Source organism: Diadema setosum, chromosome 21, assembly GCF_964275005.1.
Source record: "Diadema setosum chromosome 21, eeDiaSeto1, whole genome shotgun sequence".
NCBI lineage: Eukaryota > Metazoa > Echinodermata > Echinoidea > Diadematoida > Diadematidae > Diadema > Diadema setosum.
This window is the reverse complement of record NC_092705.1, coordinates 8,125,520-8,265,808: the sequence shown is the minus strand read 5'-3', so window position 1 is coordinate 8,265,808 and position 140,289 is coordinate 8,125,520. Positions and strand designations below refer to the sequence as shown.

Here is a 140,289-nt window from a genome sequence, read left to right as displayed (position 1 = left end):
ATATATATATATATATATATATATATATATCATTCTATGTCTTTTAGCTTCACGGAAGCTGATTAGGCCAAGAAAGGTCAACAAATCAGGAGAAACAGTAATTTCAGGAGACAATCCATTTTCTCTGTTTACTTATTTATAACAGAAATAAATGCTTAGAAATTAATGATTATAACAATACATCTTAATGTCGTAACATCTATCACTGCGGAGCCCTGAAGCCATCTAAAATTGTCAAAGAAATTTTTACAATAGTTTCAGGGAAGCAACTTTACTTGTTTTATGTTTGGACCCTAGTCATAAAATGTTTTGATTAATCATGTCTTCCCTATAGCTCCACGGAAACAATATACGCGTGTAGAACTTCAAAAGATAAACTTTTACAGAGGTAACCTTTGTGTGTGTGTGTGGGGGGGGGGGGAGATGTTTTTTAATTTTGATGTAAAGAAAATGTTGGTCTGAGATAGTCGACTACAAGGCCTGCTTTTTGGCTGTCCCCTCCATTTTCAGCAACTTTCTTTCGATATTTGGCATGACATTTACAACATTGTACATTCGTAGCTCAATTCACAATGTGTTTGTTTCAATATTGTTGTGCTGTTATCTGTATTCAAATGTTCTGGTTATATCAGTTGTAAATGAAAGGGAAATGAATAAAATGAAATAAAATGCAGTGAATAGTACGACGAATGACAGTGTTTCCGATTTTAGTTTGTATTTGTGACATGAAGGATTATACCAGTTGATCACTTCGTTTGCAAAAGGAAAACTTGTCTAAGAGAGAGAGAAAAAAAAAAAATCGCTCGTAGGAACAGCTGGACATGTCATTAGCTACATGGAAAAAAGTGACCAAAGTTCATGAATACACATCGTATATACAAATTGCGCAGGTGCCAGCGAACGGCGACGAGAGATGGCTTCCTGGCAAAGTGCGCACGCGGAACGACCACACATCGTGCGGTGCGCGCATAAAGCCGAGGGAAGACTTCGTGAACAAGATACCAGTGATTCACTTATATATTTATGCCTCCGTCTTTCCCCGGGAGTCATCAAAGCCGCCGCTTTACCTTTCGTGCAAGATCGTGGAGCAGATGCGGAGATATGCTATCACCTAGCTATCGACGGCGACGCGGTTTCTACATTCATCCGTCTAAACGATACCCACTATTAGGACAGTGCCTTTTATGAGCTTCTTGATGTAGCAGAATTTCATGTAAGTTTGTTACGAAAAGTAACATGTCGGTTTTGAGCAATCAAGTATGTTTGTTTGTTTTTCTTGATCTCTTGGATTGATAAGTATCATCGTGATTTCATGTGAAACAAACAATAATGGACACGACGTATCGAAATTCAACGTTGGGTGCATGTATGAAGATATTTAGGTTTCTTCCCCGCTTCCAATATAACATTGATACTCTGATTGTTCAGTTCAGTTCAGTTCAGTTTTTATTTCTGCATTTCAAAATCAATACAAATCCACAAATCAACAAAATACTTACATAGTAATTTACACAGCTAATATTCGTAACGTTTGGATCTTACATACATTTTTTTTTTCAAGAACGAATATCATATATGAAAGGAAGCAATAGGAGATGATAAAAATGAAAAAAAAATGAAAGTGTGTATTTGCATGATACATAATATTATATTGATTTACTCTCTAATTGTATAGGCCTATATAACTTGATTTGTGTAATTCATGTTACATAGTATTATGGTCTATGTATTTTCATAATGTATACATGTATGTAGAACTGCAGGGCGGCTTTTGTACCACTGAATAGGACAACACTGCTTGCAGGATAAAAAAAAAAAAGAAAACGCATAAAGGAATAGAATGAATCAATTAATTATTATAGGTGATGACTGGCCAGGAAGAGAACACGCAAAATGTTCGAATCGAGGTATTCAATTACCTTTTTTTTTTTTTTTTTTTTTACACATTTTGTGAAGATTGCCATCAGTAAAAAAAAAAAAAAAAAAAAAAATACATCCAAGCTATTGAGACTTGCTTCCTCTACTCCTGCCTTTGTTACTAAACGTTTGCAACGTCTCTCGCCATTCCACTCTTTTAATCATAATCACTTCTTTAGAGTACAAATTCGGCTCTCAAAAGGGTTCGTTTTTCTATATCTGTAAAAAGACGTTTACGTCTATGCGGCGTTTCAGCAGGTATTCTAAAAGAACATTTCCCAGAGCAGATAAGTCACTTCCAATTTGGTATATTGCTTACATTGTGGTTTGAGGAATGATTATGTCGGCATCAACATGACAGAATGTAATATTAAAACGTGACGTTTGCTATAATGAGCTAACAACACGGACGCGACTGGGTCAGCTTTATTTTCTTTACAATATAAGAGAGAAAGCATCATCTTTTCTAGACCAAAAAGTAAACAGCATTTTAGATGAAAATAATTATGTTGTATGAAACGTCTTCCAACAGTGAAGTAAAATTCGAGTACAAAATTGGGAATATCTGGAAAGCATATTATCGTATTTGAATACTGCATGTTGTGATGTAACATTTGGGTTGCATTGTGACATGGCTGTTGGAACAGACTCGACAACAATGAAAAATATCGACTGTTCTGACATTTTGAGTATATCTCAGTAGCCTGGATAAGCTCCTTTGTCAAACGTGTTTTTGTATGTAATTCCAGAGTCTAAAATGTATACAGTCTGTCCTCCCCCCCCCCAAAAAAAAAGAAGTTACAATCGGATTTTCGCATTGATAACATCCAATATGATTAAACCGTCTAAATGCCACTCTTAAAATACTATACATCTTAGCTCTATTTTGAAGAAAAACCCCATTCAATTTGGTTAAGCCGTCACAGAGAAATGTGGATTATTGTAAAACATGTCATGAGTCTGAGTTTTCCAAGTTTAGCACTTTAATGCTCTTGGAACTGCCTAATAACGCAATAGACAGAACTTGGAGGGAAGAGATTCCAGACATGCTCTACAAAACTCCTCATTTCTCTCCGACCACAGAAGCAAATCGAATGAGGTTTTCTGCGAGAGGTGAGTAATAAGTTATAGTTTCATACCCTGAAATTGTATCTGGATTGATGCACTATTCTAAAGTTATCGTTGTGGAGGGTACTGCTGTATTTTTTTTTTTTTTGGACATACGGTATTGATATGGAAAATCATCAAAGGGTCTTTGTTGCCACTTCAAATGGTTTTCATGGATGATAACATACTGGGTTTTGATGTCATCATACTTCTGCTACCTCTTAACCACTTTCTCTCCTATGATTCATCAGCTCCTACTTAACAGGGACCACTTAACTAGTAAGGGGGGGGGGGGGGATATCTTTGTTGCCGTAGACTGCACTTTCAATGTTTTTATGTATCTTTTATGTATGATAATACTGCGTTTTGATGTGATGTTAATATACTTCTGCTACCACGGAAAGTACTTCTTCTCCTGTTATTCATATACAGCTCCTACTTAAAAAGCGAACAAAGGAACAGAAAAGGGGTTGGGGCGTATGAAACTAGGATCCTTATCTGCTTACCGCCACTTCAAATTGTTTTTAATGTACGCTGGGTTTTGATGTCATAATACAATTCTGTGATACACTTAACCCCAATCTACTTCTCCAAGTTACACTATATTCATATACGCCTCTGATTAATCAGGTGACCGCGGAACTGGAGGGGCTGGGGGCTGAGCAGCCGTCTCCCTGATTTTGTTACCCCTATCACCATCATCATTTATACAATCACCTCTGAAAAAGTCTCTACCTTCAACTAACATTTTGTAGGATATTCTGTTCACACTTTCTGACATAACGCAGTATGTACTCTCTAAAAAACAATCGAGTGAAAATGTTCACTCTTGAAGGAGTGAATGACAGAAAAGTGTAAATTTAGAGTGAAATTGGAGTGAATTTTGAGTGAAAATGTTCATTTTCACTCGTTTTAGAGTGACCTCAGGGATCACTTAAAGATTTTGGAGTGATCCCTGAGGTCACTCCAACATGAGTGAAAATGAGCAATTTCACTCAAAATTCACTCCGATTTCATACTTAATTCACTCTTTTTTGTTATTCACTCCTTCAAGAGTGAACATTTTCACTCGATTATTCTTTTAGAGAGTAACACAGATATAATTTGTTTTGTTGTTGTTGCTGTTGTTGTTGTTGTTGTTTTCCCGGGGGGCCGAATGTTAGATATTGCCACAGTCACTCCCCTCGTGTCAGAAGCCATTCTATACAATAAATGAGGCGCGGATTTATGACTGAATTCAGCTCTTCACACTGCCAGTATGTTTACCTCGTCATTCAACCATCCAAGAGGGTACAACTATAATACAGTAAATTGTGTTTTACACGCGCGTGTGCGGTCACACAACCAAAGAGATTTTAGGTATAGAATCTCTTTGCATAGAACTATGCTTGCCTGCCAGATGTAAATATTAAGGAGTTAAAGCCCAGTTTGCAGCTCTGTGTCGGAACTGGGTACATGAAATTGTGATTATATACAGGGGACTAACCACGAAGTTAGCATTATGATCCCATTGATCGATGCCTGTAACTATACAACTGAAATGATCGGTACCATTCGCTTTTAAGTATTGTTATCAATAAAATAGTGTTAAATTCTGGTATAACGTGGTAGTGAGTTTTAGCCTGTCTTAATATAAACCCACGATGTTACAGCCCGATTTAGCTTGAATTACACGTACAGAAAGTTTTCGATAATGTATAGATGTACAACAAAGTACTTCTGCATTACATTTCCAAATGAATAACTTGAATCCTTATCTGATACTTTTAATTTGCTTTCTTACATTATTTCGTATTTAATAGGTCTATTAAAAAAAAAGTGCTTAAAAATCGCACACATGCTGCAATATTGTGACAACTGATCAAGATAAGACAATTACAGCGAATATATTCTGGAATATCCTATTGGATAAGCATTGTATGCAGGATTTTCAAAATGAATCTCATGAAGAGTTGCTCCACTGACTTGATATGACTTCAGTTGAATGTGAAATAGGCTAATCCGACACAAAGCCTTGATATAGGACTGCATCGTAGGACCCCACCCCCAAAAAGAAGGAAATGATAATGATCCAATGAAAGGAATGTGAACACTGTAATTTCTAGATTATGTTTCACTATAAGATCATTGAAACTTGATGATAAAAGGTTGACTCTATGATAATTAATCTCTTCTCCAAGGGCAAGATGTGTCTACAATGAAAATTTACACCATTTAACATTTTACATGACTACAATAGGAAGAGCAAAATAAAACACACAGAGCAGTGTTTGTTTCATTTAGATTGGAAGCGAAATAAAACTTAATTTTATGGAATTTTAAGTTCCACACGTTTTGCCCAGATTGGTTATGTCTGACACCGTAACACGAAATAAATGAGAATGACGTCTTTGCTCGAAAAAAAAAATCCCTCCCTCGCTTGCACGCAAACCTTCGCAATGTTCCCTTTTTACTCAAAGTTAGGAGGAAATTGTATTCTTCACATCAACTTGCTTTATTACAGAGTAATCACGATTTAGCATTTGTGTGTCTTTAAAGGTGAAGGCTTATACATTTTATCGACTTATTTAATTATTTGATGCCATGTAATTTCCCACTACAAACCAATAAAATAATTCTGTTGGGGTGATGTCAAAATAACGACTGCAATTTACATACGAATAAAATGTGAAACTTTAAAATTCTTTAATTTGCCTTTCCTTTGTACAATCTAATGAACATTAATATGGGTTGCTTTTTTTCACTTTAATCTTCGTTTTCAAGGCAGATTGAACAAGAAGTTAAAGGTTACCTCGACCTTTATTATAAAAAAGTAAAGATCGCTACTTAGCAATCTACATGATGTGCATGGAACCAGGTTTGATTTCGTTAACATTTGGATAAGCTATAGAAACCCTGGTTAATTGATTAACCTTCGCTTTGTGCTTGGAATATGTTTTAGAATGAATTCAGTCGCCCCCCCCCCCCCCTCCAAAAAAAAAAGAACCCAATGTCACGGAACAGCAGTACCGTTTTAATGCATGATCTCCAGGTATCGATAAGTGCATTTTGTTTTTGTTTCGTTTGTATTCGTCTGTTTATTTTGTGTCTGGGAGTCGTACGACAGTGACCATGAGTATGTGAATGACAGCTATGTTTCCAACAGTCCTGCATGTACACAGTGATTTTACGTATGTCATCTATAAATCAGCGATGGCATTGATACAGTATTTAAATCTAGAATATACTTCAAGCAAGTTACCTGTAACACGCTATGTGTTTAATGACATTGAATCCCTAATTACGATATGAGTGGATTACATACTAGACTATGATATCGTGTATTTTACACCTTTGTTGACCATTGGATTTGGAAGTTCATGGCCCTTTGAGAAAGAGATGAGAATGTCTCGAAATTGTGCAATAGTGGATACACGATATTAAAAAAAGAAATGTTCAAATTCGACTCTGATCGTATAAACATCGGGTCATAAATCGTAAGGGCATCTTATAGGCCATCGTATGGCCGTATGTGGAGTTTCTCATGCTCCAGCTGCAACTTCGTGAGCGGTGGCAAAATCTTCGTGTAGCCATTGTGTTTCCTTCGTGTGTCCTTCGGGTAAACTTCTTAAAGATTCACATCTTCGTGTATGGCCTTCGTGTAGCCTTCGTGTGTGGTTAGCCTACCATATCGTGTGACCTTTGTAGGCATCGTACACGCTTCGCATGTAAACACAGACACTAATATTCACATGCTTTCATATAAGTATCACACTCTGTATGTTTTTCTTTCTTCTCTACTCATTTGACTCTCTTTGCTCTTATTTTTTTTTCTTCTGTATTTCCAGCATCTACGGAATGCATTTTCTAGAGGCCGCCATCGCAATCAAGCACCACTGCTTATGATGGCATTCTGCTGTATTTTTCGAGTGTAATTTCCGAGAGCATTTTGTTAGGCATCTAATCACAGTTGCTTACTGATTATGATTCCGTTAAATAATGGATTGTATATTGTGTACCATGATGTGGGCCCTGAGCTATTCAATTATGTACCCTTTATTATGTGAAATTATGTAAGTATGTAATGCATAATTTGTTTCTGTCTGAAAAATGAAGCAAGAAAACAATAAACCAGACCAAACCACATAAAAAAGTGTTATTGTTTGTAGACGATTTTATCCAAGTGCCACTTTACTCTGTCACGAAGCCATGTCAATTAGAAAGGAAAGTCATTACAGATAGCAATCAATTTAATGACTGATGAGCCTATTATAATGAAGGTAAAGGCATTAATCAAGGTCTCACGCTCTTCCAAATGCCTAACAATGCTGCCTTTTTCGTATACACTTGAAACACCACGAATGCTGACTCAAAATGTTGTCCTCAACCCAAGACCGATCAAGCATTGCCATGGCAGAGTAATTATGGTTATGACAATATAATGACAATCATATATTTCTTTGAGGAAGAGTGCCCTATTTCTAACAATCATGTGACCATGGTTCTATTTTCATTAAAAACAACCATGCATGAACCATTCTGCAGGAGACAAAAAAAAAAATCGTATAAAGAACATCATCCCGGTGATCCGAATCACATAATTGCATAAAAGCAAGGATCGTCATTTTAGTTAATTGGAGATCACATCTCAAGTAATCTCAAGTCAAGTGAAGTTGTTGTCAACAACGGAAGTGAAAACCTTCGACTTTTTTGACGCCTTTGAGCTGCTTTACTGTCCATGCACTCCCGCTATAACTAACACGGATATGACGAAATTTTGTCACAACGAATTGAAAATTCAGGCCCTCAGAATTATCGTCTATGATACCTTTCCGAATACTTTATTTGTTCTGCTATAACAAAATTTCGGTACAACCACTGAAATAACGAAAGAAAATTGCTTGTCCAGAAAGTTGTCCATATGACTTCGTCATAACGGAAGTCACCTGTACAATACTGCATCCTCTCTTTTTGCCCGTATACAGAAACTGTAACGCACATTACATAATTTACTACTACTAATAATAATTTAATAATATAAAAAAAGAAGGTGTGACCCACTTTTTATTAGGATTGCTTTGTTTTACTTTGTTTTTTTGGATATCTCAGCTACCTCAAAACCGATTTTCATCAAATAAAATTTGAATTCCTCTGAATGTTTGTCAGCATTTCATGAAGTGGTTCCTAATTATCTCTCAAAAGTTAAAAGCTGAATACTTATTCTCACCTAAACCAATACTCTACCACCCCTTTAACTTATTAACTTACTTTATCATCTGTCAAATCCTTTATCATGCCTGCCGTTTTTTTTTGTTTTTTTTTTTGCATTTGGTTTTGTCAATCCATTGAAATGAGCGTTTTATATGCCTCAGTCTGCTTACTATGACAGTTCATCGCGGTGAAGCTTTAACTCCCTGCATGACTTATCATGTCAGACATTTTAGTAATATCAATAGTCAAACATCTGCTGTATGAACCGGAGCAAACCTTGAGGTGGAAGTGTTCAAACATGCCGTATGTTTTTGTATTTAAGTGCCTGTGTATGACTGTGTATGTGTATGTGTGTGCGTGAGTGTGGGAAGATGATGTGTATGTTTAACATCCTGTAAACACTTGCGACCACGTCATTTCTCGGCTATAGATCGGGAGTAAATGACGTGAAATTGAAGTTTTATTGTTGGGCGCCTTTTCCTTTTCAAATATTTGTCGTGCGCGAACATGATGGGAACAATGCTCAAAACTTCTCATATACCTGAGATGGGGAACCTAGTGGCGATAATGTGTGTGTGCAGGACTCTTGTTTTCTTGCTATTGATTGTATCTACAGTATTTCTATACCATTATCCTGTCTATTTCTCTCCCCTTTTTCTGCTCACTTTTTTATCTTTTCAGCTCTCCTTAGTGACACTTTTTGTTTCGCTGTTGTACAGTTGGTTTCTGCTGAATTCATCATGGAAAAGAAATGTTGAAAGCACTTTTCTTTAAAGCAATTATCCACCGATTAACATGTGATGTTATACAAGACATGAAAGATTTTGAAGGAGTTGAACAAACATGGGCATTATCGGATGAGATAGTGCAACAGCCTGGGATATATTGAAGTTCACGCAAGAAAGAGAATCGATCAGGGAAGGAAAGCCTGAGAGTAAAATTTGAGAGTTGAGATAACTGAGCAAACAGAAAAAAAGCCAGGAGCTGTCTGACATGAAATTCAAAGACACAAGGAAATATAGAAAAAATAATAGGAAACTAAACGTTGGAGAAAGCAATCAGAGGCTTTAGGATCTCTCTCTCTCTCTCTCTCTCTCTCTCCTCATCTTTTCCTTCTAACTCTCTCTTCTCTGTCATCTTAAGGTGAAACCGAATGGGAAAGATTTTCACTCATTTTATGCCCTTTGCAGGAAAGCGTGACGTTCTACTTCCCAAAATGGCATATTATGAAGAAAAAAAAGAAGAGAAAGAAACAAAAAGACAGAATCACGAAACAAGACAGAACGACAGAGGAAAGTAGCTATAGGAGAATCCGCTAACCCGACTGTAGATTCCCTGTTCTTCTTCTTCTTCATTTTCGTCATTCTCTTTCTATGTATTCCATTTCCTCCATGCACGTCTGCTGAGCGTTGTCAGTGAAGTTAATTGAAACGACAGGTGAGAAGTAAAATGCACTGAAATTAACTGGTGCATAGAATCAGCGTTGTATAACTAAAGAAGACATCTTCTACGGTTCACCGTATTAGAGCTAATCTACCCACTCACTCATCCTATATGGCACGGTCTGTGTAATCCTCTTTCATTTCTTTCTGTGTTCGCCCTGAGTACCGGCAATTTCTGCATTTAATACCATAGTTCCATATAGTAATCATATTTCATATTATGTATACCTGATTTCCCGTGCTGAATCACTGCTGTAAAGTTCTTGCATGAGCAGTACAAACCTATCGCCATCAACTCTAAGTGTGCCACGTCTACTTCCTGTCCATAGGTATATGTATGTGAAAGTTGTGCACACGAAACATTCTTTAGAACAGAAAGGGTTAATATAGATTATCGCCGTGCACGATGACCTACATTTGCTGTTTTGAATAGGTGCTTGCAATGATACAGAAAGATAAAAAATAAATCTGGATTCATCGTTTAATGCATTTCCCCTGGTCTACGAGTATTTTTCCCAGTAAGTCTGTCTAGATGATTCCTCTTAAAGTGAATATTCCACCTATTCTTCTTATTTGACCCATTGGCTTGCAAAGTAGAGAGAGTGCTTAATAGCAGGTTTGGACACAGTGACGTTAGAAGAGGTCACTTCACTTTTAAGTGCATAGCGCCTCTGTCTTCTCTGTAGAAGGACTTACACCTTGTAAATGCATTTTAAGTACAAGTTTGACGCAATTCTGTCAGAAAACAGGAGAAACGTTGTTACCTCATATTGTGTTTTGCATCAAATTAATTCTTTGTGTGTGTGTGTGTGTGTGTGTGTGTGTGTGTGTGTGTGTGTGTGTGTGTGTGTGTGTGTGTGTGTGTGTGTGTGTGTGTGTGTGTGTGTTGGGGTGGTTCTATTTATCCGCGTATACTCTACCGTTTATAGCGGCTGCATTCTTTCGCTTTGTTTCGGTTATCATCGTTCGAAAATTCACATCTATCTATCTATATATAATCAATATACATGTACATTCTTTTTTTATTATCTCGATGAGTTTCCATCCACTTCCTTCCTTACTGGTTGATCTTTCTCTGTTTCTCCTTTCACCAACCTCCGAAACCTTTTACCTGATTCTCACCTTACCACTGTCCCTGTGTCCTGTCGCGGTATAGCCTCCCATCTCCGCCAGTGAAACCTCCCTGCTCATTGGTGCTTTTAAGAAGACTATCACTATATTTGCAAACTCCTAATGTCGTTTCCCCTGTTCCTTTTCCTCGTTCTAGGGTTTTCTTTCACCTTCCGTCAGTCACTTCAAGGACTGCGTATCATACACGTGATATTACTGCAAACCTTTCTTACCGTTTATGTCTCCATGCAAACATTCAAGAAATGTATAATGGTAACTTTTGGCATTACACACACACACACACACACGCACACACACACACACACACACACACGCACACACACACACTCAAACACACATACTCACACACACGTAAGAGATAACATACGAAGACAAACAAACAAACTAACAATAAAACAAAGGAAAACTTATATACCCATATAGGATTATCCGAAAACCATCCTGGCGGTGTCACCCTGATCCAAACGATATACCAGACTGGTGTGATGTGCTCTTTTACTCTCCCACCCCCACCCCCTTCATACCCATTGCCGAACAGTCTGTGCTAATAATGCTGTATATTTATCAGAAATTGCTCTTCTGTTAGATTTCGGCTCATGATCAAAAGAGAATGATATACTTTATCTATATGCTATCTCTCTCCTTGCCCCCTACCCCCGCCCCCGTCTCTCTCTCTCTTTACTTTTCTGTCACCGCCTATAAGAAGCTATCGTCACCACCAGCATGACCGGTGTTTAAGGGCGGCAATAGGAAGATGTCTACCTATTATCGTCGACATCATCCTCCATATGAACCAATGTCACTTGTAAAGGCACTTACGGGGGAGATAAATGGCACTTTGGAGTTATTCAAGTATGTTTAAACCCTTTTCAAAGACCTGCGCAGGTTTCTGCTGGAGATAGACCGAAGTTTTATCGATGGCCGAAGGTTAGGACATTAGAGTTGCCATGGTGATGTTTTACGACACGTATTATCATTATTATTATGGAAATAATTATGTGATACCAAACATCATGTGATAAAAAAAATATATATAAATAGAGTAAGAAGAGTAAGAATTTATCTCATATCAGCATCTGGGAATCTATACACAACTAGAGCACCACACACACAAAATGAGGTTTCTGGGACGTTTTTATTTAATTTAATGAACAGTGCTCCTATAAACGCGCGAGGTTAGACAATAATGTTTTTCAAAAAAAGAAATACATTTTCTCGGAGGCAGACACCATGATCAAAAGGTAAAAGAATATCAATGCCATGCCGAAATGTCGATTTACTCACAATTTGGTGTGTGCAAGGCCTCTCCAAGTACACTTGTGATCTATATTCTTTGAATATTCAAATAAGTTTAGTGAGGCATTATTGGAGACTAATAGAGATGTGGTTAGAGAATGGTTAGAGAATAGAAAGAGAGAGAGAGAGAGAGAGAGAGAGAGAATAAAAAATGACAAGTGAGAAGGAGATAAAAGCGGAAAGACAGAAAGAGAACATGCATGGATATAGCAAAGCCAACAGAGCGTATGAATGAACATGATAGTTATTCAGATGAGTTTGTCGGTGGCGTAGCGATCTGAGATGTTAACGTCAAGAGAATCAATGTGGTTGCTCCGAGAGCTCCGATCTATCGCGCGGGGTGGGGGGGGGGGGAGGGGGGCTCGGCTCTCTACTCAGGGAAGAAACAGAGCTTCATCCATTGATAGGCGGTAGAGAGCTGTTGGGTGCTGAATGTTTCCACTTAATTCTCTCCACGGTAATCAGGAGTCGATATCGTCCGCTAGGATTATACTTAACATCAGGTAGCCTCACTGGCGCTCATTTCTCATGACATGCATGATGTTGACCTTTTCACGGTAGGAGTGCCATTATTACAACAACATGAGTCAGGGATGCGATGAACCATGGGTCGGGGAGAAAGTGGTCTCTTCCACCTCTCTGGATAAACATTTTTCCACTTTGACAGGCGTGTCAAGCTTCTCCGTCAGGATGGTCTCCTCAACCGTCGTAGCACAATGCTCATCCACCGCACTAGCCAATAAGCCAGGTCGGGTTTCCAATTTGAACATGAGCAAAAAAGGGAGGGAAAATATGGTAATTTGTGCTGAGAGACAGGTTGGTTTTTAAATTCACTGAGATAAGCAACTGTGATGCAAAGATTATTCATATAATTCTTATCAATGGTGCCTGCCAGTATAGCCTATATACATCCACCTAACAGCCAGCCCGGTATTTCACAATGTTAACAGAACAAACAGCACAATGAAATGGATGATTTCTAAAGTGCTGATTGACGAACCATTCTGGTCACTTGATCAATGCAGGTTCATTCTTTGTTTGAATACGAATTCCATGAGTTGGGCAAGCTGATGCATTATGTCTCTTTGAATCGAGTGAAGTGCCTAACCAACTGAGAAAAATGAAAGGTCATTTGTACCCATGTGCACAAGAGCTATCTCCTTACTGGCTTATTGAAATGATTCGAATGTTTTTCCCGCCGGAAAAAAAAAAATGCTCATTTCGGTTCATCTACTCTTGCTGTTGAGGATCATGGATTGTGTTCGGTGTTGAGTAAAAACTTGAGCTAAGTCGCCGTGTTCTACCTCGATGATTATCTGGACTTCAAATTTGATGGCAGCTCTCAGCTCTGCTTCGGCGTGCTTCAGGTTGTCGTCAACCGCATCAACAGCCTCACCACCTGTAAGCCTTGCAATCCCAAGCTGGTGTCATTATGTTCTCCCCATCTTCCTAGGGCTCCACTTCTGATACGGTTGACTGGTTCGGCGACGCTAGTCCGTCTTCTTCTTATTGCGTTTGTTGTTTATTTTTGTTTTCATTTTTCTTTTGTTTCTTTTTTTTTTAACTGGAAGTCTCGGTAGGTGGCTTTCGAGCATCCATTCTCCTTGACATTTCTTACTGGAGTAAGCCTCCCTGCATGGATATTTGCCTATTTCGCTACTTCGAAGAATTGAAAGGCATGCAGAAAAGAATGTTTTTTGTAGTATAAACTGTTAAGTGAGACCGTAGAAGTACGTGCTGGAGTTTCACATTACACTTTGCATTACTTATAGTGATATCAAATGGACCTCCTTTAGTCACTGGAATAGGTGTATTTGTTTATAGCTTATACGGGCAAATTAGTATGATTGTATTCATGCCTGTGAATTTTCAAATTTAATTTCGTAACAATGTATGCACTAATCATTCTCAGAGTTCGTTCAATGTGTTTGTGTTGTGAGGTGCGAAACGACAACTGAATGCGGACATCAGCTGCTCTAAAGTACGTAGGCTCCGGAAGATTAAAAAGAAAAATGAATGCTCACATACAGCAGGGTTGGCCTATTCAGTTTTGCAAAACTGCTTTCTAAAAGCACCCTGCAGTAATAAAAACGTAATTCTGCATGAAAATACAAAATACAGCTATAGGTAGCGTTGTTCACTAGTGGATTAATCATGAATAAGTCACGTAAATACACAGATATACATGTAATACATCAGGACTGAAATAAATCATTCGGATCACTAAAGGTTTTACATCGTTGTTTTTTTTTTCTTATCCATAAAGGGATGCATTTGTGTGAACGTTTACAGGGATCTTGGGATCGAGGGATATGGTAATCTTTAATCAGCGCTCATGCGCTCTCTTCTTTCTGTTCTCAAAACACTACAAGTTCATTTTGAGCAAAAGTTAAAGAAGTCACCACAACCCTGGTGTTGCTTTTCCTATACCACAACAAAAAAGAAGAAAAAGTTTCGGTACATGTAGTCTTCTCTGTCAATGGGACTTAAACATTGCATGAGAATTGAGCATTGACACGATAATTACTTCAAATTGATAAAATTTGTCATATTATGTCAGCACATATTTGAAGTAGGACAGAATACTTGAACTAATGTGGTTTCATTCTGTGGATTAAGCGTGTATATATGACTTCAAGTAACCTACAGTGTAACCTGTAATGTGTATCCGATTGATGATTGTCATGTGACAATATGCCAAGGAGAGAGAGAGAGAGAGAGAGAGAGAGAGAGAGAGAGAGAGAAATAAAGCGAGAAAAAGACAGATAGAGAGATAGATATAGAGAAAGATAGTGAGATTGAGACATTGATATAGAGAAATTGAAAATTGAAAGAAAAAAAAAAAGAGAAATGGGAGATAAATAAAGTGAGAAAAAGACAGACAGACAAACAGACAGATGAATTGGTAGAGATGGGGACAGAGAGAGATTGTGTGTGAGAGAGAAGAAAGGCAAATACATAATTCGATAACACAAATTGCAGAGTTTGCGATCAGAACATGATGTCTGGAAGCTTAAATGTCGCCGCGTTTTTACGAATCACCTCGGAGGTGTGAAAAAAGGTGAATACTACAGAGTTGTCATGATGAACTGGTGAAATGGCGGTGTTGCAAAGAAATTGGAGGTAGACAGAGAACAAACAAAAAAAAATTGTAAAAGTTAAATGCTTGGACCTAGATATCTGGATTAAATTCCCGTAACGAATCAGTGTTAGTATTGATATTGTTGTTGGTCCTTCTGGTCAAATTGTATCTGTCATGATGGAAGGGAAAAGCGTAAGGCACGTCATGCTTTTTTTTTTTTTCCGCTGGAAGATATTTCTCATTCTATGAGATCAAATTTTCAATAATGTTACGCATAACGTATAGTTGTCAGAAAATCAAGACAAGGTGATTTTACGACACGCTGCAAGTTTTCGTTGGTACTGTGATCAGGAAAGAAAAGAAAAACCACCACAGAAACTGTGTAGCTTAGATATGGGACGCGATACAACATTGAAAGCCTACTCACAACCGTCTTATCTAAAATCCCCGGCCTCCTGCCCCCTGCCCCCTAAACAAAAGTGCTTTAGGAAAAAATGATGTTTCAATAGGGCCGTCCTTTTTTTTTTTCGCTTTTCGAGTTTAATGGACGATAAAAACTGACTTGGGAAATGTAGACACCGTTGTGGACTCATCCGAAGTAGTGAAGAAATGACTATTTATGTCTAAACTTTCTTTGAACCGGCTAAAACGAATGCAGTGAAATGTTGCTAGTTTAATTCAGTAAGAACCCATCTTGGAATTAGTTACATCTTATTTCACACAGTAGGGATAAGCAAAGTCCCAGTCCTGTTTCATGTTCATTACTCTGTTGTTGTATGTATAACTGTTTGTTCGTCTGTCTCTTAGTGGGCTGCCCAACTTTTTTGTGACGAACTTTTTGTGCCGATTTGTTGTTGTTTTCAATTCAATTTTTGCATCGGGCTTTTAATACAAGAGGGGCCCACACTCTACAAGCTCTGTCTTTTTAGTGGGTCCCTCCGTTTTTTCACTTAGTGCATATATTGAAAACTATTTCACTTTTGTTATCTTAGCAACTATTGCAATGTATCGCTACTGTTAGTTTTTTTCCTATTATTGTTGTCTTCTCTGTTCATGTATGCATTGTTTTTGTCACTTAAGAAAGTGAGATTTATGTTTGTGTATTGTGGAAAAAACGAATAAATATGAACTTGAACTTGAACTTGAAATTAGTGATATGCAATTTTGCAGATTATGTTTAAAAACTGCGTCAGTTGCACATACTTACTGCTCTACAAGAAGATCAGGGTCTAAGATATAATTATTCCCAAGCGTTGATTACTCAACGAAAGTTCGGGGCTTTTTTTTTTTTTTTAGTAAAGAGTGAAACTGACAATTTGTGTGACAACTGACAATGAGTGTAATACCCCTTTCATATATCATTTATATCCTTTTGATAAACACACACACATACACACACACACACTCACGCACACACACACAACACACACAAACACACACACTCGCATATGGTTAATCTGTCGAAATTATCGCAGCCTTACAGCCTCCTTAGGGTCAAACCTCTCATTCACGGTTTGGTATCTATCGTTAGATTTTTTTTTCTTTGAAAGTGCATACTGGAGCTGTTTATGTATACACGACATGACAGACAACACAAAAATAGAAAGAATTGAAAAAAAAAACAAAACTCAAAAGTTTAACGCTCAGCAAAAGAAACGAATTGTCTTTCTCCGAGTCTATAGGCAGGAAAATAATTCGTTCTTATGCAAACATTGAGAGTTGAAAAGTGCCGGATGTAGTCTCAAGACAAACAAATCGAACTTCCTCATTTCACGATTGTGTTATTTGCATGAACAAGATAAACATAGGACAATTTCTGCACAAGCAAATTGTAACAGCGTCACACGGGAGGTGAGTGATTGCACATTCAAACGTGAAAAATCAAATTTGCAAATCTGACTTCACGGTGTCACCGACATGGTGTCGCACTGGATATTATGGGGTTAGAATGCGCCAGGTGAAAATCAACCCCTTCGGGTGTGTTTTTTTTTTCCACCATGAAATACAAAGATGATTTTCTATAAGTAAATTTGCATGAATGTATCAACGTCAATATGATATAAAATGAATATCTTTAATGTTTTCTCTTTGTTCCCTTTACTTGTCGGTAATAGCAACGGGAAAGAAACAGACGAATTTTGATGGCTACATCCCCCTTCTTTTCATACCGTGATAATTATTTCATCGCATGGTTGAGTAACGTTTGCATGTTATATTGTATGCTAAGCAGTCACCAATAACGTGACATGTGATGGCGTCAATTCTCACACTTCTCCTTTATCATGATGTACTCTCTCCTTGCGAATCATTACAATCAATAAAAGAAAAATTTGTCTTTCCGTGCGAATCATTACAATCAATAAAAGAAAAATTTGTCTTTCCTTGCGAATCATTACAATTAATAAAAGAAAAATTTGTCTACCTGTCATCGTCTGCTGTGGAAGGAAATATTGGAAGAATGCGAACCGGCAAACTTCTAAATGAAAGTAAAAAAAATCACGTGATTCTACGTGGATTGTCACTCTTGGGGTGAACTGTCATGCAAGCACTGTTGGATGAATCATATGATTACAACGTATGAACTTTGAGTTTCTCTTTAATGATTAAAAAATCACTGGGTCGACAGTCTACCATTTTTAAACTGAATCCAGAAAACGCATTCTTCCGAATCGAATCATATGGACACGAGAACATTATCATTAGTTCAGTCTATGGAAGATTTTTATTTTTTATGTCCTGTTTTTTTTTTTCTTTTTTTTTCTGGCTTCTCCTATACGGCTTTATAGGGATTTTATAGTTTTGGCTGAGACCTAACTTCAGGTTTATAACATTTTGGGGTGAGATGATAAGAAACCTCGTACAAAATATGAAAGAACATAATAAATTCAAGAGGACGTCAACGTTTACTCGATGAACATTGGCTTTGGCTGAGATACCCAAAACAGAGCAATCCTAATAAAAAGTGGGACCCACCTTTTATTATGATCGCTTTTTTTAACTTTGTTTTTGGATGTCTCAACCATTCCAAACCCGATCTTTTTCTTTATCAAATAAGCTTTGAATTCCTTTTAGAATTATATGATCTGTATTATTTCATAAGTGGTTTCTTGGTATCTCACAAAAAGTTAAAAGCTCAATCCTCATCTCTACCAATACTATACCATTCCTTTAATCGCTGCTCGTTATCACGGGCTATTTTCTTGTTTTCTTTTTAAACTTCCTTTTTTTTTTTCGTGGACATGGTTGATGGAAACTGAAATGGGCTTGTCTTGTACTGTTCCAATGCAGTTACGATTACTATCATTGTGCTTTCTGAAAACGAGCATGTTTCCCTTAACGCTGTTATTACATGTCCGATTTCAATGAAAGGTTAATCATCGTGTTGATTTTAACTGTCTATGAAAGCCGAAGTGTAACGCACTTTAAATACTGCTCACTGATTTAGTGAAGTCAAGTTGTTTATGCATATACACTGTATGTATAATTATCGATTGTTATGATACTCTAAAAAAAAACAAAAAAAAAAACGAGCGAAAATATTCACTCTTGAAGGAGTGAATGCAAAAAAGAGTGAAGTTAGAGTGAAATTGGAGTGAATTTTGAGTGAAAATGTTCATTTTCACTCATTTTGGAGTGACCTCAGGGATCACTCGAAGATTTTGGAGTGATCCCTGAGATCACTTTTTTGAGATCATTTTTGTATTCACTCCTTCAAGAGTGAATATTTTCACTCGATTTTTTTAGAGACTTATATAGACATGTATCATGATATATAGTAAATTATATAATATGCAGTGAAATGGGAAAAATGTCAAGAAACCCTCATTGTCTTGCAAGTTGCTCGAAGAGACAACATCGATTTGCGAGATGTGAACAATACCTCCACCACGTCGATTCTGCTATTGTTCCATAAGGGTATAGAAAAGAAAAATCTCTGCACTTTCTGAATATCATTCTCGACATGTTTGCAGTGGGTCTGTTTTAATAGATTTGCTGTAAAATAATATCATTGATGGTGCAGTATGAATAAACAGCTGAAGCTGAAAACATAGGAAATGGTTAACAAGCTGCTTTTCTTTTCACTTCTTTTTGTAGCAGTGACGTTTTAACATTTCTATTCCAAATTGTTCCAATTCAATTCAATTCAATTCAATTCAATTCAAATCTTATTTCCTTTTTCGAAAAGAACACAGACATATCACCTTTTGTGTAAGAGAGAATAAGGTATAAGAGTATAAAATAATTGTTTCGATGGTAATTGAGAAAAAATGCCCATTTACCTTGATTTCATATCCTCGTAAAAAGTTACCGACAACGCGTGGGCTGTATTGTTTTCATTTATCTGTTTATCTATATTTAAATTTACAGTTCTATACCTTTTCAGACACTACAGTTAATGCAGTGTAACATATCAATTGAGTTTAACGACCCACGAATAATATTCGTTATGATCTGATGATGTTGTTAGTGCGGAGGTTTGATTCCCAATCAAGTCTGAACATTGCTTGCAGGTTGTGAAGTGAGGCTTATGATGCGACTGAGTTTTCCCCGACATATCGTTATTTTTTTTTTTTTTTTTGCCGAAGTACTGATCATTTCGAGAATATCTACTCTTTTGAATTTGGTTAAGTATACCTTTATGAGCCAGTGCGCTCAAACTTGCACCGCAATTCAATTCGAAAGCAGACGCAGAAGCGACGGAAGAACAAGAGAAAAGGGAAAGAATGAGGAGACAAAATTTATGTAGGGATAAACAACATTGTTGATTTCGTAAATTTCTTGTGAATGCTCATTCTCAATACAATTGCAATTCTCTTTCTTTTGTCATATTTACTATCTGCATCACAGAGGCTGTGACGACAATGGCATCCAACGACACCACAGAGTCTTTTAGTACAGACTCACTGTACACAGACCTAGTATCAACTGCCAGCGTCACATCCGATCCCACGGAAGGAGGAACAAGCAAGCTTTCTGGTAGCGACCTCTTTTCGATCGTTGTCTACTGGACCACCGGATGCATCGGAGTCTTCGGCAACATCATGGTTCTCATCGTCTTTCGGATTCTCAGATCGAAGCGCAGCCAGGCGAATCTCTTCATCCTAAACCAATCTCTGGCCGACCTGGTCACGTCCATGTTCATCATCGCCTTCGCTACGACACGCATAGTCCGCGACAGCATGTGGCACGGGGGTGCTTCGGGGTTCTTTCTCTGTCGCTTCTGGTGGTCGCGATTCTTTGTCTTCTCCGGCTTCGCTGTGTCAACATTCAACTTAGCAGCGATGTCTATTGAGCGTTATATTGCCGTCGTCCACCCTCTCAAATATCAGACATTTTTCACGAAACGCAACACAAGCATCATCATCGTGATCGTTTGGTTTACAGCTCCCTTGATGCAATGGGTTTTTCCCATCTGGCAATACGAGACCATCGACGGCCAATGCGTGTTTCAGGCCACGTGGAAGAACGCGCATGGTATTGCCGCAGGTGTGATTCTTTTCTTCTGGGAATACTTCATTCCCTGCGTCATAATGTCGTACGCGTATATCACAATACTACGCACGCTGCGTTTCAAGGAGCGAATTGTCCACGCCCAAGTGGGTGCACCGGATCAAGGAGGGGGGCCGAAGTCGGAAGGCGGGTCAAACAACCAAGTGAGTACATCGACGAAGAAGGCCCAAGCCAGACGCAAGAATGTCACCGTCACACTTTTTATCCTCTTCATCGTCTACTTCGTCTGCTGGACTCCCAACCAGTTGACCTTCTTGCAGTTCAATCTCGGTGGGCCACTCAACTTCAACGGCATTTGGTATCATTTCACAGTGGTGGCCGCGTTCTGCAACACATGCATCAACCCGTTCATCTACGCCTTGAAACACAAGCAATTTCAGGAGGGCTTGAAGACATTGTGCCGCCGCAAAAGTGCTGTCCGCGGTGGTGCGGACACCAGCGAGGCGGGAACGGTAATAGACTGACAGGAGGAGATAGTAACGACTCGTCATTACTCTCTCCAATTAAATAACGAAGGCGATAATCCACTCATCAGAGACGAGATGCAATCATCTGCAGTCAAACAAGATGTTAACAGCCGGTATTTCATTCATGATCTGGCATCCAATTACAAGCAAATGTCACCACAGAGTACTAGCGACGGGCGAGACGAAACGCTGGACCGCTCTGGAACTGAGTCACTTGAGGTTAGTGACTTTTCGGTTAAAGAAACAGACGATGATCCAGGAGGGTCAACCTTGGAATGTGAAAGACCACGACCACATCTTGGCGAACCCAATAGCGAATGCATGAGAGTTGAGCACTGTACAATGACGAGGAATGTTCAGAAGAAGATCAAATGGTTGGACCAATTGTCCCAAGACTCTTTCGAAGATTCCAGTGCAGACGTGTAACTAACATTTTTTTGTTTGTTTTGTTTTGCTTACTCAATTGGTAAAGGCCAAATACAAAGGAAAAGAACAGAATATTCGCGTCATGATGTGATAGTCTTACCAAATTCCAAACATATTCTCTAAGTAGTTTTGTTGCGAGACAGATTTTAGGCGGCGAAGACGGAGAAGAAAAGAAGAAGAAGCAAAAACAAATCGTGTTTAGAAGTGCGTTTGCCTAGCAAGATGCAGTGGATCTCTCCTCTTTTAGGACAGTGCTGGAAGGGAAGAAGAAAATACAAACTGAAGAGGAGGTTCCGGCATACTAACTCTTTAGGTGCCACAGGCAGAGTCTTGTTTCAATGTATGGTTTTACCCTATTTCAGAGGTCCTGAATTTAAATCTGGATGACGTAACTCTTGCACCTTTGAGGGTTTTGAGATATTCAAAATGCCGCCGAAAATGACCGCCAAAATCTGAAATGTCTATGTTATCATTTCCTTATAAAGAATGATAAATTGGAAACAAAAAGCGAAGGTTGATATCGAAGGTGTTGAATTCGAATATCGACATGATGCAACTTTTGAATCCCTGACGATTTTGAGATAGCCAAGATGGCCGTCAAAATTTGAAATTGTCATATATTTCCTTATTGTTAGTGAAAAAAAACTTAAAGGGTTTGATGGTTTTAATATATGTAAAGGGTGCTGAATCCGAATCTGGACGTGGCAACTCTTGCATACCTGAGGGTTCTGAGTATCTAAAATGGCCACCAAAAATGAAATCCCATTGGAAGTGGTTCCTTATAATGATGGGGAAAATGAAAATAAATTGATGGTTGAGTTTACCCTATTTTGAGGGCATTTGATCCGAACAGGGTAGATGCGATGCTTGCATCCTTCACAGTTGAGAAATATTCAAGATGTCCTCCAAAATGGCCATCAAAAGTATCTCAAAACCTTCAATGAGGCAAGAGTTGCATCATCCAGATTTTGATTCAGCACCCTCGAAAAGGATCAAACCATTGAAGAAATTACATGCACCGTCAAACAAGGTTGAAGCGCAAAACCTGACTTTGACACCCAGACTATGATTATACCGCTTCCCGTTTTTGTATAGCCCATCCTTCACAAAGTTCTAGCATTGTGTGTGTGTGTGTGTGTGTGTGTGTGTGTGTATCTGACGTAATAATAAAGCGTAGCTGCGTTTACTGTGGAACAACTCCAAACATAGTCAATAGACCTTTAAAATTATCATTTAGCCAATGCATTTATATATACATGTACCATAGGCTTCACTGTCACCTCTTTCTCCTGTGTCTGAGACATATTCGCTTCACAAAATTCGTGCCGGTATAAACAAGTCACAAGAGGAGGCCGCTGCTTTGCACATTAAACCGCTGCAAGAAGAGAAGAATTCAGTTAGCGCATAAAAAAGTGCAATAGAGAGTTCGACAAATTTACTAGACAGTAATGGGTTGTAAATTATTATTGGTGCGAAACATTGGGGGTACTGTGCAGTAATTGCCAGCCCTGTGTCCACCACACCGTGCACTGCATTACCCTGATGAAAAAGTAAGAACTCATTTTGTGTACTAGTAAGTAGAAAAAAAAAAAAAAAAACAAGTGCGAGTCGATTTCGATGATGAGTGTGAGACAATGATGTGATTAATTTTTCGCAACACCTCCCTTCACCGACTTCTTGCACGGCTTCATGAACGATATATACTGGTATGGAAAGCCATCAACGTATAGCCATGTTGCAACTGATTGAAAAATTGCCCTTCATCGACCTAAATAAGCACCGGATTTATCAGTGTTTTAGTTTAGTAGCTATGGTTAAAAAAAAAAAAAAAATCATGGGCATTTCATACTCGGGTTAGATTCGAACCAGCGACCTCCTGATCACCGGACAGGCGTCCCATTATATTCACTGGACCACCGAGTTTCCGCCCGACAAGCAACAATGAGCAATGCTGCTGAATTATTTCATGTAGCGAATACTGCATATCAATTCAAATTAATGAAATTCACACTCGACGCAAGAATTGCATTAAGCTGAGTACAGCCATGTTGTTGACACCACGATAACAACAATGGTGCGTTCGTGTGGACATTGTTGAAAGACCGATATTCTTTATTTCTCTGTATAATACCCAATAGGGCTTGCATTTGATGTAAGTAGAAAAGATGCAATATATGTAAGCATGGCAACTATAAATAGCTATCTATTTTCGAAGAGATATAAATACAATCCATAGTATATGTTTCAGTGAAAAGAAAAAAAAAACAAAACAAAACTATGAAGTATCGTTTTCTACCTTCTCTGACGTATTTTGAATGTATCAAAATAATGTAGCATGTTTGTTGCAATATTACGTGAAAACGCTCTATGAATCCTTCCACTAATGGTATAGATCCATCTATATGAGAGTGTATAACGAAGGATGAAAGAAAGAAAGGAAGAGAGAGAGAGAGAGAGAGAGAGAGTAAGTAAGAGAAAGCGCCATGTTTTCGTCGACCAGCTTGTCAGTAACAATGTGGTGTAGAGGCTGGGTAAAGAATGGAATATACCTACATTGTAAACACAATCTCAGGGACAAAGCGAAGTAATGTGAATAAGCTAGTTCGTAGTTAGCTCATGTACACATTGCCTTGGTTCAAATGACCTTTCTTTTTTCTCAGTTGGTTAGGCACTTCACTCGTTTTCAAAGCGGCATAATGCATAAGCTTGCCCGACGTAACAATTTATGGAATTCATGTTCAAACAAAGAATGAACTTGCGTTTAGATCCGGTGATCAGAATACTCCATCAGTTGACAATTTAGCAGGCATCCATTTCATCGTTTTGTATTGAATGCAGTAACAGCCTATTTCCTTTCTTATTGCGAAATACCATTCTTTCTGTCAGGTGGATATGCTGGCAAGCACCATTTAGGTAAGGATCACATGAATAATCATCGCATCACAGATACTTACGTCTCAGTGAATTTACAAACCAAAATGCCTGTTGGTACAAATGACCTTTTTCTCCCCATGCGCAAAGTGGAATTACGAACTGGTCTATTACCCTTACACCCGTATCATATGATAGTGACTATACAAATATATTCGTATTTATGAAATTTCATCCTAAAATGTAATTGGAAATGTATGGTATGTGTACTGCTATGTCCGACCATATTAAGTAACTTATCGTGTAAGCCTTTCTCTGTATAGTCATGTTGTTTTTGTTTGATTTTATGGCGTTTTGCATTCAAAGTGAATTTATAAGCCAAATATATTCTCTCAAGTCTCAATAGTATGTTCTCGTCACTAGTTGTCTCAGTACACATGGTACAACGACATTTTGATATCAGCGACGAACGATCATGCATCATCATAGATCGGAGATTTCAGTATAAAACTCAAGTGAGGTTTATACATTTTATCTCCCTTCAGGGTTGCCGAAAAAAAAAAAAAATCGGCCTTTCATTGCATTATCTCTCTGCAAAATATGGTGAGCATATGACGCTCTCTTATCACATTTAAACAGCAATTACTTTATTCCTGGCACTTCGCACGGAGCCGTTTCTCTGTAGTCTGTGCAAATAGTTGAAAGGTGGTCTTTGAAAATAACGATAATCGTCGAATTCCCGCTTTGTTTTTTCTATGACTGGCAAGCAATGAAACCGTCTTTAAATATGACATTCAAGAGTGTTGGTATACAGGTGATAATGTCATGCCGAACACATGCCGAAAGACAATTAATGTCTGTTTTGGCTTGTAAATGGTTTGCACCAGTGAAACGTTCAAATAATTCCGTCCCTGTTGAAACCACGCAACTTAGAAGGAGTGTATGTCTTACGAATCATATTTTGAGATTTTAATGTGTGTATATTTGATAAATACCAACTCAACTCTTGATTTGAAATTTCGCTCAGTCTGAGGATTGTTTTGCCATCGTTCCTTGCCTTTATTCACTTTCTTTCCATGAAAAGAAAATATTTTGTATTCATATTATGCCTGTTTAATCATACAACAGATCAGATTATGATTTCGCATGGAATTCAATGAAGTTTCAATGAAGGTTTCTTCGAAAAGATCCATGTATTTTCATTGTACTCAGCAGATGCATATCATGCTTACCCCTTTTCTTCTCACGATGAAAATTAAAAACTGTTGCAAATCTGGTATGAGAAAGAGTCACTTTTCGTTATTCCGGAAATCTTTATAATCCGAAGGTTCGTTATTCCGAAGTTTCATTATAATATTCTCCTTTTCATTTTTGGATTAGCAAAATTTGCTTTATTATCAGATTAATCAACTTTCGGAATAACGAATATTTCATTTTCGGAATAACGAACATCACCCATAAAATAAAAAAAAACCTCCATTCTTTGAAAACGTAACCTTTAATCGCAGTTTATAATGCTGATGACGTGATTTTAGCAAGTTACGTATTTGCAGGATTACGATTACAGTTGTTGAAAGAGAATCCCATTTCCATCAACAGTCTAATTCAACTTTGTTCTTTTCAATATGATACATGGGCCTTTGAAATGACATGTCAAATGCATGTCCTAAGATTGTAATACGTTCTGTACATAATATACAGGGTAAAAAAAAAATGTTTAATTGGAAGGATGAAAACAGAAAAAGAACGAGAAAGAGTGAGCGCATAATATGTTAAAGGGATTGTATAGCATTGGTTGAGACCTAACTTCAGGTTTCTAGCAATGTTGGATGAGGTGATGAAAAATATTTTATGAAATATAAAGAGCATCTATATACTTCCAAGAGGAATTCAACGTTAATTTGATGAAAATTGGTTTTGAAATGGTCGAGATATCCAAAACAGAGCCATCTGAATAAGAGGTGGTGGGACCCACCTTTTATTATGATCGCTTTCTTTTACTCTGTTTTTGGATGTCTCAGCCATTCCAAACCCGGTTTTCATCAAAAAAACAAAAACAAACTTTGAATTCCTCTTAGAATGGAATGTTCTATACTATTTTATGAGTGCTTTCTTGGTATCTCGCAAAAAGTTGAAAGCCGAAACCTCATCTCCACCAATACTATTTATACCATCCCTTTAATGCAAAGGAATCAACTGTGGCTACATGAAAGTTTATCCCCTTTTGAGAAGAGTTTGGCACAGTAAATCACGACTGTAATAAAATAATTTTCGGTAAGAAGGCGATTGAAGACTACTGCTTCCAGGGTTCCTGTTAATGTCTAAACCATAAGACAGTTATGGCTGAGACATAAGAAGGATCTTTGAACAAGCATTTTTTTTTAAAGACGACTGATCATTTTATTGTTCCGTCATGTAAAAATGAACCAAAAGCAACTATATAATGATACTGTAAATTCTTCATTGCAGTTGTAGATGTCCTTGTTTTATTTTTGAACGAATGAAGGTTGATAATGGTATTCTTTTTATTTGATTGAACGTATACTTTGTATAAAGCAGAAGAAAATAGAGTTGAAGAAATGATGATGGCAATTTCTGTGGTAGTTAAACATACAGTCTACAGTGACTATGTAGCTGTTTACAGTACAGTGTAAAGAGTTATGTATGTGTATCCCAGTGTGATTATGATTGTAATACATTTTCTGAGATAAAAAGAAAGGAAAAAACCATTGTATAGCTGGTGTCATCATTTAGCATGAGGCATATACTAGTAATTATGTTGATTGACAGTTGGTAAGATTGACTTGTGCTGACAAAATGCAAACATGAATAAGAAGTCACAAATCACATATGATTTACAAGGTTTTCAAGTGACAAGATGCCATAATTATTCACAGAACACAAGGCAATCACAGCTATTATGCTGACCAACACTTTTTCACCTATACCAGATATAGTTCTTTTAGCATTGTTTTATAGTTCTTTATGCAATCCACATCATTATCGAATGAGTGTAATATGCGTAATGAGTTGTGATATCACATTGTTTTTGCGGCATTCCCTAAATTGATGCATAATGTTGTTTTGGACAGTAAGAGTTCATTTCACTCAAAGATCCAGAAAAAGAAAGCTTACGTTAACTGTGTGTATATGCGTATATATATATATATATATATATATATATATATATATATGTGTGTGTGTGTGTGTGTGTGTGTGTGTGTGGTGTATGTACTGAGATATACAGTGCTAGTCGCGCTACAACAGCAGTAACAATAAGTACAAAGAGTTAAGAGGAATAAACAAAATGTACGTCTTCAGTTCGGATTGTGTGTCACCGTGTGTGGTGCGTGTGTTTTGCCATTGTAGGCCCTATAAATTTGTCACGAGTATGCCCTAGCTTTGTATGATTGCTTACATTCTAGTTCTAAATGGCACAAAATGGGATAGAGATGAAAACTTCAGCTTATCACCTTTTCAACAGGAATCATAAATGCAAAACACATTTCATTTAATTCATGTCGCCTTTTGTCTATATTCACTATTGAAGAGGTGAGAAGAATGTGCAAAATAGATCGATATTTAACCACATTACCGTGGGTCCTGTGTATGCTTAATTCACTGCAGCACGTAAGACTGCTCGTAATCCGTTCCACGTCGAGCGAAAAAAAAAAGCCAAAAAAAAAAAAACAAACCCAAACAAACAATCTTGAATGGGAGCATGATTAATATATGAAGGCGGTTTATTAACCCAATACATACTTTGACGCACTGTCTACCATGGATTGTCATGATGTTTCCATTTGCAAGGGCTCTACATGCATAGGTAGATCCCCATCGAAGCTTATAGAATCTTGAGCAACAGTTGTCTATTAGCATGATTAGTACAGCAATTTCCTTCCGACAGCCATCATAAAGCGCCTTAAAGTGCTGTGCTTAATGCACACCTAGGCCTTGAAGTATAGGTATATAGGATACGCCAAAACAAAATACGTCTCTGAGTAGTGACGACAGTAAAATGTGTCTTCCTCTCCCGCAAACTATACCCTGAATCGTTGCACTGGATAAACTTTGGTTCCTTGGATTCAGAAATATTGATAAATGGACACTCCGTCACAGGTCGCAATCATGACTGAGACGTTTATTGCGAAGTCCTGCTAAATTGTAGTACGTAGGGCCCGAATCATGCCAATAGATGACGCACATGGAATTACTAGAGGATAATGGTGATGGACGAATACTTCGGGACATCTAGAATACTTCAGATCAATATTCTGCTTCTGTTCATACCGCGCTTGGAAATCAGAGATGTCAAGTAATTGGGTGAATGTTATAATGCTCCAAACAACCTGCCAATAGCGTTCTCCTGCTGGAACTACATCTTGACCTTATCTGCATGTGTTGTGTGTGAGCTTAAAAAGAAAGTTAATTTAGTCTTTTGCCTGATCGAAAAAAGAGCGAGTCTCGGAAGATAAAAAGAAAGACAATCTCGGAACAGTATCGAAGTATCGAAAGCAATTTGGATATATCTCTTGCTTTTTTTTTTTCATCATGTACTTCTATTGCCTGAACGGATGATGACGCTTAGAAAATTAGGTCAGGTCATAAGCTTTCCTTAGTTTCCTCGTTGGAACTTTAAAGAAAAAAAAATGAATATTGGGCGGGGAGCGGTGAATTTCACAAACGCCACATCATGCCTAAAAGCTAACGGAATCAAATTAACGCCCAACGAACTACCCATTTCAGCATTAAGGTACGGAGGCTTCTCTGCCAACTAACAACATTTCAGAGTGCTGCCGTGAAATCAAATTAAAATCTCTCAAAACCCAGATAAAGATAGGGAGCAAGATGGGACGCCATCACTTCTTCAAATCGAATCCCAACGAAACGATGAGACGTAAAACATTGCTGCGGAGAATGCAAATGCAATAAAGTGCAAATTCATGAAATGGGATGTACATATATTTTACGTCAGATACAGGCACAATGGATTCATTTCGGGGTCCTATATGACGAAGCTTTTCAATGACAGAGAGAGAATTTCTTTGCCATTGAGGTATCCCTTCTCCCTACATATGTAATTGCATACACGTCATACATACAATAATATGAATAGTCAAAGACTATGGGTCAGTGGAAAGTTATAACAGATATGACGTCCAATGTTTTCTGCCCCTGACCTGCTCTGTCCTCGTTATCGTAGGTCCAGAAATTTAATTTTAGCTCATCTGATGGCTACCGGCATTCGCGATAGTTAAAATCAAATCACAATCCTGTGATCTTTTAACACGGACCCCCAGTTTATTTTAATGACCTCCATTCCCATTACCAAACAATGAAGTGCGATGAACTATCAGATTATCACTGTATCATATGGAAGCAAAAGTTGGCAAAATTACACCCACACGCCCAAAATATCATTACCACTTCTATACCAAGAAGGTACTCGGCGAGCTAGCCTAGCACCTCCTTGACTATTAATAAGGCGAAGAAGAAAGTACATGTACAAAATACAAATGTAGAACAAATTGAAGATTGCCATCTATTTTCACAATATTCATTAATATTTCTGATATAAACGAGAAGCACACATATATTATTATACCCACATTCCCTCCTACATATACACACGCGCGCACACGTAAGCGTCTTTGGTATATACACTGTATAATGTATAATGTATACATATATATATAATATATATATATATATATATATATATATGCTACTTCTTTTACATTTTCACAATAAACCATCTTGAATGAATGAATGAATGATATATATATATATATATATATATATATATATATATATATATATATATATGCACACATACACGCACACACACACGCACGCACACACACCCAACCATGCAAACCAGTATAGGCATATACACACGTCATTGTCATAACGTCACAACAAATGGGAGCCAATCTCCGCCTTTGCATGCGTATGAAATGAGAAAGAAACAAACAACTCGTGTGATATGCAAAAGATGTTTGAATATTCGATTTCTTTATGTACAACGATTTGAAAGACATTTAATAGTCATACTCACTTCCCAGTCTGTATCAATTTTGCTTTTGTAAGACAACAACATGGTTTGGTTTGACGTTTATGCATTTGTATGTTAATAAAGGAATAATACAATAGTCATCCCAAATATGTGCAAGCTTTTTCATCACAATTCATAATTGTGCCCTTTTAAAATGACGAAAGTCCAATTGGCAAAGAGGCGAAAGACAAATAACTAACCATAATTTTACAGACGCCAGAGACAATGACTTCCGGTGGCATTAATATGAAGAGTTTTATTGCAAAATGAGCTCCGCGTCATTGTTAAACATTTTAAAGAAAGTCCATCATTTGATAGAGCAAAATTAAATCTTTTCCAGTAATACCTCACTAATGTGTGACATAACAAGGCATATTTTAGAAGTTATGAGTAAGAATATCCTATAGTCACAAATATCTCAACTTAACAAGAATGGAGTTGGCTTGTTTTGCGTTAAAACTCTTCATATATATGTATGCATATTCTACAGCTAAAAATCACATCAAGCGTCACAAAATGAATTACGAAGATTCTCGTACCTTTTTTGAAAATCTGTGATGAATCAGTAAGATACCATTTGCATAAAAATATTAACAAAAATAGAAATTGATTTTTTTTTTCTGTTCTCTCTGAAGGGTTAAGCATTATCAGGGAGTCTCACCACCCTTTCATTATGAAACGAAAACCTTCTATCTTACTATTTACAACATAATCAACACCCAACTGCTTCATAGTTATCTGAATAATCTTGAACGACCTAGACAATGCATATTACAGAATTCACATTTACATAGATACATTTTTTCTGTGCTATAATTATACCCTCAAGATACAGAAGAACAGTATTGTATTCGTTTTTCTCTCAGCATTCCTCTTTACAAGGATCTTCAAATGTCACTGCCTCTTTTACATTCATGTAAAAGCGGATTATATACATAACCTATCACAGCTCACTATAACGAAACGTAAAATGAAACAAGTGACTTTAAAAAAGACTACAATCATTCAGGATTTCTGGTACGACAGTAAATCTCTCTTCACTATAAAAGCACCGACAAAAGGTATTTTACAACAGAAATCCTTAGAATGCACTGCAGTACACAAGACAACATAGAGGAAGAGACAAAGGCACATGTTTTAAACCTTCTCATAAGTCCATACCGTTGATGAAATATGTCCCATAATGTGAAACATCGAAAGGTGAAATGGACAGCACCTGGTCATTCTTTCTCTCGCAAAATAATACACCCTGCAATTGACTCATGAGCTAATTTGTAACTCTCTGTCTGTAGTGAATCATGAGTATTCATTATGCTGCATAACAGATTTGTACAAATGGGACTTTACTTCACGCAAAAAAAAAAAAAATGTACATTTAGCTTACAAGGGATCAATACGAATGTCACACCATGGCTTCTAATTAATATACACATTATGCACGAGAACGTTCCAGATAATTCTAGTTTTTTCGGGAAGAAATGGTTCGACAATGCGCCAGAAATAGAAACGCCAATCAGTTGAGAACTTCGCTATCCTGGTGCTTTCCAATAAAGGTATGTGCGGTGACTGTACACTATTATACTGCCACTGGTTTCTGACAACATCCGCCATCCAGCAATCCTTCCAAAGAGTTGAGTCTATAGATTACATCCAATGTGACCTCCACGAGTTTACAACAAACAAAGAACAGCAACAAGCACATGCTGACGCTGATTTTTTTTTATATATTCTTTTACTTGATTTTTTTTTTACTTGATTTCTTTTTTAGAAGACTGATGTCATTTCCTCAAAGAATCATGTCTTGACCATGTCCCCACTTCGATCGGAGATGGGAGTGAACTGGTAGGTATACTCCGAACCGTCAGACGTATGGCGGGTCAGTCGGCGCAATCTGCGTCTCCCTTTCCTAGGAAGAAAAAATGCGAACGAAAGCAAAGTAGAGTACATCACAGACTGTCTCAGCAATGTCTTGTTAACATTCTTCGCCCATGAGGGCAGAAGTGATTGATTGATTGATCGATCGATTGACTAATTAATTAATTGATTGATTGTTTGAATTGAACAATTGATGGGACTGACCAGAGGAAAAAAAAAAATAATAGTTGTCAAAAGGTGACACGATAATTCACAATATCATTTTTTTTTTTTTTTTTTTGCAGGGCAATTTTGCATCACACTTTTCCATAGCCTGGTCATATATTTCTAACATAGGTCTTCGTCTACATTATACACACATACACACATCAATTATAAGTGTGAATTATTATTATTATTATTATCAATGCTGACAGGCGACGCACAATACGTACATACAGTAAGATGTATACCTTTCAAATTTATACAACATGTCTGTGAACCATGGCCGTTAATGGATATTGATACTTTCACTTCACAAGGACACAAAGCTCCTTGGTGAAACCCGTAAAAAAAAAAACAAAAAAAAACATATACACTTTATGACATTTTTCTTTCATCTTCAAAGCTATCAAGCGAACAAACGTACATGTACAACAAAGACAAATACAAACGCACATACACATATACATTGTACTGTTTTTTTTTTTTTTTTACAAACACACAACACACGCGCGCGCCACCCCCCCCCCCCCACACACACACATAAAATAAACACCCGAATAAAGACACACAGTAAAAACAAATATTTAGCAATATTTCATTTTTCTAGCATACACGTATACTGTTACGGCATTCATATTAATTTATTTCTCAGTACCTTCACAGAATTGCACATTGATAAATACTGTTATGCTGACGCAGGTACACCAAAGCATGTTTGTAATCTCGTATGCTTAAGTGAAACCTTTTGAAAAGTTGCAATTATCAATACAGCTCAGTGAAGATTGTGGTTGGTCGATACCTCAAAGTCTAAAGAATTGGGAGGCAATACTAAAAATAAAACGTACAAAAGATTTTTTTTTTCAGGGGGTTGCAATATCAGGGTCATCAGAGAGTTCTGACGTCTACATGACATATTTTCTAATTCTATGCGCATTAACGTGTTTTTTTTTTTTTTTTTTTTTTTTTTTTTTTTTTTTCTGGTGCAGAAACGCCACTTGCCAAATAGCGCTCCTGGTAGACAAAAGTATTTTTTCTCCCTCTTTTTGTTCTCATTTTCCTATTCGCAAATCTTTTTCCATTGTCCACCCAGTCTTCGCGCTTTTCAAAGTAACAATAGTCATTACACACAACTCCAATGCATTCCAGAAAAAGCAAACGTATGAAAAGAAACACGCATACACACACACACACCCCCCCCCACACACACACATAAAAAAGGACATTTCATTACACAGACACAAGGACACACGCTCATACACACACCAAGACATCCAAACATTGTGCCGTTTTGCATTTAATACGAAGTAGGCATTTTTGAGACAGTGAGGGTGGTTCAGAGAGAGAGAGAGAAAAAAAAAAACACGAACATAAACGAGAGTCACTGCTTTAAAAAAAAAAAATACATTGCGCTGTTCAGCTGCCGGAGAAGGCTGATAAAAAAAAAAAAATGAGTCTTACACACATTGCCTTGAATTAATGCAGCGATGACATGGGGAAACGACGAGTACGTCTCGACTTCCTACGGCTGGAAGAGAAACCACGTGACAGGGAGGCAGCGTACGACATTAAGAGAGATACATGGATGGGGGGAGAGAGAGAGATAGAATCGAGAAAGAAGAAAAATGACATTGCACTGACAAGACATGATTGATGCGGTACTGGGGATGCTGCCATTCAACATGCAACGGGAGGAAATTCTCCCCATTCATTAGCCATCTACTTATAAACGTCGGCAAAACGCCGGAGACACGATCGTTTCAAAATCCATGCGGTAGAGGCAAAACGAAACTTCGAACGAAAAAGCATGTATTTGCATGCTGCGGCAAAAAACACTGTGAAGAGAGTTGCGTCCTGAGGTGGCTGTGCATGCGTCGCCTCGGATGCTTTCACGCTTGACTCGTCAAACTTTACGAGTTAGCCTCAGCTCAAAGATCACACATGTATGTACAAAAAAAAAAAAAAGAGCCAAAACTTATAGGAGATGCGAAAAGAAAAGAGAATGGAGAGCCGTGTTCACAAACTGGATGCTGGAGAAATGTTGAATGTTGGAAAAAATGCATGTATGCAGTACATCACAAAGCAGCAAACAAAACGGAGTAATGATCATGCAATCTAATGGGTCCTGCCAGTGTGGATGGATGGTGGCCTTCGAAAAACAAAGAAAATTGAACAAGAGCAATACCAAAACCAAACCAAACTAAACCAAACCAAATCAAACAAAACAAAACAAAACAAAAGAAAATAAAACAAAACAACGAACAGAACACATGCTGCTTCTCGCAAGCCCACGAGTGAATGAAAATAAATTAATCTTAGTAAAATCAATTTGATCTAACTTTAGTGAACATTGTTTGGATTGTGCAGTGGCAGGACAGCACTAAGAGTCTTCTATAATGAGTAAATAAAGAACAACAACTGAGGTCTGATACTGCAAGTTGACATTGAAATCAAAGTATGCAACCTTCGCACTGCCCCACAGAGAGTTTGTAAATTTCATGTAAAAAACATGACATTAATCACTAAGCATTGTATGACGGTTAACAATTCCAGCTGACGTGAGACTTGGATGATGAATTATGCTTGTTTCTTTATCTTTATATTCTATAGGAAGAATGTGTACCTATATTTCCCGACTTCTCTTCCCGCTTTACGAGTTATTATCAATTCTCTGTTTTCTAGGAAGAATGTACTCCCAGATATTTCTTTTCCTCTTACTTTATTATTTCCCAGGCTTCATGAATTACGTGTATTTTGTATGTTGTGTGCATTCTAGAAAGAAAGTATTCCTTTTTTCCTTTTTTTTTTGCCTAGCAGCATAAGTTCAAAAACTACGTTTGTTTTGCAAGCTGTGTGCATTCTAGAAAGAAAGTATTACTATATCTTTTCTTTTTTTTCCTTTTTTTTTTATGCCTAGCAGCATAAGTTCAAAAACTACGTTTGTTTTGTAAGCTGTGTGCATTCTAGAAAGAAAGTATTACTATATCTTTTCTTTTTTTCCTTTTTTTTATGCCTAGCAGCATAAGTTCAAAAACTACCTTGGCCTACCATTTTTTTTCTAAATGTTTATATTCTCGCATTGCATTAATTAATTTGTAAAGACTAATCCAAAAAATATCTACATCACATTACGTTATAGCTGTTTGCATGCGCTAAGCCATGAGCAAATATTTTAAAGGGATGGTATAGTTTTGGTTGAGATGGGGGATTCAGATTTATTTTTTTTTTCTGCGAGATAATTAGTAATTGTATTTTTAATTTGAATTGTACGCTCGTTCATATTTCATAAGAGGTTTCTTATCATCTCACAAAAAGGTTGGAAACCTGAAGCCCCATCTCAACCAAAACTATATTATCCCTTTAAGTTGTGATTACATTTCAAGATGTTTGGAGAGACATAAGATATATAAATTGCGAGTCTGGGATGCGAATTCTGCTTCAACTCTCTTGAATTACTGCATGAAGCACTGTCAGCGTATCGAAATGATAACTTTCGTATCGACTTAAACGTAGCGAAATTCGAACATAAATTCAACACTCTCCCCTAACAAGAAATGATTCAAACTAAACAAAAAGTAATTACATGTACATTTTGCAAATTTGCGACAAGCAGCCAATATCAACAACAGTAAGTTAAAGTGAATAGTCTCACTGGTCTTCAGAACGATGACCTTATTTATCAAATGTTTGATATTGTTACGATTACGTTTACAACTGCACTTTAAAAATACGAACAGTTTTACGTTTCAGATACATTCTGTGAAATTTACGGGTTCGACTTCGTCAATAGAGCAGACACGAGACGCGACTGCTACTTACAGGGGCCGCGGAACGTTTTACAGGATGAGGGAGGGAGTTAAGGGTCAATATCCTCTTTTCCATTTTTTTATTTTTTTTTTCTAGACCCCATCCCCACGTTCCGCCGCTCCTGTCTTGAAGGATGACTATCAGCAGTCACATAATTCGGGATCTAAATCCAACATGTGACGACACGTCTCGAAAATTTGCACTGTGACAAGATGATTACAAGAGCATCCTATGCATATACAGGTTACCATTTTCATCAGAGGCAGGCTGATTTTTCGTACGGTTATGAAAAGAACATTAAAACGCAGCCATCATGACGTCATCGCGTAATAAATACATTTCTGAAAGATAGTGGCTGAGAGTGACACTGAGGCACAGTTACAATGAGAAGCAGCCACGCCAGTAAATACGCAATGGAGTTGCTGATTCGGGCAAATCTCACAAGAATAAACTTGATGGTTTAGGAATACGGATGAAATTAGTCCAGTATAATCGGTCATTTTGAGTATACATAGATATGACTGACGTAGGTGTGAAAAGTGACAAAAGAGTGGCTAACTGTTGTTTAGTATGAATGACGAACTTAATCTTTCAGCAAGGAGCATACAGTGTCTTTTGGGACCTTCAGATCAGTAAGACTCCTAAAACTGTCAGATACATACTCTACCCCTTTCTCGGGAACATATATAGGATCATCCCGTCGTGACCCCTCAAAAATATGGAAGATTCTTTATACTTCTATGTAATGGGGACAGTAACAACGTTCTCATTAATTTAGTCGCTTTTCGCGCGCCACTTCCGAAGTCTGACAACGTTAAACTGAAAAGGCTGGAAGTGAGTCTTACCTGATCTGGATGATGAAGACGACAATGACCCAGATGAGCGAGGCGACGTCGAAGAGAATCCACATGATCATGTAATGGGTGGGCGTCTGCCGAGACAAAATCATATAATATCATTGTAGATCTTATGGTCATGTAATGGGTGGGCGTCTGCCGAGACAAAATCACATAATAGATCTAATGGTCATGTTATAGGTGGGCGTCTGCACAGGCAAAATCAAACGATATAATTGTAGATCTTATGGTCATTAGAATGGGTGGGTGTCTGCACAGATATAAGAGGTATAGTATCACTGCAGATCTTATATTTCCTCATCATAATGGGTGGGTGTCTGCAGAGAGACAGGATGTGCAATATCATTGTAGATCTTATGGTAATGTAATCAGATGGTGTCTGCGGAAAAAAAAAAAACCACACAGTATCGCTGCAGATCTTATGGTCATTATCATAACGAGCGAGTGTCTGCAGAGAGACAGAAGGTACGATCTCATGGCCATATGAGAGTGTCTGCAGAGAGACAGAAGGTACGATCTCATGGTCATATGAGAGAGTGTCTGCAGAGAGACATAAGGTACGATCTCATGGCCATATGAGAGAGTGTCTGCAGAGAGACAGAAGGTACGATCTCATGGCCATATGAGAGAGTGTCTGCAGAGAGACAGAAGGTACGATCTCATGGTCATATGAGAGAGTGTCTGCAGAGAGACAGAAGGTACGATCTCATGGCCATATGAGAGAGTGTCTGCAGAGAGACAGAAGGTACGATCTCATGGCCATATGAGAGAGTGTCTGCAGAGAGACAGAAGGTACGATCTCATGGTCATATGAGAGAGTGTCTGCAGAGAGACAGAAGGTACGATCTCATGGCCATATGAGAGAGTGTCTGCAGAGAGACAGAAGGTACGATCTCATGGCCATAATTATGAGAGAGTGTCTGCAGAGAGACAGAAGGTACGATCTCATGGCCATATGAGAGAGTGCCTGCAGAGAGACAGAAGGTACGATCTCATGGCAATATGAGAGAGTGTCTGCAGAGAGACATAAGGTACGATCTCATGGCCATATGTGACCGTGCACCTCAAAACGAACATAAAGTCGCACACACTGACTTTGCATGAGGACTGAAACCTAGCCAAACTTGACCTTTTTCATATTTTCTGAAAGAGCGGGTCTTCTTTTATATTATGCTAAAATTTGGTATCATAAAACAGGCAGGAAAGTGTGTTTTTTAGCAGTTTATCTCGAACATTTTTGGTAGAATAGTGTGATTAGGTGTGCCTTTAGAATCCCTTTTTCTTTTCTGAAAAACCTTGCCCACACTCTTTACTTTCAACTCTAATAACTTTTGAAAGAATAGTGCTACTGCTTTGAAAGTTGGCATTAATTATGGACAGAATGTGTTAATGAGGCATATTCAATTTCAGTTTAATCTGATAATCCCTTCATTGTTGTTACTCTGGTGGTTTACTTCCTGTTTTTTTTTTTTTTTTTTGAGTCCCATTCATTGCACAGCCAGCAAGGTTTGGTAAAGATTAAGCGCTTGAATAGACACTGTACTTCAGAGCCTCTTTTCTCAGTTCACACTTTTCCTGAGTTTGTGCTTTCTTTCCAATATTTAGATAGGTTAGGAGAGTCCATTTGATTTAAGTTATACATCATTTTAAAGCTTAAAGTCTGCTCTTTCAGAATATGGTCTTAACGACTTTTTGCTTGTTTTGAGGTGCAGGGTCACATATGAGAGAGTGTCTGCAGAGAGACAGAAGGTACAATCTCATGGCCATATGAGAGAGTGTCTGCAGAGAGACAGAAGGTACGATCTCATGGCCATATGAGAGAGTGTCTGCAGAGAGACAGAAGGTACCACCTCATGGCCATATGAGAGAATGTCTGCAGAGAGACAGAAGGTACGATCTCATGGCCATATGAGAGAGTGTCTGCAGAGAGACAGAAGGTACGATCTCATGGTCATATGAGAGAGTGTCTGCAGAGAGACAGAAGATACGATATCATGGCCATATGAGAGAGTGTCTGCAGAGAGACATAAGGTACGATCTCATGGCCATATGAGAGAGTGTCTGCAGAGAGACAGAAGGTACGATCTCATGGCCATAATGGGGAGAGTGTCTGCAGAGAGACAGAAGGTACGATCTCATGGCCATATGAGAGAGTGTCTGCAGAGAGACAGAAGGTACGATCTCATGGCCATATGAGAGAGTGTCTGCAGAGAGACATAAGGTACGATCTCATGGCCATATGTGACCGTGCACCTCAAAACGAACATAAAGTCGCACACACTGATTTTGCATGAGGACTGAAAATAAGTGAAATGGGTCAACCTAGCCAAACTTGACTTTTTCATATTTTCTGAAAGAGCGGGTCTTCTTTTATATTATGCTAAAATTTGGTATCATAAAACAGGCAGGAAAGTGTGTGTTTTTTTAGCACTTTATCTCGAACATTTTTGGTAGAATAGTGTGATTAGGTGTGCCTTTAGAATCCCTTTTTCTTTTCTGAAAAACCTTGTCCACACCTCTTTACTTTCAACTCTAATAACTTTTGAAAGAATAGCGCTACTGCTTTGAAAGTTGGCATTAATTATGGACAGAATGTGTTAATGAGGCATATTTAATTTCAGTTTAATCTGATAATCCCTTCATTGTTGTTACTCTGGTGGTTTACTTCCTGTTTTTTTTTTTTTGGTCCCATTCATTGCACAGCCAGCACGGTTTGGTAAAGATTAAGCGCTTGAATAGACACTGTACTTCATTTTATGGTCATAATCACATATCATAAAGGTCGAATTCCGGTATATCTGTAAAGAAAAAAAGCGACACGGCATGCAGAATTATGACCATGTCATGGGTTGTATCTTTTAAATCTCATGATCATAATCATAATGGGTGGGTGTGCGTCAAAGAGCGAACAGGCTTAATCATCACTGCAAATCTGTGATAATACAAGTTGTACGTGTTCTTCCCGTGGCTATAGATATGAGTAATCATATACATAGCCTATATGATAATACTTGCGGTCCTGCGCGTCGTATGAAGAATGAATTAAATCAGAAGGTAGAAATAAGAGCGACAAAGTGTTGGTGTAACATTCTGTATCATATCGTTGGAACAGTAATTCTGTACGACTCTGTATCATGTCGTCGCTATAATCACAGATTATGAATCTCACCAAAGCGTTTGACTTTCATCATTATTTGCATTGTTTGGGTAGAAAGTGAGCTGATACTTTGGCGCTTCGACTATTTTATTGGGCGCGGTGTTTATTATTCCGAACAATATAAACTTTCAACATACAGAATCGATATGTAGAGGGCACTTTTTTCATAAAACTGAAGTGAAGACTACGAATGTTTCAATACTAAACTCTTCTGTGCTACAGGCTGACATGCCACACACACCAGCTCCTCAAAATGTATTTATTAACATGTCCTGTCACGTTCGAGTGAAAATAATGCAAACTTTGAGTTGAGCGGGTTTTTTTTTATTGGTTTATTTTGTTTTCGTATACTATATCCTAGTCCAGATCGTTTCGAAATAGATGCAAGCTGCATTTATTTAGCATTGGGAAAAGGCGGTCCTTGAGTAACTCTGACGTGTGAAAAATAATTGGCCTTGCACGTCAGGGGTGTGAGATCGGAAATTAGTTCCCCGCCGCCTTCGTTAGGAGTAATTGTGCTACCTCCCAACCGGCTGAAATGGAAATATTGGAAGTATAACTGACTGACCATGTCTTTTGGAGATGACCATGGGATTCGTCAAGCTTATACAGGGATGATCGAGTTTACGACTCGTCAGAAGCGTCGTGTTGTCCCGAATAATCACGTCGCCGACTGTTTTCACTTTTCACTGTTATCTATTGTCATACGAACATACGTCTTTTTACATCTGCGTAAATCTATCACAAATGATGGATTTGTTATTGGGCTACTATGGCCTTGAAATAGAGAGAGAGAGGAAAAAAAGAAAGAAAATTGGGGAAATGCATGTTTCATTGCAGTGGACAATGTTAAACTTCGCCTTAAAAAAATAAACATGATTCCCCCCCCCCTCCCCGAAACAAAAATACGCGAGAGCTCTTGTGCTTTGTTATCATCTCTCTTTTCCTTTCACAATACTAAAAACACACTGAGTTGAAAGAAAAGTTCAAGAAATAGATAAGAATATATGTTCAGCATATTTCTTTTTTAAACAAAAATCGTCGCAGTCTCTTCCCTGATATATTGATAAACCTTTTGTGATTAAGCTGTTGTTTTCCATCAACTGGACAAGAAGATATCATAGAGTACGCAACTTGAAATACTGCACACAGATCACACACCGTTTATCAAAATAACATCTCAGGTGTGTTGATGACATTGATCCCCTATGTATGGTAACAGAACGTTTGAACGGGAGTCATAAATGTCACGTGATACCAATTCAACCAATCACAACTCATGATACTATGATAACATTTTTACTAACATAAACCATAACAAAACACTACAATCACTGAGTTTGAAATTTAGGTGACTTGAAAAAGAAATGCATGCAGCGGCACTGAATAAAAGAAACATCGTCTAGGTTGCCCGATCGCGCCACCGAAAGATACGCTTTTTGAAAGTTTAGTGACCCGCCAGTGTGGAGCCCTGCATATTATAGACATATACATAATCTAATGATATACAAACACACACGCATATGTGCATATATATGTGCGTATATATACTTCTATAATATTTTATCTGGTATGTGTTTGCTTGTTGTTTGCCATTTTCTTCTCTGCTGTCATGTTTGTACATCCTGTTGAAGCGCCATGAGCACCGCAAGGACGTGGACCTGTGCACTTTAGCCACTGTTATTATTTTAGTCTACTATTATTATCATTATTATTGCTATCACTATCATCATCATCATTATTATTACTATTATATATATATATATATATATATATATATATATATATATATATATATATATATTATAATCATATATTTCTCCTCATAGTCCTCTGAGTTCGGACAGTGTAAATCAAAGAGTCACTTTTACTTTTTTTTTTGCAATTTGCATTTTTTTTTAATGAACTGCCATATGGCCGTACGTACACATATAGCTACTCTGACTACATAGTAATAGAAAAACGTGTGAAGTTGACTTAACGGACTTTCATTTACAAAACTTTCAACCTGCCTTTTTTTTTTTTTAGATACATTGTATGTGATTCCAAGTATGTGTGCGTGTGCGTGCGTGCATGCCTGTACATGCATGGATGCGTATGGTGTTAATTGAGTTTACCGTATTCTCTGTTCCATTAAGATTTCGTGCTGGCTAACCAATTTCTAGAGAGGTTCCTGTGTCAAGGTCTCGGGGGCAACCTAGCGCAAACGAAAATTTGATCAGTGCTTATCATAACATTGGTACTAATGAATCAAATTAGGCCCGGGGGAATAGTGGAAACCTGGAAACCTTCAGGTTAACAATTGTATACACGCAGTCGATCTAATCCGAAACTTCTTATTATACTGGAAGTAAAGGTGAAATGCAATTGGCGGGATTGATTATCCAAAAGTCAAAATTGCCGGAGGAGCGAGGGATACTTGTCTGGCATATATTCTTACAGGCAGCTGAGCTAGGGAGAAGGGAATATAATATTCTCTGGAGATGTTCCCTCTCCGTGAAACGGTCGAACCACTGATGGACTGTGAAGAACGTATGCGTGAAAAGGGAAATTAATGTTCTGAAAAAAAAAAATCCAAATAGAGTTAAAAATTAGGACAGATTACTACCAATAGAGGGTGAGATGGATAGATAGAGAGATAGACAGAGTTATATATATTATAGATAGAGACAGATGGGTGGACTGGAGGAGGATAAAGAATGAAAAGTTCTTGAAAATTAGATTGATAAAAAAGCAGCGACCGTATTACACACAAAAACATGAAACACAAAAACAGGAAAATAGAACCTCATCAAAAGTGGGAGAAGATCGTATGCGTGAAAAGGAAAATGAATGTCCTAAAAAAACAAATAGAGTTAGAAATTATGAAAGATTAATAGCAATAGATGGTGAGATAGATAGAGAGAGAGAGAGATAGGAGAGAAATTATATTATAGATAAAAAGAGAGGGGTGGATAGGAGTAGGAGGATAAAAAAAAATGAAGAGTTCTTGCTAATTAGATTAATAAAAAAAACTGCAACAGTATAACACACAAAAACATGAAACGCAAACACGTATAGGGAAACAAATAAACAAAAACAACAATAACAACAACAACTACGACTACAAGGAAGAAGAAAACAAATGGAAATAGAATTAATTGGCTTCCATGGCCTTGTAGAGGAGTATTTGACAAAAGGAAAATCAACCTCATCAAAAGTGACAGACCAATACTGATGCTCTTCCGGAACGAGCTGTCCGTCAAAACTGCATCTCCCACGATGTCCGAAACGCCAAATTGCACTTTAATTGGTTGGCACAAGGCAAGTATTATACAATCATCATACTGAAGGCGCAACGATTGGTTCCATAAATGGCTCAATATTGCAGTTTTGACGAATCCAAGTCCGCTTGCTTTCTGTTCGTTTGATGATGATTGACGCGCAAATAAAATGTCTACAATCCTATCACATTTTGCCAAATGAGTCAAAATGTGCACAAGTTTCACACAACTGCCTATACTCATGAACGATAAATTAATCTTAACAATTTACAATAGCAGGCAAAGATGACCTATGGATACATGTCAGCAAAAACCAAATGTTTTATACCCCAAAGCAACTCGAATTTCATTCATACTATTGAGACTGTTTGTAGCTGTCTGTTAAATCGTATAGTTTATAATATGTGTGTATCATGTAGAATGATTTTTGTGCTTGAAGGTTGATATTTATAATTGAAGAGCTTATTTGCAAAAGGGGCTAGATCCATTTTTGATGAAAATTTAGTTATTAGCATCACCGCACAGAATTCCATTTGAGTTAGTTACACTGAAAATTTCATCTCCAGACAACCGTCTGAATAGAAATTATCGCAAAATTAGATTTTGATTTTCCATACACTTGTGTACAAATTCTCACAAACAAACCAATTTTTCTCCAAAGTAGTAAAAGTGGATCTAGTCCCTTTTACAAATAGACACTTCAATTGTGAATACAAATTTCTATGTGAAAATAAAAAGGAATTAATGTAGTCCGCAGCGCCTTAACAGAACGAGACTATACGTTGTCAATAACCCTTTTAATTATTTACATGATATTTTTACTACCAAAAAGACAATTCTACGAATTCCTTAAAGAAAAGAGATATATGATATTGTAAGTTGTTGTTTTTTTTAACATAGTATATGACGATTAGAAAATCACAGGAGGTCGCTTCTAAATCTTCATAAGCGGATTCTGAAAAAGGCAATCAGCGAAGGAGGAGGTCAGGAACATTGACGTCCTCGTCAGCAGGTGGTATCGCACCGAGTGGCAATCACTGATGATTGTCGTTAAACATAGCTATAGAAAGCGTCTGCATCTTCATCTCATCAGCTACTCTCCGTAATGAGCAGCAGCTAGTCATTAGACTCATCATGTTACATAAAGCTTCATATTTTTCTTGTTATTATTGTTGAGGGTTTCCGCTCTGTTGTCACTTCAAGGTTTCCATGCACTTTAAGTCGTAAAACGCGTTCATGTATTCTCGATCAACTCCTCATGCTGCAATAATGCGGATAATAGCAGCATCAAAATAATGCGCACTTTTTTACTCCTCTCCCGTTCATGAAATCAAAATTTTACGACTTAGTGCTCCTATTATCCGCATCCACGATTACCTGAAAGGGGTATAAATGAGGCGATTTCACCAAATGATGATAGCCAAAGATATTAGCGTCAATTGCAGATTCTTCTCCGAAACGAAACTTTTCAGAACCAGCAGAGACATAGCTTGCAATACATGCCTTTTTGTGTGTGTGCTTTTTCTTGAAAGGACTGATTCCTTGACATTCCCAATGACGTTTCCAGAAATAAGTTTTGTCCGTAAAGTTAGACAAAATAATTGATTCATCTCTCAACCTTATTTCAGTCATCTGAAATTGCTGTTGTTGCTCCTTCTGGAAGCACCCCACAAGGTTGTATGCAGATAAAAAGACGGATGTACTTTGCGTTAACGGCAGATCATTTCCAACAACTTGAGAAATCAGTTGGAGCTTATGATATTGCATTTTTAATGGGCGTTATTTACAAGAAAAAAAAAACACCACAAATCAATCCAAGGTTAAACATTCGAGTAAATGGTCCTACATAAAACGCGAAGTGCTTTTCTTGAAAAATTATTATAACAGTTGGGCTTCTACATCGCATATTACAAATCATTGTGCCATATACGCGCTATACAATAACCATTTCACACACACACACACGCACTAACAGAAAAATATATATTAACAAATTACATTAAAAATTCAACAATGCAAACATCATATCAAACATAGAAACAGACATTGTAAACCGTCTTTCTAAAAGGCTCACATGCTGAGTATACTATACCGAAAGAAAAGAAGAGAAACAAATGAGTAAACGGAAACAGCAAAGGACGTCCAGTGGTCTCTCTGCTGATTGGTCCACTCACCAGTTGCCATATCAACAGGTTCTGCCCACTGATTGTTTGGACTGATGACGTCGTCACTGAGCCTGCGCCAGCGCACCAATAATATTGGAACAGCCATGGTTCGTTCACGGTCCATACATTCGTACTGACGTTTTGCTCCGTATTTTCCCTGAGGAAAACAAGAAAAAGGGAAGGAGTTTCAAAAAAACAATCTTGTTTAAAGTTACTTGGTGGTGAACTTCGTACAGTGTACATAACATTTTAAACGTTATTATCGATTGGAGCAATAATTTACTCCATGTTTAACTGTTTAACTATTTTAATTGGCTGGAAAGAGTCATCATTATGAGTAGGCATGCAGTTGTTGATGTTTCATCAAAATTGGACATAAAATAAACAAGTTAATGAACATTGAAGAAAGACTCAACCTTAGAGGTGGCCAGGCGGTGAAATTCGTTATTATCGGTAACAATATGCCAGATTCCAGTTAATCAGTAAATAGAATGTTAAAATCTTTTTTTTTTTACAAGTTCATCCTTGCAAAAAACAAAACAAAAGAAAACAAAATAAATCAAAACAAAATAAAATAAAACAAACAAACAACAACAAGAACAAACTCATCATCGGACAATGAGCAAGCGGGGCGACCAAACATGGTGTAGAAAATGGTGCCTCATTCGCAGAGAAGTTGAAACAAAGATAGTTAAGCCCATGTCGGCGCAATTACTCAAACTTAAGTTATCCACGTTTACTTTAATGGTTAACAAGGACAGTGACTAACATGGGTCATTGCTGTTTTATTGCTACGAAACTGAATCTCAAAGTGTACAAATCAGTGATAAGGAAAAAGAGGTGACAAAAAGTTTGAAAATGCGCTTTTATACTTTAGAATGCAGCAAGGCTTACACTTTCTGATGAAGGGAATCTAAAGTCCGCCGCACACTATACGACTATCGGCCGCACGATTTCGGATCTGAAATAAAGAAGTATGTTTATTCTGAGGCTAATGTGATTTATTCTGGATCCAAAATCTGTCAGTCGTGCGACCGAAAGTCTTAAAGTGTGCGGCGGTCTTTAAACTCATTCAATTTTCAAAGAAAGCACCTCAGTTGGAGAAACTCTACCAATGCGACCAGTGGAAGCCAACGGGGGAGAACATTCAAACGACACGGTAAAGGGTATTACATCACGGAAGACTTTTTTTTTTCCCGATTTTCCACTCTAAAAAAATCCGGGTCAGAACTGACCCGGACCCGGGTTCGTTGGGGTCACACCCCGTTCCGGGTCAAAAATGACTTGGAATTTGGTCATGAAGACTCGGAATGTGGTCACCCTGACCCAATTCATGACTCTGAATTGGGTCATATCTGACCCCGCCCCGGCATTCCTTGTCATTTCTGACCCGGAACGGGGTGTGACCCCAACGGACCCTTTCCGGGTCAGTTCTGACGCGGATGTCAGAGTGTCTATAACTCCAAATAATTGTTACTAGCAAAAACATCCTCTTTAAGACTTCTTTGAGCCGGGGTGACTGCCCGAAGCTTTCGCCATTATTACTTCGCTGAACCGTTGGGATCAAGAAAAGGGGAGCTAAGTGGTGCGCACAGTCAAGAAAGGAGACGAATGAATAGAAGCATCAAGTGGTAGTATCGTTCTTGCTTGAGTGTGCTTCGACAGCTTTATAACACGGTACGATGAATTACCATGCACGAAGTGTAAGTTCATTTAGAGTGTTTCGAGCCGTGTTTTTATTTTTATTTTTATGGAGACCAAGGGGTGATACCAGGGTATACAAACATTATGTCTCATACTATATATAGTTTTAGATATTTTCCACTTCTCGCGGTTTTCGTGACTGGACTGTACAGTGAGAATATTTATGACATGACATGTAAAATCATATATACAAGGCAATTTCCTGCTCACTTTGGAAATGTCATATCAATATATTTTTATCTTTTTATTATTATTTTTTGTTAATTCTTTTAACGGCACAATCCTGTCGGTCATTTGCTGCTGCTGTTGCTATATATTGGCCAACGAAGATAAAAGTTAACTCTTCGTCATTATTGCTTCAGCCTGACAGCATATTAAAAACAAACATACATATTATACAGTGTGTTCCCCCCCCCCAAAAAAAAAAAAAAAAAAAAAAAAATACCCTCCGCAATGATATCTTTAAAAATAGTGAATCAATCTAAATACAAATTCAGGGTATGAAACTATAACTCATTGCCCACATCTTACAGAAAACCCCATTTGATTTGCTTCAGTGGTCAAAGAGAAATGAGGAATTTTGTAGAGGATGTCGGGAATCTCTTCCCTCAAAGTTCTGTCTATTATTCACACACAAGAGCATTGAATTGCTAAAAATGGAAGAATCAGACTCATGACATGCTTTACAACAATCTACATTTCTCTGGGACCGCTTAACCAAATTGAATGGGGTTTTCTGCAAAATAGAGCTAAGATGTTACATTTTAAGATCCTGAAGTAGCACTTAGAGAGGTTGATCTTATTGGGTGTTATCAATTCGAAAATCTGATTGTATTTTTTGGGGGGACATACTGCAGTATGTCTCAAAAAAAAATACAATCAGATTTTCGCATTGATAACATCCAATATGATTAAATTTGTTAATGCTGCTTCAGAGTCAATTTTAAAATATAACATTTTAGCTCTATTTTGCAGAAATCCCCGTTCGATTTGGTTAAGCGGTCACAGAGAAATGCGGATTGTTGTAAAGCGTGTCATGAGTCTGATTCTTCCAATTTTAGCAATTCAATGCTCTTGTGTGTGAATATTAGAACTTGGAGGGAAGAGATACCGGACATCCTCTACAAAATTTCGTATTTCTCTTTGACCACTGAAGCAAATCGAACGGGGTTTTCTGTAAGATGTGGGCAATGAGTTATAGTTTCATACCCTGAATTTGTATTTAGATTGATGCAATTTCTTTAAAGATATCTTTGCGGAGGGCCCCGTTGTAATTTTTTTTTTTTTTGGGGGGGGGGGGGCATACGGTATGGTATCATATCATGTATATTGCTTATTGTGCGTTGAACATGAACAACGCTCAAAATGCAGAAGTATAAATGACAAACGGTTAAATGAGAAAAGACGACGAATTGTGAAGAACAACTGCTTATTATGAGCCTAAAATGACCTGGAGTTGTGGAGCCGGTAAGAAAGACGCAGAGACAAAAAGAAGGAACTTTGACCTCATCACGCAGTTGGATACCTCAAGACAAATATTGTGATACATATCAGGCCTACCTGGCAACACTATTTTCACGCTGTTTGGTTAGAGAGAGGCACTGACCCGGACGTAACACACGTAATGTTATAAATATGGAACATGCGCATGAAATTCATCAATGGTTAATTCTCGCAGCGGTTATGTTTCAGATTAACGAATCTATATGAGAAAAAATCTTTCGATAGCAACCCCTCCCCTTCAATAACCATCATTGACATGAAGGGTTTCAACGGCAATGCCATTTGACTCGCTTCCAAACGAAAAGATTCAATTGGCGTCCTCTTAAAGAAGGATTTCACGGAAATACAAAGAAAGAACTCCAAGAAGCTTTGATGTATCCGGTGTCACAAGGTTTTCCATCCATTGTCAGCGGGTCTTTTATGCATTCAAGGCGCAGAGAGCACATCGAAGGAGCGGAGGATATTTTGTATCATTGGAAAATTTCGCTGCATTTGCCTCTAAATTTCTTAATGATTTTCTCCTTAAAGCAGCAAAGTTGACGTCATTGCTAGCTTCCTTGTTTATGATAAGTCTGTAACATGACGATATATTACGACTCGACATTGTCGTCTGCATGCGGAAATGTTCCGTTTTGGTAATACATAATACGCTCTCTGCCTTTCTCTTCCATAACGTTATTAAGTCCGCGCTACGCTCCGAAATGACCTTGAAAGGCACAAGATATTGGTAGGGAAAAAAAGTCTTCTTGATTGCTGCTTCCTCATGCACTCTTGGTAAGAACGTTTGTGCTGAATGTCTGGTGGAATTGTGTGTCCAAAGAATTAAAAAAAAAAATCTCCAAGATTCGTTGTAATTGAAAGCTATTTCCATATACCAAATTCTCTCCACAGGGGTGAGCCATCAGTGATAACTGAATGCCCTCATAATGTCGAAGACATTACAGTCAATGAAACTGCAAAATATATTGATTTGGCTGAAAACAGGCATTTCATTATTCTTCAAACATTCTACAAAAGCTCTGACCATCGTTGTGTATAACAACTTTTGAAATTATGAGACTTGACCATTTTTAAGAGATAAATTTCTTTGTGAATAATTAAAGTCGCCCTTCTTTGTTAAAATACATAACTGCTATACACGCTTGACATCTCATCAAAATCTTCAAAGGTAATTTTCCAAAAACTTCTTGTCTGGCGCCCGGTTTTCAGTCTACCTGGTTATCTTGTGGAAGCAAAGTGGAACAAAAAATTATGATGCAATTGGAAAGATTGTGAGTATGAGGATTTGAAAACAGAAACAAAAGAAATCATGGAAAGCGATGCAAACATCTTGCAGACCATGCTTTTTGATGACGGGCCAGATAATATATTATTTCAAGTTATACATTAATGTCTGCGGTTCTTCATACAATCATGTAGATGCTTCTATAGTACATAAAAGTTGCCGACGTACGCTAATGTGGGTATTCTCTAAACACTGTCCGACACACTGTACAAAACAGGGTTGTAAATCAAAGACCTCTCCGTGAGGTTCGAATTTGCTGTTTGCCGCTCGGTGGTCAAAGTTCACAAAATAATTTCATACGCGCTCTGAACATAGCAACAGAGAATGATAATATGCAATACGGTTATTACTATAGTTTTCACACTTCGTATACGCCATGAAAGGGACATTCGAAACTCTGGGGTTTGGCAGCAAAAATGCTTTCATCACTCTATACACGCGTACATATTGTCTACACGACGACTTATTTTATATCGTAATTTCGTGAGAGATTACGTCATATATGAGATCCCGCTAGTGCGCGCGCCACTCAATTCGTTAGTCGCCGCCATCTTGCTTACACGCGAATCTCTGTGCATCGGAAAATTCGCCGGAATTGCACTTGAAAATTCAAGTTTCGTTCGAGTTGGTTTGACATAATAGCTAAAGTTACCTCAACGGGAGGTTTTGCCAGGTTTTTTTTTATGGTTTTAACGATCATTCTTCAGCTGAACAACAACGGTATTTATGTCTTCAACCAACGTTCCAAACGTGGGCGGCGCAGCCGCACCACCGCTGCTGACAGCAGCTGCGTCCCCGGCAGCCACCGGCGGGGGTCGCGGAGACCAACACGCACAAGAGTGCAAGCAGAAAACTGCGACAGCCAAAGGTAAAACGCCTACTAGAGCCGGCAAGGTAGGTACTAGTAATAGTACTACTGCAACTACAAGCAGTGCTAACCCTAGTGGTAGTACCGGTGCAAACAAAACAGTGAAACCACCTGCCAAACTGGCTTCTAAAGTTTCAACTTTGGAGGATAGACTCGGCAAGCTTGAAGGCCAATTAGCTGTGGTTGTTCAATTTGTGGAGGCACAGTCGGCAAAGCAGACACCAGCCCGTGAAGGCGGTGGCAATGGAAAGAGTATCAGGACTCGTTCTGAATACTCCCCTTCAGACTCGGCAGATACTGACTGCCATTATGATGATGAATATGCGGCACCATTTTTGGGCCGAGATATGGATGAAAACTCAGTGATTATCCAACCAGGTCAAGGGGATCGTTGTCAGGATGACAAATTTGATATTGAAGAAGGCGAAGTTCCCCCTCCTGTAGTGGAAAAAGTTCCAAACATTGCAGCCAAATTTGCTGTGGCTGAGGAAGTTGGTCCCCCCATTGACCCAGAAATTGCTAAGTCTACAGCCTACCTTCTGACCCACCAGCTTGAGCCCAAAGTGGTAGATGAAACGATCACTAAATACCCCATTCCCAGCAACTGTGAGCTGGTGGATGTGCCGAAAGTCAACCAAAGAATCTGGAATGGGCTACCTGCCTTTTCAAAGACACGAGACCTCAAATTTCAGAGACTCCAAAAGAATCTCACGAGAGGCATCAATGCCTACATACATACAGTGTCGGCACAGAATATTACTGAACAGCAGCAAGATGCACTAGCACTTCTGTGCAGTGCGAACTTTGAGCTAAATTCCTTACGTAAGGAATTCATGAAACCAGACATTGGTTATCAATTCCAACATCTCTGCAAGCCCTCTACACCGGTCTCCAAATTCCTTTTCGGTGACGACCTGGGAAAGCAAATGAAAGACATTAGAGATGAACAAAAAGCAACTGAGGGTGTCCTCAGGAGTGAGCATAGCAGACAGTACAAAAAGCAGCGTTTCAGCCCATATGACTATGGCAGGAGTGCATATGGCAAGGGCAGGAGCAAGATTACATCAGGAAGCTCGAATTTGCCCCAACAGTACCGCGACGCGGGCTGGACTACATCTCGTGCAAGCACAAGTGATGTGACTAGGCCTACAGGTGCAAAAGGACCGTGAACTGGAGCTACCAGCCATGCTTTTTTAGGCCAGCGCCCCAAGGGGAGGGGGAAGCCGCCAGCTCCCCACACCTTCACACATCCCAGCCAGCACCAACCGCACTGCGGCAGCAAGCAAGGCTCAGGGATGAAGAGAGCACGATAACCTCCAGTTCAACTGACGAGGTAAATATAACATCCTTTTCTAGTGATCATGCAAAGCTATGTCATCATGATAATGTAGAACCTGTGGTAGGAGGTCGACTGAAGCAATTCTTCCCAAAGTGGCGCAAAATTACTTCAGACCCACATGTGCTAAATGCTGTAAGTGGTTACAGGCTTGAATTCAGTAAAGAGATGGGTGCACCATCTAGAACTAAACCCCCTTACATTTTTCGATGTGATAAAGCCGAAGAGGCTGATATTGATCTTGAAATTTCTAAACTCCGTGACAAGGGAGTAATTGAACAGTGCCAGAAGGAAACTGGAGAATACGTGTCTAATATTTTTACACGGCCTAAAAAAGATGGGGGTACACGCGTTATCCTAGACCTGTCTGATCTCAACAAATATCTCCAGTACCAGCATTTTAAGATGGAAAATATCCATACTGCTATTGAACTCATTTCAGAAAATAGTTTCTTAGCTTCAGTCGACCTTCGGGACGCGTACTATACAGTACCTGTGCACCCAGCACACAGGAAGTTCTTAAAGTTCTCCTGGAAAAATCAACTTTGGCAATTCAAAGTACTGCCTAATGGCCTGAGCACGGCGCCAAGGTTGTTCACTAAACTACTGAAACCTGCATTCACATTACTGAGAGAGCAAGGGCATGTAGTAATTGGATACCTTGACGATATCCTCATTATTGGAGAAAGTGAGAATCAAACTTTGCAAACGGTTTTGGAAACCACTAGCATCCTTGCACAACTTGGGTTCTTGGTGCACCCAGATAAATCAGTACTATGCCCCACTCAAGAAATACAATTTCTTGGTTTCATTCTCAACACTCAGACCATGACAATTCGACTGCCTGATAACAAATCAGAGGAAATACAGTCCTTGTGCACTGAACTTATGCAAATAGCAAACCCCAGTGTCAGGCAGGTTGCTAGAATTATCGGGAAAATGGTAGCATCATTTCCCGCAGTCCAGTATGGACAGCTCTATTACAGGGCCTTAGAAAGGGACAAAATCAAAGCACTCAAAATGAATAAGGGGCATTTTGACAGAAAAATGAGCCTATCTTTGGAAGCAAAAGAAGAGCTGCAATGGTGGATAGACAATGTGCAGTCTGCTTTCTCACCCTTACGACACCCTAAACCTATGCTCGAATTGTGCACGGATGCCAGTGGCAAAGGCTGGGGGGCATCTGATCATACCACCCATACAGGGGGTAGATGGAATGAAGACGAACTGCAAAAAGCCAGGGAGAATAAGATTAATTATCTGGAGACCCTGGCTGCTGGCATGGGACTCAAGTCCTTCTGTTCTAATTCACAAAACATTCATGTCTTGTTACGGCTAGATAACAGTACTGCTGTTGCGTACATTAATAACATGGGAGGCATTAAATCCCTTGACTGTGATCGGGCAGCCCGAGAGATTTGGCAGTGGTGCGAAACTCATAAAATTTGGGTCACAGCAGCACACTTGCCAGGAAAGCTGAATGTGGAGGCAGACCGCATGTCTAGAATATTCAATGACCGCACAGACTGGATGCTTGACCGCACAGTTTTCCAAGAAATAACCTCACGTTTTGGGACACCAGAAATAGACCTATTTGCCTCCAGACTTAACAAGCAGGTAGAGAACTATGTCACATGGCTGCCCGACCCACATGCCAAGGCTGTTGATGCCTTTACTCTCGATTGGGGAAAGTGGTACTTTTATGCATTTCCTCCTTTCTGCTTAGTTGCTAAGTGCATTCAAAAAATCAAATCTGATAATGCAGCTGGGATACTAGTAGTCCCAAAATGGCCAAGCCAGCCATGGTTTCCTCTCCTAAACAGGATGATGAATGAGGAACCACTTGTTATTCATAGGAGTGAATCCTTACTAACATTGCCAGTTTCTAACACTCCTCACCCACTTCACACTCAGATTGATCTTCTTGCTTGCAGGTTCTGTGCAACCCCTTCAGAGATGCGGGATTGAACGCACGGATAATTGCTGTAATGGCCTCTTCTTGGAGAAAAGGGACTAAAAACAGTATGCAGTGTACATAAACAAATGGAAAGCATTTTGTGACAAGAAATGCAGCAACTAATTGTATTCAGATGTTCAAGCTGTCCTGGAATTCCTGAGTGACATTTTCTTCGAAAAAGGGGCAGGTTACAGTGTCATAAACTTAGCACGGAGTGCTCTATCTTCATTTGTGATACTTCGAGATACTATGTTTCCAGTTGGAAACCATCCCTTTATCCAGAGGTTTATGAAGGGAGTTTTTCAGCTACGCCCACCCAAGCCTAGATACATGGAAACGTGGGACGTTAACCTTGTTTTCAATTTTCTTCGTTCTTGGTCCCCAGCGCACGTATTGGACCTGAAAAAAATTGACGCTTAAATTGTGTGTGATTATTGCATTAATCTCAGCACAAAGGATTCAATCATTACACTACCTAAGCTTGGATGATATGGTGTTAAGAGAGAATGCAGCCACCTTTCACCTTCATGATCTCCTAAAACAGAGCAAGCCTGGAAATTACTCACACAGTGTCAAGCTCCAGGCATACCCACCAGACAGGAGACTTTGTGTGGTCAGGTACTTGCAGGAATACATCAGAAGGACCCACAGGATCAGAGCTAGTGAGCGGTACCTTTTTGTTAGCTACAAGAAACCGTTTCACAGGGTATCCTCTCAAACAATCGCTCGCTGGATTAAGGAGGTTTTGGAGGCTGCGGGTATTGATACAGGGATCTACAAGGCGCATTCTACTCGGGCAGCGTCTACCTCCGCAGCCAATAAAGGAAATTTCCCAGTATCTAAGATACTTGCGCAAGCCGGTTGGGCCAACGAAATAACCTTTCGCAAGTACTACAACAAGCCCTGTCCTGCTGAGAAAAATTTTGTAGAAACAATTATCAAAAAATAGACTGTGAAGCCCTAAGATTTGAGCAGACATGTCTTGAACTGCCTGAACTTGTGAACTCTTGGAGACACAATATCTATGCAGCATTCAGCCTGAATGAGAATGGCAATGGAACCTCTATCTAAGGTATGCTCCCTACCCCTTTTCGGGGGGGTTGCCTCGAGAATGTAACCACTGGCTTCGAAATCTCATATATGACGTAATCTCTCACGAAATTACGATATAAAATGGAAGATTAAACGAGAACTTACCGTTTGAAGTTTAATATTAATTTTATGAGTAATTGGAGGGTGAGATTACGTCCCACCTCACCCTCCCTCAATTTCAAACGGTAACTTAATCTCTCGTTATCTTCCTACATCAGTGGTCACATTCTTGCTTCTAATATTGAGTGGCGCGCGCACTAGCGGGATCTCATATATGACGTAATCTCACCCTCCAATTACTCATAAAATTAATATTAAACTTCAAACGGTAAGTTCTCGTTTAATCTTCCATTATCACATGGTGCTAAAAAAAACAACAACAGCATAATATACAAGTATATTCCTTAGACACTTTGGAAAAAAATGTACCTCACGCGGTGGTGTTACGTGTTATACACCTCTACAACGGTATTGTATTCAAGAATATTCATTATACAGGTTATTTGCTGTACAGTTCAGTTTTACGTAAACAAGGACAAAGCCTTCTGTATGTATGGTTTTTGAAAGCTGGAGAAAAATGGGTGGGACGGATGCATGTTTGCAACTACGCATCTATGTAAGGTCAAATCTAATTGAACTCCCAATTAGCAACTTCTTCATTCAAAAGCATGTACTGGGCTTTGCGCCACTCGTCCTTGAGGACCGTACGTATTCGCAGCATACGAATAGGAGGCGGAGGCTAGTAAGTCGCTCATTCTTTAGTAGCTAGTCGCCCTCTTAAAGTCTTTCCTGTCTCACGATCCAAACAGATCCAAATATTTGTATCTTTCGAGGAAAACATCGACTTAAATATTATCCCCTCTTTCCCTCTCTCTCCCCTACCTCCCTCTCTTTTCTTTCTTTCTCGCTTTCACACCTGCTCTTGGAAGAGCAGTAAGGTACTCAAAGGGGTATTGTAACTGCTTTCATCATTATTTTTTTTTCTTCACGTCATTCTTTTCACAATATGCCTCCATGGTGAGACGTCACTACGTTAATGATCGTTTACATACTAGCATGAAAAATGAGCGCAGTAGTTAGGCGTTTTACAAACATTCTCAGTCTATATTATTATAGTCAAACTTTAGTGTGGGTGTGTGTCTCTCTAGTCGGATTTGTATCTTTCCAATAATGTAGAAGTAATTATGCCCTTTTATGTTAAATATATAATCATTTCATGAATACCTGCACTATGTCATGGAAAATTCTATGCCTTATGTGTAGTGAACTTAGTATAGTAAGAGGCATTTGAATGTCTAATATATCAGCCATTTTCACATAAATTTAACGGTGTATTGTATAGTTTGAATATTGTGTTATAAACAATTTCATTTTTATGATTTTCTTTATTGGGGGGGGGGAGGGGGCTTGGGGCCACCAAATTTCATTGTTGGAACCACCAAAAACAAACGGGCCACTAAAAGAAAAAAGTTAGTGTCAGACATTGATATACATGAATTACAATGTTCATTATACATAATAATATGAGAGGAATGAGTCATTATGTCAATAAAATTAGATATACTACACCATGTGGTACTAATGTTTTGCTGTACTTACCTGACAGACTCAAAGCTGATGTCGTTGTAAACGTTGGATATCGTCCGATTATCAAACAGCTTAATGAAGAAGACATAATGAGGTCCATTAGGTGCTGGCCAGAAATCCTATTCATAGGGAAATCAAAATGGTATCTACAGTAAAGAAGAGGGTTATTGCTGCAGACCCCTGAACATTGTTGCATTTTATATTCATTTCACCAAAGGAAAGGCAGTTCGACATGCATTGTAGCATGTCGACAGTGCTCTAATCAGGGGAACTAGTAATTCAAGTAAGCATTTCATGACGTCATGCACCTTGAGAAGCATATGAAGAAACATTAACATGGGCTATAAATTCATCGTTCTTCAACCATCTGTGCACCAATGGCAACGTTGGCATAATATTAGTGATGATTATCATCATCATCATCTTCTTCTTCTTCTTCTTCTTCACCATCACCATCATCATCACCATCACCATCATCACCATCGTCATCATCGTCATCATCATCATAAATCATAAGATATGATTGCCCTGGGTGTGGTGCCAGCATGGAAGCACATAAACAAACACTCTCTATCTCATCGTCATCATCGTCGTCATCATCATCATCATCATCATCATAAATCATAAGACATGATTGCCCTAGGTATGGTGCCAGCATGGAAGCACATAAACAAACACTCTTTATCTCATCGTCATTGTCGTCATCATCGTCATCATCATCATAAATCATAAGACATGATTGCCCTGGGTGTGGTGCCAGCATGGAAGCACATAAACAAACACTCTCTATCTCCAACCATAGGTGGCGCGATTCAATCGTCACTCGGGGCGACAATAGATTGAGTGCAGTTTGAGCTTCTGAACCTATAAGCATAATACTGTATCACCATCCCCGCGATCTACGGGCCTGGAATTTGACCTGATTCTGGTCCTGTGCGGAAATATTGGAGGATTTCCTTTAACCTTCGGAAAACATATTTATAGTCACAAACGACAAAATGTATGTGAGCGGTCCGCCTTTTAGCAGAATGCTGGATTAGGCTCTCTGGGGCGTCCATTTTTTTTTCTTTCACAATGAAAAAAAAGGAAATTAAACACTGTTTTGTGACAATATACTGCAATTACTCTTGGCTATTCCAAACTCCCCGATCCCCACCCCCGTCCCATCCGTCCACATAGACCTACACACACCATCACACAAATCTGCAATCGTTGATTCTTTTTTTTTTTTTCATCTTTGGGGAGCTGCATTGTTTTGTTTTGTTTTCCTATTGAATTTTTGTACCCCAGATATTTTCTCCTTCTGGACGTTTATACCTACTGTTCTCTACTCCACAAATAAATCTACGTAGGCGGGCACACACACACACACACACACACACACACACACACACACACACAAGTTTGGAGGTATTAATGTGTGATTGCAACGTATCATTCTTAGCCTTTGGGTTACACGATTCTGTAAGTTTTCCAGATAAACCATTTTAATAAATGATAATGGTAATAAAACAATAAAAAAAAAATGCAACTCGTTTTCCCGTGAAACTCACAAATTCGCTGGCGTCCAGCCCGATGTCGGTCATGATGATGTCAACAGTCCTGTTGACCCACATGTCCGCATAGGGGTGGTCGCTAGGGGGCGGCCTGACGTCGAAGAGGAGCGCCTTCTCACGGCTGAGCACGATGTCGAACATCTCCACCATGGTCAGAATCCTCTGGCGGCTAAACTCCTCCTTCTCCTCGGAGGAGAGGAACCAGGCATTCAGGAAAGGGTTTCTCTGGGGGATGCGTATAAAAACAGACCACAAAATTATGCTGTGTCCACTGCATTCCCGTTATAACGGACACGGATATAACGAAATTCTCGTTACAGCGAAATCGAAATTGAGTTCCCAAATTTATCATATCGTCATGTTGCAGTCCATATATGAAGAGGAAAGCAGACCTTGCGGCTTAAACGGGACTACCCTACTTATAAAAAGAAGGCATCAAATGAAAATAAATAAATAAATAAATAAATAAATAAATAAATAGATAAATAAATAAATAAATAAATAAACAAACAAATAAAAAAAATAATCTGTATATCTTTATACACTATACTGTTGGGTTACAACGAAATTTCGATATAAGGAAAGAAAACCATCGGTCGGGAGGTCTTCGTTATATAAACGGGAGTGCACTGTATTTACATATGTTTCAAATCTTTACATCTCGTTTATTGTTTTCAACGATGTTTAAGGCCTTTTGTCATTCACATACTCAGACAAGATATCATCAAAGAATATTTCCCATCTCTAGTCACTTATCATACTGACAAAATCAAAATTTCATGACGTCATTATGGACAACAATATACAGGAAACGTGAGAATTCCACAATATTTCTTCTTTTTTTTTCATGAAAAATATACACACTCCATTGACTTGTTGCTGACAATGTAGTAATAGTAATGATAATGATAATAATCATGAAGTGTAGTAGTCTCCTTATTCAGCGATATCGGCAACGAAACTTTAAAAATTCATAACTTTTGATACGATTATCCGATTTTCCTCAAACTTCCACGAATGTGTTCAGCTAATATCGCTGCTTGCACTCAATCCACAATTATACTTGGGCTTTGGTTTTCTTTACTTCACAATGGTGATTTGCTTATGACAGAAAAAAAAAATGTGTTCATCACGCCACTAATCTTACTTTCTAAGCGATTACGAGAAAATCGGTGGAAGTCAACAGGCGAAACCTTTCCTGTGTCCTACAGTGCACACAAAATTAAGTGAATGAGCCAGCAGTACTGACAAAAATACTGGTACCATGCAATTATACGAGGATCCTTACTTTGGCGAACCAGGAGCCTGCGTCTAGTTCGAGTAGCTGTTCTATCGTGAAGGTGTCGGCGTGCTCGCCCGCACGCTCGGGGAAAACCTCCTTCACGTTGGTGGTCCGGAGGAGGTTGTCGTCGTGAAATACGTACGGGACGCCGTCAAAGCTGAAAGCAGAGCATGCGCAGTGCACAACATGTCACGTTTTCTCCATAATATTATAGGATTTAGCCCTCCCACTTTACCCAGGATAATGCATTTGTGACATAAAGTATCTCCGTTAGCCCCACCCCCTCCCCCTTTTCATTCACTCTATACGCAATCAGCATTTCACCACTTTCAATTCAGGATACGTAAGAAAACCTAGTTAGAAATAGCTCTTTGCGTAACTTCATTTTCCTGAATAATTGATAATTTTGCTGGGTTCGCCTATTCAGTTGTATATAAAAAAATTTTTTTTTTACAATGATTCTATATCACGCAAAATAATTAAAAAGAAAATTGTATGTATACAACATTATCACTACGATGGTTACAAAACAATGCCTCACACAGTGCTACATTTTGTCCACGTGAGGTGTAGATATGTCCCTGCACCAAGGGCATTAATTGAGAGAAGATCTAAGTACACTTTAACTCTTAACTTAAAGACCATTTGCAGATGAAACAAAAACCCAGCATTAGTGCTTTAAAATAGTTCTAAAATGTGAGTTAGGGATAGAAACAACCACTGTAAAAATTTGAATAGGTAAAATTAATGTTAAGTGACTTGTTAAAGATACAAAATGTGAATAATAGTTATGATAAAAATGTTTCCAGACTAAACCGTCTAAAGTTACGGTTTATTGAGAAAAATACAGACATCCCCTTATATTTTGGCTTTATCGCGATGATAGGATGATTTGTGGTACAACAGACCTACACATATGCATATGTCATATCTTGAAAACTTTTTAAGTCACTGTTCCCAAAGGTAAAAGGACCTTTGAATTGATGAAGAATTCATATGCAGCACATGTACCTAATCCGAACGTCCGATTCGATTCCGTGAGCGTCGAACTCGTCCAGTGCAAAGAGGAAAGAAATGTTGGTATTTTCCGGTGAAATCTGTGGGAAAAAAGAAATGGCAACAAATTCTTTTTGTGAGGAGGAGGATAACAAACCATGCCTTATATGTCGTTTATCAGGCGCACTTTTGTCAAGATGGCATTTATTGCAGGAAGAGTAAATTTTTGTACTCGACAAAATGTTTTCGCTTCAATCAACTTAAAATATTTTTATTTCGTTTATTTCACAATTACATAAAATTGGTGATGCATGAATCTATTATATTTCGTACATAAGAAACCATACGTCTCTGATATTTTTGACACGGTTCTTAGGGCAGCATTTGAAGAGCTTAGCTTCCAAAAGTGCCCAATCCATCATTTTTCAATGGAACTCTTCATTTTATTGAAAATGGTCAGGTAGGGACAAAATGTTTCCAGCTACCGATATCCTTGCATCTGATTGGCTGAAAGCAAATATGTCAGTGAAAATCGTTGACAAAACGCTTGATACAATGCCCCCGCGTCACATAATGCAACAACGTTGAACAATCTACAACCTCAATTTGCACGCACTTTCTAACCAGAAATTCATGACACCCCTTTAAGTTATAGGCCTGCTGAGTTCTAAGTTATACTCATGTAGAAGAAAAAAAAAAGTTACAGAGGATTGTCTTGAGGCATTAGGCTGTGAAATTTGTATGGAAACAGCGCCATACCTGTTCAGCTCCCTTGTGTGCAAAGAGGAGTGGCTTTGGCGGGTTGTCCGCGGGATGGTGGTGGGTCATGATGCACGGTGATTTGATGAAGATGGGCGTGACGTAGAGACCAATCAAAACCAGGAAGTACCAGATGGACGCCTCGCGGATAGGAATACCTGAGCGAGAGGAGTGAGAAAGAAGTAATACTTTTCTTATCTTTCGTTACGAGAAGCGAGCAAAGAAATAATAATGTGATCACACAGCTCAAAGACCACACGAAAGTAGACCAAAAGGAATTTCCACTTCTCTATGGAATTTAAAAGAGTAAGGTCTAGATAAGCTTTAAACGTATCAGGGCAATTACCCCCTGAGGACAATTATCCCCCGGCTGAACTTTGTTAGTGATAAGATAAGAGTAAAGTTTAGGGTTAGAGTTTAGGTTAGAGTTAGGATTGGGTTCAGGATTAGGATTAGGGTTAGGGTCAGGGGAAGGGTTTGGGATACTGGCCCAGGGAGTAATTGCTCTAGACCAGCTTTAACATGGTTTATATAACTTGTTAAATTTTGACTATCCGAACCCATTCAAAATATGATTGTACTGTAATAAGGTTAAAGCAACAACTTTTTTTTCCCCTGCGACAATCGTTCCGGTCTTATTTTCTCCAAGGACGTAGAGTTAGGGTTTGGGTTGTGATGGGGTTAAAGTTTAGTTAGTTTGATGTTAGGAATAGGATTAGGGTTAGGGTTATGAGTGTGGGTACAATTTATAATTTGCTCATTACATGCATATTGATACGTCAGAATAATGACCAGTGCTATCCTCCTGACATGGTAGGGTAGGGTGTTACCTTTCTTCTTCATCGGACCCAGGCTGCCGGCGACGAACCAGCTCAGAATCGTCATAACAGTAACGGCGGCTAACTGCAGGAACGGGCCTATGTACTGTTTGTCAATGGGCAAAGCATGCGACAAAACTTCATGTAAGCAAATCGGATCAGGATAAGATGATGAACTACATACGAAATAATATCCTTAAAGAGATATTTGCAGTTTAGAAGCAATTATAGCACATTCATGAGAGGCCACTGAATCACATACAGATAATGTCTTGATGTCGTTACTACTACATCACTACAAGTTCTAACGGGGGCTTTAGATTTGCGACGCAGACGTTTACGACAACTGCGTTGGCCGTTCTCCTCTCTCTTTTTCATGGGTAGTGCTGCAGAGTAGCTTTAAGTTGCGCGAGAACACATCACCTGATCTCAAAAGGGAGACAATGGGAAGAAGCATTTACAAAGTAAAATGGCGCCCCCATACGATCACTGCCATCAAGTCGAGCTCTCTGCGTCGTTACTTTGGCCCAGAACCGGCCGTGAAAACTCAGACGATGTGAGATCGTTTTTGATAAGTAATTTTGCGAAAGCGCAGAACAAGTGTTCTCCCCCCCCCCCCCCCCGCACGTCCGCTTCGCAAAAACCTAAAACTCCTTAATATGCCTTTACATGAAACAATTTGATACGAACAAGTGACGAAGACTTCCATTTCTTCTTCAAAAGGAAGAGGATTACTGAAAACCTGTAAGCCAGCGAACGAAAGACTTGAAAGGCCTTAACATCGTCACCCCATCTAACTAGCATAATTATTATCTGACTGTTGCCGATATCACTGTCCTGGAAACAGGCGAACATGTCATAACTTACGTATTTGATAACCGAAAGTATTGAAACTGTCAGTGTAATAGCTGCTCACATCAATGTACGATATAAAAATCATCCCTACCATGGGGTAATGTTGTTGTTTTGTTTTGTTTTGTTTTGTTGTTGTTTTTTTACGTTGTAATGTACAAGTTGAATATCAATAGATTTCCAAGTTTTGGTGTCCACTTGATCATACCTCGAGTAATTCGGGAACAAAGTGCCAGAGATGTCGCAATCGAATGCTGACAAAGACCAGGAGAGTGATCGTCATGATGAGCGACATACTGAGAGCAATCTGTGAGGATTTAAAAACAAACAAACAACCAAACAGAGCAGTGTCAACATGATGACGTCACAATGCGATAAACAGTATCGGACAATCATTGTATTATGATTATCCACATGGAAATTGATTCAGCATGCGTGATTTATATACACTGCGCAAAACCTAGAAACTATTTATTGTGGAGATTCTTTTCTGAGCCGGTGCACGGTAAGTCGTCTTCTACTGAAAACTCTCACTAAAGTAAGACTCTCACTATACGCTCGGATGGACGGGGTAAGGTTATTACGGGTGTAATTTTCTACATTATTGACTTTATAAAATGAAACAATTATTGTGAAGTCTTTCCTCGCTGATCTTCTTGAACTACGCATGAACACTCCTTTTCAGACACTCCGAGAATAAACACGCCTTCGCGTCGCCGTTCGCTATTAACTGCAATACAAAAATCCAAACAGATGATAACTATGACTGTCTATCACAGACAGAGTGTCACATTTTGTGTGAAAAAAAAAGAAATCAAACAGACAAACAAAACAGGATTCCATATCCTTAATATCATTTCTTTTTATCCATACCTTGTGCACCAGATGAAGCTGTAATCTCTCCTTCATCGCCATGTGGAGGAAACCAAAGATCTGCCATTTTACAAGAATCGGACAACAGTAAAGCAAAAAGGCTATAAATTCATATCGAGTGGACATTAATGACATACAATACAGCCTGTCTCAAATTGTTATTGCTCTGTCATTTATTTGCTAAAAATGATACAAGAACTTCCCTTCTGTTTAAATCGACTTCAATCCATCGATATCAAAAAAAAAATCACACTGAAATGGAATTCTTGTCATTGGAAAAGCTTGTAGAAGGAACAGGTAGTTATGTACTCCATTCTTTATACTGTTCAGGGGCTGCAGAACGAGTCATGGGTGTTGTGATCCCCCCCCCATTTTTTTTCAGATTTTTTTTTTTTTTAACACATGAGTGTGTGTGTGGGGTGGGGGTGGTTGTAGCCCCCAATCCTATGGCTCTGCGGTCCCTGTGGTTCGTGTGTGCCTGATTCTAACTGTACCTAAGGCTGAAAACAAGCTTGTTTGAAGTGAAGCTTATAGGGATGGCATAGTATTGGTGGAGATGAGGATTGGACTTTTAACTTTTTGCGAGATACTAAGAAACCACTTATGACATAATGATAAAGGATACCATTCTAAGAGGAATTCAGAGTATATTAGATGAAAATCGCTTTTGGAATGGCTGAAACATTAAAAAACATAGTAAAACAAAGCGATCCTAATAAAGGTGGGTCCCACCTTTTATAAGGATTGCTCTGTTTTGGATATCTCAGTCATATCGAAACCAATTTTCATCAATTAAATGTTGAATCCCTCTTGGAATTACACGTTCTTTCATATTTCATAAGAGGTTTCTCATTATTCTCACCAAAGAAATGTTAGAAACATAAAGTTAGGTTTCGACTAAAACTATACGATCCCTTGGCTTTGACAGTATAAGACTGGAAGGTGTCATACGTACCATCAGCAGCATTACGTAACCGAAGAGGACGTAGGAGACGATTTGGAAGGTGATATAGAATGGGAACCAAAAACCTGATGATGACCATATTCCCCTGTAGAAAAAGGAAGACAAGGTGAGAAAGAAATAAAAAAGAAACACAGTCAAAGTTATTTGAAAATTTGAAATCCCCCCAAAAGTCCTGCACGTTTACAAGAGCTTTCAAGGCTCTACTACTTTATATGTCCCAAGCTAATTTACCTAAATATAGAAGCACTTCTGAGCATAAAACTACCATACACACTTAAACACTTTAGATATGCCACTACCGTTCCCAAGCCTGAGCTTTCGATTTTTTTCATGTTTTTTTCCAGTAGCCGTTTCCGCGATACATGTATAAACATTTCCTCATCTTCATTCTGTTTGAATTCTTCCTGTTTTCAGTTAAGTATGTCCTATCCGTTGCCAAAAAAAAAAGAAAAAAAAGGAAAAATGACTTTCTTCTCTGCTAGAAGAAGGGGGAGAAAGATGAGAACGAAAATGGTTCAAACCATAGTCGCTGGTACCTGGGGGGGAGACGGCGTGTAGGGGAATGATTGATAAACACGTTCACGTTAATTGTGCACTGTACATTTTTTATGAATACTAAAATTATGGACATTTTCCCATGAATGTAAACAGACTTATTATCATTGCAAAGCTGTTTGGCATTGCACTTATCATATATATCTAGGCACTTTCTCGTAAATCCCACCAGTGGCAGTAATGTACATATATTGTACATTAGTCAATTAACCTCCTCCAGATTTGCGTAAAGTTGCTTGTTGTTGTTTTTATTTGCAGGTAATTCTTTTTATTTAATAAAACAAAACAAAAACTAGATACGTGATATCACATAATTATAGTCATCTTTCTTTCTCACATGCAAGTGCGAAGCATACCTTACTGTCTCTTTCGTCAGACACAATCAGCAGAACAACGACAGCACAAGCCTAAAGTTGAGCAAAAGGCCATAAAAATGGGATTGCCCCTAAAACGCTTCCAATTGACTTTGACCGAGCAGAGGTCAAGTGCTGGTGAGTATTAGGTTTCTGCAAATTGAGCACGTCAAAAGTCAGTCAGTTTAGTACTGACAAAAAACCAAAACGAGTATGAAATAAAATCTCATTTCACTTTGTCAAGACACCTTATTCGCAAAACACTCCATTGCAGTATCAAATGTAGCTCGAATTGATTGGTTGTGTGAGTGGGGATAGGTAGATAGGGAGAATATGAGAGATTAATCATATCTATCGCATGTATGGGGGAAAATGAAGGGGCTGATATCTTTGTCATCTTCATCAGAATACCACACTTTTCTTCGCTATCAGAGGCTACACTTGTTCCGGGTTTGAGGAGTTTCATTGAAATGAACTACATGTATATTAAATTTGACTAAGCGTTTGACTAAGCGTGTAAGATAATTAAAACTATATAACGAATCCATCATTAGTGAATCCTATCACATCTTTATCTTAACCCGTTGAAGACTCTGTAGTCTCGAGTATACTCGAGCAGGGGTGGGTTTTTTTGTTTGTTTATTTGTTTGTTTGTTTGTTTTGTTTTGTTTTTTGTTTTCATAACATAAAGCATAATCAGCTCGTCCTTAACGGGTTAAAGTCAGTCATTGCAGATTTCCCACCCCATGAAAAGTACACATTAACCGGACAAAACAAAAACAACAGCCGTACTCACATGCATGCAACCACTCACACATTTATCTTGCATAACAAACTAATATAACCTAAGATCGAAGAAAAATGGTATTACGTCTGGATAAGTGATGACATCTTAATATCATCTTCCGGAGAAAGTGTAAACCTACTTTAAGAGCAATATATTGTCGTCATTATCACGCCGCTTCAATCAAAACAACTTCCGCTGATGAATCGCGTTGACGGGACCGGAACTACAAACTTTGTGTTTAATAGCACATGGTATGTCTCGACAGAATCAACTTTGTGTTGTAGGCTCGTGCACTCTTTGGGAGGATGTTGTCAAGGTTACGCGGGGTGAGTCATCCTAGATGTTCGCCGCAGGAATAACCCAGCACGTTATCGGTAACACACAGAGCCGCCTGTACACTAGATCCTCAGTGCGCGTTGTGGTTAAAGGGATGATATAGTATTGGTTGAGGTGAGAATTCAGCTTTTATCTTTTCGCGAGATATTATAGAACCCACTTTAAGAAATGTCAAGAAGTCTATAATTCTAAGAGGAGTTCAAAGTGGGTCCCACCTTTTGTCAGGATTGCTTTGTTTTGGATATCTCAGCCATTTCAAAATCAATTTTCATCAAACAAACTTTGACTTCCTCCAGAATGCTATGCTCTTTCATATTTCAAAAGAGGTTTCTCATTACCTAAAAAAAAAAAAAAAATCATCATCATAAAAAAAATGTTAGAAACCTCAAATCCCATCTCAACCGAAACTGTGCCATCCCTTTAAAGTTACTCCATCTCTATCTCTACTCGATTTTGACGTCGAAACCAAGCTGAGCCGGATATCAATCTTAAATTTTAAAAAAAAAAAAATCTTCTTCATACGGTGCATTGCTAATAATTCTACACATTAAAACAATTATGTAATTGAATACTTTTTTGGGGGGTTTGCTAAATCGTTTAGTAAAAACGGGCATTTTGCACGTCGCGTGGCATCATTATCGTTACATCTATACATCTTTATCAATTTTGATTGTCATCTCGCCCTTCTGTACCCGTATCTCTTTCCGTCAAACTCGTGACTTTTGAAAAAAAATGTTTGCAGAATTTCAGCTTATAAAGGCAAGAAAATTACTCTTTGCTATAACGACGTCATCTCACTCAGTTTCATGGCATACAACTACAAATGGGTTGGTCAAACATCAGAAGGAAAATGAAGAAAGAAGTTTGAATTCATTCATGATTAATATCACTAACAAAAATAAAAGATTTAGCATGTAAAACTTATTCATACAATGTACTTTGTAAATTGAGGCAATGGCCTATCAAATCGAATACTAGTACTTTTAGTTGGATGTTTAAACAATTGAAATCTAATATGAATACGTTCCTTACTTAGTTTCCCAAACAAGGGAAATGTGGAGGGGTATAACGCATATTATTATGTAGTTTAGTGACCCAGATTCCCCTGTTTTGTTTATGAACTTATGAACTGAGCGGATTTCATGACAATACACAGCATGACCAGAACGATCGACAAGGGATGCTCCTAATATCCGGAGTCATTTTTTTAATCTTTTCCACTTTTTCTCATCAACGCCAACGCACAGTAAGTTCTTCTCTTTATTGTTCAGTGCAGGGAAAGTTGGTTGATATGGCCCATACTATGACTCCGTCTTCTGCTGTTGAACCCGTAATAATTTCCTTCATACAGAATGCGAGTACTTATATAGTCTGAATTTCAAGTCGTCGGAAATCTGCCCAGAATGATATACTAGTGACTGAAGAACGAACTTGTCTTAATTATTGTGTCTCGTAAGATCATCGTGGTAAAGATTTGTGTTTGTCCTTCCACGGTGGGGAAGTTGTCAGGTGAAAATGGAACGGGGAGGGGAAAGGGGAGGGGACGGGGAGAATGGGAAGGGGGAATGCTGCGAGAAGAGAATCAAGATTATCTTCATTTCAACATCTCTTCACTATTACAACAATCATTTTTCTTTTAATGCTGAAAACACGCTATGTTAAAAATGTGAATAGATCAGTAAGGTCAAGAAGGGCGCGCTTACCCCCATTCCCACCTTTCACCTCCCCGGCCTCCCCGCCTCATTTCCAACATAGTTTTCTAATTTATTTTGCCCATGCACACATCATGTTTTTCGTATGACTACTTCATAAATGATGTTATTTCAATTACACATCAGTGCCAAATAGTACAACGTGACTGTCATCTATTTGTCTACATTGCTCAGTTATCAGTTATGTAAGCGTGATACTTAATTTTGTTTACTGGAAAATATAATTTGTCAAATTGAATTGAATAGAATTGAACTGAAGAGGAATCGGAATGCGACTCTGACATGGAAGTATGATGCTATTTGTCGTGATTTTCGCAGACAACCCCATAACAGTCATGTTTGCTTTTGTTGTTGCATTTGCATGTTTATAAGTTCTTTACATAGTAACGCTGTCACTTGCTGCAGCTTAGGAAGATGTGCTGGGACAACTGTTTGAGCTTTGAGCTTGGCATGGTACCTCGACCCTGGCTCACACCCTCCCCGTCAGTGGCAGAACGTGTGAGCCTGTATACACGCAGGTAGTTTCTATAGCAGTTAAAGGAACCACGCACGCAGACAGGGCATTAAAGGGAGGGGGAGGGGGACTTTAAAGGAATGATACAGTATTGATGGAGATGCGGATTGGGCGCTTTACTTTTTGTGAGATACTAAGAAACCATTATTGTACATACCACGCCATTCTAAGAAATTCAAAGTTTATTTGGTTAAAATCGGTTTGGGAATGGCTGGGATATCCAACAACAGAGTAAAACAAAGTGATCATGGTAAAAGGTGGGTCCCACCTTTTACTACGATCGCTCTGTTTTGGATACCTCAGCCATTTCAAAACCAATTTTCATCAAATAAATATTTAATTCCTCTTGGAATTACGTGCTCTTTCATATTTCAAAACATGTTTCTCATAATCTCACCCAAAAATGTTGGAAACCTGAAGTTAGGTCTCAACCAAACTACACGATCCCTTTAAGAGCGAAGGAGGGGGTGGGGTGGAGGAGAGGGGAGTCGAGAGGGTACGTCGGATGAGTAAGGGTAACTAAGGACTGGTCGGGGGTGTTGTTACTCACCAGTTGACACTGTTGGAGTCGTTATCAGCCGATACCCATAGGATCATGTCAGCCAGGGTCGCAAGGAATGTGACCGCCATGATGCAGAACCAGACTCGCTCACTCTGGAAATTTAAACAACAACAACAACAACAAAAATACGAAATAAAGTTGAGGGTACAATGCTATTCTTCTATATCATCGTATGATAATAAAAGACAATGTACATAATCAAAATTAACAGACAGACAAACAAAACACACAACCACACACGTACAAACATGGGAAGTCTGCAAGCACCCGAGGAAAGAATGCCCTACACCCGTTTCATAAAAGTGGTCCTCAATAATATTTTCAAAAATTGCGAAAACATCAATTACCTTTCTTCGAAGGTGAAATTTGCTCCATATTCATAAATCATTAATTTTACAGTTCGACCTCGATAAGCACATTGGCCGGATATGGGAGACCCTATGTTAATGTATATAGCTGCCGTCCAAGCTGCCGTCCCAGTGTACTGGCAGCTAGGCAGGTAGCGTACCCCGCAACGGTGGTGTAATCTATGCTAGCCTGCGCAAAATTGTAGTCCCTTCTTCACAAAAATAAAGTATATCTTTATGTGAAAATCACACATGTTTTACCTCATTAGATATTGAGAAACCTATCATACACATCTTATGAAATTAGTGAAATAGATCCATGAAAAGATGTTAAAGTCACTGTTTTTTCTCAATTTTTGGATGAAAAAAAAAGTCCTTCACTGCGTGAACGCGTCCGGATAATAGAGATTTCCGGATAAAAGGAGGCCGGATAATCGAGGTCGAACTGTTTGTTGGTGTGCTCCTTTTTGTTGCATTGCATTGCATTACATTGCAATGGACGGGACCATTGTCAGAATTCACGTTATGATTTTGCTTCTTTCTACTTTTGGAGAGAGCTTTTGCAAAGTAGAATTTCATTTCATTTTCAATTGCAGAGTCACTCTATTTCTAAGTGATCGTGTGAATACATTCTTCGGACCGCGTAGCAAAAATAGGAAATATATATGTACCCCGTGCATGTATATCATGCAATATATTCAATGCATTCAAGTTAGACAGCAGCTGCGTATAATCATGCATCAATAATGATTTAGTTGATTAGATATTTACGTTATAATTTACAGAGAAAAGCAAAACAGACAAATTGTTCGTTGTAAGACGAGATCAATCAAAATTTGCAGTGTAACACTTCTTGCAAATAAGGTCTAAAAGCTTAGCTAACTTTCGAGAAATGCCATCATCCTACTGACAAAAGAATAAAACAGTTTTATACCTGCACTTCCGATATCAGTCTCGCAAGCCATATTAAACAACAGCATTAACAAATTATCGATACCTTATTCTCATCGATCCTAATCAACTCATATAACAAAGAATCTGTGTTAATTGTATAAATGAAATCCATTTGAAGTAAAGAATACATGTTTGTTTGGTTTTTTTTTTCATCTCGAGACCGATTACAATCTCATCGGCAGGTTGATTCTCGGTCATACCGCTTTAGTAGTCATCTTATTTGGGTAGGATCGGCGTCTCCTGCACCCATAGCAACAGGTGATGCAGCTGGAACAGCAACTCGAGCAGGAACTGCCCATCTTGAGTGGTACGTCTCGTTACTTCGCAGTGAAATGGGGTATCATCGGTTAAACTGCATTTGAATGACAGAAAAAAAAAAGAAGAAATAAGATTTACACACACGCACGTATATATATATATATATATATATATATATATATATATATATATATATATATATATATATATATATATATATATATATATATTGAAACAAGGAAGGAAAAACTGACCAAAAACAATTGTAATAATAAATAGCGAAAACGTTGAGCAAAGAAAATGGGTTTTCCGATGAAAACCCATTTTCTTTGCTCAAAGTTTTCGCTATATATATATATATATATATATATATATATATATATATATATATCACAACGGATATAGGAACGGAGAGAGCATATTAAAGCAGAGTGACGGATTGAATGAACTCATTAATGTCGCGCATAATTACGTACAATGTCTGTCATGTCGTATAAACTTCATTATTTCTTTCCTGTCATCTGTGTGCGGATGTAAATTACATCAATCAACAATATTCATCTGTTATTTACTTCTATTCACAATCAAAACAACATGCATCCAACCTTTCACAATCAAAACGAAGAAGAAGAAAAGAGATCGCTTGTGCAAACTGAAGGATGTTTTTACATCGTTTTCTAACGACTTCTAACCACTCAATGCATCATTTAACTTGTTATTTCCTCATTACCACAAGAATTTCTCTCTTACGACCTGGACCCTGCTTTTAATTACGACCCAATTACCCCTTCTCATCGAAAGTCATTACGACCATCCATTTCTAGTTTTCGTCAAGGCTTCATTTCGCTTTATATAGCTTAAATGAGCGTAAAATAAGTGGTTTATTTATTATGGTATTCGGTCCTCAATGATGAAGAAATGCCCTCAAAGAAGAAAAACATAAAAATGAAAGGTGCAGCCTCACGCAGAGGATAGCAAACATCAAACACACGTTACGACCGTGTCTGGCCGGCAAAGATAAAGTGTAATGTCCATGATGGCATAACGCGTTTCCTTTACATAGCGCCCTCTAGCACGTGATAAACCTCGTTAAAACAAAACAAAACAAAATAAAACACAACAACTTTGAAAAACCGTCCACACATGTATGTCGCGATGTCTGCATTCACTTCGTAGAACATGAATAATTTCTGTGACCACAGAGTTTGACAGTGTCGTTATATTTAGCCTCGAAATGGTTGTTAAACATCACACACGTTTACGAACATGCATTTCACGACGCGACTGAAAGGACAAAGTACGGAATCGGAACGAGGTAGAATGGTTATTTTCAAAATTGATAGCCAAATTTCATTCTCTCTCTCGTCACAGTCGTGATGGCCCGATTTCCTCGATCGACAGCGTGCATATAATTCGTCAAGCAGTGGAACACTGTTTTTGCCAATTTTGCTCCTCAACGACGTCCTTTAAGTGGGAAGTGATTAAAAATTCTACAGACTCCGTCTAGACGCACGCTACTGATTGTGATTCACAACTTGTGAATAAATAAAATCTAGATTTAGATCTTATCTAGATAAACTAATATATAATAAATGAATGAATGAATACATAATAAATGGATATATATTGGTCAATTATACTGATTGCTATTGGTTTGATTGCAGAAGAGCATGCATTAAAATGGCTCAACCCATACACTAATGATTGAAACAAGAAGATATTCAATCCTGTGCCAGATCGATTTTTACTCTATTGGACATTTCTTTTGGAGCGGATTTCCTTCACTTTGATGTGTACAAAGAATCAGTAAATGCGGTGCTGTATATCGCAGGTCTCTTCAAGTATAGCTCACAGGATTTCATGCATCCCTCCACTTTCTCTTCCCTTCATAGCCCCTGACTCACGGGCGGAAACGTTACCCTCGATGGCCCGTGGGGCAATCACGAATGTCACGATGCAAAAACATATCTAAAAATATACATAAACATGGAACTTATAGGTGCCAAGATGTTTATCTCATGTTTTCTTAGCTCGCTCAACAGTTATCATCTGCTAATTACGTGTCGTTATTTTCTTTTCTTTTTAAGTTTTAGTGTGCCTATGTAAAATCTGCTGCTTGGATCAATCGTAGGTGCAACTGCTTTGAATAATAAGAGCATAATATGAAAATTGCAAAGACAGTCGAGAACCTACTAAAATAGTAACACTCATTGGGAGAAAAAAAACAACAACAACAACTCCTGCAGGATAGATTAATGAATCTCACGGAAATAACGAGAGAATTTGCGACATGAAAATCTGTGGAAAAGATTTGACACCGACGTGGGTATACGCACGAAAATATGTATCATGCACGAAAATATGTATCACGCACGAAAATATGTATCAAGAAACCCTCTTGATGTTCCGAAAAAAAATCAAAAACAAATTATAAATATAAACGTATGCACACACCCAAAATATACATTGTCACAAGCTCAGTGACTGCCTCATAGTAGAACAGCAAGATTATCACCGAATTGTTGTAAAATTGGGAACGAAGACCTAGGAGAATTCTATGAACAGATCGGCCGGATCGACACTGCATCGACTCTACCAGGATACCAACGACAAGTTAGTTTACTCAATGAATGGCTACGGTAGGTCAAAGCAGATAGTCGTAAAAGATAGCTGAACCGTCACTATATTGTAACGATTGACCTCTAGAAACCTCGACCGCTATTTGAATTGCAGCCATCATGGTATGAACTTGAGAGTGACGCATTGTTCTCGTGAGCAAATTACCACAACCACCGGGTTCCAGTTGTCCAAATATCCTGCCGCTTATCTCTTTCACGCATTGTTATCAGGGCATTCCTTATCTATCCACATTGCTTCACTCTCAATTTCTAGGTAAGGGGTCTACTTGAACTATTATCTTTCTATCCATTTAATACGTATCTATGTATCTATATACCAATCTATCTGTTTCTCTCTGTCTATCCATCAATCTATCTATCTGTGGGGGCGCTGTGGCATAGTGGATAAGACTCTCGACTCCCGACCGGAGGACCCGAGTTCGAATCCCGCCCAGTGCTTACGTCCTTGGACAAGATGTTTTACCCACTATGTACCTCTCGACCCAGGTGTATAAATGGGTACCTGGCAACGCTGGGGTAATAATAATGGCAGGGCCCTCTGGTAGACACTGAAGAGGCTACCCTGGATAAATAAGACCTTATTATTTATCTATCTATCTATCTATCTATCTATCTATCTATCTATCTATCTATCTATCTATCTATCTATCTATCTATCTATATCTTACCAGTTTATATATATATATATATATATATATATATATATATATATATATATATATATATATATATATTTGCCAGTTTCTATGTATCAGGTACATGTGCAGGTACGTATTGATGTATCTATCTATCTATCTATCGATCTATCTCTCTTTCTATCTATACCCCTTCTCATTTTTCTCTGTCTCCCCTTCGTTTAATCAACTGATCTTGGCTCTGCCTTCGTTTTTGTTTTGTTTTTTTACCATTACACTGTCTTCACTCTCTGGTCGTACATACATTAAAGGGGATGACATGATTTTGGTTAAGATGGGCTTCAGGTTTCCAACTTTTTGTGAGATAATGAGAAACCTCCGATGAAATATGAAAGAGCATATACAATTGGGACCCATCTTCTATTAGGACCACTTTGTTTTACTTTGGGGGGGGGGGGTGTTGATATCTCAGCCATTTAAAAGCCGATTTTAATTAAACAAACTTTTAATTCCTCTTAGAATTGTATGCTCTTTAATACTTCATAAGTAGTTTCTAATTATAATCTGGCAAAAAAAAAAAAAAAAAAACTGAATCCCTATCTAAACCAAAACCACACCACCCCTCTACGTTTTTCCTTCAGCTGCGTATAGGTATATATAATTTGTTTTGCCTTTGGCTGTAAATAAAAGCAGCATAATACCCAAGTATGTATGTGTGTAATGAAACTGAAATCATTATTACATTTCTTAGTTATGGTTATCTGCGCAGTTATCGATGTCTCAATTGTCGAATACACGCCCTGTACAAAGTGAGCGCCAGGAAGTCAACGTCTGGTTTATTGGTTGTACATGATATAGGATTATAATACTTTTGGCGCATTGCGCTTATCGTACTAAGCACGACAACTAAGTTGAGGACCCGTATGTATGAATGGAACTGAAGAGAGTGAGAGCAAGAAATTGAGGGAGAGATGGGGGGGGGGGGGGGGCAGGGAGAGAGAAAGGGGGGGGGGGGACGGAGATTGGAAATTGGACGGAGTTCTCAGAATAAACTTATCGGGGCTCTACATCCATCATCCTCTAGTATCAAAGAAACTGGAACATGGTCGTCACGATACTCTCCGAGAAATTAAAGGTGATTCGTCAACTATTGATGGCAACAGAAAGAAAAATATCTGCTCTTTCAGTCTTCATAATCCATAAACTGCCACAAATATATAAATGAAGTAAATTTCCAAAAACATGTTTAAGTCAAGTTAAAATCAGACGGACAGATCATGACGTTCAACACAAATCGGATATATAAAAAAGATGAGAAGATCATTAACACTTCAAGTTTTATGTGCCAGTGCACAAATTTCACAGGTTCATACGTCACAGGAAAACTGTCAATGGTCAGATGGTAAAACTGTAGAACTGTGAGACGTTCATATCTTGGAGTTGAAAATACCAGGTGGAATAATGTAAAGCAGTGTTGGTTCAAGGTTCAAATTGAGAGTGGCAAATATGTTTACATATTCCTTGACTGATACTGCGCTCAGTCCCCCCCCCCCTCGACTCTTTATGACATTTTCAAGTCAACCATTTTTACCTCTTTCGATTTTGTCTGGTACCAACAACGCTAGAACACTTTACTATTACCATTTTTTAACACTGCTATCATCATCATCATCATTACATTAATCAGCATTATGATGATCATCATGATAGCACTATAAAGTTTTTGTCATTTGATACATAAATCATTCTTTGTTTCAAGACATCCATCAGTTTGTGCGACAAAAAAGGAAATGGTAGTTTCTGTTTTCTTTAGAGTGCTCCGTACCATAGTTTTTTATGCCTCCGCCACGAAGTGGTGCCGGAGGCATTATGTTTTCGGGTTGTCCGTCCGTCCGTACGTACGTCCGTACGTACGTCCGTACGTCCGTACGTCTGTACGTCCGTACGTCCGTACGTCCGTCCGCTTTCGTTTACGCGATAACTTGAGTAATATTTACTGGAATTTTACCAAACTTGGTCCAAGTATGAAGTATGATGGGGCAACGATTTGATAAGATTTTGGGTGAAATCGGCTAAAGGTCAAAGGTCAAAGGTCAAGGTCAAATCATGAAATTGTATCCGTTTACGCGATAACTCAAGACTGTATGGAGCAAATTTCACCAAACTTTGTTGGAGGATGATGTATGATGGGACAATTACTTGATAAGTTTTTCAGTGAAATCGGACAGAGGTCAAAGGTCAAAGATCAAGGTCAAATCCTAAAATTTATCTGTTTATGTGATAACTCAAAACTGGATGAAGCAGCTTTCACCAAACTTGGTCCAAGGATGATGTATGATGGGACAATTAGTTGAGTAGATTCTAGTGACATTGACAAGAGGTCAAAGGTCAAAAGGTCAAGGTCAAATGCTAAAAATGTTGCTATTTCCCCCATATCTATGCAATGCCCGCAGTTATTTTCTTGAAACTTAGTGTAGACATGTACTACTGCATAAGGATTCTCCAGAGAGAGTTTCATGTCATAAGGTCAAAGGTCAAAAGGTCAAAGGTTAGGTGAAAATGTTGCAATATCACTTTTCTCGCAAATGGTTCAATGTATCTTCATGGAACATGGTACATATGCATGTACTGACTGGCAGGGATTATCTAGGGAATTTAGGGGTCATGGGTCAATAGTCAGGGGTTCAAAGGTCAAGGTCAACTCCTCAAAATGTTACTACTGTATTTCCCTCATACATGTATACTAGTATATGCAATGATTGCATTATTAGTTTTAAAAGTGTTTAATATATGTACATGTATTACTTGATGGAGATTCTCTTGGAAATTTCCTGCCAGAAGGTCAAAGGTCAAAGGTTAAGGATCAAAGGTCAGGTTTAAATGAAAAAAAAAATATTTTGTACTGTATTTACACTCTTTCTTCATACCTTGAAAATTATACTCAATGCATAAACTTATAATAAGGTCGGTCAGAAGTCAAGTAAAAATTTTCAATTCCCCAAATATGTGTACCTGCACTCTTTAATAGACAATTATAGCAAACCCAGTTCGTGGAAAGTGAACATTCAAGATATTTCTGACAAACCTGTTATTTCGATATTTTGCCAGTTATGTGAAACTGTCATCACACATTGTCAAGACATTGTACTATACACCTATTGGGAGAATCATGCATTATGGCGGAGGCATCAGTCGCCGTAGCGACATTTCTAGTTTTTTTTTTGTGGTTGTTGTTGGGATACGATAAGTCGCTAACGATCTGATGAGAAATATGAGTGACAAGAGAGACCTTGTGAGAACGTCCTCAATCCAGGCGCTGTAAGGCACTCTGCATGATTGGTAATTTGGAGGTGGTTTCATCTGTGTAGATCTGGAATGCACGAATATGTGTATCATTATGCGTTATAAACAATGACCGGAACTTCCTCAATTATTGTAGAGTGCAGCACATAATAATAATGTGCATAGCATGTGAAGGGAATTGAAACTTGGTTATAAGAAAGTTCCATATAAGTGAATAAATAGGTAATGTCATTTTCATCACTGCGATCTGATATTTCCCACGCACTAGTCATGACAGGGAGGAGAACAAAGTGATGTATATTGGAGATTTCAACTGCTCCTACATGAACGTGCTCTTTAAAGCAGGATGCGGTGTTACTTTCGGGGACTCACAAACATCTCAAGGTTGCCATGGCAACAAAGTCCCTTGATGCGGAGTCTAGCCCCCTGGCATGGGAACCCGAGTCCTTCCTATAGCCGCTAGAGTGCGGGTGCGGAACTCGAACAAGTTGAAAGACTTGTCTGCAGTCGACAATGAAGCTGACGCGATTTACTTTATCATTTTCTGAAGTTTGTCCTCTTTTCCCTCATTCTGTTGTTGTTTTTTATTTCAGCACAAGCAGGGCGTGTAAAATCATTTGATATGATGCCCTAAAGCTATATGAGTACTATACTCGTAGAATGACTTCAGAAGTGCAATCACATTCTAAACATGACAAAAACAAGTTACGATCAGATTAGCAGAACAATCGTAGTATAAAATCCCTTGACAAAACCATAACTCTGCGTTATCTAGCAAACTGAATTAAGGGAATGGCTGCACATACAATGTACCCGTCCTGTAAATAGAATATTCACTGATATGCAAAAATCAAGCTTGTGACACTATTCATCCATTTTGAATTTACAAAATGATAGATGTATACGAAAAGTTATGCAAGACTCTGTCTTGTTTTGCCGTGTAGATTTTCTCATATCTGCTCAGATTTGGAATTAGTTTGGATAATTTTCTCCCTCGGAACATATATCATCACAGTATTCTACAAATTACGTATTATCATTATGCAGAGCAGGAAAATATAATCTGTTCAAGATGTTGATGATAACGATTATGCATTATCCCGTAAATGGTTGGGCGAGGTGTTTATGTGAAATCTTCGCAGCCTTCCTGCTAGAATGGAAAATAATACGTCCAAACATCTCACATAATCTAGTGAGGTGATCATATTTTATCATCGTCATATCTCAGTCGAGTCTGTTCCTGTTGTTGTGTGTTCTTTTATTTTTATTTTTTTTTTATTTTGTGGGTCAAGTGGCAAATCAAGCGGTACATTAATGAGAGTCACTGACACGGGATATTCGCAAACAAAGACCCGTGACCACACCACGCACAAGTGTTTTAACGAATCGGCTTTTCTTACCACGCCCATGTGTGGTGTTTCTGTAATTCATATCATTTTTTTTTTGTTGGGCCATGCAGTATCAAGTCACGACATCATATATCATTGCCTTGTCAAGTGCAACAAGCTCCATACAAGTGCTCAGTTTCAGATTACGACAGCCTTCCTTAGACACTTTATGATTTGATTATACACTATCAGTACTACTATCCTAAGGGCCACACCATGTCTAGGTTGACTCTGATAAAATTATCAAAATCAAACGAACAGAACGATCAATGAAAGTTCCTCACAGAATTAGAAACGCCGTGAAATTTCTGCAATAATTTGAATTAGGTGAGCGTGTTAATGAAGACTATCAAACTATGCAAAGTAGACGAGACAATGACGTCATCACCTCGAACATATAATTCTTATTGGCTTTTCTAACTGAAATTGCCCCCCCCCCCAAAAAAAAAAAAAAATCCTGTTTTAGGTCAAAACGTCAGCACCTGCAACAACCTATTTACAACCTAACTTACTATTAGTAAGCCAGAACAGTTCACCAATTCAGCAATTTCATAATGCGATGGGTAGTAGGCCTATTTAATTTCGTTTAAATTCATTTAAAAATATCAAATTTATTGAAAAACTACCACATGTATCATGCTTTTTAGATTTAACTCACTAACTTTTTAGATTTTATTCGCCACTCACTAACATCATCATAAAAACTTAAAGAGACTTTTTCAGAACTGGCCAATCCTATAAAGACATATAATCCTTTGATAATTTTGGTGCAAGTGATTCAATTGCTTGTAGAAGTCGGCCTGTGATATATGCCTGGTTTAATTATTTTCATGACACAAATAGCAACGGAGTAAACAGACATTAAGCTGTAATGTACTTTACAAGTCAAGACCGGTAATAACTTATACTTTAGGTATACTATATTAGAACTGTGACTGTATACGTCGTTCCTTTCTACTGTGCTGTTTTATAGCATGATAATTAGAGATACCCAGGGATGTGGAAAGAGCCTCTTTCCACCTCCCTGGGATACCTAAGGATAGATGCCTAAATATAATTGTGAAGGATTAATCTAAAACAAAATCAAACAGATCGGAGTGCTCGAAACATGGCTCTAAATTGACTGACAGATGACGCGAAGCATTTCCCCGACAAGCTATGGCAGTGTTTTCCGCTCCTTTCGCAATCCCTAAAGGAGAAGGGGAAAATCCATCAAGAGAATGACTCAATGGGCAATCAATCACTGTCTTTTGCTTTGTCGAAAGGATACAAAACTTGAAATGATATATCACAATTAAGTCAAGGAGAAGAACATTAGGAGGATGAAATGAGAAGAAAGGAAGTGTGCCGATAGATAGAGGCAATTTTATTGCTATCGAAGATCGATCAAATCCACGAGCCAGTGATCTCCATATCGTGTCTTTTAAAGGAATTCAGAGTGCGTTAATTTTGTTGTCTCAGATGTGGTTATACACGTATATTCAGTCAGAAAGTACGACTGCAGGTGCATATTTAGAAAATTCTTCCTATAGGTCACGTCACCTTTAAAATAATTTGAAAGGACACACATTTGTGTTTTTTTTTTGTGGTTTAAAAAATATAAATTTAGTGAAGTTAACAATCACGTGACCATGTAATATAAGACTTGTGACTAAACACGAAACAGCAACCGATATTACTGCAGTAATTATGTTCACCGCGGGCGAGGTAATATAATTATTAATTATTCGAAACCGCTGAAAGTATAAAAAACACAACCCTCAAAAAAAAAATAGCTGCATTTCGTACGGTGTCCACCCTGTCCCCCAAAACATACAATCAATCAATCAATCAATCAAACAAACAAACAGACAAATAGATGACAAAGGCAACATGGCTATGATATCGGTGTAACTTGAAACAGGATGTTCTATACATTTGAGTAAACTATCATGTGAAAATTATGCATCTATAGACAGATTATGCACGTACAGCAATATAAGAACTCTGTCTACACTGCCGATCGCACTTGCTACACAAGCAGTACGATAGCAGGGTCTGCGAGTTGCTACACCGTCAGTTTGACGGTTCGATGTGGACATCGAGAGAAAAATGTTATCATAAATGTGCAACTCAAGATGTTGCGAACGAACTTACCTTGATAAAATAAGGATGAAACAAGTACCACGAAAGCTTGTCTCTTTATACTCAGGGTGTTATTTTCCAAAGTATTATTCCTCAAAACGACAGAAAAAAAGGTGCGCAAGACAAGGTGGCTGGATTTCGTGCAAAATTCTTCAAATGACAAAACGCAGTCGAGACAAAATGATGGAAAGCGAGACTTCTGTGCAGGTTGCACCCAGAAAAGGGAATGTGTATGGGCGAATGGCCAAAAAAGGGGGGTGAGAGAGAAAATAGCCTCAAACGAAGTCTATTAGATGGAACACTGAAGGAAATTGAAATAGGAAATCATTAGCCTCTGCGCAAGGCGCGCATTCTCTTGAAAAGTGTGGGTGTGCGCGGTTGGTGCGGTAAGAGACTTCACCCACGCTCTGTTTACCCGCGAGGAGAGAACAAAATCTTGAGAGACTTGTATGACATTTAACCGATGACATCATCCAGCTATGACTGGTTCAATTTGTCCGTAAGTTTGCGGGAATCGCCCCATGGTAATTTCCTGCGGCACTGCTTCCAACAACGTATACAACTCAAAAATAGCCGAGCAAGATCTTGACATCTTATATCTCTTCAAAACGCACAAACGCATGTAGCGGCTTAAAACACTTTTCAAATGTCGTTTGTAACGTTGGTGCCTTAGTCACGTGCTACCATGGCGAATTGAGAAAGGAGGCCAGGGAAACAAAACGAGGGTATGAGACATGGGAAAACCAAAGTAAGAGAAACTTCAAACCGCTCGGCGAACTTTCCGCGTGTCATCTCCCAAATGGTGTGACGTTTCTGTTGCCTATATTTAGGTGTAACACACCGGAACAGGTGCAGACCTGTATACAGTATCTTACTTTCAGAGGCTTCATGCGTCTGTTAGCAAAAAAGCTTTGAAAATTGCCCACAAAACAGATCTGGAGCTGCAATTCCTAAATTTGTTAAAGACCAAATTAAGATATGATATCTGAAAAGAAAATGATACATTATTATCACAAGTCATCCACATATTTTTGAAAAACTGACGGAACACCTTATAACTATTATTCAAAGACCTACAGAGAGAAGGGGGGGGGAATCAAAACGCCAACGCAAATTAATGGCATACAGAAGCTTTGTCAAACTCAGTGTTAAAATGAGAAGGTTATATGGGTTATTTTTCACGAAACATTGACGTAATCGCGACCGCACGTAGTTCAAATGAAATGGGAAAATGTTGTTTCCCGATAGCCTGGCATGCGCACAAGTCTTCACTTACGTACGTACAAAAGCGAAATGAACAAATCGTGACTCTGTTTGTTTGTTTGTTTGTTTTCATTTTTATCTGGCAAGAAGGCTAGATAGCACATAATATTCAACTGCACTACCTTTACTGCCTTCCATGGGGTCCGACTGTATATAGATCGTGCTCGGGTCGGGGGGGGGGGGGGGGTTACTTACAAATGAGGGAAGAGATTTCAGTTAAATACTCAATCATATAAACAGCGTGTACGTATAAGCGTGTATGTAGTACTGGCAAATTAATGAACTTGTGTGGTTGAGTTTAAAATCCGTTCCAATGTCATATATTGACAACTTCAAATTTCATGCAATTCAGTTTATATCCGACTTTGCTGAAATGTTTATCATTCTCCTTGTTTGAACTCGCTGTTACTTACAGCAGACTTAAGTTCCTGACAGTTTGTGATCATAGTGATGGCGTTAAAGCTATAAGGTGTGAGATTTTACAAATGTCCCTTCCGAATCTATAGAAGCTGAGGTTACTGTCTAGAGCTAGACACCAACATCGAGACACATGTTGCAGGCTGTTGAAAAAGTGTATGACTCATGATGAAAATCCATTCGGGCCTTTATATAGCTCACTTGCTAACAAGAACGCATCATTTCAAGTTTTTGAACGATGCACAGGAAGATTAAGAATGTACATGCAGCAGTAATACCATACAATTATAGTAACAGCTTTATATCACGGAGCAGGATGATATTATGATAATTATTAAAATAATATGTATATAGAGAACTGCCTATATAAACTGCCTGTTAGGTTTATCTCATAAAATAGATTTTATGACGAAGACTAGCAGTTAGCAGTCGAAACGTCGCAACCTCTTAACGTTTGCACATCGTGAGACAACTGATTACTTTCTTCATTCATTCTTCACCACGATGAACCTCTTCCAATCCAAAATAGATTTGGTTGCGCACATTATCCTATTACCATAGGGGCACACGAATACCCAGTAAATCTGTTTGAAAGACACTTATTCTAATTACCCTACCCACCTCAACCGAAATCTTAAACAAAACCATGCAACCATTCCTTCATTTATCTCAAACGCATCAATATATCATTCCTTTGTTTCTTCATCTATTGGTAGTCATTTAAAAAACACAGTTCTATCACACTGACATAAACTCACTAATTTACTTATACACATTGTCTCTGAAATCAGCAGGCGTACCTACTCACATTGTCAGACTAGTTTTCTCAGTATGCAGATGACTGATCCAAGTATACCATTATTACATCAGGAAATCATAAAACGAACAGGACTTGGCACTCGAATCCGGACATACCTATATCACATGGCACAAAAAGGAATTAAAAAAAAAAACACAGCGTAAATCTTTTCGCAGAAGACACATGTCCTCGGCCGTGATCTGGCAAAATTACAGTAAGTATCTCGACTGCGGTCGACTGCGTTTTTAAACTTGTACCAACTTTACTGTAGACTACTGTATTCTTGTACCTGCACTGCAAAAAGTGAAACACCGAGCTGGTGTTAAATTTCTGGTGCTCATTCATGGTGTTAGAATAACACCTCCGGGTGTCATTTCAAAACTTAAAATTGTTTTTTGAATAGTTTCTTAGTTACTGCACTTCTTGTTAATTTTGAACTTCAACAAGACGATAAAGAATTTTCCGATAAAGTACTTGATTTTTGAAAAAATCTGTAAATACATTTACACCACAGTAACACCAGTTGGTGTGGTCCCCTATTGAAGCTGGACGGGTGTTATACCATTGAAATTAACACCACCAATATCAAATCAACACCATGCGGTGTCATTATTGAATTAACTCTAGCGCAGTGTCAAAAATATCACCAGCCACAGTGTCAAATTAACACCACGAAGTGCTAGGCTAACACTTTTTAACACCGTCACAATACATTTTCTACACCTGTGGGTGTGGTCCTCTATTGAAGTTTGATCGGTGATAGATTTAACACCCATGGTGTTAAATCTAACACCGATGTTTTTACAGTGTGTATACATGTAGGCTACATCTTTCACATCCATGTCAGTTTGCATTAAAATTGGTCATCAAACACACTATTACTCTGTACTAGGGCGTTGTTGAAGTTAGTGGTTTGAATGTACTTTCAGCGCAATGTGACTATTTACACAAATAATAGCATCTCACCCTCGTAAAGTGGTTACCATGGTAACGATTTCCGGAACAAGCGAGAATGAGAAACTTGGAAGGGGAATTCCAGTGGATGTTCGACATCAGATATTATAGTATCGAGTGAGGTTAGTCCAAACAGTGAAAGTTTCATCACGATGGGAAGGACATTGTTGCAACAAAATTATGAAAACTTCAAACGTTTCCACGAACACTTAAATATCGACCAAAGTCACCAAAGTTTAAAGATAGGTGAGGTTGTCGATTTTCAAGTCTCATTCACATAAATATATATTTGTTTGACAGTGTTTGAGTAAAGTGCCAGGTATATCGTTCGCATAAAATGATTTCAGACTTGAAATGTTTTGGCAGATACTAGTATATATGTACCTCTTTTTAAAGGAGATTTTGTTGCGGTTGCAAACTTAACCTTGAAAAGAATGGGGCATTACCTCTTCATAAATCGTCATGTGGCTTTTCCTGGCTGTCAGGTGAAGTAACAGGAAAAAAACAACATCAACAAACACTGAAATGTCATAACTCTCCCTTTATTGTTCGATATTTTTTTTTCAAACCTTGTTTTAACTGACTTGAACTTTGGATAGAGTCTCTCTTTAAGGGTTGGTTAATTATACTTATCACTCATAGTGAGCGTTACGCAGACCCTACTCAGATAGTATGCCTATTAGTATTGTCATATCCATGTAAACTAATATCTTTAATAAAACCATTATTTTCACGGCAACACTGATGTTATTTCTGTATCTTCGCTCAAACCACAAGAGTAGACAGCCAAACGACGGGAGAATCAATATTTGATGCCTTTGAAAATCATCAAAAAGAGAGAGAATATCACGTCACCTTTTATGTACACAGTCATGACTAATCATGATTATGACCAGGTACACCGCTTTGAGATCAAAACTTTCACTATCGAATTACACCTAATAACACAGTATCAAATCCAGCTATATAAACGCATATCCGCAATAACATCTCCACAGTGGTCACAGTCCGCCGACGGACGTCCTTATTCTTTCCTTCGTTCATAATACTTTCTTCTCCTTCTGCTTTTCCTCCTCCTCCTTCTTCTTCTTTTACAAGTCGAATTGAAATAAGAAGAACAATCAACCAGTTGCAAAGAAGAACAACTTATGTGGCATTTTGCGCGGGAAACTTTGCATACGGTTCACACAGTTTTCCTTATTATCTCTACCATCGTGGGCGTAGACCTTATTATCGTATTCTGACAGGAAGTTGTCTGAATTGAAGTGAGCAGTGCATGAGGGATATCACTAAAACTGTTGGATTTCACACCAGCCGATAATTCATTTTGTAAACAAGGAAGCTCAATTTTGAGGGTGATCCTGGCATCATGAACACAAGCAAGTACACTTCGCGTAACACAACGCGTAATACAATCATATAATCATAACATAAGTATATGGTAGATGAGTATAATATCAACAATAAATAATTAGTTATGAGTTATTATTTCTAACAGAATGTTTAAAGACACTCTAGTTTTCCAAACAACAGCTAAATTTCATGTAATGTACTTGGCTTTCTCTGCTGAAGTTTTCCCTTCTTGCACAAATCTAAAATTGTTTAATGTTAAATGAAAGAAAGGTATAGGTTGTAGAGGGAGACAAATTGAAGGAACTCACACCTAAGATAATGTTGTTACCTATCATTGTCAAGTGTTATTATTTTCGATATCATTGTAACGACTACAAGTGTGATATCATCATTATCATTATCACAACCATTGTCATTTCTTTTGGGTTAGATGTTCCGGTGCTGTGGACATCATTCTTTAATACAAGAAAGGGACGCTACTGTGCGATCTGTCGAAGCGCATTGTCTGTGAGGGGTGTCAGGTCAAAAAAATATTTGATTTAGTCTTGAAAGAAGCCTACCACGTCAACTGAATGCTGTCTTCTGTCTAAAAATTAAACTTTTTCTGAACTGGTGTGAGCTGAGCGCAAACACGTTATCATCGCTGCGTAGCAAAGGGTAGAGGAAGCCCTGATTAACGCTCGAAAGCTGACAGAATGGGAGGGAAAACAGTAAGACTGGACAGGAAAATGTCTCCCGCTGCTATTTCTGCGTGGGAAAAAAGATTCTCAATTTAGAACTCCAATATGCACCTGACAAAAGAATGAGACATGACGCAGAAATATATAAGTCTTCTGATTTTTCAATCTTGGCTGCCAGGACGTTCGACACGGCACACAAAGGCTAGTTGTGGTGATGATGACAATTTTGAGAACGCATGCCATGGTAATAAAATGGATTTTAGAGATATGAGATTTTAAAGGTCCAGTTTACATTTGGGAGCAGTGATTTAAAAAAATGTTCAAGATATCACATCCGATGCATATGTGTAGGTCTGTTGTATCACAAAACATCCTACCATATACATTTTTCGCCATAAGGCCTAGGATATATGGATATATCAGTATTTTTCGCAGTAAACCATAACTGTAGACGGTTTAGTCTGGAAGTATTCTTATTACATTTATTGTTCACATTTGGTGTATTTAACAATGCTTAACATTGATTTAACGGATTCAAATTTTTACATTGGTTGTTTCTATCCCTAACTCACGTTTTAGAAGTATTTAAAACAATAATGCTGGTTTTTGTTTCATCTGCAAATGGTAAATTATGCCTTTAATAAAAACGCTGGAGTCTTTTTTTTTCTTTGGCCACATTGATGATCAGGGTATTATGGATCGATGCGAATCAACATGCATTAATTTGCACCGCGTTATGCAAAAGACACGTAGAGTGATAAACAAAAAAGCAAAAATTATCATCCATACTGGGTTTGATAGACAGTCATTCCTTACATGTACCTCTTTGACTTGAAGTCGTGACGTCACTGATAACGATTGTTTAAACAGCGTCTGTATCAATTAGTCTACTCCCGGAGGAGGATATATTTCCCTGGGAACAGTTAGCGCTTTATCATAATACAGCGAGAAAGCACTTCATACTCATCAGCTTATGTATGGTGTAGAAACGAATAGACTGAATGGAAATGGTTCCATGCAATAGACAAACGAATTAAGTTACAAAATGTCGATTTTTAAGTTTTTTTTTTTTGTTTTTTTTTTTCCGAACAGAAATCAGAGTTTCGTATGCATATTCCTTGAGGCAATGCCGCTATGGCCCTGCAAGTCGCACACGAGTTTGCACCACAAGTCTTTACCATTTTTTTTTTTTTAACAAATCCTTCTATAGCATACATCTCATTCGGAGGCTGATCACGTTTTCGTCTTAATTTCAATTTAAGGGGGGGGGGGGGATACATTTGTTTCGGGTAGATAGAAAACACATGAAATTTTTGAGTGGTAAAAACATAGTCTTTCTTTATGATGACCTTCAAGCAGACTTTGAACCGATAACCCCCCTAATGCAATTGTTTGAGACCCGGAGTGAAATAAATTGGTCTATTTTGTATAGATATGAAACGCGAAAGACACTGAATTTCTCTTGTATTTTACAGATTTATCTTTTATTTCTTGTCTGATATCTAAATGAAAACTAATTTACAGGTGCATGGGTGACCTTAAGCGCATATAGTCAACGATCACAAAACCATCATGTTGATTGGCTGTAGACTCAGTAAACGTGTAATACGTGCCAATGATCACAAAGACTGAAACATAATATCCATGAGGTGTGGACTGAAACTGAAAACAAAACACACACACACAAAAAAAACAAGCTAAGTTGCAGCTTCGTGTAAGTCTGTGTTGAACGCACCGATTGATTTTTTTTTTTCTTCATCAAACATTGTTGATTGTATCTTGTGTTTATACATTCAAGATGAATGTTTTTGTTATGTGAAATTATAGAAATAAAATAAAAGATTACTGAAAAAAATGTGCACTTAATCACAGCCTTTAAAGTATGGTGAATGAGAAAAAAAAAAGGACAATGTTCATAAACAAGGTGATTTATATATTTCTGGAAAGCCTAAGTCTCTAGGAATATGAATAATTGATTTTCAGAAGGTGAAAACGTCTCTAGAACGATGGAGAGATGGTGTTTTGAGACCCTTTTTACACCACCTGAACCCGATCTGAGGGCGAAATTTTGGTGACCAAAATTATGACGTCACGAAATGAACAAATCAGCCCTGCGCTGATGCGCTGTACTACGCGGCGCCGTGTTTCAAAGCGTGAATTCCGCATGATGACCCACTGAGTGCAGTGAGGTGTCTAATGGCTTGTTCACACAGTCAGGCACAAGAGTTATAATTTCACTCATTAAATCCATCTTCCATAGAATTACCATTAAGTATACAGATGACAACCTTTTTAGACTTCTACTTGTGCTTTCGCGCCTCAGTCTCGACTCTTAAACGGCTCGTAGTAGGCCTAGGCACTCTAACTTAGAACCAGAACTCTGACCTACTGTACGTAGTACGTACTCGTAATCACGAAGGCCTTTAAGTTAGATGATCTTAGATAGATCTTAGATTGTAGGTAGTATTTGCCGGTAATGTGATGGCATGCTAAATCGTCTTTTTGGTTTTGTTTTGTTTTGTTTTCGTTTGTAGAACTCTAGTTAGAACACCGTCGTCCTGTTCCTGCTGCTGGCAAATCTCCTCACACAGAAATCCTGAACACAACTTGATCACTGGTCCATTCTAGGGGCAGCTAGCTACTAGTAGAAGTAACCGTTAGACATTTTCTAGAAGCATTAGGCCTAGACCCCTTGAGAACCTCTAACGTTACTACGTTGTAGTACAGTACTAGTCTAGTAGTAGGATGCTGACGCGTCGCGACATGTGTCATGCCGCTAGCTACTATAGGCCCATCAAGAAAGTCAAACTTAGCATCTGTCGGACAATAGCGCAGCCCTTATGCCGAACACGGTCTGGTTTGTTGCTATGGTGCGCCAAAGTACTATGAAAACAATATGAAAATCAGGAATTCAGTACAAAATCAATGCAAAATGTTACTCTTATGTCAAAATCAAGGGCATCAACATCATTATATGAAACCTCTAGGCTTTTTAAACAAAATTATTAGCGGGGAAGTGATATTGTAACAGAACCAGACACGGTTACTTTTGGCGCACCATAACAAAATACAACAACGCAGTGGGCTCCGTTGCCTCTCCCTCGCTTCGTCTTCCACCCCGACTTTGCCACTGTCATTATTAGTGTCATTGTCACTGTCAACACTCAATTCACTCTCGATGTCAAACTCAAAGTCTTTACGTACAATATAAGGTGAAATTTGGACGTTTTACTGTCTCAGCCGAAAAAGCAGATGCGACTAAAGACAGGCCAGATATTGCATCCGCTCACCAAGAAATACGTGCTTTATGAATGGCGGCCTCGATGTCCCGCTGCACCACTCGTAAAGGGTTTTGTTCATTTCATGACGTCATATTTTAGAGCTCGAAAAAGACGGCTATTCCGGAGCGAATATCGGTGAAGCAAATCAGTCAGTTTTAACTCGCGATTTCTCAGTGGCGCGAATATCTTTTAATAAGTCACATTAAAAATATATTTTAGGAGAACTTTCACTCTGCTTTGTCACCTTCTTTTATATGATTTTCTTGATTTTAATGTCACGTTCACCATACTTTAAAGGTTAGGCAAACATGATTTGTATGTCTGTTTACTCTATAGATGGAAACAGCACTCTGCACTGACTTATCTCTGGGGAAAAAAAAAAAAAACCAAAGTTGTGTCAGAGAGAGCCTTATACTATACACAGATACAGAGATATGGAAATATAATTTGATACCAGCAAGAAGTGTTAGCAAATACTGCCGAATGATTGTTTGGCCATACACAAGCTTATTAAAGGCAAAATAAATAAATGCGGGTAAGCGGTTATACATATATATATTTTTTTTTTTCGTCGAGTTGATAATATACGGAAGGATAGTTTCCTCATGTGGCTAGCATGTGCTTCCTTAATGTGTCTTTGCTTTCTAGATTTGCTACCGTCGGAGTACTTCCGTTCGTGCAGCATGGTTGCACGTATAGCCAAAACCGTCATTCTGCTTTGTTTATCAAAAAGAAAGAAAGGGTGTGAGTATATACATAATTTATTACCCTGTGGGCCTACAGGATGCGGTAATATTTCATAGTAAATCACAAATTAGCTGAAACAATAACAAAATACATTATCTATATAATTCTCTGTACTATTTAAAGTAGGTACATATTACCCCCCCCCAAAAAAAAAAAAAAAAAAAAAAATCGAAAGGACTACTCAGTCATTGTACAAATTCCAAAATTGTTTTTCGTGCTAAAATCAACAATACCGGCCTTGCTGGTGTTACACCAGTGGTGTATATACGCCATTATACTGTGTAAGAAAAGATCTTCCAGCATTCTTTTAAACAATATCAGATTGAGTATTGAAAAATACAAACAAAAAACCCGAGTGAAAATAAAATAAATGAATCATACTACGAGTGAAAATGAGAATAGCAGGTGTCGTGGAGTGACTACACAGTAGACGATATGAGTAATGACGACGGCTTACAATTTGTTGTTATCTTTTTTTAATGGTGTGGCGGGTCACTATGCAGGAAAATATGAAAAGAACGTTACTTTGCAGCTATTTTCATGTGCAAGGGGATGTAGCTATGACGTAGAGAGCCTAAATCAGGATGAGAGACTGTTAAGAAAAGCATTTTCAAGTGTTTGCAGTTGTCTGGCTCTCACAGGGGTCACGTGACTAGCATCGCCGCAGACACCACGGACTGTCCTTCACCAAAGTGTCCCACTTCTTTGTTCTAACGTGGTTTCCAGGGTCGACACATCCTCTTCGATATACTGAACATTTCCGAACTGTCTGGGACCCATTTCACACCGAGTTCTTCTTCTTCTTCTTCTTCTTCTTCTTCTTCTTCTTCTTCTTCTTCTTCTTCTTCTGTTGTTGTTGCTGTGACCATAGCAACGAGTTATATAATGCTCATTGGTTGGTGTTTTCTTTGCAATGTGAAAAAAAATACAAACTCCTAATTGGCATGGTCCCCTAATCATCCTATTGTATTATCATAAAGGTGCAGCGCGATGAGTGCAGCTTCCCGCACCTTGCTCCTGTTTTGTGCTTCTATATTCCTGTTTGGCGGTGTTTCTTCATGTTATGACTGGTGCATGTGGTTCGTCTAAACTCGAGGACATTCCTGGATACCTTTGGTGACATCTAACTTCTAAAGCATTGATGTTGTTTTGATATTGTGATGTATAACGGGATGTCCTTGACTGTTACTTTGTGTATGTTGAATTAACTATTGTCCTTTGTTATTCTGTTGCAGGGCCCCCAACAGTGTATAATTATACCACTGATGGGGCTATCATGGGTAAAGAACACTTGATAAAAAAATAAATAATAAAAAATCATACAGAGTATATATTTATGCCTGTATCACTTGAGAACCATCACCAATATTGTATCAGAGTCTCCATACAAACACCATTCCATGATTTCGAAGAATAGAACTCAATATTTGATTTACATTAATGTAGATTTACTGATCGACATCAACCTAAACTTTAATAGCAGAATGCAGACTGTAGGTATTGTGCATCACATATTAAACAGCCTCTCTACGGAGTAGATACAATGCCTCATTTCGTGACTGGAGTATACCAGTGTGGCAGCTAAATTAAGATTCAAATCATAATAATGCCTTCCTTCCCAGAAAAGCACACCAAAAATAAAATGTTATTTGGTATAACCTAATTACCCGCGGTCCTGTCATGTGATCAATCTGACTGACTAACAATGGCAATGACAGCAAAGAGAAAGACAACGATGATGATAGAAACAATAAAAAGAACACTACATAGAGATATTGATGATATATATGGAAAATAATGCCTCCAGCACCCTTCGGGCGGAGGCATAAAAAATGATAAAGCATTATAATGAGAAGATGAAAGTGGAGGGTACCAGTATAGAAAATAAAGAAAATTTTAAATGTACACACAATCATAACGATCATCATGATGATACTACCAGTATGGCCCTACTATAAGTGATAGCTATGACGATAACGATAACAATGGAAATCCGTGGATGATTAAATGATTGATGAGAAGATGAAAGAAGAGGGTATGGAGGATTAAAAGAAAAAGTTTTAATAGTCTACACAATCGTAACGATGATTACAGTTGTGAAACACGATAAGATTGAGAACGAAAGAGTAATATCAATAAAACTCGGCAATGCTAGATGATTTCTTAACGTTACCAAACTAATATTTGGCAGCAATACTGCATAGAAAATATCAAATATTGCAATAATAAGAATTTGGTAGACAGAGCATTATCATCTACAGAGTGGCTGTAGTATCTCACAAACGAACACGTTAAGATGTGAACAGGGCATGGCTATGTACAGGGGGAAAATAGACGAGAAAATTGAAGACGAGTCATCCAGTGACGTCATCAATCGGAAACGAGCCTTTGAAAGGTCGAGTGAAATTGTGTAGGATGGACACTTCGTCGGAAAAGTCATCGGAGACATCCTCGGACAGTCGTAGTCGTGTTTCAGGCGTGACGACCAATTTATTCCCTCTATAACACTCAAAGCTCTTCTTGAAATTAAAGGCCGCCGCACACGATACGACTTTTGGTCGTACGACTGGCAGACTTTGGATCCGAGTTAAATCACGATAGCCTCAGAATAAACACGCTTGTTTATTTCAGATCCGAAGTCTCTTAGTCGTGCGACTAAAAGTCGTAAAGTGTGCGGCGGGCTTAAATGACACCACTTCAATTAACTTCCTAATTTTGCACGGTGATGTTGACAATGGCAATTCTTCCATGAAAACATGCGCAGACTTGAAAGTCTATACATCTTGGTGATTTTTCGTGATTTTTTTTTTCTTTTCGGTCGGTTTGAACGTTACAAGGGACTGATTTCCGCTTTGATTCAAGTTCTGGGCAAAATATAGGTCCTGTATGATTTATTTCATCGCTAATCATACTGCCAACGAAAAGAGGAGCATCAACAGTCGAGCAGTTGTGTCAGTACCTGGAGCAGAAACGTCGATGGTAGCTATGGTATGATTACCCTGATAACCAGATTGCTGCTCTAACTCCCACCCCATGCATCACTACTATACTAGGAAATTGCTATACTACTCATACTACGAGGTAGGGGGCTACTATTAACTATTGTTACTATTACTATATACTACTACTACTACTACTACTACTACTACTACTACTACTACTACTACTACTACTACTACTACTGCTACGTCCTACTATACTGCTACTACTACTACGACTTTCTACTACTCCTATACGATTACTACTACTTCTTCTTCACTACAGCATCTGTACTACTACTACTACTACTACTACTGCAATTGTTATGTGTACTACCACTGGTACCACTCTTGTACAAGACTATACCTGTGAATACTAGGCTTACAATACACCACTCAACTATCAGTGCTCCTACATTCATATCACGGCACACAGGTACCACTTGACAAAGCATAACAGGTTGATCTCTTTGAGTTCTTCCTGTCGTGTGGCCAACATATTCTTTTCATTATTTTTGTTTCCCCTCTTGACATTACGAAGCCATGGATGCATATATCTCAATACGCAGCTAGCTCTGCATAATGGTATGCATGAAGCATGCAAAGCAAACCATATGTACATGTAAGGAAAGGGATGAGCTCCGTTGGTTTTCTGCAGTCTACCGTGGAACCGGTTCTTGAAGGAAACACTGAGGAAACTTTATGTGCTATATCCAGTCAAAAGTTCGCCCGTCGATCCATAGAGTTGTTCCTGTGCAATGAGTTTATTGAAGCTCAGCCAGAGTGTATATCAAGTGCTGCACGGACAGTGTGCCCTCGGACAAAGCGTTTCTATTGCATATTCTTAAAGGGAAGGTAAACCCAAAGAGCAATGTGGATTGAGTGAAAACAGCAACATTAGCAGAGCATATCAATGAAAGTTTGAGGAAAATCGGACAGTCGATGCAAAAGTTATGAATTTTTTAAGTTTTGGTGTTGGAACCGCTGGATGAGGAGACTACTAGAGGATGACGTATGAGTGGACAACAATACAAAGAAAATATAAAGGAAATTCGACAAAAATTCACTTTTCTAGAATTATGAAAGAGCAATGGACCAACCGCTTTCAGAAAGCAGGGGGAATAATTGCTACCCTTAACATATGTCAATATCAAGTTGATGGAATTTGTGATTTTCATGAAAAATTGATTTTTATAGTATTTTCTTTATATTTTCTTGGTATTCTTGTCCACTCATACGTCATAACCTCTAGTAGTCTCCTCATCCAGCGGTTCCAACACCAAAACTTTAAAAATTCATAACTTTTGCATCGATTGTCAGATTTTCTTCAAACTTTCACTGATGTGTTCTACTAATGTTGCTACTTTCACTCAATCCACATTGCTCTTGGGGTTTATCTTCCCTTTAAAGGCCACGTAAATTCATTAAATTTTGCTGCAGCTAGGAAGCGGCCTAGACATTAATAAGGCGGACGGTGAGAATAATGTAACCCTATGTTTAAAGAATTAGAGTAATATACCTATCAGGTTTGCGCAATATAAAGTCCATCGACTTTACGTGGGATTTAAGTGTGTGCAAATGGCTAAATTCATTCTTTGTTTATATCTTCAAAGTTCTTGCTACTTGTTCTTTGGGACAGTATCGCCATTCTCGCAAGTAGTCAAAACGTCGCCATGAAATACTGGAAAGTGATGAACATTATTGTTTAATGATCGCAATCATAATTCCAGCGCCATCTTCTCGCTTTAACGTCACACTCCATTAAAATCCACAGCGACACAGTCATTCAACAACATACTCGTCAAGACAATACACTTTACCCCATGATCACTGACACAAAATCTATCGAGTTTGTATACACTGCATAGTGCATCGCTATATACCATCACCTTCCTTGTTTGCTTTGCCACATGCATAGCGGCTTTCTTTCCGCATTTTGCTCAAAGTTCAATTCAAAACCATGGATGATGTTGAGAGCTACGCAACATTCTAGGAATAGTCAATTTCATATCATAATGATCATTGACAGTTTTGTAACAGCGTAGAGTCTAATCGCAGACCTGCCATGCGTGCGTGGGTGAGGAGCAATTAAAAAAATAATAATTATAGGAATAGGCTAAACCATCGTAAGTAGGCAGAGCGTGACTCTGATGGCCGTCCCAATAGCATGATTCGGGAAGGATTATTTGCGTAAATAATGCAAATCTCTGAATAATAATAATAAAAAAAGGTATGAATCAAAGAATACTATCTCTGAATAATAATTAAAAAAAAGGTATAGAATCAAAGAAGAAATGTGCAAAAATATGTCTCATTTTTGTGGTTGTTCAGGTCCACTGATATGTCAAGGAGAGCACGTTACGGTTACTCTCGTAGGCTGGTTAAAGAGGTACAATTTTTGTTGAAGGTTCCTCTTCATAAACTTGAGCCGTTGTTGCTTACTGTAGCCAAGACTTACAACAGACTATTAATCACAAGATCCCTTGTTTCGAGTTCATTGTTAAAGCTCTTATAATAGCGCTAGTGGCCCTACAGGTGTCAAGCAACGAACTTTATTCTTATTGCCTTAAAGTCTTTTGGAGGGGGCGGGAGAGGGGGACTTAACTAACCGTCGGTCCCTTAGCCGTAGTTATCCACGTAAATTGCTGGATGAGAAGGCTAAGTTTGTGACGTCACGTATGTATACCGATATAAAGGAAATGTAAAGCGAATGCCACATTTAATTACATTACCTTTTCAGTATCAAAAGTCCACATTCCCTCGACTTGGTAATGACATAATTTTAAGGGTCATTACTTGCTTTCTAAAAGAGATAAGTCACGTGCTCTTGCATTATTCTAGAAAAGTGAAAGTATGTTGAATCGAATATTTTACAATATACGATTATACAACATACATATCGCTGTCTATATATGTGACGTCATAAAGTATTTTAGTCTTCTTATTCAGCGATCACCTCAGCGATGGCTGTATCAAAACTTTATTTTATTATCATTATGTTTTGAACAGATGTTCCGATTCTCCCCCTAAAAAAAAAAAAAAAAAAAAAAAAAATTAATAATGAGTTATATTCATAATAATGCATTCCTTCAATTCACATACATATTTGGGTCTCATTCTCCTTTAATCGTGACTAATGGGATTGGCTGATGGGCCATGCGATGTGCTCACATTACTGTATCACGCACACTTCTACTGTGTGCAAGCATCTATTCGTTTCTTGATTTGGCTTGGAGTTTAAAACACTGGAGCGCTTAAGGGTTACGACATGACAAAACTTCACCGAATTGTGGGCTTTATCACGCTTAATACCAACTCAAAATATGAACAGATATCTAAACGCAAATTTTAAATATAATTGTCCCTTTTCATTCTGGAACCTTCGGCATAAGCGAGTGATGTAATAAAGTACATTATTGTCTGTCTTTATCTAGTGTTTCATCGCATTTGGAGTACTCTTTAAAGGTACATACAAATAATGATTATATCTTACTCACAGCATAGTTTAAAAACTGCAAATCAACAGCATCGTATTACTTATTTCATTAATTTATTCACATTTGATTAAATATTATATATTTGTTTATTTGTGTATTTTTCTGATTATATTCATTTATAGCTTTATTCGCTTATTGTACATCTACTTACCTACTTTGCAATTTATTTATATATCCATTCATGCATTTGCTAAAATGAATACCACTGGGCAGACATGCGAAACACTGACAGCAAGAATTTGGCAATGTGAATGACCTCAGTGATTTTATTAAACCAGGAAGCATGATATAGTACCTACAGTGGTGGAATGAATATGTTTTTTTTTTTCTTTTCATCTTGTTCAGTATCTATATATTTGTTTATTACATATTTATTTACTTATTTACTTATTCATTTATTATTTTTATTACTTATTCATTCATTAATCTATATTTCATTAATTTATTAGTTTGTTTATTTATGTTATTTCTATTTCTACAGTGAATAACAGCGAACACTTTGAGATCTTTCGACCAGAATATTCAGGCAGTATTATGCTATTATAGTTTCGAACGTTTAAAGTGTAAATATCTAAAGCATATTCAAGTGGATTTTGATATATACAGAGTAGAATGAGACGAATAGAATGCGTGGCAGTAGTTCAAATCGGACATTAATATAGGAAAATTCCACAAGACTTCACCTTAAATGACTTTGGTCGCACCCACACATGTATAATATCATACACGTATTTGCAGATTGGATGAAATTAGTCAAACAACATCAATCCGCGATTCAATTTGAATGCTTTTGTGGTTACAACCAATACCATTATTCCATCGGGAAAAAAAAAATGTAATTTTATTGTTTCTATCCCATTCTTAGAAAACTTCTTATATCTCGTTCGTATATGATTGTCACTCTACAAAGAGCCAAGTTGGAACAATTGGGTGTCTTTTGTTTCGTTTCGTATCGTTTTGCTTTATTTTGTATTATTATTCAAAAGTTATATCGATGGTAGGATTTCACTGAGATTAGTGAATAATCAATAGAAATAGTTTCATTGAAAAGTGGACAGAGAAACTGTTTGTGCACAGCACAGGCTATCCTGCACCGCAGTCACAAAGTCCCTATTTCACATTAAAGGTTGTACATCTCTTTTTGCAAACGGAACAAAATCTTGCATCGTTACATATGTGTCTCCCAACGTCGAGTATAAAATCTTTAATACAGTAATACACCTCAGAGTTTAATTAAAAAAAAACAACATGAAAAACTACTCCCTATCCCCTTTCATGCCTTTTGTTCAGAGAAAAAAAAATAAATGGATTTTTTTTTTTCGGGGTCCGAATAAATTCACTGCAATGGACATTTAGAGTATTGTTTCCCCCTCCATTATATAGGCGTTTCACGTTTTATCATTCTGTGTAATAGAAATGGTCTGAATTACCTACCACTACAATAAACCAGCCTTTAAAGGGAATCTGATTTTCTGGGTTGCAAAAGAGACATACGAGCTTTAAAGGTCTAGCCATAATAAAAACATAATTTTCTTGACAGATACCCACTAGTTTTTCTACCAAACTTCCTTGTTCTCTGGCGTACTCGTATACCACGTTAGCAGCACGTACCAGAGAAAGAGACAGACAGACAGACAGACAGACAGACAGACAAACAAACAGAAAAAGAGGGGGAGGGAGAGAGAGAGAGTGAAACAGGAGGAGGGACAGCATTTTCGAGGGCTTGGGTCAATGTACTGTATACTAAAACCTCGCTTTTTTCTTTTTTTCTTTTGTATAATGGTAAACAATGGACCGAGACGAATTGCCACCAACTGTCGTCTTTTCCTCTTCTTTCCTTTTTTCCCCATAACGTTTCCAGTCAAATGAGCATTGCAGGCATATCAAGGTTGAAATAACTGTCAGAATGGTCTGATCGACGGTTGAATCCGATTGTGATTACGACCGAGATTCGGATTATAAACTTATAATACATTATTTTTTTTCTCTCTCTTTCTCTCTCTTTCTCGTTATTCATTTTCACCCAAAGAGCGTACTGCACGCGGTAGCACACACCGAGACTGTTTACAACGACTGTCGATGCTGTGTGTGCAGTCCGTGGTTATGTATGTAAAGGAGAACAAACAAGGCCATTAAAGTCTTCAGTCATGATCCCACGATTCAAGGGCGATTATATTGTGATGCACCGCAAAGTAAGCAGTTCAGACGAAGTCTGGAACTGCGTGGGCTGTTGGTATAACGCGAAATCTTCGACATTATGATCGGCCTGAAAGTAAATCCTATACTTGGAAGATAATTGCCTTGTCTGAAAGACTCATCGCCACTTATCGCCAATTGAAATAGACTCATCACCAAACACACAGCAGTACAAATTCATGGCAACATTGTTTATCAGGGCAAAATAGGATCTAACTACTATGAAAAAGAAATACCAGTGAATCGTCCATAACACTCTTAACTGTGCTGAAAATGTTCTTACTGAAACATATCACAATTTTATGTGCCAATTTCGATGAAACTGCTGCGGCGTCATTTTACTTTGTTTATCAAAGTCAATTTGTACCATAGGTTTATTGCATAGAGCGGTGCCATTGTTTGGTGATAATTTTTAGTGTCACATCTCTGAACCTAGAAGACAAGGGTTGACATTGTACGACCATTATACGTCGACCTTCATTAAGATGTCATTCAATGTGTATTTTCTGTTTCATCGTTCATCCATTGAACAATTTTGTATGTGCTCTTCCCCCATCACAATAATACAAATAAAATAAGGGAGTAGGCTTTAACGGATGGGATTCTAAGAACAATGAAGAGCTAAGCAAATAAAGATCACTGTTTGAATGGGTGTACTATAGCCGCCTATGGAGTGCACCGCACCTCCCAATATTACCGGTACTCACAATACAGGTCTGCGTAATATTCCAAGATACCATAGCTCGGCATGGATATAGGGCGATAAAAGCAATCTAACATACATGTGACAAGGAAAAATACTAGAAGATTTTGCTTCTGTCTTGAAGAGAGAGAGAGAGCGTTTGAGCTTCACGCTTGTCTTCTATGGTTACTAGGAAATGTTGCACTATAGTTGCAGTGTAATGTGACCCTGCTGCTGGAAAGAAAAAGAACGCAGTGTCCCACAGTGTGAAACACAGTGTGAACACATTGTGAACACAGTGTGAAAACTCTCCACACTGTGAAATTCAAGTTATTTTAACACTGTGAACACATTGTGAATCATAAATTCACAGAGTAAAATAGAACATTTCTATGTGAACTCTCTGTAAAAAAACATACAAACAAACAAACAAACAAAACAAAAGAAAAACACACACCACAGCACAGTGTGAAATCATCTCTACACTGTTAAATTCGAGCGGTTTCACATAGGGGACGATGTAATATGAACACACTGTGAGGCACTGTGTTATTTCCAGCAGGAAAACAAAGACGTCAGTTTGAAGAATTTAAAAGAATCTCTGATATTGTGTAAATTCGAAGCAATCAAAAACCTCAAACAAACTTAGTAGTTCAATGCTGCCAAGAAATGATTATAATACTGAGTGACCAGATAAAACAGACTCGATAATTATTTTCCACTGGCATACGTGATATAAACCGTTCAGTATACGGTTTATTAAAATGGCGATGTTTGTTCATAAGGTTTATAACGTTTGTATGTCTGTGGTTGCTTTTTGTGTCCATTTCAACATCATCTCACAGCTCAGCAAAGTTCGACAATTTCTGAAATTGAGCCAGAACACAATAAGCAGTGCCTTCCATTGTCTGTCAATGTATCTGCATGAGAGCTCCGTGGTCTCAACCTGGGTCTCAACGCGCGGAACGGCTCCGTGGAAAAATGTCATCAACTATCTTCTGCATAAAGCCATTTGTCGCAATTCAGAATAGACCCTTCTTACAAGCAATTCAACCTTTGTTGTATTGTGGTGTTGTTTGGCCTGCTTCTAGGCTGGTACCAATTCTAGATTTTCTTGCGTTCCTATAAATGCTCCGAACTTCAAACGTTCTTTTTTTTTTCTTTTTTTCTTTTTAACATTGTTAGTCCGTGTAGAAACAATGCGGCTCTGACAATCCACTTTGTCAGGCTATATTACAGTAGCAAACTATATCCTGAGCAATAGATTAATGATAACCAAGAGTCATCAAGAAGGACTTTAACTTAAAAGCAAACTGAAAACAAAACCCAAGCTTTATTTGACAGCTGCCAAGTGAGCAATTCATCTTACTGCCAAATGCTACCTGCCCTCGTATTTTGCACACTGTATGGAGTGGGTTTTGTTTGTATAAAGGCAAGGCGGTTGTGGCATTTTATGAATTATACGGAACACATCCTGAGCATTACATTTACATTGTCTGCGCCTACACCTGTGGTAAACCAGGGAGGTGAGACAAAAAGCAATTTCCTCTCACCTCCCTGGGTAAACAGACACACACGAGACACGGCAAAATGAGTGGTATCTGTTCTTTCCCAGCTATATCATGACATTTCAACTCCGTCTTTCAAAAAGATTATGTACAATGACCATGTATATCTGCTCAACTTTGGTCTAGCCTGAGAAGCGTATACATGTTGTGTTCCCTCTGAGCCTGGGGTTGGATATGCTTTTATCAATGTGGGGACAGAACGTAAGATGGGGGGAGCTAATCAATGTAGATCTGGTGAACTTTGTATCAAAAAAGAATGTTGGTATGTTGACCGATTGACTCGTATCTGCGCAGGGGAATTCTGTTATACTTATAATCATCCACTGGTGTATTGCTTGAATGGGAAGAATAGGAGCTTACTCGACTGAAAAGAGTCACAGGGAATCACGCTTGAATACCAGCCATGAACGTATTTTGACAATACACTATACATTGCAGTACCGCCTGATCGTAAAAAAGACTGCAATCATCCCTGGATCGTGTTTTTGTCCTCCTTCTGCTTTCAATAGTTCTTTCTTATATTCTTCTTTTATCTTTTTTTTTTCATAACTTGTTTATGTTCTGCGCTTATTGACATCTGAAATCGTAAGCTCACAAACATTATTGTGAATACTATGTTCCTCTTATGGTGGGAGCGAGTGAGTGATGGCAGTCAAGCACGGCCAAAAATAATGTGTGTCAGTCTAATCTACCTGTTGCGCTAGAAGAGAGTTTGATCCGACCAAGGAGGTATGAGTTCTCTAATACCTCATTGATCCGACTATATTAGACTCCAAGTCTCCAACCATAACGCTCTACAGGCAGTCAGTCCCCTTCCCCCCCCCCCCTTTCCCCTCATTCATACCCCTAGCCCCTGGGGTTGCACCCCCAGCAAGGCCCAATAACCCAGCAGTCGACCTCTCTCCATTCCATGGTTGTTGTACATCGTAATTTAACCATGTAGTGCTTATGATATAGTACTACGAATATGTGCCAACAATGTTTATGAGGACATACCCACGCACCGAGCCGTTGACAAAAACACCATAGTCCCATGTATTTCTAGGTCCATAATTATCTATCACATCCCTTATCCCAAATCCACATCCACGAACTATGCACATCGTATTAATAAAACCACACGAGCTTCCGTTGCGTTGCGTAGGCAAAGGTATAATGTTATTATAATGTTGTATGCTAGATCCACATCTTAGTGAAGAGTATATTACTAGTAGAAATTTAGACATTTCAAATCAAGAAGCGCAAATAACTATCATGCACGTAGAAAAACACTTCACCACAGATGTTGGTGACCACGCTCAGTATCATGATAGTAATAATCATAGTTCCTTTACTTGCAGCCTGATGAGCAATATGTTTTATTTTGGTTTGGTTATTCAGTGTAATCACTATATCATACCACCTCTAAAAAAGAAAAAGAAAAGTAAGGCTCATATGCTCCAAGAGGTTGCAACGTGGTTCCCTTGTCTAAACCTCAAATAATCACAATATTTACTATCTCACCAATATCCACAATACGAGATCAACATAAGATGTCATCACGCCCTTGAATAGTCAGACTCAGAGCACTTCCAGAAGTATTATCTCATCCTCCTGGATATTCTGAGCGAGTAGTGAGTCGGGCTGTGACTTGTCTTTCACACGTGAACTATAGCTGTTCTGACTACAGGAGCCACAGCCAGTGACAACACGTATGGAGAACACAGAACAATGATCGGTTAATAGTTTACTCACCGCTTGGGTCTAGAGGCTTGTAATTTTGTAGCCGATCAGTCAACAGATCACCATGCTTTTCAGTACGATGTTCCACGCCTTACAACGCTTCTGACGCTGTGTTGTGAGTACACTTTGCACACTGCTCAGTCAAGTACGTCTCGGCTCGTGTGCTAGTGCATGTAAAGAAATCTTGTTGATTCGGAGCAAGAAGTCGCTAGTGGGGGGTTTTGTCTATTATGGGTATCGGTAAACGCTTCGCTTGTCTGCTCCAGTTCGCCAACGTGAGTAAAGCTGCTGTGATAAGTGTCGGGCTCAGTGATATAGCAATAAGTACTAGAGGGCGTATTTCCTGAAATGCTGTGCCGATAAGAAGGAGTCGTCGAACTGCATGCGCGGAGCAACAGGTGCGGCCGTATACGACCGCACCTGTTAGTGATCAGGTTTCCATTTTACAACAATATTTTTAACTTCGGTACATGGGCCACATTGTTTTCTCATATTCATATTACGGTAAGAGTAATACAGTTTCGTCTCACAAACTTCAACAGTATAGATTCTGACTGCCTAAGTTGTAACCATTAATTTTTTGTTTGTTGTTTTTCTTTTCTTTTCAGTTCACCAGCTAAAATTTTTATTTCTCTTTCTATATCGGACGATTTTTCTATTTTCTGCATATTTTACATAAGATTCAGTGTGAACATTTTGTCTTACCTCCCTGGTCTTACACACACAAACATTTACAATTTTGAGTGGGGTCAGAATATCTGCTGTGATCAATGTGTCGTATTCAATGTGTTAGTTCTTTTCTTTGTATGTATATATATATTTTTTAATCCTATTGAAAACATTCTGAAGAAATTCATTGGTTTTCCCAAATCATATTTTAGCAAGGCAGTCAGACGGATCTTTTTTGCCACCGCAGGCGAACGTTAATTTCTACTCACAGACACAATGAAAACTTCCAGTGTAGTGAAACAAACCTAGACTGAATTAAGTCTCGAACATTGTAAGACATACGGTAGTCACGTACTTGAACGACCACTTTAAAATAGCAGAGCATGATCTATCACAAGCAGATCACAACAAGAAGATAACCATGGCAACCAACTGGACACATTGTACAGGGGACTGGTTCTGGCAGTACTGTTGAGCAACCATACTAATAGCCTGTACTTGGTCATACTTTTTTAAAACAAGGAGGAGTTCAAGTGCACATATTGACCAATTTGTATGTGAAGAGTTTATTTGCAAAAACCGATAAGTCCATATTTGCCAAATGGAGATATTTGCGATTAAAGGTCAAGAAAAATAAAGATAATAATAAGAAAATTTTTGCTTCTTTTGACCATAACTTCAAAAATATACCTTTATATATAGTGACCGATATATCATTTAAAAGGTATTATTTTGTACTTTATGACAGAGACCGTAACTCAAAATCTTCAAAAATGGACTTATCGGTTTTTGCAAACAAGCTCTTCATGTAGTCCTTGTAGGGATAGTGGCTTGATAAAAAAAAAGACTAAAAAGAGGAGGACTGAAGAGGGAAGCGACATAGGGGGAATGTAAGGAAGGCAAATAGTGACAAGTGGGGGGCAGCGTTGAGCTAGAAGTTAGGATCTTCTTTTGTCAAGCCCGGCCATCCCTTATACAAGGATTACATACACATTGTGCTACCGCAAACCTTTCTCCCTCATTTACTTCACAATGCAAACCTTCAAGCAACATAATCATGACTGATTATTTGTGTTGTGGATGGGGGACTAATGCAGACATAATCAATAGAAACTTGAACTTTTATTCACACATCACATCACACAATAGATCTTTCTAAGTAGCATCTAGAACAAAAGCCCAGTGAGGTTCTAATCTATATAAAAGTATAAAAAAAAAACGTCAACGAGTATTGGATTTAGAAATGCATTGTGTTGTTAGACATGTACATCTATATGAGCATGGTATAAACTACCAGTAAAGTTACAAGAAATTAGAGCCAGTGGTCTATCTAGACAATGGACAAGCGGTTACGAGATGAAAAATGGTGCACACGGTTACAAGACCTAGTCAGCCACTATAAAGCTGAAAAAAAAAAATAATGCTTCTATCGTTCTCTTTGCTCCCACAACGTCTTCACGTTTCCCATTGCGATATCAAGGACTTGATTAGCTAACGCGACGAATCTGTTTGTCTGTGGTTTCTTCAAATTCGCACGTTAAAATGGCAGGTGTGCCGTGTCCGCCGTCTGGTTTCCTTTAATCTCTCTGGTCTTCAGATGGCGCCCTTCCTTTTGCACTTTTACTGTATTGTGGACTAATATACAGGGAAGTGTGGGAGGGTGTCTTTTTAATTCTTAATGTTGTAACCTCTTTAGGTGTATGAAGAATTTGGTCGTAAATTGGATTAAGCGCCACCTTTCACCCATCACCAAAAGGAGCGAAATAAAAACTTACCATTGATATCTCACATGTAACAAAACAGGGAATATCTCTGAAGTTTTCCTTATGTTCTGCATTATCGTAGTAATTATCACATCACGATGTTGTATAGTCTTTCTATCTAGTGGTGCTGGCACATGGCTCTAACCCAAACTTTGAAAATTCAAACCTTTTGAATGAATCTTCTAACTTTACTCAAACTTTATTGACGGTTTTTTTTTTATGTTTCTGCATGCATGACAACATTACCTTTATTTTGGGGGAAAATCCATTAAAACAACAAAATAGATGGAATGTTCACAGTCGAGATGAGAAAAAAAGATCAGAAGTCGAATTATTGCACCTATAAAAGTGCTCCTGCTGAATTTTTCCTTGTATCGTACTTATTTTCTTCCCAGCTATGTTTCCCTCTTCTCTTTATGTTTGTTGTATTCTGGAAAGCCCCCCCCCCCTCATTATTATGCAAGTTTGATACGTAATTCTACGTGTTTGTCTACGTGCAGTTGTGTACAGTTATATTAGTAGTGGTGTTGATATATATCACAAGAGGATGAAAAAGTAGAAACGTAATTGGCGGTATCAAATTGATAAAAATAAATGGAAGAATATAGGGAAAGAGTAATAAGGAAAAGCCACAAAGGACAGATTGACCAAAAGAGATAAAAACATCAGCTGAACATGAACGTTTGTTTCACCATCATGGATAGATGTAATTGTGATCCATCTTTGTATGATATTATAACTATGTATACCAATGTATGTATGTATGTATGTATGTATGTATGTATGTATGTATGTATGTATGTATGTATGTACGTATGTATGCACTGTATGTAGATACGTAGGTTTGTGTGTGTGTGAGTGTATAATTATGTATTATGATGCGTGTTTCAAGTGGTCGTACAACACCGACAACATATCATCAATATAGTTTCCCCCCCCCCCCCGACGGAAACGTTCTTCTTCTTGTCCGTATTACATCAAAGTAGAGTTTCATCAAATTCATCAAAATAATACAAGTACACACTCGATTTTTTTTTGTATGAGGACCAATGTCTAAGAAATATTTATTCCATATATATATTTACACATAACTTTACAAATTATTCAATCAGAATATTATTTCTAGGAATGCCACTTCATACATAGAATCACCCGTCAAGTATTACCGTACACCGAAACTATGCCTTTAATACTTTGCTTCAACTAGATATAAAGTGTTACAATTGTAGGTTTTGTAGGTCTTACAGAAGAAAACAGTATGCTACTTATTCAGATAGATATCATAGACTGTATGATAAACAATACTGACTACAATATTATAGTTGATGAAAAGGGAACTGTTTGAAAAATTGTGACAGCTCTTTTGAACGAAACCTACATTGTACCAGCGGTCTGTAAGAGAAGTATTTGTCAAGTTCAGACCCACTTTGACAGTCCGCGTCCAATAAAAAAAAAAGAGTCTAAAAAATGAAAAGTTTCACTCAAATATCTCGATCTTGTAGTGTGGACAAGTATAGGCATAAATGACACTCTAACGATATGCAAATCACTGTAAAATTCAGTGTACAACATATACATACATAGGATCATATGATTATTGCATACATGATGTCATAATCAAGTTTTTATGCTTTTTAGGATATTACATTATTGTCGGTTCATTTTCTGATCCTAGCAGGAAACAGAAATTCTTAGAAACCAAATCGACTTTTTGTTTTGTTTTCACTGTTCATTGTACTTATAGATTTTAGTCAAATGTATGGAAATCTACCGGGAGAGGTAGAAAGGAAAATAATACCTATATGAGACCATTAACATTTTCAATACAGCTCGATATTCAATACATGTTTCATAATAATTGTTCTCGTCATTCAATTTAGCCGGAATGAGGCATGGACATACTGATTACAATCTACCCGATACCATAACCTTGATGACTATGAAGTATTAACAATTTATAGCAATTACGACCCAGTGTATTCAGTAGAGTCAGAATATTATGTGTGAAAAGGATACACTTTGATTACAAACATACACAAAGGCCCGAATTCACGAAGGTGGTTCAAATGAAACCATGGTTTAAACCATGGACAAAAACCATGGAGCGCCAAGTGTCGCACGGAATATTTCGTTACGAAATTGGTCATTTCGTCGACAAAATGACCGTTTCGTTAACTAAATTATCATTTCATCGACAAAATGACTGATTTCGTAACGAAATATTCCATGCGACACTTAGCGCTCAATGGTTTTTAACCATGGTTTCCTTTGTACCACCTTCGTGAATTCGGGCCAAAGTGTGTATACACTGTATAACATTATGTCTGAGAAGTACACAAAACTATGCGATACAGTGAGGAAAATCCTTGCTCCTATGGACGATAAATGGCGGCTACTTAGTAATTTTAATCAATACGTCTACACAATAGCCAGTTTTGCATCCTTTATTGCTGTGCCAAAGTTCATAATCACTAGCTTGGATGAATCTAGTTTCCAAGCATGCTATATAAACGTAATCATACACAATGACTTTGACGCAACGTTGGACTGATGGTACGCAATCAATTGAGAATGCCTAACGGGAACACTCTGGCTAAATCGATAAGAGATAGAGCCGTCGTTGATCAATCGTTCTTTCCCCCAAACTGTCAGATAATGCCCCTGAATTAGTATAAAGGGGGAAACAATGCAGAATTTCAAGCTAAGGAAAATCAGAAAGATAGACAACAAAATTTCCTTATCATTTACCATAATAAACGTCAACAAAATTTACTATTAAACAACTTTGAAATACCATGCGCCTTCAAAGTGGTAACACTTGATACTTTGAATGATAATAAAGAGCCACTATTCCCCCCTTATTTTCCATCCCTTACTCACAACAAAAGAGTAAAATTAAGCCCTTTAATTAGGAGAACATGGTGTGTCATGCATTGACTTTGTGGGAAATTTTCATATCTTGAAGACTAATTCAAAGTTGATAGTAAACTTGACTAAAATGCATTGCAATTATGCAGACACTGGCATAGCTCATCCGGAAGAGGGCGCCGTTTATCGTGTCTAAGACTGTGGGGTCAACTGAAGTTATGATTGCAAACTAACCTTGTTTCATTTTCAACACGGGGCATCTCTCTTTCCCTGTCTGGTCTACTCATGATTAAATAGAGGAAATAAGATACACAAAATCACACCCACAAACCTGACAATGAGCATATTTGGAGGACAAATTGTTAATGTAAACAGGCTAGCACATGACATAGTACTTTTTTTCCTCATACAGTTTCTCTTGTTTCTCCTTTAGTCACATTTGTTACGGGGGGGGGGGGGGGGGAGTTGGCTGCATCAACATAAATGAAGTCAACTTCGATAAAATTTTCACATCTCATCTAATGCAACTGTTACTTTCTGGTGCGACTGCACAGCCGGAGGACAGGGGAAAAAAAAATCAGCACTATTAATGGCCCACAATGCATCACTGACTCATCTTGTCTCTCCACCTCAACTATCGATCGAATGCTGCTACCCTCTTCCCCATCTCGCTTCTCCCATTACGAGCGACGCTCGGAAAGCGACTATCGAATTACTCTTTGTGCGATCGCAATCGCTCTGGGCGAGTTTCCATGAATTATCGTCTGCGCCAGGGTGTGAAACGCGCAAAAATGAGCCAAAATTTTTGCGTAAGTCGGGGCTTAATGGCGGGATAGGAACTCGAGAGCTCCTCGGGGCAAACTCGCCGTGGTGTTCTTGCGAGAGCTTGCCGAGTGTGCCGGGGTGCGAAAGATTCGCGGAAAAGACTTCTTGATAGCGTTAGATCAGAAAGTTACCACCATTCGCCACGCGTGGTATTTTGACAGCGTCTTTGTAATCAGATGACTAAATTCCATAATCAAATCCTTCTAATTCTCTTCAAAAAAGGACGACTCCGTGTGCTTTCCAAGAGCTAAAGATAATACTATGCACGGTATTGATTTTGCAAGAATAAAATCCTGCGTTGAATATTTGGACTTCTTGGCAATTGACTAGATGTCGCTAAAGCTATCAGAGAAGCTGAAAGGAGTCAGGATTTAATGTAAAGTTGTACGTCTCGTCGAGGAAACGGTGCTTTGGTTGTCGTTTTTTAATTTTTTTTCTTGAACTGAATCAACACTGAGTTAAACTGTAGCTACACTGTAGACGGCAACAGAAACGCGACACTACTGCAATAGGTATGGGAATCAAAATAACGAAAAAAAAAATCCCTCTCATACCTTTAAATCAAACAGAAAAAAATATCTGTCATGTCTTTAAATAAAAAATAAACAACTTAAAGTTGAAACTGTTTGATTTAGAAATGGAAGTGCATAGAGTAGATGCTAAGTTAAGTTCAGTCTTTCATTTGTCTGTTTCCTTTTCTATTATCGCGCTCATCTCTTATGATCATCAAAATGAAAATCTAAAAAGAAAAATGTATTGCATGGTATCCATCACACCCTTTTGAATGGAAATAAATATGAAAAACGTCTTCCATTTATTAATTGCACTATAGCTGATTTGCCATTGAGTCGCATTTTATTTTCATCTTTGCAAAATGTTCCATTAACTCACATTGTTTCATTTCAATTACAAGTGTCATCAAAAAAGGTATTTCCGTGCCGAATAGTTATCATTTCACCATATGGTTAATCATTACTATAGCGGACACAGATATAAACTGATGTGATTTATATGACGCTTCGAAACCGACAATGTATTGGAATGGATATAACCATGAAATGATACAACATGTAGATAAATCGAACAGTTGTAAATTTACTTGTCTCATATATCTAATTTATATAATTATAATCAAATATGTTTTTGATAACTAACGTATATACAATGTTTCAGAATGGTAAATCGGACTTATGCTTTGTTTCAATGCCTCAGACTGCTTCCAGTTGGCCAGAGAAAATAATATCACATTCCTCGTCACTGGGCCTGATACTTGGCATTCACAGTTAATGCCCATTCAGATGAAAGGACAAAACAAAGTTCACTGCACTTATTGATATCTGTTCTTATAATGATTTTCTCTCTTTGTGTCCATCGTGCAATCCAGTGTGTCCCAAAAATCAAGGTGGCTTGCCAGGTTGTCTTCCATCGTTGGTTGTAGTTTGACCGACATTCAACGCCACTCTGAAAACAGGTCCGCAGCCACAGTTTTAATTCACTGAGTTTCCCACTCATTTTTTTTAACAACAATTTTTAAATAATTATAACATGAATGTTATTGAATCATGAATGTTATTGAAGGTCGTTGTATGTGACTAGCACGCTCCCTCACAGGTCCACCACTTCACAGTATCATTGGCCTCCTATGTGGCATATTGACCGACTACTGTTGCTGTAACAGGAGGGCTAGCTTTACAAAACCATTTAGTCCATGGGCCAGGCCAGATATTGGTACCATCTGAGGTGGCAATACCTTTTTGGTGTCATTTTGTTTGTCGGGCATAGATATGCTTATCAAGCTATGATAGCATTTCCAAATGAGTAGCTTAGTCATAGTAAATGAATTTTAAACCAATTTGGTTTCGTTGTTATATCCCTGTACTTCTGAATCGAGACCAATCGCCAAACAAAGAAGAGCTGTCTTCTGTATGTTCACAGGTGTTCTGTTGTAAACGCGGTGCGCTTAGTCTTTATTCAAGGCAGCGAAGGGAATATCCAAGGGTTATGATGTCCACAGCGCTTAGTCTAATATTCAAGACGGCGAAGGGAATATCCAAAGCTTATGATACAGTGTATATCCCTTTATCTAAAAACAACAACAACAACAACAACAAAGCAATTTCTCGTGAATTTTAGCGTCTTTTTCAATCATTTATCATTATCCGGTGAAAACGCTGGGTTGAAAACGCTAATACCACGCCAATGTCGCTTTATTTCCATCCAACAATGAAAGATTATGCAAAAACAATGTACCGGTACACTACAATACATTATAATTAATAATGTTGTAAATGAACAGAGTGATTTTTGTTTAAACCTGATGTATATGTTGAGAGGGTGGTATAAAAACAGTATAGATAATCCTTTTTATTAGGAACTTTAGATATGATAACGGTACATTGTTCTAGATAAAGACTAAGCGCACCGCGTGACAGCTGTGGACATCATAACCCTTTGGATATTCCCTTCGCTGCCTTGAATGAAGACTAAGCGCACCGCGTTTACAACAGAACACCTGTGGACATACAGAAGGCAGTGCTCGTATTAATTGTATAGCGGTTAGTTTCGATTCAGAAGTATAGGGATATAAAAACGAGACCAAATTGGTTAAAAATTCATTTATTATGACTAAGCTACTCATTTGGAAATGCTATCATAGCTTGAGAAGCGTATCTATGTCCGACAAACAAAATGACACCAAAAAGGTTTTGCCACCTCGGGTGGTACCAACAACCCATTTTTCGGCTCTTGGCCCATGGACTAATTAGTCCACTTGTACGGGCCCCAAGTTGGTACAGCAGACCCATAGCATTCCCGCGTTTTCTCTAGTTTCATACGACATCACCAACTTTTTCCGGCAGACAGATAACGTATTCACTTTCTGTTCAGGAAATGAGAATGGTATTCCATTGCCATACTGTATTTTAAAGAGGTATTTGAACTTGTGTTGACTATAAAGGTCGTTTTTCGAGTACATTCTCTTTACTGTATTGAGTCGAGAAGGGTGTAATCTTGTGATACTACGGCTAGACTTTCCAACTGTCTCCATCATGTGCAATTTATCGGCAAGCTCCTTTGGCTATCCAGATCACCTGTCATCCACACCACGCCTAGCAACCGATGCGGTTTTCACGGGGAGTCCATTCTCTACGGGGGATGGGTGGGTGTCTGCATGCACCCCAGTCACGTACAATCGGGCTAAACCCTCTCGAGGATTTTCTCGATTTGCACTTTGCCCAAAGTTCTCCTAAAGAAGAGCTCCTCCAGGTTCTCCGTCCCCACCCGCTTGAGGGCGGGCATCGTGAGGAGCAGCTTGCCGAACCGAGCCGGACTCTCGGGATGCACGATATTCTCGTACTGCGCGAGAACCACCTGGGCCTGGTCTCGAAAGAACTCCACCTTGCTCTTCTCTCGCAGAGAACCCTTGGTGTCTGTGACGACAACGAGAACGGAAACATAAAGAGAAAACCAAACATTACTATATTTCACACTCATTTTGATCTTCGACACATTTATCTTTTTCTGTAACAGTGACCAATTTCGTGAATTTCATCCTATTTGAATATGTACACCTTTAGTTCATGATGCGTTTGATACCCTTTTTCTCTGATGTTTACAAATTATTTATAGTGATTTTAGCCATAATGCAGCTTGTAACACTCACACCTATTGTATGAACTGAACATATTGCTTTGGTTTACCGTGGAAAGCAGACACCGTGTCTTTTTTTTAATGATTACAGGTCAATATAAATAGATGACTATCGACCTTGAGATGGGTGTTTTGGATGAATGCTACCATGGTAGTTATGAATGTAATAATAGCATGTAATAAATGCTCATAGTAAGATCCGTTACTCTGTGGTTGGTAGATGCTTACTGTATAATCTTGAAGAATATGTTAAAAATAAAACGCAGCAATTTGAATAGAGGCAGAATGTATATCAACTTGTTGCTTTGCACTATCGACAAAGTTTGCAGCCTATAAAACAGGTTACCGACCCGAATGATTGAGTTAATTAATGGCAAAGCAGTAATTTGGGCCATTCCCGTCGGCCTGTCTCCCGTCATGTGGAAAATGTGGCATGTATTCATTGCAACGCGCATTCGTGATTTTGGCTTTGAAGGCGCGGTAGTTCCCTCTTTTCAGTACACACAACGGATAATGACGTGTTCCTGAGGAGTGTAAGTCACTGCCTCGCCGCTGTTTAACTAAAATATCTCGGCGGAGAAACGTAATACTTGGTGCGGTGTATCACTAACCGAGCCAATTGAAAAAATGAGGTGTGAACAAACGCTTTTCAGAGAGTCAGCGAGCCCGGGCTGAGTCCCGCCGCCTGCACCCTCTCGTAGATGGGAGGCACCCTCCAGGGAGCTTCACCGCTGCCGACACGCACATGCGCGGGGCCGGTGCAGACGATCTAACACTTCGCGCGGGCAAGACTTCCTTCCTGAATCAATATGGACGGCCCGTCGCTGCTTGTCTTGTTAAACGGAGTTCCGCCGTTTACACAAGCTTCGGATGTAATGTTTGACGGGGAAAAACCGAGGAAATAGCATGGGGAAATCTATTCCCAAAACAGCAAGTGACATGACTGAGCGAGAAGCATTCTTTTCAGAGAACACAAACCATGTTTTCACTGCTACCAGCAGTAAACCAGCACAAATACACACGCGCCGCTTTAATTGGATTTCACTTTCTTGTCGCGGAGCATTCGTGTCTTGGATACGGTACTAAGCGTCACTTTTACTGCCTGCAGTTATGCCTCTTACACATTTCACGAAGGAAACATTAGACTAGTCAGAGCGCCACGAACGACAGTCATGAAAAGTAGTGGAATGAAACAAAATAAAACAAAACAAAAACATCCATTCTAATGTAACTTATAATGTTCAAGTCGCAAGTAGTCAATAGCAAACCTTAAGTATATTGTAGGAATAATTATGTTCTCTATTACTCATATCACTCTTTTTGATATAACTATATTCCGCTCTAAATGAAAGCTCTGCCTTCTACTGGATAGCAGTATACCCATGTAGGCCAACATACTCATATGCACTACAGGTGCAGTAGAATATTGCTGGTGAAACATCTTATCTTCTGTCTATGAATCAATGCACCGGCAGCAGCTGTACTTTAGGTGATAGTATTATGATCTCAACTATAAACTGAAGAACCATTTCTGATAATTTTGCCAGCATCGCTATCGTCACCACGTAAAATTTGAGAGAGAGAGAGAGAGAGAGAGAGAGAGAGAGAGGGGGGGGGGGGGGGGTGGGGGAGGGAAGTGTTCCGTACCGGGTTTGAAGAGTACAATGGCTTCGAGGAAGGCGAACTCGTGCGTGCTGAGGTTAAGAGTCCGTAGTCGAACGGTGATTTCCTGGATGTCGTCCACCACCTCGCTCTTACGACGAGGAGTACCCTGGAACAATGTATTGATAATTCTAATGTTAATGTCGATACTATGCCAACTGACTTATTGCTCTACGTGGTCGAGTATATATGATTTCAAAAATAACATGACAATCTATTCATTCATTGCTGAACAATACTGATTTAAAGACCTCACTGACATTAATCATTTGAATATCGTTCCGAAAGATGTACAGTCAAACCTGCCTTAGCGGCCATCTGTCTATAGCGGCCACCTGTCTATAGCGGCCACTGAAAAATCCCCCCCCCCCCGACAGAAAAGCCCTGTTAAAGACCCTGTGTATAGCGACCACCTGTCTAACGCGGCCAGCGCTTAGAAACATTGTATTAAGCGCATTACAAATGTAATGTATTATTATTATTATTATAGCGGCCACAAATTTTGTTTCCCGCGGTAGATTTTAACCTGTCTATAGCGGCCACAGAGCTGGTAATTCAGCGTGTTTTTCTGATTTGTGGCCGTACCAGTCATTCATGGGCAACGTTAAGTGATCGCCACCGCTGCATTCATCACTTATTCAGTCATAATAATGCGCTATTGTTAAGCTTTCTTCACGACTGTACAACATGCTACTGTGCAACAATTTCATAAACACGGGCATTGTTCAATGCATGAAACACACGTGTGCATACGTACGCATGTACATGTACACTAAGTACTTTTATATGTATACAACGATAATACATGTACGTGTACATGTATAGGCAATTCACACATTATCTTGTATAGTTGGATAAACTGTCTATAGCGGCCACCTGTCTATAACGGCCACTTTCTTCGTTTCCCTTGGGTGGCCGCTATAGACAGGTTTGACTGTACCTGGAATGAATCTTAATAGTGTTCGTTATCTGCTTTGGAAAAAAAAACACACACCAAAAAACAAACAAAAATAAAACAAGAAGGACCCCAGATCCATCACAGAAGCAGATCAGCACAAACAATCATTAACGCTACGTTGTAAATTTAGGATGAAATTGTTAATTTGCTGACTTCAAGTCCCAGTCTTTCCGATCAGTCTTCTTCTATTGTCTACACACACATGTCATTTAAGGAATACACTGTACTTTGAATCATGTTGTTGACAAAGTAATGCAGGTTATTTATGTCGAAAAAATCAACAAAATGCTCTTTTCAATTCCACTCATAGAAATAACGTCAAGATAGAAAAAAATATGAATCTGATATCATAAAATGTTATGATTTCAAAACTAGGCAAATATTTTGACGTGAGACATATTTTTTACGTATAACTCATTATCATCAAACAAAAGACACCTTACAGGGTCACATAGACGGTCCAGACCCCGAAAGTACAAAACGATCCTAGTTCAGCATTTATAATGTACCTTTGTGTCTGCCTCTGTTTTGGCGTCGTCCATTCGTAGGTGGGAGTGGCTAAGGAGCGCGCAGAAGTCTGCCGGTGGCCAATAGGCGGCGTGCAATAAGAAGAGCTCCGCCCAACATTCCTGAAGTAACGTCAGCTGGTCCCATGGGTCCAAAGCTCTGCACGGAGGATTAGAAAAAACAAGAAAACAATCTAACATTAGAATATTAAATAATGTAGAGCTTTGTGAATATTGTGTGAAAATATTTAAATCAGGGTGGAGTTTTATGGAAAATAGGAATAATCATCATTAAGATTATGAAAGTTGGAATGATGGCGGAAATGATGAATATAATACGGATGTTGAAACATTTAAATGATTACTATTTATAAGACAGAAACGAGGAAGATTATTCATAAAAAAGCAGGTATACAGCAATTTCGATTACAACATTGGAGTGGCCATAGATACGAAATGGACTAAGCTGCGAGTTACCACATTATAGTGTAATATTTGTGAGGTCTGTAATCTCGCCAATAGTTGAGGAGAGTTGAAATACTGAATATTGACATGACACATTAATTCAGATGGATCAAATTGCCAAGTTTTTGATAAGTTAGCACCAGAAAGTGACCGTCCCTTTGCAGTAACCATATTAGTTCATTCATGCTAACGTGGTCAGGATCCGCAAGAATGTAATAATTTGACGCTTCCCTCTCTTCGTCATCATCACGTTTACATGGATTAACCCTTCACCCACAAATATATACGAGATGGTACAGTGGCAAACGTGGTTCTGGGAATCAATAGCTTAAGTGTTGTGTACATCGTGAAAATTGGGGCGAGAGTTGAATAATTGTCCTTCCTGTATCTACCTGAATGGCTGAACAGATTTCGACGTCCGCACGGCATGAACGATAATCTGCGTAGCGGCCTCTTCGATGGTGGACGCCCCGGCGAGACGGGGCGAGGTGCACATAGCCAGAGGAAAGTTGGCAGAGATCATGGGCGACCTCGGTAGCCAGGGGATCAGATGGGTCGGCGGGGCTGCCGCTGCGGCCGGGGTGGTTGAGGAGGTCGGGCTCCGCTCGGACCCCGAGCTGACCGGACTGCTGCTTGTTCCTGTTCAGATAGGCAAATGAATATTTGAGAGATTGAAAGGTTCATCTTCTAAGTCAATAAGACATCAGGATCAGGCAAGCATGATTTCATTTTACGATAAGTTAAAGTACAATGATAGTTATTTAGTGATGTATAATTTACTCAATAAATGATTAGTCAACCTCGTTTAATAATTTCTTTAACATTCTTAACTTATTAAGCAGCGATTTTTCCATGGTTTTGAAATATTGTTTTCGCCATTAGCCATCATTTTGTCATAACTAACAACAACTAGTTGGTGAACGAGTGTGATAAAGCGAGGTTACACTTTGGGTGAAAAAAAAGGCCACAAAAGAAAAACAACAACAGCGTGACAAGACAACAAAATATAAAGCACACACGCACAAATACTGTTATACGATAGTTGTGTGTGTAAGAAATAAGTTATTAGGCGAGGAGAAAATGCAAATAATTATCATGAACAGTACAATCACATTGCTCATGAGATTTCCAATCTGTGGATGATTTCAGTAATCATTGACAAATCATATCTCTCTGCAAAATGTTGATTTATTCTGCAATCAAACACTAACGTTTGGACATTGATCTGTGCTGTGGAGTGTTGAAATGATGATGTTGAGTAATAGTCATACGGACACTGTGTTTTGAGTGTTCTATCCGTGCCTTTCTGGTATCTAATATTGTCTGGTATTAACCATTTTCACAATATCTGATATTTATACTTCATAATCATCGTGATTAGAGTATGTGATTCCGAAATATTCGGTATGTTTGTATCACGTGCGATGCAAATTGTATGTCATTGTAACCTCATACAATATAATAACTGTATTCATCCACTCCGATTAAGGTAATCACCTAAAGCCTTCTATTATGCGTTTGATTTGCGCGCTTAACACTTAAGTTGGATTTTCTTTTCCTTCTGATAAAATAGCTTGTAGACTTTTAGTCTGCATTGTCATTTATTTTATTTGCTCTTCAGTACAGAGCAAGAAACAAGGGTCATGTTATCTAAAATATTGTAACCCTGCCATGACGGCAGGGTTACATGAAGAATGGGAATAGAGAGGGAAAATGGCTTAAAATGAGATTCCGCATTAAACTTTGTAATAAGGACCAAAATACACTCTCAATGACGCCCCCTTTTCATCGTTTTAAAGATAATATCCGTCCGGCCGCTGCTCGTGCGCGCTGCTATGTCCAAAGAGAAGTGTCCAGAGATTCTCGATGACCTTAATCAGCCAATGAGACAAGGGATAAAGCAAGAGCTGAAAATAATCTCGGCATGATGGATTCTTGGATTTCCCGTCTCCGTCCTTGGTAAACAAGCGACGCGGGAATATCCAGTTCTCTTTGTTTTGGGTCACGCGGGGGAGAAGAGGGAGAAATGCTGCTCATCTTTGATGCTTGAATCAACAATTGCTGAGACAACAAAAATCGCGCGTCGTGTAACAAGTCGCAACGTGATAATGTCCAACCACTAATGCGTTTATATTGGCACGCCGCAGATGAAAAGAGCGATGCTCAACCGTCATCATAAGCCCGAAAACCAGACCCTTCGCTTTTCAATCATCTTTGAATCCCGTCTCCGGGTCTTCTTCAAGCGCAGCGCGGCTCCTGAGTAAATACAGCGTTCGGGGCTCGCCTCTAAACTTTCTTGGCTTAAACCATCGCCATCCCTAATAAACTGATTAAGACAATAATCATCTACGCTCATAGCAGGATGGCGCGATGAAAATATGAAATGGGATGGAGAGAGGGCATGTGAGAGGATGAAGGGAGGGGGAAAAACGCTTAGATAAGAACGAAAAGACAAACAATGAGATAGAGGGAGGGGAGGGAGAGAGAGTGGAAGAGAAAAAGAGAGAAACAGAAGGAAAGAGAGAGAGAGATCCAGAGGAAGAGCGAAAGCGACTAGGAATACCGATGCAGCGTGCAACCCAGCAAAATTAAAGTGATCGATAAACCAAACGAGTAAATCTTATTATCGATATCGCCGGGGAGCGGGTAATATTTTTTCAGCGAATCAATAACCAAGACCACGCCGTCAATTAGGTTTTGATTGTTGGCGTTTTCTGGCTTCTTTTGGCTTTAATTTCGCCAGCTTTGCCCCCCTTCCGCGCGAAAGACGACGGGATAGGCAGTGTGTTTTGATGGATGGCAGTGCCCGGCATTGATTTGTTGTCAGCGTCGAGCTTGTTCAGTTGCCTTCTGACGTCGGTCAACGCAGCCATGGCTGTATCGGTGACCGGCGTGAGTTAGGCAGTGATGGTTGTTCGATCTTTGCCGGTTGGCAGTAGAAAGCGAGGGGCGAGCAGCAAGGGGGAGTAGGAGAAAAGAATGTTATAAAAGACAGATGAAAGAAGAATTTGAATGGATTGCCCATGGAAGTGGAAAGAGACGATTCTTGACGGAATTCTGGAAGGAGGAAGAGAGCAGGGCCGGCGGAACCGGGGGGCCGGGAGGGGGGAGGGGGGGGGGGGAGGGCCCCCACTCTTTTTGCACCATACAAAGGAATACATAAGGTGTCACCACTTTGGGCCCCCACTCTTTTCTTTTTTGTACCCCGGAAATGCAAATGGCACTAGTGGCAGAAAGAAATAGATAGAAACCTTGAAGTGTGAGCGAGGTAAAGCTTTGTTGTTTGTGTTTGCGCTGAAGACCTTTTTTTTTTGTTTGTTCGTTTGTTTGCTTGTCAGCTCAAGAAACCCGGAAGTGGCACCCTACAGAAGCGCTGAAGACCTTTTTGTTGTTGTTGTTGTTGTTGTTTGTTTGCTTGTTAGCTGATGAAACCCGGAAGTGGCACCAGAAGTCTAAAGTGCCCCCTCCCCCCCCCCCCCCCCCACACACACACTTTTGAAAATGTTGCGCCGGCCATGGAAAGTAAAGTGGAATAGTAGCAGGGGCAGAAGGAAGGAGGAGAGAGTGAGATGGTGAGATATTGTAGTTATATATCATAAGTCAGAGAGCCATAAGGAAGCAAATGAGTGATATGACAACTAGATGAAGAGGATGGAAATAAACAAGAGATACTGGAAGAGAAAAGCTAAACAAACTGAGAATAGGAAATAAATAGTTGCGAAATTTTTAGACTAGTGGATATGATCATGATGAATGTAAAGTGCTTGGGTGTAGACCTCAGCATGGTGTGATAGGATAACTTGGTACAAGACGACCAGTCTGTTATCATCGCGCTGTACCTTAATCTTCTTTTACTTTCAAAGCAATAAATCGCAAAATATATAGCGTATAGGCTGGATAGAATTAGTCGCACACTTTTGCACTCCACTGTTTATAGTGTATCGGAAGCCAGTATTATGTCACCATTCATGTTTCATTCCGCTGGTTTTTATCAGGTCACGGTGATTAAATTTGACGCGTATATTATTGCATCAAGTTCTGTCTGGTGCAGTTTCCACATACGACCGTATCAAACAAACACAATTAACAGAAAGCCAAACAACACCTTTTGACATTTTATTCACCATACCAAAACCCATTGTTTTGACGCCGATTTCTGTGAACATCTTTCACTGAAGAATAGGGACCAAAAACAAACAACCCTTTCGTTTTGAATGATCAGGTTACTAGCTTTTCCGGCTGGTTTTCAAAATACTTGCTTTCGAGTACAGACTTTCTACGAACACAGGTAAACAGGCGATTAGTAATATTGAATTAATGACTTGAAAGAAGGCTAATGCTTCTTTCACTTTACACCCCCCCCCCTTCCTCCTTGTGGCAGATAACAGAACCGTGATCTCCTTGCCCTTCGATCGATTAAAAACCGGTGAATTATTCAAGATATCGGCAGCTCGCGTCAAAGGCGATTGAAAGCCCTGGCAACGAGTTCATTTTCTTAACCTCTCCCCTCTCATTCTCTCGACAGCTGCCAATAGAGCTACCTACACGTCGCCCGTAGCTATTAAGACAGCATAAAGGCATGCGAATCCTTCTTCCCCCTTTTTTCCTCTTCATTCCTGATAAATGTTCAGTACGACAATAAGCAGATGTGGGTATGGCATCTTTCTCTGTATTGGCATCTCTCTGATCGCTGTTTCTTTCCTTTCATATCTCCCCTCTCTTTCTCTGCCTCCCTTCTCCCGTGTTCTCTCCCCGCTCCCTCTCTCTCTCTCTCCCCTCTCTCCCCCCTCGCCCCCATGCCCCATAGTCGTAATGAATTATTCACAGTTTGGTTTTGAAATGGCATGGTTAAGTAACGGCGACGGAGTGACATTTTCTTTCGGCGCGTACGCCAAATATGCGGCTTACCGCCAAAGTGGGAAGTCACCGATGGCACAATACCTATCGTGCAGGCCCTCAAAAGGGCGCAACGCGAATCATTTTGATACCTTTTCTATACCCACATGAATTATGCTCTCCCATTCACTTACATTACCTTTACTGTCCAAACCAAAACCAAAACACAAAAACAAAGAGTAAAAAAAAAAACCCTATGAAAAACACACAAAAAAGAACCGTTGGTTATGTTTTTCTATTTTTTTTAAATCAACGTAGGCTTAAAAGAAATATTTCTGAGAATATGTATATATATATATATATATATTATATGGCCACGCGTCTTTCAATGTAAACCACTTCTGGTTGCAAATGGTATTTTGTAAGTTCATTGGAGATATAAGATCAAAATGAAAAGATAAAAAAAATATATAACACTTAAAAATAAAGCAAACTTGGAAAATTAGGTGTTTTTATAAACATGTCAACCCATGCATAAAATTATTAACTTTTCTCTTTGTAGTAGGTTGTTATGCATTTTTTTACTTTAAATCATTTCACATTGCATGTTGACTATAGTTATCATTACTCTTAGTTCCTCCTTTATTGAGTTTGTCTGAAGAATATTTCGGATGTTTTGTATATTTTGCATTTTTTACGTGAGCTTGTATTCGAGACTTATCTTCATCATAGAAATACGCTGATGTCCTGCCAGCAGCGTGTTCTTTCGTACACTATTTTTATGAAAAGGTACGGTCAAACCTGTCCAAAGCGGCCACCAAAGGGGGACGAAAACGTAACCGTTATAGCCAGGTGGCGACTGTAGACAGGGTTTTCAACATAACTCTTCTCTCTGACAGTCTGTATACGGCAGGTGTGCGCTAAAGACAGGTAACCGCTAAGACAGGTTTGACTGTAAAGTGATGTCCTAGAAACTCGTAGCCACTAGTTAGTATAACGGATAGTGATCCTTGAGAATGTGTGTCACTGACCACATTATGACCTAGATTTAGAAGAGAGAGAAAGAAATCGAGTCATACCTGGATTATCATCTCCTCTCATAGCGGCGGCCTGCGTTAGGTGAGCAGCCGCAGCGCTGTGGGGAGAGAACACGGCCACATGCCGCTCAAGTCCGTTCTCCGCTCGTGCCGCTGCGGCCGCCGCTGCGGCCACTGGAGGTAAATGGAGGGACAGGTGGAAACCAGGAAAATGGGCGTGGCCGGCCAGGACGGGGATACGCCCACCGTGTCCGTTTCGCACAGGTACTACCCGGAACGCGCTGCCACTGCCCGAGATGGCCTCGAGTTCAGTGGCGCCGAAAGGGGCGTGTTTGTTCTGGCCGGTGTTCCATGGTTGGAAAGGACGGAACGACGCCTTGGACACCGGGCCGCCCGCCCGTCGGAGATCCGAAGCCCGTCCGCTGGTTTGCACGTGTTCGGTCTTCACTTGTTGCTGTGGTTTCTTCTTGCGAGGACCTCGCTCCTCTTGTACGGCTGAAGATAAAAGAACCAGTAGAAATTGCACCAAAATTTGATTAACAGATAGGAATAAAACACCGCAAAGCAATATAAATCAGCAAATCAATATCTATTGTCCTATGAATTCCTTAGTGTATTGCTTTAGCATCAGAGAAACATGTGGACATTTTATACCAAACGCTATATACGTTCTTTGGTAAAGGAATAACGTAAATGGTTGGACATTTTTTTTTCTCTAATGACTTTATACGCTTTCCCCGTCTCTTGCAGATAAAGCCACTCTCAGAGGCTATGTTTCTTGAATAGAATATGTACATTTTAGATGGTGCAACTGAATTTCATTTTGTTACATGATATTGATTACATTGTATAACAATTTTTAAGCCGCCATGGTGACATGCAATTCGCTATTTCTTTTACGAAAATTGCAGAAGATGCTTGGTTCAAATTTAAGCAAAAAAAAAAAAAAATATTATAGACACTTTGAAGACAGAAAACAATTTCTTTCACTCTAAACCCATCATGGTAACCATGGTAACATGGCGACAGAAGAGCGATGAGGGCGCTTACGGGAATGAGTACGTAAAGCAACTCTTTACTGGGCAAACATTTCACAATAGAATGATCATACAAATTAAAGGAGTGGTATAGTTCTGATTGAGATGGGGGATTCAGATTTTAACTTTTCGCAATATACTGAAACACCACTTATGAACATTTGAAGGAGCGTACAATTATGAAAGGTATTCAAAGTGTATGCATAAAAATCGGTTTTGAAATGGCTTAGATATTCAAGAACAAAGTTAAACACAGCGGTCCTGATAAAAGGTGGGTCCCACCTTAAATTAGGACCTCTTTGTTTCTGGATATGTTGGCCACTTTAAAACCAATTATCATTAAATAAACTTTGGCTTCAACTTAGAATTGTATTCTCTTTCATATTTCATTAGAAGTTTCTCATTATCTCACAAAAATTGAAAACATGAAGCCCCACCTCAACCCAAACTATAACTATACCACCCCTTTAAAGATTCCTTCGTCTAGTTGTTTTTATTGTAACTGATTGACAAACAGACCTTCATCGATGTATAAAATAATAAACAACATTATCCAGTGATAAAAATCATGAGCATACATACTCGATTAAGATTTTGAACACGAACCTACGCCCTCCTGATTGCTAGACAGGCGTCATATCCACTAGACCACCGAGCTTCCGCGCGATTAGCAAGTGATGAATGGTTCTGAACCCTTATAGCAATGGGCGCGGCGTTATTGGTCAAATTGATAATTCTTGCTTCGAGTTCTTTTCATTGCATCTGATTGACAAAATTGCCCTTCATCGACGTTAATAAACACCGTCGTAGAGGGCACACGAATATAACGCCTGTCTAGAAATCAGAAGGTCGTAGGTTCGAGTCCAACCAGAGTAACTGCATACGCCCATCAATAATGGCTAGTACTAAATCACTGAATAATCGGAGTTGCAACGGAATAATCATCGTTTTGAGATTAATAAAATATTCACGCCATCCTGCCCAATCCTGGCGAATATTACTTTCCTTTGATTGAGATAGTAAGGCATTTTTGGTGTTCTGCTCAGGTGATGGTGGATAATTATAAATTTTGTATTAATTCTTGATCCCGTTAATCTGAATCTAAGTTAACCAAAATAATGTTGATTACGAAGATAATAATGGCATGTTGAACAATTTGGGCAACACATATACCCACACTGTATATGACTTTAGTTGACATGAATTGGTCTCACATTTTTTCTTCGTAGCGAATGTTGTCACAAAATGCTTCACAAAGGATTGCATATCAATCAGTGTTACACATTTTCAGATAATCTATTATTCAAAAGAAAATTCCACGTCAATGAAATATCAGCAGACAGGATTAAGGTAATATTCTACAATTATACCGTAGGCCTATATACAACTGCTGATGCACGGGCTGCAGCACACCCCTCCCCCCCCCCCCCCCCCATCCCTTCACACTTTTGGTAACAATGAAAGAGAAACGATATTTTGGCGTAAAATAGAAGGTCGCATACATTTGAAATCTCGCTCAAAGTATTTACAAACCCCGTGAAAAAGCCACAAATTTCCTGGACCCCCCCCCCATTTAATTGCCCTTGGCCCCAATAAAGGAGTGACCGCCCCCGTAAATGTCACCTTAGACCTGACAGCCCTCTCCCCTAAGCGCGCGCGCGCGCGCACACACACACACACACACACACACGTTCCGACCATTGTTATCGATGCTCGTCTAATGAGGTAGGAAATGCAAATGCCGACTGCTTGCATGACCTAACATGAATATGTTGCTAATTTTATTTAAGAAATAACAATTATTTATAATGAGCTTTTGCGATTTGTTATAATTTGTGTGGCGCTCCGACAAAATGAGTCATAAGTCGCACGGGGACTTTTCCCGTAATGAGCCGAAAATGAAGGGGAAGCACTGCTCGGGTCGAAATTTTTTTTATGACGGATTTTGATTCCTTGACGTTTTATCTATTTGTACAGAAAATTTCAGCGTGTAAAAATGAAGACAAGTGTCCCAAATCACAGTTTTTCTGCGACAATTTTTTTCGGTTTCATTTTTTTCGAATGCTCGCCTTTGCGTTGCGTTTCGCACCTATTGTTCTTGCCCGAGTGAAACTCCGCCTCCGTTGCTAGGGCGTATGCTAATGAAGCATTGCTCTTGACCCCATTGAAGTCAAAACAAAGCATGGTGCGCGCGGCGGCGTCGGCGGCGGCGAGGGCTTAATTACGTAATAACAGTGAGCTGACCAAGGCTATCGATTGCATGACTAGCGAGTTGCGTTTGATACATGCACCACATTTCATGAAGTGGTGATTGATGTGACGCACAAATGGCGCTGAAAAAAATATAATTCCAACAAATGATCACGCAAAGTTTATGATACTTTATCAATGAGCTAATACATGATCACATATCGAACTTGAAACCTCTCTATGTGTGTGTGTACTTTTATTGGCCTCATTAATGAATTCATTCAAATAATTATAACTTTCGTTCCCTGGTATGTGACTTGCTGTTTAAAGTTCATCTTTGGAGATATAGCATGGCCTAAGTTGTCACTTATTCTCGTCTTTATAAATTCGACAATTCGTATGATAATTAAAGCCAAATGTATGTAATGCGTAATTTTATTTCCCCGATTAATAAAACTTATTGCCCTATTTTCTTATGATGGTTTGGGCCGCGACGGCATGGAGAGTAATCGGACGACAAACATTATCAATGCCCAAATAGCTCGTGTTCCCTTTGGAGGATATTCTGACTCTTGTCATTATTTTGTGTATTTTTTAGAAGTAGGACCTATTTGAGAAAGTGACAGAAAGCTGTGTCGCTACTCAAAAGTGTGTTTCTTCATTTTTCTAAAATCAGAATGTGTGTAATGATAGCTGTTTGTCGTGTCTTACGTGTAGCTGACATGTGAGAGGTCAAGTCTGCAAAGAATTTGGCTAACAGCTTTGCGAAGTAGCAGCGCTAATTGCCTATTGAATTGTGTATTCTGAGGAATTCCGAATGAAAGGACTCGGACGACACTGTTCACGCCTTGTATCCGAGTAAACCCCGCATCAATGAAGCCTTGAACAATGAAAGGTAAACTTCCTGCATGCTATGAAGGGGTGGATAATCACGCAACCAGTATTCTTTTTTTTTTTCGCCATTGATAGCAGAATTAGTGACGTAATGGAGCGACAGTGTTGGAGGATCGTCATTATGTCTGCTAATTTGTAAAAGATTTTTTCAGTCCCCTTTTGTGTTCAGAACCACAGCCAGGGAAGCTAACTTACTTTATCTCCTACAAGCTATCGTTACTATCTTGAAACGTGAATTTTATGAAAGGTTAAAAGTGATCGCGGAATCAGTTCTTCTGCGTGACACAAGGCTTTTATAATTAGCATACCAAGTATGAATCGTTTACCTGTATAGAAAGGGCGGGAATACACACTTATCGCAATCATTCGGATTTGAGAGTGATACACTTTACTTTTTGTCTTCATCTTTCCCCCGACAAAGACCATGGTAATTCAAAACAAACAAGCAAACAAACAAACAAACAAACAAACAAGCAGTTGCATTATATCAGAACGTACAGAATTATTGTGGTTCATGTATAGATCATCTCTTGATGTATAGTAGTCATTTGTTGTCGTTTTATAGCGTGTTCTAATAAATGTCTTTAGCGAAAACCCAACACAACTTTTATCAAGGAGGGAAGGGAACTTAGATTTAAATATAACATAGTTTATAGAAATCAGACATGTAAATGAAGCAATCATATACATCCGCATGGCCGATTGTAATCTCTTACTTTGACTATTAAACATGATCGCCTGCATTTACGTGCTTTTTCTAATTTCCTGAACTTTGCCTCATTTTCTCTCTTTTTTTTTTTACGAATTGCTCGCAACATTTAAAAATCGTAACACAGTCCGCTTTCCCACAATATGATGTTCCATTTGATTTGTCACTTATTGTTGGTCGGGTGACGCCAAATGTTGGAAACTCGAGCGATGATACATGCCATTTTGTTTGTTGGTTTTCGTCTCATCGCTCAAAAGAATTTTGACTACGATTACAGAGGTATCATCTACGAGACTTATCTGATGGTTTTTAATACAGAAATGATCATCAATCAGCACAGATTAGTCAACAAGTCATGAATTCACTTTACCCATCATGTCTAATCGAACTACGACATTGTTGAGGTAACCACGCATTTTTATTCTCATAGTTCAAACTAATTCTTGGCATAATCCAAACAAATAATTCTTTACATAATTTCTCAAAATACTCAAAAGATGGCCATAGTCAAAACTTTCTACAAGGATTGCATACGACAATCTTTATTGGCCTAAACAAGTTTTCTAGAGCTATCAGTTCCCCCTATGACGATGATTTCGTTTGCGTTTCGAACTTGTACCAAACTACTTTCAAAACAGCTACCTTCATAGTTCGATTAATGAACCAGTCTTTTGAATTCATAACCAACATTCGTAATCGTAACCATACAGTACCGTAATACTGTCAATAACAGTTGGAAAATGTAAATGCTATAATAATAGCGTGAAATAAATGAGTAACTATTATCTTCATACATTCTAATTCCTAAGTGATGTCGCTACGATAATGACACATGGTTTGACTACTGCTTCAAGCAAATAAAAGTAAAAAGGAATGGGATATACTTCTAATGATAATACCACCCCATACAATGGATTCCACTGTATTTGGTAACATTTGGTTTCGTTTCTGCTATGTGCGCTTTACGTACGGAAAATAAAAGGCAGATTGATTCCATTAACATGCTAACACACAACGCATTCAAAATGTTTTACGAAATACACCGTGTTCAATGTAATGTTATAGTATACTGTTTGAAACTTTGAATTTGCGAGTCCTTTTTAAAGTTATAACCAGTGTTATTACATTATCAAGCAAAAATTAAAGTATGTAGGGATTCGGATTTGCTCAGAAGACTAAAAATGCTTGATATGGCGATCGTTCGCAACAGAGACAATCCGCTTCAATGGTGTAATTCTGTATTCATAAATTGGAAGAGAAACGTAAAGAAGTCAACTTTTTAACTTCATTTAGCTTTCTCACAAATTGAACTTGATTTGATCTGCCATGCATGATATCGCTGAGTGTTCTATTAATTCTATCAAATTATTTGTTTGGCGTGCTTGTTTTTTTATGCGGACTATTACAGGTAGGTATATAATTCATTGAAGTTCATAATATTTGTACATATAAGTCGTGTTTAGTTGTTTTGTATTTTCATTTTTATGATAATATCACGTGTGTATCTGATTCTGACCATGAAAATATGGCGACTGTTTAAATGCAGAGTATGTACTAGAAAACTAGTGTCTCCTGTCAGTATAGACAAACTAATTTCTAGTCTATCCCCGCTTGAAATGGAAATGAAAAGTTCAACTTTCAGCAGATTTCAACCGTTTTGTATAGTGCCTGATACATATAATGGACACAATTCTTTAGCGCATAAGCAATCACACAACTTTCGGGAATAAAACGTACTGTGTGTCTTAATGATTGTATCTCATGGAAAAAAAAAACAAAAAAACTCGTCTCCTTGCCTGAATTTTAGCTGCTTCCTTTTCAAGCTTGAGGGAAAGAAATAGCTGAACATCAATCGCAATCATAAGGAGAGGCACATCCTTAAAAATAAACACAGGAGTACTGAGACACACTACTAAATAAAAACGGACCTTTTATCACTATTGACAACGCATGACATTGAAATGTTTGTTTGTTTGTTTGTTTGTTTGTTTGGGTTTTTTTTTGGGGGGGGGATTCAATTGATTATTCTGAAGGTTCGTTAATCACACAATGAAATATGGTTCGCTATTAGCTTAGGTTCGTTAAAAAAACAACAACAAACAAACACACACACACATTAAATGCGGTTCCCTTTCCGGTGTTTTCTTTAGACGAAAGTAATCAAGCAATCATTTATTTTAGTAAGGTTTGTGAATACAAAACGAAATGAGTAAGGCCTCCGTAAAGTATTAATTCAGAATATATGTCAGTATAATTATCTATACTCAACTTCACAAATGCAGAAAGATTGTAACTGTAAATGTGAAGGAAAACAAATAAGCTTAAGCTACAAGTTAACGCTTCTTTTTATGCTATGGTATTACAAAAGTGACCGAGAATAAGAAGTATATTCATGATACAGTCATAATTATAAACCCAACGTGAAGCTGTCAGGCCTACATCAACCTTTGCTTCTGATACGTATAGTATGTGCAGCATTGGCAAGCTTGATAAGCGATAATTACTGTGGACGCAACGCCTATGAAGGAAATGTGCCTAATATGGCGGGAATTCAGAATGTTACGGAGGTATACAGCTGGAGCAGAACAGACGCGAAAGCAGTCTTTGATGTTCTGCAACATTACGACCATGTGCGTAATTTGAGGGTTTTTAGTACACGCAAAGAATACGATCTCAAAAGACGACTATCGTTAATTAACTTCATTTTGAACCCCCGCCTACAATGGGTTCTCAGGTTCTATCTAGGTATTGGTACTTGCTAAACGCATCCTCTTTAGTTTCCATTGACAACAACTACATGGGAGGAGAATGGAAGCGATCAACGCCCTCGCTAAAAGACGCTTCTCGTAAGACGCATTGTGTGCCCGCCTACAGTAGGTTCTCAGGTTCGATTTAGGTATTGGTACTTGCTAAACGCATCCTCTATAGTTTCCATTGACAACAACATGGGAGGAGAATGGAAGCGATCAACGGCTCTCGCTATAGATGCTTTTCGTAATACGCATTGCCTGCCTTTTTTCTTTCTACTGTTTCCTATTGTTTGCGAGTTAAAAACTTGCGGCAAACTACACCGCAGCCGACACACAACGCGTACCGACTCATTCATGCGGCGGCAGCGGCACGGACACAAACGCACCGAAGTTTACATTCGGACTACCGTATTGGTCAGAATCGTTAATGATAGATCTGTCCTGCGATTGGTTAATTATCTTACACACCCAAGCTATCGCCTTATACGGTTGTGCGTGCGATGGAGCGTAAACGCCGTCGCTAAGCAGGACTGTTGTATTGTTTCGTCCCGTGAAAGAAACAGGTTGTGAGCTTGAACATAACCTGAACTTTGAGAGCGATTTTCTCCGTTATTTAGAAAATGGACTGACATCATAAGCGTAGTTAACATTCGTTTTTATGATCTAAAGGGATGTCGAAATGAGTTGTATTACATATCAGTGTAAAGCTTAGAGTCTGTAGAATTCACATATAGGCATAACTACGATTTCATTTTTTGCGACTTTTGACTCATTCCGACGGAGCGCCACACATTTGCGCAGTGTTTATACACATACACGTACATTGTAGCATTATTCCATGCTCCTGTCGGCAGTGCCGAACCGATGCTGTCTTTCAGTTTCTTTGACAGGTTGTCATGGTAAAGAAGGACTCATCACACAGAATGTGGTCTTGTTTGACCCTCTCGTCTCGTCATAAAGGTGATGCTAACTTCTCTTACTTCCCTTTGGCATAAGCACTGCCATGAGTTATGTGTGATACAGTATAGGCTCACTTTCAGTTAATGAAGGCAGAAGAAGTAGGCGAACATGAGCGTAGTTCTTTTTGAACTAGAACAGCCATCTTATTCAAGGTCGTTTCTATCGTCTTTCATTTTACAGACGACCGCCTTGACTTAGTGACTGGCCCGTCTCTCAGCCAAATAGCGGACGGGGAAGCAGCCGGGAGTAAGGTGTTTGTCTGCCTGCTTGCCGCTCCGTCGCACTTGTCGGCTTCTTTTTAACGCAGCTTGCGAGCATTGTTACGAGCAGGTCAGGGGTGTGACTCGGAGTGGGTCGTGCTGCGGTTGGCTCATAACAAGTGAGTGGCCTACACCCAGGCGCAGTGTTCTCCCCCTTTTTTCAATCAAGATTCGATGTCCAGATGAAGATGTTTCCCTTCTTCCCTTTTCTTGTTACCCCCGAAAGGAAGTGTAATAATAAACCACCAACCGGTTTACAGGGGGGCAGAGCTGTATTCAGTAGCCCCATCAGTCGCCGTTTAGCCGGGCCGGGCTTCGGCGCAAAATGCCCGAGCTCGGGATAGTCAGGGGGAAACCGGATACAGTTAATGCGGCGGCTGTGTAAATGGCGACGGGGTAGGAACGGCTTCGTTTCCCTTGGCGATTGCAAGGCGCCTCGATTAGCACAGATAATGACAACACGTGCTGTATATATTGGGTCCTGTCCTGGCCGAACTGCTCTCATTTTTCGCTGCGCTTTCTCGTTGGGTTTACTAACACCGAGTGCGCGACAAAAGCCATCGTGCCTTCTGCACGCGCTCGCGTCAATGGCCACTTACAGCGAACAATAGCCGACTCAACTCGTCGACAAATAGTCAAACTCTTTTCGCGTAACCTCGGGAAAAAAAGAGGGCTCCTCATATACGAGCCTACGGTATTAAGATTAAACTGTTGGTATTGTTCCGTTGCTGTATCGAATTATTCGCCGTGCGGCGAAGCAGGCGAGAGCATCGTCAAAACTCACGTGGTGTTTAGAGCGAAAGGCTTACACCAAATTACAACGCACAATGGTCGACAGCACAAAAGGTGTTTACACGTCGCGCGCTCTTCGCTGCCAAGAAATCTGCGCGCGCTTCTCGTCTCGAGAGCACGGGTCTAGTGATTTTTGGCGAAGAGGCAAATTACCGAAAAAAAAGAAAACAAACAAGAGGATATATAGAAGAAGAGATGAGAGAGAGGGGGAGGGAGTGAGTGCGAGGGAGGGAGAGAACGTCAACGCTTGGTTATTAAAATCAATGCCTACTCATACAAATAATCCATTTCCTAGAGTTTCCAGGGCCTCACAAGCCCTCGCACGAGGCAGAGATAAAAAGTCGTTTCTTGTTACGCATTTGACTTTCGTTTGTAGCTACGCCTTGTTCTACTAGAAGTCATGGGATTTTTACAAAGTTCTCGGCACAACGCGACAAGCTAAATCGGTGCATTGTTCGGCGAATGTTGTCCGCTCTGTTTAATTCAAAATCTTTGCAATAACAACCAGTGCTGATTAGACTAGAAGCAAGCGTCGAAAGATGAGTAAAACTGGAATCCCAAGAAAATTTAGAAGTGAAAACAGGCGCGCAGTGTTTTACACCAACGACGATAAAACGTAGTTTTTTTTTTTGCACCTGCTTTTCACTATACCTATTTTGACATTTTATGTAATCTTGATAGAAATCACCCTTCAGCCTTTCCTCTGATGTTGTCAAATACACCATTATTTTGAATGTTCAAATGAATAGTACGATGATATGATAATACTTAATAACAAAATAGAATAATGAAAGCACCAACAAACAAGATAGATACAATTCAAAAATGCTAGAATAGATTACACACACACACACACACAAACACAAACAAAAGAGCAAAACAGAAGTGAATATACGAACTATAGCTATAATGATACATACATTGTACAAAATTCAATTATCATGGACCATACACTGGCAAGATATTATACTGATTTAGTCATAAGAGATACTGCAGAACCAATCTTGATTTAATAGATGATTGATAATGCATGCCATAAATATATCATATCAATATCACGTCAGAGTCATTCTTGCATATACCAGTGGATAAAAGTGTTCTTGGCCAACAAATCCTTGTAATGATGGAATCTAAGCAAAAACTTTGCAGCAAAATTAACGACTTTATGGCAGGAATTCAGACCACAAAATGTTACCAGCTTTGAGAAGTAAACAGACAAGCAACAGAATAAAAACATAAACAAAACATCGTCAAGACACAAAGCGAGAACAATGGAGCATAACTCCAACAAATTTATCTTACTGTCATATCAATATAATAAATGATAGATGAAATTTCTTAACGTGGGAGCTAATCTGACGACAGATTTCTTGTTTAGGTGTCAATACCAATCACGTGTTTGTTTTCCTATATATCTCCTCAATGAGACATCCAAATACGAGGGGAAACACTTTGATATTGTTTTTCTAGAAAGTCCAACCCAGCAATAACGTAGATGAAAGTAATGTTCCCCCTCCCCAAGTAGACTCTAATCAACTAGGTCACTGGTTGCGTCTTATTGCCCGGGGAGCTTTTCGAGAGAGAAAGAGAAAGAGAACATTTATTTTTCAAACTTCCAAGACCTCAGCAGTCGATAGCCTGCCTGGCATTTTGTTGGGCTCCGAAAGAGAGGGAGAAAAAATAGCTTAAAGTAAAGCTTGCTTTTGTACTTGAACGGGCAGAGCATGTGTATAAACGTCAACTGTTTTCACAATTTATGGCGCCGGAGGCCGCGGCGGATTGTCCGGAACGGTAGTGCATACATATCAGGCGACAGAGTGGTGTGATCGCGATAATACTGACCGATAAAGATGTTTCTCTCGACGTGGCGCGCGTGGCAATATTTTCGAGGAATAACAGGGACTTAAATACTCGTCAAGCAATAACTTTCGATATTATTGTTGTGATAGATGGGCGTGGCAAGTGACCCGAGGGAAGAAAGCGTTTAAGTCGTTCGTTTGGGGGGAAACGCGGGGAAAACCATCATGTCTATAGAACACCTCTAATGCATACTGTATTCTGTATTTGCAATGGATTGTTTTGCAAAAAAAAAAAAAAAAAAAAAAGGGGGGGGGCACTATAACCAATTCATAGAACGATAATGATAGGTATAACAAACAGTAGTGAATTTTCAAATCTACAAACAAATTTATGAAGAAGGGAAAATGTCGTATTGTAGGTAATGCAATACGTAATTATTTCCTGGTATTTTTTTTATGGAAAATCCTTCCGCACAGAAACACCATCTCAAAAGAGTAGAAAATACATGGAAAGTAGCCAGTTTGGTAGGTTATGAAATATTGAATTGTGCATAATTTCTACTTTCATTGTTTTTGCTCTCCCGTCAGTTAATGTAGAGGGGAACGTTCAACATTATCATGCTAAATAATTATGCTGTATCTATCCTTCATTATACTGTGATAGCTACATCAATCAAGTCTCTGTTTGACTGAAAAGAAAACAAACATTTTTTTTTTGTTTAAGCTAATGCACAAACAAAAACATAATAATTATACACAAACAGACACATACACACAAACATTAACCCATTTAAGCGAATGATCCTTCAACATTTTCTGAGATTTGTGCTTCGAAAGACAGCTTATGGCTTAATAGTCCAACCATCCAGTCACATTTTGACTAATGGATAATTATTCACAGGTACGGATCTCTTTATGTGCCCAGAAATGGTGTCAAAGGATAAAGTTTGAAGTTAGGTGGCTAAAAGCGTGAAAACATTCAAACAGAAGTAAGGCATTATTGATCTTTTTGAGTTCGATGATGACGAAAAGAAAGATGGTGATGATAAAATCGATCTGGATAGCGATGAAAAGAAAAGAAAAAAACCCTATGATATTACTGATGATATTGATGTTGAAAATGACACTACATTACATTTCCAAGGGGCTAAATATAATGTTTATAAAGGGGTATATAATGACTCCCAAATATTTATACAATAGACTTACAAAAGCTTTAGTATGTTTATGGGAGAAACACCGTTTCATGGGTACGAGTTTTGATCTATCACAATAACTTTCAGTTGTTTTTGTTTGTTTCAATAATTCTCTAATGAACATTATAAACCACAACAGGGACAGATTTAAGTCAACTGAAACACTCTATCCAATTACTTTTACTTTTACATTGAAAGGTTTTGTTTTTTTTTCATAACAAACTATTGCAGTAAGAAAGTTTCTTTTTCGTCAGTGTGTTCTTAAATGTTGATGGATCATACAGTTCTTCTACATGTAAACAGATAAGTTCTAGATTATTTTGATTTACGAACATTTTGAGGAAGGAGTGGTTTATCTGTTTTACCCTGATACTGGGAGCTATATCATGTATATTAACCTATCTGTATGTATTTCAGATGGTATCACTTCGAAATGCGGCTGCCTTTAGGTAGTTTGAATCACAATTCACAGTAAAAGACATTCGAATTAAAATGAGACAAATTTTCACAGAAATTATGATAAAAGATGCGTTAACCGTCTACAGCGTGGAAATAGTGGCATATCCATTATTCTTTTTCTTATGCCAGTAAGCTCCAATCTGAAACCTGAACACTGTACAGTTGTATAAACGTGTAGACACATAATTCTACACGTGAACTTCCCTTTAAATTGAGTACGTTTTAAAAGTCATTAAATATTTCACTATATCACAGACAACCGTTGAATTGAAAGTTGAATTGAACGTGCAAGATACACAGGCGCGTAAGTGTCAGAATTTATCTTGGTTTTTGGCGATCAATTTGTAATCTCGAACCTTTACTCCCAATAGATGACAACTGCAACACAATCAATGACATTATGTCCGGTTACCATGACAATATTCAATCCTAAAGCACTGATGAAAAATAATACAGTAATCAAGCAGTAACCCTTGTTACACTGTCGCCATTACACTCGTAGAAGCTTCTAGTGTGATCTCATTAGTCTCATATCTTTTACTATACTGATGTTACACCATTATGGCTCGTTTCTACTTCACCAAGACAAAGATACAGCGATGTAAATTATTAAAAGTCTGTGTCTTCGAATAGCTGGACATGAGACATTTTCATGTTGTACTCATGCAGAATATCTCAAAGAATATTAGCTACCCCCACTCCCCCCCCCCAAAAAAAAAAGTTGTTTCGGCGTAAGGAGTCATTTTCCTTATTTGTCTTTGAATGAAAATTAGGTCTCCGCATGAGTTGACTTTAACGGATTCAATTCATTATGAACAAAACGAATGAAATCTCACTGAAATGACACAGGATGTAAGAAGTGAAGTTAGCAATATTTTATGTTTCATTGGTTACCCTATGAAAGTGATAATCTGACCCAATTATATGAGGTAAAAATATTATGATTTCATAATTCTTCCCTTCCTTTCTCATTTTTGCTTGAACAAAAAAGTCATGGGATTCCCCCTTTTTTATTAAGCATGAATTCAAGAAGAAAGATCGTAATGTCTATTGGGCTTTGTGCGACTGTGCGCATGGACTTCATGAGTCATCGTCAGTGCTACATTTGTTGATATCAGAAGTGTTTCGTTCGACAAAATCTTGCCGATTTCTTTTTTTTTTTTTCAGACTCAGAGGATTTCTTTATTCTTAATCGCAGTGAAATACATGTCAGACCAGCATCGCCGGAGAAGCAATTCAACAGAATTGTAACGACATCGTAATAGGCAACAGGTGAGCATTTCATGTAGACAATAAGAATGCTCTTTAAGTATGTGAATGATATTCACATGTTGCTCTCTTTCATAGATTACTTAAAATCGGTATGACTATAGTGTCGTTGATTAATTAAGTAATGAATAGTTATCGGCAAATCAGAATATCTCTTATCTGCATTCATAATCTTACACGTAACACAAACAGCAAACAGTAACCATATGAATAATCAAAAGTAGATTATCTTCAGGAGAGTTCGTACTAATTAGTCATGACATTGCAACAGCAGCATGCAGTAATAAAAAAAGCTTGCGCTTAAAGCTTTTGGTGGTCATTCTAACCACTATAATCACCGGCGGTCTTCAACGCCGTCCATACGCCATTATTTCTCAATCGTTTATTGCAGCCACTCTTGCACATGCTCATAAACGTCGACTGTATCGTGTATGCTGTATACACTGTCTTGTAATCGTATGTGTGTGTGTGTGTGTGTGTGTTCAGTGGTTTTTCTTTCTCGCCCCTTCGAAGTTACATAATTTTCTTTGAAGAACCCATAGTTTAAAAACATTGCGTTTCAGTAGGTGCCTCCATTCTCCCAGAACAGTCTGATATCTGTGTAAGAAATGAATTGTGTGAAATTTGCTAACATTCCTTACACTGCGCTGACCATGCACTGATGTACAAGAACTGTATTTTCGTTGGATTGTAAAATTAATTCAAAAAAATAATAAAGTGAACTGAATTCGTCCTCTGCTTACCGCTCTTGTTCATGTTCACGGCAAAACACTTCTTGAGGCGGCAGTAGGGGCACCAATTCCGCCGGGCCTTGTCCACCAAGCAGTTGCCCTTGCCGATGCACGTATACCGCATGTTTCGCCGGATGCTCCGCTTGAAGAAGCAGCTGCAGCCGTCGCAGCAGTAGACGCCGTAGTGTTTTCCGTAGCTCTTGTCTCCGCACACCTTACACGGGACGGGGTTGGGGAGCGTCCGGCCTGGGAGGGGGTGCCGGATGATAGAAGAACAGCAGAAGTATTTCATTTATCAGAAAAAATAGATGAAAACAAAAAAGATAAAGAGCAGGAGGAAGAAGAAGTTGATGACGAAGGGGAGAAATAAGAAGAAGGTAGAAGAAGAAGATGAAGAAGATGATGATAAAGAAGATGAAACAGGAGATAAAGACGAAGAGGTACAGAGAAAGTTATTATATAACAACAATTATTTACAAAATATTTCATCTGTTATCAAACTTTATCCTGATTTTGTTTGTGTGCTGGTTTGCTGGTTTGTGTACATGTGTATGTGTGTGTATACTACATGTACTATGCGTATGAAGCATCAGAACAAAACACTGCCCAATAAACTCGGAGGTACACTGGCATTTCCACATTTAAGTTCCGCGTTGATATCAATGGCAACATCGCTGGATCTTCGAAAACACTCTGGCTAAATCAGAATTGTAATCATACGATGCCACTCGTTTTTTAAAGTTAAGTTACACTTTTTATGTAATTCAAGATGCGTGAAGACTCACTCTTACGCAGCTTGCAGTAGAAAAAGAAATGCCATTTCGTTAGCCGAAAAGTTGTGAGAAACAATATTGTTACAGACAAGAGGAAAGTGATGAACTGAGGGAGTTTCAGTTTGATCGCCTGTGTTCATTTTTTAATCTCTGTCTCTCTGTGCGCTTAAGTATATATCTTCCAAAGAATTAACTTCGTTTAATTAATTAATTGCAATAAATATTAATAAAACACACTTTCCGATCTTGTTTGATGTTTTCAGACATGTATTGTGCAAAGAAAAAACAGACACCCTCTATATCGATGCTAACGTCTGCTTGTTGCAAATTGCACCATCGAACATAATTCAAAATCAAATGATAATGAACGAATCACGGAGGCTGATATTCTTTTAAAAGATAGAATATATATATTACTTGCTTCAGATGTATAACTAAGCCTTATTACTTTACTGGAAGATAATCGCCTGAACTCTTCTATTACTTGTCATGGAGTATGATGGAAGTACAAACTTTAAAGTTGCAAACTTTCCCTTTGATCTACCCAAAGCATGCTTAGATTTAGGTACTCCTGAATCGTTTTATAATACAAACTTTCAATCCTATTTTGATCATCGTTTGATCATTTCCTGAGGGCAGATTTATGTTGAAAAAGGTAGATATCCTTGTATGCGACGTATACTTACGCATGGTATCGAAAAAGAACAAGTATCAAAAGTATTTGTTGAAAGCTCTCAAAGTACCTACCCATTGTTTTTATGTTCCTGTCGCAGCTGTTGCAAGCGGTGACAACTTATCATCCAATGTGGAAACTCTGTTCGAATCTACGACAACTTTGGTTCCGATCCAACTTTCGGGAGTCGAAAAAGAAATTCTGCGCAAGAATCCGTTCAGTGAGATCGCTCCGCTTCTCTCATAGCGGCAACCAGGGTGAAGAATGCGACGATATCGCTTCGTCAAAGATCATGTAATGATTAGAGGAGACCCGAGGAGCGTAAGGCGAAGATGAGAGGCTTTTTTTTCGTTGCTCTGCGACGACTCACACAATCCCGAAGCGTGTTGCGTCGGCATGCGACAAGATCTTATTGCCCGAGAAAAGCGCAAACTCTTCGCGGGCGTATCAAATCTGAGATGGAGGGTGAGCGAAATGGAGAGAGACGCGGAGAGAGGAAGAGAGGACGAGAGAACAAGGAGGAGGAAACTGGAGGACGGAAGGTGATTGTGTCAAAGTTAGACGGTTTATTTCTCGTTCCTCCAATCTCACCCAAGGTATTCAGGACACAAAGCCTCACAAGACGCTGGCCGTTCGGTTTTATTCATCGCGTAAAGGTTGAGAGCGGCGAGGGCACAAGAGCTGCCAAAAAGAAGTAAAAAGAG

At 38.6% G+C, this 140,289-nt stretch overlaps 3 protein-coding genes and 1 pseudogene across 3 annotated transcripts; 2 read left to right on the top strand and 2 right to left on the bottom strand.

The window, feature by feature from the left end:
• The first annotated feature begins 20,027 nt into the window (after positions 1-20,027).
• LOC140244874 (galanin receptor type 1-like) lies at positions 20,028-21,140 on the top strand. Its single transcript, XM_072324483.1, has one exon. It carries the CDS (start codon positions 20,028-20,030, stop codon positions 21,138-21,140), a length of 1,113 nt encoding a protein of 370 aa, XP_072180584.1.
• An 11,096-nt stretch (positions 21,141-32,236) lies between these two features.
• On the bottom strand, positions 32,237-104,002 carry LOC140244289 (glycerophosphodiester phosphodiesterase domain-containing protein 5-like). Its single transcript, XM_072323935.1, has 15 exons — positions 103,869-104,002; positions 71,573-71,724; positions 70,060-70,163; positions 65,244-65,337; positions 64,289-64,348; positions 63,624-63,722; positions 62,576-62,669; positions 61,746-61,903; positions 61,002-61,087; positions 59,997-60,147; positions 58,706-58,933; positions 57,165-57,271; positions 45,830-45,977; positions 37,224-37,309; positions 32,237-32,401 (listed from the first exon to the last, which is right to left on the bottom strand). The coding sequence occupies exons 2-15, from the start codon at positions 71,669-71,671 to the stop codon at positions 32,290-32,292; spliced, it is 1,626 nt and encodes a 541-aa protein (XP_072180036.1). The 5' UTR covers positions 71,672-71,724; positions 103,869-104,002; the 3' UTR covers positions 32,237-32,289.
• LOC140244288 (uncharacterized) lies at positions 51,528-52,493 on the top strand (annotated as a pseudogene).
• Positions 104,003-113,176: 9,174 nt separating the features above from the next.
• Positions 113,177-139,792, bottom strand: LOC140244873 (nuclear receptor subfamily 2 group E member 1-like). The gene is made up of 7 exons (XM_072324482.1): positions 139,660-139,792; positions 138,152-138,385; positions 123,136-123,588; positions 117,613-117,859; positions 116,759-116,915; positions 115,277-115,400; positions 113,177-113,409 (listed from the first exon to the last, which is right to left on the bottom strand). Exons 1-7 carry the CDS (start codon positions 139,661-139,663, stop codon positions 113,177-113,179), a joined length of 1,452 nt encoding a protein of 483 aa, XP_072180583.1. The 5' UTR covers positions 139,664-139,792.
• Between the last annotated feature and the right edge of the window lie 497 nt (positions 139,793-140,289).

What these genes read in the sequence shown, in the direction of transcription:
- LOC140244874 (XM_072324483.1), top strand. Translation starts at nt 20,028, where the DNA reads ATGGCATCCAACGACACCACAGAGTCTTTTAGTACAGACTCACTGTAC.
- LOC140244289 (XM_072323935.1), bottom strand. Translation starts at nt 71,671, where the DNA reads ATGGGCAGTTCCTGCTCGAGTTGCTGTTCCAGCTGCATCACCTGTTGC. An exon ending in TTGTTCCCGAATTACTCGAG is followed by an intron (nt 62,670 to 63,623) that starts GTATGATCAAGT and finishes ATTGACAAACAG; the next exon opens with TACATAGGCCCGTTCCTGCA. An exon ending in CAGGCTCCTGGTTCGCCAAA is followed by an intron (nt 58,934 to 59,996) that starts GTAAGGATCCTC and finishes CGCATCCCCCAG; the next exon opens with AGAAACCCTTTCCTGAATGC.
- LOC140244873 (XM_072324482.1), bottom strand. An exon ending in GAGAGGAGATGATAATCCAG is followed by an intron (nt 117,860 to 123,135) that starts GTATGACTCGAT and finishes CTATCTGAACAG; the next exon opens with GAACAAGCAGCAGTCCGGTC. An exon ending in CATTGTACTCTTCAAACCCG is followed by an intron (nt 113,410 to 115,276) that starts GTACGGAACACT and finishes TTGTCGTCACAG; the next exon opens with ACACCAAGGGTTCTCTGCGA.